Below are 122,781 nucleotides of genomic sequence, written 5' to 3'. Positions count from 1 at the left end.
AAAAGTAGAAATAACATTTTATTAACTTTTTTTGCAATTGAGAGGAGGGGAGTAAAAGGTGCAGCCTTTCCACACTGACAGATAGCACGTGTGTATGTGTACACCTGCCCTAAACAGGTTGATAACTAATTGAAAATGCACAACAACTGGTTTGTGGTTTCTTTAAAGTTCCCATATATTTACCTTATAAATTTTGGCAGCACATTATACTTGCTGTTGAAAGATTAGACCATCACTTGACAACTGATTTATTTATCTCACTTAATTTGAGCAAATACACAGACAAGTAAAGGTGCTGTACGGTCCTACAGTGCTTTGCCACATGTGCAACATCAGATGTTCCAGCTGATGTTAAAACAGACACAGGATATTGTGCATATTTATTAGTGCCTTGGGGTAGCACCGAGTCACTATTGTCCCTCTACAGGGGTGGCTAGTGCTACGTCATAAATCACTTCAGGGTCCAAACGGGTCCATCTGATGGTAAACAGCGATGGTAGCAGCCTATCTTTACCGCTGGATTGTAAAACGCCTGGTAAGGCTACGAAGACATGGAATACACCGTTTGAAAGGCGACGCTGTGAAGATTCATCCACATTTTAAGATAAGTATATCAAACTTTTACTTCTCACTTTATGAACTCCAAAGTACAACGCGACCAAGCAGGGCCCTGGGTTATTTAAACTAACGTGAGCCACACAACACCGGCCGGCATGAATGTAAACAACAATGGCAGCCACTAAAGAGCTAGTCACCTTTTTTTGCCAGTATATATTTTGCCAGTTTCCCAAATTCGGCAAAAAAGGGACTGAACTTGTACAACTCCAACAGAGTTGTAACTGTTAGCATAATGGCAGGTGGCAGCCTGAAAGGGAAAGTCCAGGCTTCCATGGAAAAAAAAAAAAAAAGAGTATGAGGTTGAGGTGAGAAAGTAATGTTAGCTTAACTTAAGGATGTCAGCAATAAAGCTAATGTTACTGTACTTGGGTAACGTTAATTATTGTTTAATTGTTTATGTTAGTAAGTGTATCAGAATAAGTACCATGGTTAGTTGACAACATAACAGACAACTGTACAGTGTAGTAGTTGGTAGCGCTACCTAGTTATGTTGCCTAAAGTAAACACAGGGTGCTCTTCCTGCTGAAAAAACAGCCTGACCAGTTAATGATGGTTTGCTGGTTGAAACTATGTTTTCGTGAGAGCTTTGCTGGTTTAGCTGATTGACCCAGCTTATGATGGTCACCTGCTGAAGCTGTTTTAAAAATCGAGTATTCTGCGATTTGGTTTGGATCCAGAAGTGATGTTTTCGGCCCGGATGACGTAGTGACTAGCCATCCCTATAGCTTTGCTATAGGGAGGGACAATGCCCCAAGTCAATATTGTTATCCTGCGTGTTTGTTCTCCTTCTTCTTCATCTTATTATTATAGCAAATTTCGGTTTGCTATTCCTACCACAGTTTCAAAAAAACCTACGACATTATTATTATGAAAACGTGTGTCTCAGTCGGGACGGGTGTGCTATGACTTCTGTACATTCTTGGAGTTACCATGGCGACAAAAATCCCCAAAAACTCCGCAAATGTCCCATCCACAATGAATGGCGCAAATTTCGCAAGGCCCGTACTCCTACACCGTCGAGAATAACTCGACACAGTCAATGGACGAAATGTGCGGCTTGGTCAGATCTCCTAGCCTGCAAATTTTGGTTGCAATTGCAGTTACCATGGCAACATAAAACATTTTCAAAAAATCCCATAGGAAATGAATGGGGACTTTTAGGCCACATATCTCGGTCACACGGTCATGCAGAAACGTGAATCAAACTTTAAAAAGATGACATTGACCAGGACTATTTTTACCGTTTTTTATAAAATCACAGTTTAAAGTTTGACACATTTTCCAGCCTTTTTTTCAGTTTTCAATGTGTGTGTATGTGAAAGTCGTTAAGCGGCTAGAGTGGGGCTCCAGGACAACGCTGCAGTTCACAATGCCTGCCTGACAAAGGACCTCTTCCAGAGAAATTACATCACTCTTTTGAACTATCCTGCGTGTTCCCCTGATCTAAATCCAATTGAGAACATTTGGGGTTGGATGGCAAGGGAAGTTTACAGAAATGGACACCAGTTCCAGACAGTGGATGCCCTCCGTGAAGCCGTCTTCACCACTTGGAGCAACATTCCCACTAGCCTCCTGGAAACACTAGCATCAAGCATGCCGAAACAAATTTTTGAGGTGATTAACAAGAAAGCTTTTTTGCCTTTGCCATCAGGAGGTCATGACAGTGTGGATACCTGACAGAAAATGACACTGAATCCACATTTTTGCCAAGATTTGGGCTTTTAAAGGCTGTGGTCTTAAACTTTTGAACAGCTGATGAACAGTCTATTTCAGTTTAATGATTGTTTGCAATAAATTGCTTACTCAATTTTTTTTTTGTCTCACTCCCATTTCTTCTTTTTGCATTTTGAAGCTCTACTTAGAACCTTATTAAGATCCAACAGTTCACTTTTTAGTAATTAAGACAGAGGTCAGACGTGCATCCCCCGAGGCACTCTCAAAATTTCTGCGCGGGAATTTTCTACTTCTATTTTATTATTCCACAAATTTTCAGCGCGCTACTCAGTGGCGTCGCCTGGCCTGGGCATCCGGGGCTCTAGCCCCGAATGTTTTTTCTTTAGCCCCGGATAATTTTTCCTCCTCTCTGCGGTTTACTACGGAGTAGGAATATAATATCACTGTGCGCTATTCAAGCGGCATTCGCGGCAGGTGCGTTTTTGCGCAGACGTATGCCTAACGTCAGATGTAACAATAACAACATTAATATAGTTATACTGTTAATTTACCATACATCGGCGCTGTCATACTGTGTCCGCTCTGGGTGGAGATAAAAGGCAGGTGGATCAGGAGGCAGCAGGGAGAGGTAGGCTATTTCTCCAGGGAGGCCACCGGACACAGTTACCCGGCTGCTCATATATGAATCCCCTCAGGCTTTCTATGTTTTTTTCGGCAGCATCTTTGTGATTTTTTGTGCATTCGTTGAAAGACAGGGTGACATATTTTAGGCCATTTTCGTAGTGGCGAATGCTGAAGGAGTCGGGCTTTTATTTGCGGTTGCCCTCGTTCGCCCTGCGTCCCATATGAAGCTGCACGTCAAACCAGACTTTACAGACAAGCCCCCAAGGTGTGTCTGAACTTCGTGCCTGAAAGTGCTTCATCCTCTGGCAGTCTGCCTCGTTATGGCTTGGTGGTGTGAAGATTTGTCACGTCCTTCTCGGCGGAGTTTCTTTATCAAACCGGCGAAAACATTGTTGCTGGTGGTGAATTCAGCATCCTTTAACAGACACCAACCACTGATCCAGGCTCAGGCCACTCAGCAAATTAAAATTCACCACAAAGTCTGACATTTTGTTTACAAAGTCTTGAAACAAATGTAACCTAACGAGGAAGTTGAGCGCAGAGTAGTTGGTTGCTAGGCAACGCCATGTCCGTTTACAGTGGCGCGGAGATATTTTGTGCTGCGGTCTTCCAGTGGGTTACACTGATTTTACAACAGCATGGAACGCGGCTCAGCCAATCACATGGGAAGCACCCATTTTATAATGCTTAATTATTGCATTTAAGCAGATCATTACAGCTAGCGCGTAAGATTGAGAGAGAGAGAGAGAGAGAGAGAGAGAGAGAGCACAGAAGATGGAGAGGAGGAGATGGAGAGTGAGATTGAGAGAGAGCAGAAGTTTGGAGAGACATTTGTATATTGTTCATTGTTAATTCTGAAAATAAATGGGTGTTTTTAAAGTACATGTTGCAGTTTTTTTGCAAGTAAAAAAAAAGGTGCCAAAATGCATGAGAAAGCATAAAAATAGAGCTTGTTTATCAACTTTTTTCCGGGGGAGAATACCCCCGAACCACCCTACAAGTCAGTGGGCTCAGCCCCCAATGTCCTGAGGTCCAAGAAACGCCCATGGCGCTACTCCTCCTAAAGCTTTCGTTTTAGATCCACACAATGAATTGGAAAAATGTGCGGCCTGATAGGGAGAAGTGTGCTATTACTTTTATAAGCAATCCCAGTTACGGAATCTTTGCTATTCCATCCTAAATGAATTGCCAAAACTTCCCAAAGCCCTGGGGCACAGAGCTTTTCACCTGCGTCCACGCACCAAATATGAAAAATGTGCGTCTTCTGGAGAAGAAGCGGTATGTCGATTTTCAAACCGACTGAACTTTGCGATTTTTCGTAATTTACGTTTAAAATCGTGATTTTGCCCTCATTGGAAAATAATGGGGAACCAGCCGACACCCATGCATTTTCAAAGCCTCACAGCTCCCTCATTCTTTGGCCCACAGACTCCATTCAAAGCTTAAATGGGTCAGCACAAGTTCAACTTTATGTGTGTCATCTTCAATTTCTGATGTCTGTTTTAGTTTGGCATAAAACACAGTTTAAGTTTGGAGTTATTTTTGAGCCACCTCTGACTTTTGAATGAGTGTGTATTGCGTGAGCTAGAGCGCGTGACATCACAGCTAGAGTGCAGCAGCCCTGAAAAATCGTCTAAAATTTTTGTCTTTTACTTGCTTTCCTGTACACAGTTTTCACTCCACATGCATAAATTCGGGATAAAGTAGTAGGAAAACTAGTTTTGCTTTGAACAATGTAAATACAAAAGCAAATTATCTTAAACTTTTTAAACAGTGACACTTAACGAGGCAGGAGTGCCAGCTCTCTCCCCCATAGACTCCCATTATATCTGGAACCCAAAATCTGGGGAGAGAAGGAGAAAGACACACTTTTTCAACTCACCGAATCACGGGCATTTTTGGGAGTTGGGAAATAATTTGAACACAGTCTGAACAACCCAGTCTCCATGGGGAAATGTCACCCTTTTACGTTTCTGCAAACTAGGGAAACGTTATCATATCAACGTTTCCAAGCTCAAATTCGTTACATATCAACATTCAATTGTTATAGTGGCCCCTGCGCCCGGGTCACGTGACTTCCAAGTTTCTGACTGCAAAAGGAAGCAAGATGGCGGACATATTTCGTTCATTCTCAGTGGAAAATGTAATATTTTAAGGTAGTTTCTGTATTTAAATGTGTTTTGATGACATTTCTAGCGAGAAATATGCACTTTGTTTTCATAATCTGTGTTCAGTGAATGTATACGTTCTCTAGTTTGTTAGTAATCACGATCATTGCGCCCGGACTTGCCAGCAAAATGTTGGAATCCAACATTGTTGACGTCCGTATAGTGCCAAAGCAGCCTAGAAATGCAATATTTTGAGGTCGTTTCTATATTTAAATGTGTTTTGATAATATTTCCAGCGAAAAATGTGCACTTCTTGCATAATGTGGGTTCAGTGAATGTATACGGTCTTTAATTTGTTAGTTATCACGAAGATTTCGCCCGGTCTCGCCAGCAAACGTTGGAATCCAACATTGTTGACATCCGTTGCCATGGTGCCATGGTATGACACAAATAGCTTACTGTCCCATAAAAGCCCTTTATTTTCTTGCTTTCCAAGCCGTTTTTATTCCAAAGACAACATATGTGGACATTTATATTATAAATCTGATTACTTTTAATTTGGATATCTTGCAAACTTGAAGCGTTAATATAACTGTCCATGGAACCCACCAACGCGAATAGGCTACTTGATAAAATATCCGAAATAAATCAACATTGTTTGAATGTTTTTTTTTTTTCCCTCCCAAACAAAACCAACTAAAGGCAGGGTTTCTTGCCCGCCTCCCCAGCCAAGAAGCTTAGCCTATACTAAAAAAAAAATATATATATATATATATATATCCGAAATTAACCAACAGCTTAACTTTTTCTTAACATTGGTCATCTAGATGGAGTGTAATTAGCAGTTCGGCTGCAGTAAATATTTTATTATATTCCACCCCCCAGCTCTCGTATGCACTTGTTTACAGCTTATAAAGTTGGTTTCCTGTGCGGGTGGCTGTGGTGAGGTAGATCACTGTTTAGACTGTTGCACGCTCTTTGCTTAATGTTGTACAGTTGACGTTGTTTAAGCCCTCGATTTTATTAATTCTATGTAAAGTCTCATTAACACAAACCCGGGTGAAGATTGATCGTCTAAACAGTCTACTTCAGTAATTTACTAGTTTCTAGATAAATTATTTTAGCCGACCGTCACCTCAGAAACCAGCGCATTCGTTGCCATGACGACGCTGGCAGCTGCCATATTACGTCACTCCGACTAACCTGACATGACACATTTGACAGCGACACAGCCGGAGCCGACAGCCCACAAGACACAGAGCTCATTGATTTCAACGAGGCGCCTTTACTTGACACCATTCATATTAAGGTATTGTTACAGTTATTGGCAGTTATCCATATTGCACGTCCAAAAGATAACGCAGGCAAACTTGTAGCCTCCAAAGTTCCAATCACTCTCTTATTCAACTTACCAGTCAAAACAGCGCCTCCCCGAGTGCCGCCGAGGTAATTACTCTTCAGGTGTGAGAGAACTTCAGTGTACTTTGTTGTAACAATTAAATGTGCTTTTTTAATAAACTGAGTGGAATGAAAACCAAGAATGTTGTGTCATGCTTTTAACCTCATGTCTCAGCTGTCTCTTGAATTCTGATCTTATTTTCCTAGAGGAACTACATGTAAATAGACTGAAATGCAGCTATGGTGTGTATTGGCTGTTTCTGTTGACTTCAGTGATCCAGGAATAGAGAACCAAATTAATAGGTCTGCCATTCATGAAGCAGGCTGTTCTCATTCAACGTTCATACAAATTCCTACGAAAATATTGCACTATAATTGGTATATTTCCCACGTAATTATGAACCAGAAAGTTGTGATCACGTGACCTATGCGCTGCAGGCTGGTCTTACTGTGAAAACAAAATAAATGGCGGACATTCCTTTTATTCTCAGTGGAAAATGCAATATTTTAAGAGAGCTTATGCATTCAAATGCATTTTGATAACATTTCTAGCGGGAAATGTGCATTTTATTTCCAAAATCTTCGTTCAGTTAATGTATATGATGTTTACTTTGTTAATTATTACGAAGATTCTTTCAGGTTTCTATCGCTGCTATGGCTGTTGCTATGGACGCTGCTACCACTGTCGCTGATGGAGCTTCCGCTCGGAAGTATTGTCCTCACTGTCACCGTGGAAATCTGGGGAGGGAGGCGTGGGGTTAACCTGCTCTCACAGAAATCTGAAATGAGCATGACCTCCTAATAACGCATTACGTGCTCCTCACGCGTAACCTGTTTTAATCATAGGTTTCTATGGTTTTAATTCCGTGTGGTCACCACACAAACAGTCTCCACTGAAAGTCAGCGAGATTCCGTAACGTCACGCTGTGGGTGGTGGTTCATAGATCCCGGAAGTGCAAATTTAATCGATATTCCGGAAAAAGGTCTGATTATTAGCCATAACGTTGTAACCATCCAAGGCAGACTTACCACGAGCTATGAGGATGTGTAACGATGGCATGTGCTTCAGCCGAGTCCACAAGTCCCGTATAATATCAACTTTATTTTAAGAAAACACGTTTTATTTGCGATGTCATATCACGGAGAAGCACTACATTACCCATAATCCTAGTGTTTATCAGCGACGTGTCTGGTTTGACTTTCATCAATAAAGTCAATAAAGTGTAATAAAGTGCATGAAAGTTGATAATATGCTGATATGTTACGCCATTGAACACAACCCTTTCAGTCAGCGAAACAGAGCGGGTGGAAAAACCACGGAAACACGTCAAAATAGCACTAACGATTTAGGCCTATATATTTTTTTTATTTTTCATAACACATCTTTATTCATGATATAAACATAGTCTACATGTTAAGGTTATAGTTTTGGTGTTTAAAAACTACCGTATGTATGTTTTTTAAACCTAATTTCACAACTTATACCCTAACCCGGAAGAGGCGTACCAGAACTACAATCTGCGCGGAGTTGCAACACACAGAGGTGTCCTGCGCCATAGATATTGTATGTTATGTCTATTATGTGATGTTGTGATCACTAATTTTTCAATCTTCATTGTAGTTTTTGGGTGTGGGAAGAACGCCTGTTTGGTCAGATTTTATTTATTTTTTTCTTAAGATAGTGAAATCATGTTTTTTCCATGTTTTGACACTAGTCAGTGGCGCCCCCTATTGGTTTGCCATCGGGCATGACAGTAGAAGTCAAGAGCTTTCCAAAAATGTTGACCCCATGTCTCTACCATTTTTTGTTGCTGCACTGTAAGCCTTTAAAAGTGTCTCAGGTGGCCATATTAAGTCAATGGGAAAATATGAAATATGAAACACTGAGTATTTTAAGGGGAAAATAAGCTTTGAAATGGTCCAAATTGAAAAGTATGACTGTGTTTAAGACTAACATCAATATTATAAATAAATTTGGCCATTAAATCCCCCCTTAAAGAAGTTTGACTGATTTTATCAAGCTTGGCCCTAAAAGGGGTCTGCAGATGTACACCTGAGACAGCCTTGGCTTGGAGCACGATGAAAATCAAACTTTGTCACAGAACAACAATGAAGACATCGTTTGAAAGGTCTTGACCTATGGAGTAACATATCTCAGTATGAGACCAGTGGGCAGTTCCTGCTCCCCACAAGTGCCCTTAGAACCTTGCACCTGAGACACTTTTAAAGGCTTACAGTGCAGCAACAAAATATGGTACAGACATGGGGTCAACATTTTTGGAAAGCTCTTGACCTCTACTATCATGTCCGATGGCAAACCAATAGGGGGCGCCACCGACTAGTGTCAAAACATGGAAAAAACATGATTTCACTATCTTAAGAAAAAAATAAATAAAATCTGACCAAACGGGCGTTCTTCTCACACCCAAAAACTGTAAGGAAGATTGAAAAATTAGTGATCACAACATCACATAATAGACATTAGAACTACAAAACGTATGGCGCAGGACACCTCTGTGTGTTGCAACTCTGCGAAGATTGTAGTTCTGGTACGCCTCTTCCGGGTTAGGGTATAAGTTGTGAAATTAGGTTTAAAAAACATACATACGGTAGTTTTTCAACACCAAAACTATAACCTTAACATGTAGCCCATGTTTATATCATGAATAAAGATGTGTTATGAAAAATAAAAAATATATATAAATCTTTAGTGCTATTTTGACGTGTTTCCGTGGTTTTTCCACCCGCTCTGTTTCGCTGACTGAAAGGGTTGTGTTCAATGGCGTAACATATCAGCATATTATCAACTTTCATGCACTTTATTACACTTTATTGACTTTATTGATGAAAGTCAAACCAGACACGTCGCTGATAAACACTAGGATTATGGGTAATGTAGTGCTTCTCCGTGATATGACATCGCAAATAAAACGTGTTTTCTTAAAATAAAGTTGATATTATACGGGACTTGTGGACTCGGCAGAAGCACATGCCATCGTTACACATCCTCATAGCTCGTGGTAAGTCTGCCTTGGATGGTTACAACGTTATGGCTAATAATCAGACCTTTTTCCGGAATATCGATTAAATTTGCACTTCCGGGATCTATGAACCACCACCCACAGCGTGACGTTACGGAATCTTGCTGACTTTCAGTGGAGACTGTTTGTGTGGTGACCACACGGAATTAAAACCATAGAAACCTATGATTAAAACAGGTTACGCGTGAGGAGCACGTAATGCGTTATTAGGAGGTCATGCTCATTTCAGATTTCTGTGAGAGCAGGTTAACCCCACGCCTCCCTCCCCAGATTTCCACGGTGACAGTGAGGACAATACTTCAGAGCGGAAGCTCCATCAGCGACAGTGGTAGCAGCGTCCATAGCAACAGCCATAGCAGCGATAGAAACCTGAAAGAATCTTCGTAATAATTAACAAAGTAAACATCATATACATTAACTGAACGAAGATTTTGGAAATAAAATGCACATTTCCCGCTAGAAATGTTATCAAAATGCATTTGAATGCATAAGCTCTCTTAAAATATTGCATTTTCCACTGAGAATAAAAGGAATGTCCGCCATTTATTTTGTTTTCACAGTAAGACCAGCCTGCAGCGCATAGGTCACGTGATCACAACTTTCTGGTTCATAATTACGTGGGAAATATACCAATTATAGTGCAATATTTTCGTAGGAATTTGTATGAACGTTGAATGAGAACAGCCTGCTTCATGAATGGCAGACCTATTAATTTGGTTCTCTATTCCTGGATCACTGAAGTCAACAGAAACAGCCAATACACACCATAGCTGCATTTCAGTCTATTTACATGTAGTTCCTCTAGGAAAATAAGATCAGAATTCAAGAGACAGCTGAGACATGAGGTTAAAAGCATGACACAACATTCTTGGTTTTCATTCCACTCAGTTTATTAAAAAAGCACATTTAATTGTTACAACAAAGTACACTGAAGTTCTCTCACACCTGAAGTGTAATTACCTCGGCGGCACTCGGGGAGGCGCTGTTTTGACTGGTAAGTTGAATAAGAGAGTGATTGGAACTTTGGAGGCTACAAGTTTGCCTGCGTTATCCTTTGGACGTGCAATATGGATAACTGCCAATAACTGTAACAATACCTTAATATGAATGGTGTCAAGTAAAGGCGCCTCGTTGAAATCAATGAGCTCTGTGTCTTGTGGGCTGTCGGCTCCGGCTGTGTCGCTGTCAAATGTGTCATGTCAGGTTAGTCGGAGTGACGTAATATGGCAGCTGCCAGCGTCGTCATGGCAACGAATGCGCTGGTTTCTGAGGTGACGGTCGGCTAAAATAATTTATCTAGAAACTAGTAAATTACTGAAGTAGACTGTTTAGACGATCAATCTTCACCCGGGTTTGTGTTAATGAGACTTTACATAGAATTAATAAAATCGAGGGCTTAAACAACGTCAACTGTACAACATTAAGCAAAGAGCGTGCAACAGTCTAAACAGTGATCTACCTCACCACAGCCACCCGCACAGGAAACCAACTTTATAAGCTGTAAACAAGTGCATACGAGAGCTGGGGGGTGGAATATAATAAAATATTTACTGCAGCCGAACTGCTAATTACACTCCATCTAGATGACCAATGTTAAGAAAAAGTTAAGCTGTTGGTTAATTTCGGATATATATATATATATATATATTTTTTAGTATAGGCTAAGCTTCTTGGCTGGGGAGGCGGGCAGGCTTGGTTTACTTCCGGGTTTTAAATGGTCGTAAAAATGAATATTGAAACAAATATATTAACCATTTCCCGCAGCCGAAACATAAATTACCCTGCCTTTAGTTGGTTTTGTTTGGGAGGAAAAAAAAAAAAAACATTCAAACAATGTTGATTTATTTCGGATATTTTATCAAGTAGCCTATTCGCGTTGGTGGGTTCCATGGACAGTTATATTAACGCTTCAAGTTTGCAAGATATCCAAATTAAAAGTAATCAGATTTATAATATAAATGTCCACATATGTTGTCTTTGGAATAAAAACGGCTTGGAAAGCAAGAAAATAAAGGGCTTTTATGGGACAGTAAGCTATTTGTGTCATACCATGGCACCATGGCAACGGATGTCAACAATGTTGGATTCCAACGTTTGCTGGCGAGACCGGGCGAAATCTTCGTGATAACTAACAAATTAAAGACCGTATACATTCACTGAACCCACATTATGCAAGAAGTGCACATTTTTCGCTGGAAATATTATCAAAACACATTTAAATATAGAAACGACCTCAAAATATTGCATTTTCTAGGCTGCTTTGGCACTATACGGACGTCAACAATGTTGGATTCCAACATTTTGCTGGCAAGTCCGGGCGCAATGATCGTGATTACTAACAAACTAGAGAACGTATACATTCACTGAACACAGATTATGAAAACAAAGTGCATATTTCTCGCTAGAAATGTCATCAAAACACATTTAAATACAGAAACTACCTTAAAATATTACATTTTCCACTGAGAATGAACGAAATATGTCCGCCATCTTGCTTCCTTTTGCAGTCAGAAACTTGGAAGTCACGTGACCCGGGCGCAGGGGCCACTATAACAATTGAATGTTGATATGTAACGAATTTGAGCTTGGAAACGTTGATATGATAACGTTTCCCTAGTTTGCAGAAACGTAAAAGGGTGACATTTCCCCATGGAGACTGGGTTGGTCTGAAAGCCCAGAGCCTGACCTTTCTCATGAGGGTTGTCAACCGTCCCTTGAAATACGGAATCGTCCCGTATTTGGCAACCAAAACACACGTCCCGTATTGAACCAATAAGGGATGCACTTTGTCCCTTATTTTTGAGAGTCTGCCCCCTCTCCCGCTGTTTGACCAATGAGTGGAGCTCATTCATACACGTCAGTGAGTATGCACTCCATTCATTGGTCAAAGTGCTGTCACTCAGTGTTGCTAAGCTACACTTTGCCCATCCCGCCATAGCAACAGCAGCAGGTAACTGGGAGCCAGGAGGCAAGTCTGCGCCGAGCTGAGCGCAGCACGAGGCTGGCACTGGCACCTGTGCGCGCTGCGCCCAAATTGAAAATTTTTTAACTTTGGCGCGGCGCCCTGTGACAACACCTCGGCGTGTCCAATAGGAGGGAATAGTGGAGTCAGAAAAAAATATGGCGGATTTTGGCTGAACAACAAAACAACAATGGAGGAAAGCATCACTGTGGCTGTCTCTCTGTGTGCAGAGCTGTGGGACAGCAGACTACAGTCCCACCGGGATCTCATTAAAAAAGCCCAATCATGGAGAGAGAGATCCAACAATTTGGGAAAACCAGGTGTGTTTAAAAACTGGCAGAAATATATGATGTTTTTGCTTTCTACTATAGGTGAGTTTTTTTTTTTTTTCTGCAATTAAATACTGAATATGTGCACGGTGCGCGCACACTGCTCTGCACCTGTCTGTGCTGTACTCAGAGCGCGGCCCAAACCGCACACTAGGTTGCATCCCTTTTTTGTCTGTGTGAAAGTTGGCAACCCTACTCATGAAACATTTTATTTTCTGCTGGGACATACTGTCATTGAGAAAAAAGCATTTATTTGACCACTACTTTTAGGCAATTCTCTCCCAAGCACCACTGTCACTCATGCTGTGTGCTTTATAGAGCCTCATTTCTGGTTTGGGTCACACAAGACCCAATGGCACAGTGGATAGTGTCTCTGCCTGCCACACAGGAGACCAGGGTTCAACTCCCTGCCTGAGCAAGAACAACAACAGTAGGGGAGAGTGGACTAAGTCGTGCCAACTTTTACTTCAAGTGCCTTTAAAGCGAGATGATTACAGTAATGCCTCCAACTAAAATATGCACATATAGTTTAGGATGTTGTGTATCCCTGGGAGCAATCATTTTGGATCTTATATAAACTGTTTGAGAAATATAGTTTTTGAAAAAAAAGTGGTTTTGTGGCACAACTTGCCCCCAGTGCAGGGTAAATTGTGCCATTAGAGAGAATACACTGGGGTAAATTGTGCCATTGATAATTGAAGTAAAACAGATCATTTTAATCTCACAAATGATAATGCTATATAAAAGCAAAGCAAATTCAATACAAAATTATTTATTTAACATTTATTTATTATTTTAACAAGCTCACAGGCCACTTTTCTATAACAAGGCCTAGCACCACATGAACACATACCCAGAACAAAATAAAAATTCCAAAATGAGCACCTGAAAATCATCTTCACCTGAATCTGAATAGTTTTAGTGATCAAAGGTAAGAAGACAATGTACAATAACAATAAAATACAAGAAAGTAATATATAGTATATAATCACAAGTTGTGCCACTGGCACAACTTACCCCAGGCCCCTTTGGCACAAATTACCCCAAGCCCACCATTTTGAAAAAAATGCATCCCCCAGCTGTTTTGAGCTAACATCATGCTAACTGTATAGACTCATGGTGTAGCTTACTAAAGTACTAAAACCTGTGTGAACTGTTTTCAAAGTTTTCTATAATTGTTCAAACACAGCAATCAAAAAACCTTGATCATAGAAATTTTACTTTGGAGGGCAAAAAAATGTTTTTTGAACTTAAATGTTCTTACCTCTCAAGCCATGTGTCTCCCTTCTTTGCAGGATGAGTGAAATGGATGCCTCTTCAAAAATATGTGGTCTCATGACCAACTTCTTCTATGGTTTTATAGATGACAGGGGTGGCACTACTTGCCCCTTGGCACAAATTACCCCACTCTCCCCTACACAACTTACAAACAGCATAGGGCTGGCAGTTTAGCACATGTCCAGGTGGTCGCAAGGGTGGCAAGCACATTCAAAGTTTCTTCAGAAACTTTACAAAGTCTAGTTGCTCTTATTGTTTCGTTGTTTTATGATCATTTATGTATATTGGCTTTCAGTCCCAGCATGAGATGTTGCTCTGTTTTAATTTGTTTGATTGTTCTTTCTACTGTTTTTACTGTTTTGTTGTTTTATGATCATTTATGTAAAGCACTTTGTTTCAGCTGTGGTTGTTTTTAAAGTGCTATATAAAATAAATAAAGCTGAGTTGAGTTGAGTCAGGGAGGAAATCCTGTAGTCAAGTTAATTCCTTATACACTTGTGTTGTTCTTACATGCACAATGGATGTTTGATTTGTTTATAAATGTACCTTGCTGTGACACACTGTACAGTCCACATTGGATCTGTTTACATATGGTTGTGCTCTTTGTCAGGTTAGACTGATTAACTGGTTTACCAATAGGCTGTATTGGCCTTTTTAAATATCATATATTGGTCTTCCCTTTCCAAAATCAAAAGTTAATCTCTAGTTCTTTTTTAAAGAGATTTTTAACTTTGTTGTCAGTGTGGGGATAAGGAAAAGTTATTGAGATCTGCTATAGTTAGAATTTTCTTGTTTTTTTTTTTTTCCACATGCAAAAACAAAAACAAAAGCAAAAAAACAAGCAAGCAAACAAACAAAAAAACAAAAAAACAGAATCACCATTATCTTAAAAATCCTATATTGGTTGAAATCCAGTTCTTTATACTTGCACAAGGGACCTGGAAAAATGTCCTTTTGGTTGCTGTTTTATCCACCATGGACAAGGTTTATGGGCCTGCCTCTTATGGCCTTGGCACCCATCACCCACAATGCATTTCAAAGACTTGTATTTCAAATGTTAATATAAGACATTGGTTGAGCTATTATTTTAATGTGAACAGTTAAAACTAATAATTGGTTGTGATTTTCCATATAAAACAGGGTGTAATTATTTCAATGTGTATTAGTCATTTTTTAGCACATTTTTAAAAATTGGCAATGATCAGAACATTTTGATTCCCTAAGCAACAATAAAAATGAGACATATAGTATCAATATTTTAATCTTAGACACTTTTTCCACCTGGCATTAACATCCGTGCTGAGTGATCCAATCACAAGCTGACACCTGTAAGTACTGGCTTAAACAGCAGCAATGTGTCCTCAATGTGTCTTGAGATTTGATCACTCAGGCCACATTCAGAGATGGACTGGGACGCTTTTGTCGACATGGCATATGAAGTGTAAACCCATGTGTCCCAGGACGCACTGAAGGACCTGACGTCCTCTGTCTTAAGTTCTGGTCTAGCCTGACACCCTGACACCGACCTAACCATCATTTTACCAATAGAAAAAGTGCAGGTTATAAAGCAGCTGTTTAATGCATAAAAACACTACATGCAGAGTTGGAATTACAAGGGAGCCAGGGAGAGCTCAGCTCACCTTAATATGAGCTCTCCAAAACACATGATTTGAGAAATTTTAGGTGGGCTCTGAAATATTCATTGGTAATGTGCAGTTTTTTTCTTCCATATAAAACTCAGAGGCTTCAGCCTTTCTTAAATTTCATGCCTCTGCGTGATATGCCCCAGCGTGATATAACACATTCTTTGTAATCCTAGACGTGATAGAGTTACAGTAGGAATACTACAGAAATATTACAGGTCACAACGTGAATGTCCCCGTTGCATATGAAGGTGCCCGTGTTTCATTATCCTCTGTGTTTAGTGTTCTTTTTTTTAAACCTCTTTCATCTTTGTCACACATCAGAGCCACAACAGTAGGAGACTCCCCGCCCATCTGCACATTCACAGGTTCAACCTGTAATAATTTACAGATGTGAGATACGTCTTAAGTAACTGACAACATATTAAAAAGAGTGTGCAAGAATGTCTCGTTTTTTCATATGCCTGGTGCCTGATGAATAACATTTTATTGTTACTTTATCTATCTATCTATCTATCTATCTATTCATTTATTGTGTTAGGAGAATTAACAAAATACAAGTTTTATTGTGTGGTGGAGCCGTCTGTTTTACTATGCATATGACCACATACACAGCAAAACTCTTTCTCTCTGCATTTGTTGGCAAATTTGGCAATTCTTTTTAAGAAAACATGCCTATAATTCCTATTGTTAGTATGTGGGTCAGTGAGGGAAAGAAAACACCTCACATGGGGCCCCCTTTTGGTGAGAATGCCCCTTGCAGTCGCTTGTGTCATCTCTTCTGTATATCTGTTTTATTTCTGCAGTTTGCAGAGGGGAGTGACTTGTCTTTTCAACAATGATCTAACATACAACCACTGAGAGAGAGATTACTTCTTCTTATTGAAATGCAATAACTGTTCTTGTCAGAAGAAAAACTTAAACACACACATTCAGACACAATATTCAATATTCACTCAATATTTCTGTTCTATTTCTGTTGTAACTGCAACACGCACATTCACATTGTATTCACACACACACACACACACACACACACACACACACACACACACACACACACATTGTGTGTGTGTAATTTGTAATTTGGAGCTTGCACATACAGTAGAATTGTGAAACCTGCCCACGGGTTAACTGATCTATAATTCCAACAGAAGATAAGATGAGGAGGTGGAGCCAGCGAGGAAATGGGGGCAGGGACAGAGAGAGGGAGAAAACCAAAGAAAGATGGAGAGAGAGCCCAAACCCCAGTAGGGCAATCAATTTTTTAACTCCAAATTCAAAAAAACAAACAATACATGAATCAACAACAGTATTATCATTAGAATATTCAGCTACAATCATGGCACAATATCATTAGGCTATGTAAATTAGAAATAGATATATTAGATTTTTCAACATATAAAATCAGAGAATAAAACATTTATATCAAATAATAACATCTAGAAAAGGCATAAATAGGTACACAGTAGTGTAATATTACTATATGCTAGTTTAAAAAAAAAATGAATTTGACCTATTAAAAAAAAAAAAAAAAAAGGTCAAATTCATCATTTAAACCTCGGCTAGTTTCATATGCTCTCATATGCTCCCATAAGCCCCTGTATTATGGAATGTTTCATTCCCACAATAGCCAAAAGAGATGTAGTAGGATGGTTGATCTAATGAAATAATGTGCTTGATAAAATAGCATTGGGACATCCTGTTAAGTGATGCAGATGTAGGTTAACTATTCAAAACACCACCAGTAATCACTTTCTGCAGAGAAAAAAAAAAAACATAATGTACTGGACAAGTCTAACATGCCCACTTTACCCAGCATCATTTACAATAGTGGTGTTGTAACTACACTAGTTTTGCAAAACTTTTACACACATTCTAATTGGAAGAAAATATATTTGTAGTGTAACAACCTGCACAACTACTAAGGTCATTTGCTTTTGTGAATGCAGCTTTTCAGCAGTTTATATGAGAATGACAACATGAGCGTGTGTATGGCTGACCATCCATCAGCCATCCATACTGACAATCTTGATAGCTGCTGATCCTAAACAGTCCTCCTATTACAGTGTAGCTAATGTGGGATTGAGAGATGGTAGTGTCTACACATGGGTCTGACTTAAAGGAAGCACTCCTTGGAAGAGAGACAAAATGGCTTCAGAGCTCCAAACATGTACAACTAGCTTTGGTTTAAATTATGAACTTGCCTTTTGTATAGTTTTGTAATTGAAACCTAGTGCAGTCATGTTACATTAGTATAATTTGTGACCCATTTAAGGTATGTCATGATGGTATTAAAAGCCCTTTTCACAATTACATTCCTTAGCCCTTGGCCAGGGGTAGGCAACAATGTGCCATAGTGAGCCAAGAGGCTGCAGGTTTTTATTCCAACCAAAAACTCCACCACCTGATTTCACTGATCAGTGCCTCCTCTCTGCTTGAAAGTGAGGTAATCAGTGAAATCACCTGGTGGAATTTTTGGTTGGAATGAAAACCTGCAGACTCTCAGCTCACTATCGAACATGGTTGCCTATCCCTGCCTTAGGCTAACCTAATCCAGATGCTGCCAACAGACACACATTACAACTATAAAATAGCTTTAAACTCAGGTTAGCCTCAACTGACACTCTACTTGTCAACCCAAGTCTATCAGTTAGCTTAAGGATTCACACGAAAAATCAAAGCCCAGGGATTGCAGCAGTTTTGATGCACAGCAGACTTTCCATTGATTTTGTTTTATACCTTGATTCACACCACAGACTTTAAGTCTGACCTTTTGGAGATACCCCCTGAAAATCAGAGGTAACCCTGCTCTGGAGAGGGGTTTGGAAAGCCCCTGGCTAATGGGGGAATATCCCACTTAGTGATAGAACTGTTAGCATGGGCTAATGGAGGTCTTAGCTTACTGCTAACAGGGGTCTTATACAAGGGCTATAGATTCATGTATAGTACATTGTAGAGATGCACTCGAATCCAAATTCGTATCTGGCAAGTAACAAATAATGGCCTTCTGCCAAATAAATTACACTTCCTGACATTGTTCTCTGTGTTTGGCTTTACATAATACAAGCATTACCTTCACAGTCTAAGATTTTTTATGGAGGATAATGCTACCTTTATTATCTCTGACATGCAGCCCTTTAATCTGAATGAGTATTAACCCAGAAATCACATCTCAGCCTGCCAATACTGCTAGTTCAAAAAATTATTATTTAACAAAAGAACGGCCACTAACAATCACGGTGCACAAAAAAATGTGAATAATATTTCATTTCTGTTGATTTTCAGAATACATGGTCATTAGAGTGGGTTTCTGAACTCTATATAATTCTAATAAGCAGGAATTTTCAGTCATTGTATATTTATTTGTGGTTAAAATCCAACAATTAAAAATAAATAAATAAATAAATAACTTACTTCAGGTTTAAGCCATGCCCACTTTTTTTCCCAAATCTGAATCCAATTTTTTTTGCCCCAAAACACCTACAAATACAACTAGTGGTGCCTCCACACACCCCTACTACATATTTTCCTCCCTCCCTCCCTTTTTCCCTCTGTCTCTCTCTTTGCTCTTGTCCCTGCATCCTTTTCCTGCTGGCCTCTCCTCGTGATACTACTGACTACAGGAGTTGCTGATCAGTTAACTTGTTGGGAGGTCTCACATAATTCAAATACATGCTCAAACACTCACACAACTAGAACTTTAGAAGTATATTTAAGAAAAAGAATATTTTTCTTCTGACAGAGTCAGATAAGGTGGTCCTTTACTCCCCGCACCACAACAAACAGGGGAAAAAATCCCATTTCATTATTGGGGGGGTGGGCAATAAATAGCAAAATTTCAGAGAGTAATTCTAGGAGGGGACATGAAAAAATTGCCGTCTGGCACTACTGTACATCCTCTTTCTCTCTTATGCTCCTTTGAAACTTGCTGTACAGTGTTGAGCACTCAGCATGTTCATTCATTCATTCATTCATTTTCCAAACTGCTTATCCTCACAAGGGTCGCAGGGGAGTGCTGGAGCCTATCCCAGCACGCATTGGGCGGAAGGCAGGGGAAACACCCTGGACAAGTCGCCAGTCCATCGCAGGGCAGACAGACAAACAATGACATTCACACACACATTCACACCTAGAGGTAGTTTAGTATCTCCAATTCACTTAACCTGCATGTCTTTGGACATGTTCATATGTTTTAAATAATGCTATTAAAAGCAATAATCCTCTAAACAAATTTCTTTGCTCACTGTTCTATTTCCACTACAGTCCATCAAAGTAGCTTTACAAGAACTAGAAACTCAAAATAAGCTCTAAAACTAGAGGAAATACCCTGAATAATCCAACTACATCAAACTGTTCTTCAAAAAACAGATTTATTGTAGTGTCAACAAAGCAAGATATGGCATCAAATAGTGACATACAGTATATGTTTGAGCTGTACACTGTCCCTTCTAGATCAAATAAGAAAATGAAATGAAACTACACTGAAACTACAATGAAATGAAACTGTGGATACCTGACAGAAAATGACACTGAATCCACATTTTTGTGAAGATTTGGGCTTTTAAAGGCTGTGGTCTTAAACTTTTGATCAGCTGATGAACAGTCTATTTCAGTTTAATGGTTGTTTGCAATAAATTGCTTACTCAAAACTTTTTTTTTTTTTTTTTTTTGTCTCACTCCCATTTCTTCTTTTTGCTCTACTTAGAACCTCTTTAAGATCCAACAGTGCAAAATGTAAATTCTTGCAATTTCTCAACTGGTCTTAAGATTTTGATCAGGAGTGTATGCCACAAAATAATGCAACTTAAAATGCACAGCCCTTATACATTTAAATTATAAAGTGTAACTGTGGGCCTCTACAACATCAAACTCAGAGTACAAATAGCGTACTTTAAATTTAAAAAAAAAAAAAAAAAATATATATATATATATATATATATATATATATATTTAGATATATATAGATATCTATCTAGAGACAAACTCAAAATATCAGTAAAATATGAACTATTTCTGACATTAATATCCTGACAGACTTTTTGAAAGAATAAAAATCTCAGTATCTGCTCCTCCTGTGGTCTGTCCTCTCTCTCCCTCACTGTCCTGCACTCGCTTCAGCTTGGAAACAATCATTAGCTATTAGCTTAAACAGTGAGCTGAAAGAGGCAGGTTTTGGACCAAGCAGGGGAAAATATCGCTTTTCATATTCCAGCCTTGTGCTTGGTGAACAAGTGGTGTGATAAATGACTCACTGGCTTTCACTTGAGGAGGTTTTCTTGCTAGTTCTCATCAGGCTGCTGCCTCTCAGGCTGACGGACTGACTGAAAGTTACCGAGCTGCCACTCTGCCGGGAGCAGGATGCGGACCAAACCACTTTGAAGCGGGATTTCCGCCTATGAGAAAATCTTTTGGTACATGTATATTGCTTATGTTTTTTTTCTCTAATATTATGATTTCTGTTTTCTATTATGAGGGACAGCTGGCGAGGGACTATTAATTGGCCACTGTCCTTCCATCCATCTGTCATTGTTCATCTGTGCATCTATGTTAGGCACAACAAACATTGGGGGATGTCATTTCTCCATTCAGATAACAATACAGTATACTAATTTCAACATTACCCTTAGCGGTAAACTGAAGACACCATCACTTTTGTCTAATTGTCACATTTGGTATTTTGGAAGAGGCTGACATTTGAATTTTTACAGAACTGAAGGAAATGATGTGACTAATTGCTCCATTCTGACATTTTCAAAGTTGAATAGATAGTCCTGAGTGAAGCACTACAAGTTATGTTTTACCCCTGAAATTCAGATTTTCCTTTAAATTTCCCCCCAAATAGCTTCAGTTAAACAAGTTACACAAAATAATACAAAGTTGGACATGGATAGCGCATGAAACACGCCCACGGACACACCTCCAGGCGCAAATGACGGAGTCGGCATAAGGATAGCGGGTAGCGGGTGGCGCAAGATACCGTTTAGGGATAGCGGAAGTTCCTAAATCCGCAATTTGCGGGTAGCGGGTAGTGGCAGCGGGTAGCGGGTGGCACAAGATAGGGCCCTCAGTCTCCAGATTCTTAAGTTGGGAGAATTTGTCTTTAGCAGCCCAGGGTCCCGAGCTTCAGCGATCTTTTGCACAACGTGCAAAACGCCTCGGTGTCATCACCTGGAACACGTTTGAGCCAGTCGGCAAAATCCTGACGTTCGAGCCAGATATTATTGAATCTGCATTTGCCCATTTCTCGTGTTTTGTCCGGTTTTGTCCTGCTGCCATTCCCGCCTCGCACCTAGCGCAATACAGACCAGAGCTGTGCTTGCTCCAGCATCCTGTGATGACACTTCCGCTTTACGTCTGTAGTTTTATTGTGCATTCCGCTAACAGTGAGTTCCGCTAGCAGAACTACAAGGACCATAAGCCACCGGAACAAAAAAACAAACAAAAAAAAAAAAACAAAAACAAAAAAAAAACCTGAACGGCGTGGGTAATGGACGGGAAATGGACATAAAGATAATTATTTTTACGTTTATCCTACATCAATATTTTGCACTATAACCTAGGTCTTAAATTACCCAAATGAGATTTTAGACTTACAGTGCAAAATATCTCTGTATTTTAGACTTTTTTAGGCCTAAAATTGAAAATGTCTATTTTTAGACTTTTTTAGACTTTTTTAGACTCCGCGGGCACCCTGAACATTAGGCAATCTGACCCAAGGAGGAACTACAATTAAAACTAGGAACAATGTGGCATGTTGGTTATTGATTTGCCTGGGCAAGGATTTCATTTCCAAAATGCTAATTAACTATGTGAGGGTTTATGTATATTCCTAAAATCTAAAAGCATCCACTCTTTAAAGGAGCACCAAGCAATTCCCTGTGAAGTTTTTTTCTTGTGTTCCACTGATATTACTGTGTATGCAACTCTCAATACTGCCCCCACCTGGAAAACCAATTGTGCTCCATTTGATTGTCAGATGTCAGAGTTAAGTTACTCATAACAGAAACTTTCAGGCTTCAACGCTTTGTAATTGCCAGGCTGTAACTCATCCTCTTCATTTAAAACATATCTCTGTTTTTTTGTTTTTCAGGTTATTTTTTTGGATGTGAACTGTATTTTACGATTGCTTCGTGATCCTTTAAAAGGATAAAGGGTAAAGCCAGTTAAAACTTTTGAGATTTAAGATTTTGCGCTGCCTATGCATCACAACTACATGCATCACTTATCAGGTCGAGCAAGCGTGCATGCGCAAATGTAGCTTGTTAGCTAACGGTTAGCTTGTTACCGTCTTAGCTCATTACCTAATGTTAGCTAAAACACTTTGTTAAGGTGACGTTAAGGTTAGGGTTAGGTTGAGGTTAGGGCAAAGGTTAGGAAACTCTGGTTAGCAACATGAGCAAACAAACGCAAAGCAAACAATGGTTATGCTTGGATGTGGATTAGAATTCAGTGGAGGACAACAGGTGCAGTTTACGAGTCAATGAATTGTGGCAAGAGGAATAAAAATGTAATTGCATGTGAAAATAGCTTTAAATCTCCAGCAAAACTGATTGTTTGACACAAGATAAATCAGCTTAGCCGTCTCTTTGCATAGAAATGACTTCTTGCAATATCATGATGCTTTCTACACCAAGTGATGACAATAAAAACATTTTAATGAAAATTTTCAAAATTCAAATTTTGGTTTAGCTTCCCTTTTAAATCTTATCATGCATCCGGTCCTTAAACAGGTATCATTTTGTTAACCACGAACTTAAGTAACTTGCTAAAATTTAAATGCTACCACAATTGTCACTTAGGTGAAGTGGTGAATAATATCATTTTGAATGATAGGCTGCATTACAATAAGGGACACAATATGTATGAAAATGGCTCCTTTGTAGACATCCAGAGTGTAGATGTGATAAAGACACATAAAATAAATATATCAAATAGTGGTCACCACAAACTGCTTGCTTTCATCTAGGTAATGCTATTTCACTACAGCCACAGCTCTCTCAAATCAATTTGGTGCCAATTCAGGGACAAGTAAGAACATAGTCACCCACACACCAACCTGCCTAACTCAAATGCTGCCAAAGGATTTGGACCAGGCAGACTGGAAATTGTTACTATCACACTACAGCACATTTTCTCAAAGCAGTACATGTTGAATAAAACAATAATGAACCAAACTGAAGAGTTAAATATTTTACTAACATGTTACATAATAGGTTGCTTTGTCCAGTGTTCTGTACAAAGAATATATAACATATTTAACAGAAAATGGAGCTTTGCATGTAAAATGAGCTCACTGTGATGCAGTTCTTCCTCCTATGCAGCCTGTGCTTTTGGCAGCAAAGAAAACTCACACCAACAAAAAAGCCTGGAGTATTTTAGCCCAATAATACCTCCCATTTGCTCTAACATCCTATATTGTCATGCAGATTATGTAGTCTGTCAAAGGAACGGCACTGGATTATGTAACAACACAGGGCACTTGAGTGATTAATTTGCACTACACAAGTGCAACTGTGGCACATTAAACACACAAAGTAGTTCCTCATGTTTCACTGTGCAAATGTTCTTCAACAAATTAAAAGTTGAACAGTTAATAAGGTAGGACACAATGACTCAGATCCCTCTTACCTTCGTTTTTCTCAAGCCTGTTTTACTGGCTGTTCCCTGTGAATGTTTGCCACAATCCAGGAGTAAGTTTCAGCAGTTTATATGCAATAGGCCCACTGTGGCTCTCAATGTGTAACTATCACATAGCCATTAAACTTTAACCCACCCCTCCCTAAAAGCACCTCAGTGGTGTTACTGCGTGAAAAAATGCAGACAGGTAGAGATTTAGAAACACTGGAGACATTCAAGTCATCACTTTAATGGCTGAAATAATTAGTCATCTGTACTCAATCTTCACAAAACCACCAATAATACCACAGAGCAATTGCATGACCCTAAAATTGAGAAACAACAACAAACTGAGGAAATAAGAGTTGCTCTAAATGAATGATCTAGTAACAAGTGAATGATTCTTTATTGTCAGTGATAAACCCATCCACCCATAACAAAGATTAACTAGAAATAGCCTGGCCTTGTTGGCTAATTTCAAATGGATCAACTTACATAACCCTGGAAAGAGTAAAGTATGGCATGATAAGGTGCTGTATTGTTCTAACAAATCCAGCATTAATATTGATTTATGTGCAACTGTTAAAACTAGGCTTTAAATGAAATAAGAATAGACAAGGGAGTGAATTCTTCCTAAGAAAGAACTGAAAACAAACCATAGGATAACAGTGTGAGGGAGGTATGGGGCAGGATGAGAAGGACCAGGCAGGCCAGGCGGTCGAGGGGAACAGGGAGAGGATAAACAAGTTTAATTGTTTGTTTGTTTGTTTGTTTGTTTTTAAGCAGGTTTGACATTGGGCCCCAAGGCCACAGTTAGTCAGGCTAGTTTAATGGGGCCCCTGTTACCTTCCACCCATCGACCCACCCCCCACTCCCCTTCGCTGCTGACAAGAACAATTTCGCTGACTATAACCAGCCCCCCACCCACAGGTGACAGGGCCGTTTGTGGGGTCCTCACACAGGCAAAGTAGTGAGCCCTTAGGGCAGGACTATTCAATTACAAATTCAGTTGGGCCAGATTTTTAAACCGAGACCTTAAGCTGGGCCAGACATTTTCAGCGGTCAATAAGCAAGAGGTAATGACAAATCAAACCAACACAAATATAATAAGTGATGTTTATTCATCATTTCCCCTTTGAATTTTTGTATAACGCAGCCACATCAAAAAGTGCATAAAAACACAAATTAAGAACTGTAATTGAACTGAGGTAGGTAGCAATACTTTTTCACTTCTGAAATATAAGATTTACATTTATGTCTTATGTAACCCAGGCATTAAAGCAAAAAGTGCACATTAATGGTGATAAAACTGTTTTCCCTTTTGAAATAATATAAACATATCTGACATAGGAACCTAGGAACATCAAAAAGTGCATTAAAAACTTAAATAAACTTAAATAAACAGAACTTAGATACTTTAAAATACTAAAAATAATATTTTGCTCACAATATTTTGTCTCCCTTTTGAAATGAAAGTAATCTGACATCACAAGGTGCATTTAACTGAATAAAAAAAGAAACATCAAGGCTTTTAGTGCACAAACCCATTACAAGTCATAACAGTAACTAACAACTAACAATGAATACTACACCACACGTCCACTACTGCACACTCTTTTAAATCACCAGGCTATTATCTAGCGGAACTCAGCGCAAGCGCCTCGTTTCTGGCCACATTACTGGCACCCCCAAGCACACCCTCGAGTAATGCGATTATACAACTATTACCAACAAAATAAAATGTATAATCAAAATGTATTCATACTGTGGGCATTTTGCTTTCAAAATATCAAAGTTTTTTGCTAGTATTCTCTCCGTTTCAGTGGAAATACATGAGATCTGACGGTAACTAGTCCTTGTCAGCCAATTTGGGCTTATGTTTTCTAGACATTGTGATTCCCCAAAACTGAATAAATACACACACAGCAACACAAAACTGCTTTGCTAGCTCAATCATGTTGTTACTAGGATATCCGCTTGAAAAAATATGTTTTTCATGGACTGATAGTTATACTTCTGCCAATTTCTCAGTCATTTTTAATCTAACAGGTGCCGTGACAGCGACTCAGCAGCACAGCGGATCTTTATCTTCAACCAACTTATATTAACAGTTATATTTAAATACAGGCTACTGCTTTCCAGTGTCGGTGCCACAACAAACATCTGTCTTTTTATAAACTCACCGGCAGATGTTTTATTTCAGCTGGGGGGGTGTCACTCCAATTTAACGTCAGCTCCGATTAATGTGGCTAAGCAGCAAAAGTAACAAAAGTAACCAGTCACATTAAGGCTGAACAGAGTTGTATCATTTCAACCCCACCTTTCGGGGGCTTTTGCTAATCACCTTTTCAGGTTATTATCAATTTACCTCTGAAATGAAGATGACAGTTTTCAAAGATGTGTTGATTTAGTAAATGTTCATTTCAATATACAGATGCAAACAAATTGACAAATTAATAAAATCAATGGCCTAGGAAACTCATAAAGATGTTACGCCGAAGCTCGAAAGAACTGAACCCACAATGCAGATGCGGAAAAGTAACAAAGTCTTTAATAAAAAAAATAAATTCCAAACAGAGATGTGTAGCACGGAGAAATCCGGGGAAGGCTGGGCGCAGCAGGCAGGACACAGAGGGGCAGGCAGGACTCACAGGCAGGCAGGGCAGGGTCTAAAGGCAGAGCAGAAAAATCCAAATATCAAAAGACTGGTCACCACAGAGTAGCACAAGACCAAAAGTAGGAGCCGGGACGTTACCACGCATGGTACGGGATGAACTGGCGATGAGTGGAAGTCTGAGCCGGGGTTATAAGGTCTGTAGATTGGTGAGGTAATGACGGGATGGAAACCAGGTGCGTGAGCGGGAACAGGTGAGTGGAGGAGACCAATGAGCCTGCCACGCCCAGCCTAGGGGGAGAAACAGACACACAACACAGGGGGAGGGGAAACAGGAAAAAAGAAAACACACACAGACAGATGCGACTCCTAACAAAAGATAACTAAAAGAATAACGATTAATAGGCTGATTAAAAACTGATAACATTAACACATTAATAACAAGAACAAAGCCGCACATCTCCATGGAAAATCTTACAGGTAGGCCTACTGTCCGTGCTGCTGACTCTGCTGCGGCATTTCATTCTCTTTATTCTAGAAATTAAAGCTCCATAAAGTTCACGGAGGATCATGTTCAGCTCTTCTTTCCTTACAGGTGAGAAATCAGCTGTTTGCCCGGTGTTTGTCAGGTAGTCTTGTAGACATTTGACGGCCCAAGACGTTGACCGGGCCGTACCGGCTTCATTTCCTGACCTCTCCAGCTGATACGCGTCACTCTCGCGTATCTCTCCTTTTTCTCTTCTGTCTTGTCTTCCTTGTTCAACCATTTATCTAAACTTAGGTCGCCAAAAAAAATCAAAATTGACAACAAAACAGTTCATTATGCAGGCGAACAAAGTTCACAGCGAGTTTTGATGCGGGTTTCAGTGAAACGTTTCTATGGTGTAAGATAGCTGTCAAAAAGATGTGTCTGTAATTCAACAATTTGTATTCATAATGTTAACAATTCATGTGTAAAAAAAAAAGTTGTTGCACACAAATTTCTGCTGTCATATCCGTGAGTCTGTGAATTTGGGTTCAGGTTAGGATTGTTTTTATGAATATGAATCTAAAAGCTGTGGGTGCAAAGTCTTGTGAACATGAATCAAATTTCTACAAATACAGAGTCTTCACTGTGAATACGACCTCAAGTTTACGAATACGAGTAGAACGGTGCTGAAATGACGTCACTCAGGTTGCAGGGGAAAATAATCGATCCAAGATTCTGCCAACCACGCATGTGCATGCAGCCAGTGTTGCCAACTTGGCGACTTTCTCGCTAAATCTGGCAACTTTCCAACTCCCCATGGCGACTTTTTTTGTCAAAAGCGACTAGCGACAAATCTAGCGACTTTTCCTGGTGTTACTGGAGACTTCTTGTATTTTGGAAACTGACATGAAAGCACGTATCGTTCCTCTGCAGTTCCTGTTCTCAGCGAGCAGCGGGTGCTGCCGCGAGCCCCTCCCCCGCCCCAAAGTCCTCACAGGTGGTCAGAGCCTCGAGCCGCACGGCAGTCGCAGGCAGCTGCAGTCAGGAGAGGAGCAGAGAGGAGACCCACCACTCCGCGGCCAGGCAGCAGATGAATCACACATGCGCAAAGCCGCCGTTGGTCCCGCCCTTCCCGTAAATTTGTAGTTCTAAAACATATTTAGGATGTTTTTTACTCACTTTTTGTCTCTCCCACGACGTTATTCCTCTCCTACAGCGTCCATTACAATCACGTGCAAATTGTCAATTATGCAAATTAGGCGATGACGTCATTTGGCGACTTCTAGCGACTTTTAGGACAGCCAATAGCTACTTTCCTTACTGAGGAGTTGGCAACACTGCATGCAGCTCCAGAGGCACACAGACATGTTGGGCAACAGCCGACAGGGTGGTGCTGCTAGCTCCGAAGGAACATCACAGGTAAAGTCAATAAACGTGTATGTCCATTATTTATTTAATAAAGTAGTTATTTCATGAAATATTTCTATTTTAAATAATATGCAATTACTATTTACAGACTTTAGCTTGAAAGCTAAGCATGATAACGAAGTTTACATGCCGATGACGCTAATCTAATGCTGACTGAGTTTTAAACTGACTGTAGGCAAATAAATAAAGGTTAATGTAGAGTGTGTGAGATTTTTATGGAGAGTTAAACCCGGCAGGACTTCTTATTATTTAGTATTTGGTGAGTTTGGTAATTATTGTTGTGTTTGCGCCTGCGTGTGCTTTGATTTGAAGAGAATGGTATGGAGAGAGATTAGCTGGGCTAACTGTTAGCTGTTAGCGGTGTCTGTAATAACTCAGTAATTCAATTAAAAGGTCAATGAAAAAAATATTTTTTTCCAGCGGACGTCTTAGTTACAACATGATTGAGCTAGCAAAGCGGTTTTGTGTCGCTATGTGTCTACAATGAATCACTCCGTTTGATGGGAAGAAATTACTCAAAAATCCCCTCATTCAATGGGGCGGAATTGTGCAATTTTTGCAACACAGTTTACCCAGATTACAGGAATTACTCCAAAATCCCCATCGAATGGAAATGGGTTTCTATTGGCTGTCCTCTGGGGCCCCCCACCCACCGCCTGTGCATGTGCGAGCCCCCGAAGCGAGAGCCTTAAGAAAAATGGCGGACATTCCTTTTATTCTCAGTAGAAAATGCAGTATTTTAACATAGCTTATGCATTCAAATGTGTTTTGATAACATTTCTAGCGGGAAATGTGCATTTTATTTCCAAAATCTTCGTTCAGTTAGTGTATATAATGTTTACTTTGTTAGTTATTACGAAGATTCTTTCAGGTTTCTATCGTTGCTATGGCTGTTGCTATGGACGCTGCTACCACTATTGCTGATGTAGCTTCCGCTCGGAAGTATTGTCCTCACTGTCACCATGGAAATCTGGGGAGGGAGGCGTGGGGTTAACCTGCTCCGTGAAATGAGCATAACCTCCTAATAACGCATTGCGTGCTCCTCGCATGTAACCTGTTTTAATCGATTTCTATGGTTTTAATTCCGTGTGGTCACCACACAAATGGTGTCCACTGAAAGTCAGCGAGGATCCGTGACGTCAAGCTGTGGGTGGTAGTTCATAGATCCTGGAAGTGCAAATTTAATCGATATTCCGGAAAAAGGTCTGAAGGCTTACAGTGCAGCAACAAAAAATGGCACAGACATGGGGTCAACATTTTTGGAAAGTTCTTGACCTCTACTATCATGTCTGATCACTATCTGATTCACTATCTTAAGAAAAAAATAAATAAAATCTGATCAAACAGGCGTTCTTCCCACACCCAAAAACTACAAGGAAGATTGAAAAATTAGTGATCACAACATCACATAATAGACATAACATATTAGAACTACAAAACCTATGGCGCAGGACACCTCTGTGTGTTGCAACTCCGCGCAGATTGTAGTTCTGGTACGCCTCTTCCGGGTTAGGGGAAAAGTTTCAAAATTAAGTTTAAAAAACATACATACCAGGGTTTCCCCAGTGCTTTATAGGCCTGGCGGGCCGCCAGGCTTTTCTTGCCCCCCCGCCAGGCTAAGCATCGCTTGTTTATTTATTTTAAATAGTTTTTTATGCACCAGAAACAGTGATACCAAAGACGGTATATAGAGCTTTTAACCGCATCTGGTGATACAGTTGAAAGCGCAATGGCGACATCTTATGGTCGATACGTGAACACTTTCTTTTTCCGAAGTTGGAGGAGCACTGGAGGAGACGATGAGCCCGACGATGAGTTAGGGGAAAAGTTTTGAAATTAGGTTTAAAAAAAACATACATACATACAGTTTTTCAACACCAAAACTATAACCTTAACATGTAGGCTAGCCTATGTTTATATCATGAATAAAGATGTGTTATGAAAAATAAAAAATATATATAAATCTTTAGTGCTATTTTGACGTGTTTCCGCGTTTTTTCCACCCGCTCTGTTTCGCTGACTGAAAGGGTTGTGTTCAATGGCGTAACATATCAGCATATTATCAACTTTCCCGCTACAAATGTTATCAAAACGCATTTGAATGCATAAGCTATCTTAAAATATTGGCTCTCGCTTCAGGGCTCGCACATGCGCAGGCGGTGGGCGGGGGCCCCCAGAGGACAGCCAATAGAAACCTGTTTCCATTCGATGGGGATTTTGGAGTAATTCCTGTAATCTGGGTAAACGGGGTTGCAAAAATTGCACAATTCTGCCCCATTGAATGGGGGATTTTTGAGTAATTTCTTCCCATCGAACGGAGTGATTCATTGTAGATTGGGTGGGTATTTGCGAGCGCCTGTGTTTTTTGCGCTAGGCGATTCATACATTCCACCACCCCCTAGTTTACAATGGATGTGTTGCAGCTGAAAGCCATCCTCTCAGCGTTCACGCAGAAACTATTCGCTGCAGTGATTGGTTAATTCCGTTGTCAGTATTTCATGACATATGGCCCAGTGCCCGCCTAACTCCCTCCAGACAATCCAAGCTAGCATCAACAACAGATTCCTAAAGGAGCTGCAGATTTTCCCCCTTTCCTCGTTCATTTGATCTAGGCGGTCGGTGAAAACGTCTAGGCGGTGCGCCTAAGAAATTATAAGGCAGGGAAAACCCTGTACTTAAGTATCAAAAGTATCTGGTGGTAAAATGTACTTCAAAAGTACAAGTACTGCATGTTGTGTTGATTTCCATAAGAGGATACTCTTTACTCTTCTGCTCCAGATTGGAACCCAAGCCACTGCAGTAACAAATCTGCCTTAGTGGTACACGCTCTACCAGGTGAGCCACACAACAAAGCACTGTGCAAAGTGCCAGTCAGTTTAAGTCAACCTGCATGTTTTGAAAATACGTCTACTTCATCCAGTTTCTAAGTAGTGGAATAAAAATACATTTTTTTTTCTTGTAAATGTAGTGGAGTGAAAATAAAAGTACTGATAAATATAAATACTCAAGTAAAGTATAAATCCTACTTAAGTGCAGTAACTAAGTACTTGTACTTAAGTACTTTACACCACTGGGTGTAGTGTTGTGCGACCGCCGCAGAGCCTTGCCGCGCGCAAGAGCTGTGATTGGTCCGCCGAAGTACATCATTTCCGGCATTTCGTTGCAACCGGCATCACGTCCTGTTGTTGTGCCGGCCGGCAGCGCCATTTTTAAAACAACTGTTGTGTCTCGACTCGTCGGTTGTTTGAAAACTTTGCAGAATGCTGGATCTCGCGGAAGAATGCCTGGCCGAGGAGGTGCGCAAGTACCCGCACCTATACGACTCGTCCAGGCACAACAACAGGAAGAGCAGCGACCATACGTCACAGGGTCTACGTTGGTGGGCGGAGAATTGCTCAGTGTGTTTGGCAAAGGTATGTTGGACACACACACGCTGCGTAGGAAATGCGTGCTTCGCACAACCCCCGTACGCGGAAGCATAATCCAGCCTTTAGTCTGTTGTAATCCGGAAGCCAAGCAACGACATTTCATTGCAAAATCTCACTGCTATGTTTTTTGTACAATGACAATAAGGAAAGTCTAAGTCTAAGTCTAGCTTTGCTGCTGCTGTTAGCTGTCCCTGTCAGCTGCAGCCAACTTGATGCTTAATGCCAGGGGTGTCAAATTGGTGCCATAGAGGGCCGAGAGGCTGCAGGTTTTCATTCCAACCCAAAATTCCACCAGGTGATTAGTGCATCCTCTCTGCTTGAAGATGACATGATCAGTGAAATCACCTGCTGGAATTTTTGGTTGGAATGAAAACCTGCAGCGTCTCGGCCCTCCATGGCACCAGTTTGACACCCCTGCTTTATAGACATTGTGATTTCCCCAAACTGAATAAATAGCACACATAGCAACACAAAACCGCTTTGCTAGCTCAATCATGTTGTAACTAAGATGTCCGCTGGAAAAAATATTTTTTTCATTGACCTTTTAATTGAATTACTGAGTTACTACAGACACCGCTAACGGCTAACAGCTAACGGTTAGCCCAGCTAATCTCTCTCCATACCATTCTCTTCAAATCAAAGCACACGCAGGCGCAAACACAACAATAATTACCAAACTCACCAAATACTAAATAATAAGAAGTCCTGCTGGGTTTAACTCTCCATAAAAATCTCACACACTCTACATTAACCTTTATTTATTTGCCTACAGTCAGTTTAAAACTCAGTCGGCATTAGATTAGCATCATCGGCATGTAAACATCGTTAGCTTAGCTTCCAAGCTAAAGTCTGTAAATAGTAATTGCATATTATTTAAAATAGAAATATTTCATGAAATAACTACTTTATTAAATAAATAATGGACATACACGTTTATTGACTTTAGCTGTGATGTTCCTTCGGAGCTAGCAGCACCACCCTGTCGGCTGTTGCCCAACATGTCTGTCTGCCTCTGGAGCTGCATGCACATGCGTGGTTGGCAGAATCTTGGATCGATTATTTTCCCCTGCAACCTGAGTGACGTCATTTCAGCACCGTTCTACTCGTATTCGTAAACTTGAGGTCGTATTCACAGTGAAGACTCTGTACTCGTCGAAATTTGATTCATATTCACAAGACTTTGCACCCACAGCTTTTAGATTCATATTCATAAAAACAATCCTAACCTGAACCCAAATTCACAGACTCACGGATATGACAGCAGAAATTTGTGTGCAACAACTTTTTTTTTGCACATGAATTGTTAACATTATGAATACAAATTGTTGAATTACGGACGCATCTTTTTGACAGCTATCTTACACCATACATTTCGCATTGCCATGGAAACCACACAAACCTGGGCAATGAGATATAGGCGGAGTCATGGCAGAGTAAGATTTTCAGTGATTGATTCAGTATTTTTTATTTGTGCTGTAATGCTCATTTGAGCACATTCTAAACGTCTGATTGACCAATAAGATTGCTCGGTCAGATCTACGTGTTGTATAATGTGCTTTTTTGGCTGAACCACAAGCTGGGCCACTCGGGAATTGCTTCTGGGCTGCATGTGGCCCGTGGGTTCCTAATTGAATAAGCCTGCCTTAGGGCATCGGCCCCAGAGTGCTGAAACCATGTGTCAGTCAGAAAGCTGGGGTTTTCAAGAACCTCCTCAATCTATCCCAAAAGCTGAAAGGGATGCCTTCACTGTGAAAAGCATCCAGCATTATTCTGGTGCACAAGATGGTATGTCTCAGTGTCCATCATTACAGACTGGTGGCACTGTGGCACTGTTATTCCACATGATGCGCTTCAGACCACTGGTGACAGACTCCTGGGAGATCCTTTAAATTTCATACCTGGCTAAATTAGCCATGGACAATGCTGTTATATGTCTTTTCCTAAGGGGTTACTCCTGCCCAGAGAGGTTGGAAGGCATTGTGAAGAATATTTTACCTTTCTGGGAAAGAAGCAGAGAGAAGAAAGGAAGGAGAGAAGCTCAGAGTGATGCAAGTGGACAATGCCGTGGTTCCCTGGATTATTGACAATCAAACCCAGAGCCTAATGCCACCTCCAGGGCAGTGTGTCTGACATGCTGAAGAGCAGCACAGGGGCATATGAGGAGACTGCACTGTCTCTTATTGTGTCATTCTCTATACCTCAGACGTAAGATTCAGCTAGGGCTATGGCACCTGCAGAAGTGGATGACTTCTCGATTGTGGATTGTGACAATTAATCAACCTATCCACAATTTTCCTGGGGGAGTTGCTGGGGAAACCATTATCAGCAATTATGTTCCAAACTTCCAGTGCACCAGTGGAAGTAGTAGTTTAGGCGGAAAAAGATTCGAGCTGGATGGTGGTAACTGGTGTTTACGTTTGGTAAAGTTTCGTTTCATGGATTTAATGTTAGTGGTTGGATAAAGAAACCGTCTGATTTTTTTCGGTCGCACCATTGGTTCAGGAGTTACGGTACTGAGAAGCTCATATTACAAACATGTGACACACCGGGGACTCTTCTGTGATTGGACGGTAGAAATGTCAGTAGTCCTACGGAGTTACCGTAATGGCAGTAGGGTAAAATCAGTAGGGTAAAACTTACCTGTCTCACGATGGTCTAATCCCAGTGTGTTTCTCCGGTTTCCGACGTTTTTTTCTGTATGTCATAAACGGTCTAGGAGATATCGATATGTAAAGTAGGCATACCGAATCCTGTCGGCGCCGACATCATCGGTTTAAGAGACATCTTAGCTGTCTTCCCCGGGCTTCATTAACCTGTGGTCCATCCTGTGGGCTGCAGTGCGTCACTGTAGTAGCTCCGGGGTGGCAGAGCTGAGCACAAAGTAGCGAGCTAACTAACGCTGTAAAAGACGAGACCGTAACGTAAACAAATAGCTACTTCCGCGTTCCGCCCGAGTCAACCGGATGTTTCACCCACAACCCTGGAAGCGCTCCAGGAAAATTGTGGATAGAAATCTGGTGCATAGCTTTGCTGGAATTTACACACAAAACATCCCAAAGTTTTTCAAATGAAGGCAGCGGGAGCGGACTTTATACTGAGCAAGACACCACTGACACCTTGACCATCCAGGTTGACGAGAGCAAGGGCATTTTATATATAAGCAGTACAGCCAATTATTGGTTTGTTCATTCCAATATGGACATATTTGAATGAATGAATGAATGAATAAGTTTATTTTGGTCTTAAATCATACAGAATTTTTTTTCCTTCTCTTCCTTTTCTCCTCACCATAACCATTATAAGGAAGAAAACAACAACAACAATAACAAGAAAACAAAACAAAAAAACAATACTTGGACCGAAAGGGCGTAGGCTGAAGCCGTAGCTTATATTTGCCTACTCTTTTAAGAGGCCACTCACACTGGCAAGTTTGATCCGCGCCCAAGCACGATTGCCCTTAAAATCCGGATTCTTTGACCAGTGTGATCGCTCCGTATCGTGCTTGAATACAGTACACTTCCCCCGCTCAGGCACGGTTGGAAGGGGTGTGCTTCTGCACGGTACGGGCACGTACATGAGCACATGCACAGTCACGCACGCAGTGCGCGGATGTAAATCATGCAACTTTCCTCCTGCCTCTGCAAAACTGTTTGATGTGCACAGCGCGATTACCGGCGAATGGCCGCGTTGCGCAATCAATAATCAACCATGTTGTCTGTGTCATTGTCTGTTGTGCTGCTGCAACCGCGGATAAACAAAAGTCGGTTTATAATGAAAGTACAGCAGTCTGTGTGCGGAGATCCGGCAGACCTGGTGCTGGCCGGCACCGCGTCGGCACCGGCCGGCACTGGCCGCGGTACCGCGCGGTGTGGGGCAACCCGGTCACCCGGTCTGCCGGATCTGACAGGTGCCGCTCCGGCTGTCAGTTGGACCTTTCTGAAGAAGGAGGAAGTTACCTCCGAAACTGTCAAGGTAAATAAACATCCCATGTCTGATTAAAGGGACCAAAAACGTTTTTTAGTTAAAAGGAAGACATGATGTATTTGAACTACATTTATTTATAATTTTTATTTATTTTATTTTATTCAATTTATAAAGGACAGTGTGCACTTTCATTAGCTATTCAAGGAATAAAAAGATGAGTGCACCAGATTTAGCAAGAAAGCTAATCCATCTGTAGTCCTTACAAATAACATTAAAACAATCAACACAGTAAAACAAACATTAAAATTATCAACACAGTAAAACAAACATTAAGACAAACAGACCTGCACCTCTACCTCACATACCAATACACACAACATAAACACTACAGGCAGGCCATACAAACATAAATAAACAACCTAACCATTCCTAATGTAAAGTGCAGTGTAAAAAATGCCAGTTAGGTAGTAGAAATTATTATTGTATACTTAAAGTGCCAATGTAGAATACTGTAAACCTATTAGCATTACGATGTAAAGTGCCATTGCAGAATATTAAAGACATGAGGTTATTGGTATCATCAAATGTGATTGCAGATATTTTAAATACCAACCATGGTAACTACAGATTTACAATGAGGAAATACCAACAATGGTAATAGACAAATACAAGATGGTTCTTGTAAGGTAACACATATAATAGTTAGAAAAACAAAACAAAACAAAACAAAAACAAAAAAAAACAAAAAAAAAACAAAAAAACACAACCACAACAACAACAACAACAACAACAACAAAAAAAAAAAAAAAAAAAAACACTGGCAGGAAGTCAGGCAGCACCTAGTGTTGGCAACTCTGATTGCTCAGGAGCCATTTTTTTGTGGTGTGACAGAAGTTATTATAATCTGTGTTAGTTTTCATGTCACTAGGGAGCCTGTTCCATTCTCTGGTAGCCTTGATGGGGAAGGCGGATTGGCTAAAAGCAGAGCTCCTCTGTGGAACTTTGCAGTCCCCATTCGTTACCGATCTTTAGGTCCTTGTTCTCTGCTCAGAGCAGGTTACAACATAATTTTTCAACGGAGGGGGGGCAGCATTATGGATTATTTTATGGACCAGGCGAATGTGTGAGTAAGTGATTAGATTGTTAAAACTTAATAGTTTATATTTAGAAAGGATGTTACAGTGGTGGTACTGTCTTGGCTTCCTGTCCAGTATTTTCAGGGCTTGTCCATACAAAGATTTAATCGGGACCAAGGTGGTTTGGTTGGCCTGCGCCCAGCATGGCATGCAGTATCTCATGTAAGAAAGGATCATAGAATTCAGGTACATTTTGGCAGCTTCAGTTGTTAAAGAGCTCCTAATATGATGGAAATTCATGATGTTAACCTTTAAGACATAGGTCATCTTTTTAATATGACTTTTAAATCTCAGATTTGAGTCCAGAGTAACTCCTAGGTACTTAAATTCATCAGTTTTTTTTATTGACTGACCTTTCACAAATATATTTGAAATATAATGACGTCGGGCCATGCCTGTTGTTGTCGTATTTCAACGTGATGACGTGCACACTGGGGGCAATCGTGCTTGGGCGCGTTTGGGAAAAAGGTAATGTGAGTGCAGGCCAGCCGGGGACTGGGGAGGGGGGGATTTTGGCTTTAGCACGATACGGGCTCAAACTTGCCAATGTGAGTGGGCCCTAACTCAACTTAGATTACAAACAAACAATGACAAAACAATAGGATAAACCAAACACAGATAAAGGAAAGAGAGAATGAATTTGGTTGCTTCACTTTCTAGAAATAATAATTTAATATTTATACTAAAGTTCTATATTTATTAATTGTTTTATCTTTATACATTTTCTTGAAACTATAGATTGACCTGCACATTTTTAGGTCGTTATCACAAATACCGTATTTCACCAATTAATCGCCCGGCCGCAAATAGCCGCCTGGTTCTTTTAAACGCCTGGGGTCTGCACCCTTTTTGTATATTAAACACCCACCCGAATAACCGCCGGGGCGATTATTTGCATTATATTGAGGTAACCCAAAATAAGGCTATTCACCTTGTTTTTGCAGAAATAAATAGTTAGCCGCACAATAACTGTGCGGCACTTCCGTTTTCTGTCAAAATAAGAGCGCTAGCTAACGTTAGAAAAAAGGGTGTACCATAATCTTAAATGACCGATTAACTCTTATTTTGACAGAAAACGGAATATATGTTTACCTTATGCCTTACAGTACTTTTTTTTACTAAAAAAAATATGTTGGGCAGTAACTGTCATCACAATAATGGCCTGGGGCCCGTTGCACAAAAGTAGGATTAAGACATCCGGGATAAGTGACTGAGCCGAGCTCAACGAATCCAAAACACGAGCGTCCAGGCTCAATTGGTTGCACAAAGGCCAAGCCAGGATGAGCAGACACGGATTCATCAAGCAGCTGAAACCTATCCTGGATAAGTGCGCGCACGCGGCTTCCTCAGTAGACCCCGCCATCGATCACAGATTGACCGATTCACCATGGCAGCGAGAGCAGCGTATTTCTCCCCCTCTGAGGCAGAAATCCTTATTGAGGCTTACGAGGAGGTGAAAGATCAAATAAAAAAGAAGGGCAACACGGCCACTGTTATCAAACAACGAGAGAAAGCGTGGCAAAGTGATGCAGACCGCCTGAATGCGTAAGTAGTGCGCAAATACACACTCACTGTTCCGCTGAAACCATCACAATTACAATCCAAATAGTTAATTAACATCTCAGAAAACGTAGTTGTCCTCTGATTATTAATCAGTTGAAATTGTAAGTGAAATTGACTGCAGATGTGAGTGAAATTGTGTAAATGTAACTCCATCAGACTGTATAACAATTTGATAAATAAATGAGCTCACTGACTGAATTGAATTTCACTTTAGGATAAATAAAGTTCCTCTTATCTTATCCTTATATTTGCTCCTCATGCTCCTCTGCATGCACATCAAGATAAAATCCCCCTCAGGTGCCCATCATGTGGGTTTTGTGAATAGGAAATCCTTTCACAGCATTAATGTTTAGGTGAACATGACTTTTTGATATTGTCAGTTAATGAACACTGTACACTGCTTGTGATGTGCGTTGATTGGTTTAATAGTCTTCATCTTATAATTTCAGATGGTCTGCAATGCTGACTGTCTGATCAGCAATGTTGTGGCAAAGTGGCCTGGCTCAGTCCATGACCCCCGAGTCTTTCAGACCTCTGGAATCTATCAGCACCTATCACAAGGTGAGCCACACAACCTCTATTAATAACCACTTTTTACATCATGGCTGTGTCAAGAATGTCACTCTATTTATGAGGTTGTGATGACGAGATTTTGTATTGACAGGTGAATTCTCTGGTGTGTTGCTGGGGGACAGGGGGTATACCTGCCAGCCTTTTCTCCTGACACCACAGACCCCCAGGGGGCACAGCAGGCCTTACAGTCCTGCCCATGCCAGGACAAGGGCCAGGACTGAAATGACCTTTGGCCTCCTGAAGGTGCTTTCACTGTCTTTAGGACTTAAGGGTCAGCCCTTTGAGGACATGTGACATCACTGTGGCCTGTGCTGTCCTCCACAGTGTGACCTGCCTGAGGAAGGAGAGGGCCCCCAGAGTGCCATCACACAGACTGGGACAATCCTGCATCTTCCCTGATGATGACAGTGGTGGCTGCTCAGAGACCAATATGTGCTAAATTATTTTAGTTCACATGCATGCTCTAAATTTAAGTTAAATATGTCCTGCAGTGGCAGAGATGCATACTGTGAATTTCAGTTAAATATGGCCTGCATTGGCAGAGGAATTAAAAAAAATGTTTAATTGTATTTAAATTGATTTGGCCTCTTATGTCGTTTGTGCTGTATACTGTGTGTATACAAGCTTGCTACTGCATCCATTCATTTGTCTGTTCATTTGTTGTGTATGGATTTGTCCTGCATTTATTTCAGTGTGCAGACATGCAGACCTTTGAATGTGTCTTTATTCTTGTGTTGTATAATATGCTTTGATTCTGTGCTTTCTATCATGTAGAGTCACTGTGTGAAGGAGCTGATTGTTTACCTGCTCTGCCTTATTCGATAAAGGAATGTCATGTTACTCTTTGATGTGTATTTATATTTATATGGGATGTGTATTTTATAGTCTATGGGAAACTGTAAATTATCTAATGATTGCAACATCTAAAATCATCATTTATCATCAAATTAATGATCACAAATGTTTAAATAATGACAGTGGATCTAGTTTCGACACCTTCCTAAAATAATCGCCTTTTTTTTTCTTTCTTTTTTTTTGTCAAAAATGAGTTTTTTTGTCTAAATAATCTCCTCTTGATGCTGGCCACCTCTGGTGAAATCACCAGCATCAGAACAGGTCATGCCATTCTACCCCTGAAGTATAACTGCCTAAATCAAGAGTGTGTCAAAACTGTGACTTCGGTAGTTTTATTTTGCCTAAGGCAAAAAAAAAAAAAAAAAAAAAAGTGACTTAGGCAATTTTACGTTTTTAGGCTATTTTAAGCGTTTCAGGATGGCAGCGGTATCAAGAAGGAAGAAAATTTTCTCTGCAAGTGAAGTTATTTCAATGATCCAGGGCTCATCCTCAATTGGTAAGTGATGAGGTTTAGTATAACTTTGGCATATAACATATTACAATTGCCTAAGTCAACAAAGGCATGTTCAGAAATTTGCCTAAGTCATTTATTTCTGTTATGTTACATAATTGACTGACATTGTTCTTAGTATGTCAGTAGTCATCTCTTTTTTTTTTTTTTTTTTTTATAACATTTTGAGTGGAATTATCAATAAATATCATAGTTAATTTTTGGTGAATTTTTTTTGTGTCTCTTGAAAAACCTGAAAAAATGACTTAGGTGATTATTTTAGGAAGGTGTCGATGTGATAACAATGCGTAGTGGGCAGTGGAATAAGTTTTAGTTTCCGTTTGTGGTGACTGTTGACTGATATAAGGGATAAGATTAAATAAATCCTGGAACTTAGCCTGGTCTGGAGCAGGCTAGCTCCACAGAATATATCTCCATGGTAACTTATATCAAAACATATCCTGCTATCCACTATCCTACTTTTGTGCAACCGGATCAAGGATAAATTAATCCAGGATAACCAAGATATCCCGGCTTAATCCCTTATCCTAGTTTTGTGCAACAGGCCTCTGGTGCAGGTCTGTGCAAAAATAAATAAAGGCCTGCAGCGAATAGCCGCCTGGTTCTTTTAAACGCCTGGGGTCCAAGTTGATTTTGCATATTAAACGCCCGGGCGATTAATTGGGGAAATATTCCATATTTCTCTTGCCTTGACCGATGTACATCTCCTTTTAATGTTTGTTCTTGCTGTGATAATTTCGAACATGAGTGTACCCCTCAGCTCATAGCAGTTTTCTTTTATCCGGAACAATTCCTGAATGCAGCTTGGAAGCATTTTTTTCTGTGCTTTAAAAGCTACTAAAACTGTTTTCTATCATAGAATTTGAGAGTGTTATATTTAATAAATAATTTATTAGTCGGCTCATAATAATTAGATTTATTTATTATTCTCATAGCTCTCTTCTGTAGTATAAAAATAGGCTTTGTGTTTGTTGTATAAGCATTACCCCATACCTCCACACATTAGGTAATGTATGGAACTATTAGTGAGCAATATAGCAGATATAATTATTTATGGCTAAAAATATATTTAGTTTTATATAATATTGCAATAGTTTTAGACAATTTCATTTTTACATTATTTATATGTGATTTCCAGCATAGTTTGTCATCTATTATTATACTCAGAAATTTATTTTCATATACTTGTTCTATTTCTATACCACTAATTTTGATTGTTACTTGATGGTTCACTTTTCTAGTGCCAAATATCATTAATTTCATTTTGCTTACATTTACTGATAGCTTATTTATATCAAACCATTTTTTTTAGAATGGTCAGTTCCCCTTCTACTGCATTCAGAAGCTGTTCCAAGTTTTTACCGGTGCAGTACAGGTTAGTGTCATCAGCAAATAATACATATTTTAATATCTTGGACACTTTACAAATATCGTTTATATATAATATAAATAGTTTGGGCCCTAGGACTGAATCTTGTGGAACACCATATGTGACTTTTTCTAACCCAGATTTTACATTATTTATTTGTACATATTGGTGTCTATCATTAAGGTAGCTTTTTATCCATATATTTGCTATCCCTCTGATGCCATATCTCTCCAGTTTATTTAATAATAAATTGTGATCTATAGTGTCAAACGCCTTTTTCAAGTCGATGAACACCGTGTACTCCCCTTTTTCTATAGCATCTGTGATTCCCTCCATAGATTCCATTACAGCCATCGAAGTGGACCTGTTAGCTCGAAACCCATATTGATGATTATTCAACAAATTGTGTTTTCTATGAACTGATCTAATCTCTTCACAAACACTTTTTCAATTATTTTAGAGAATTGTGACAATAATGAAATAGGCCTATAGTTATTAAAGTTATGTTTAACTCCATTTTTGAAGATGGGAAGTACCTTTGCGGTTTTCATTTTGTTTGGAAAGATTCCTGTCTGGAATGATTGGTTACAAATGTGGGTCAGTGGTTTTACTATGTTTGTTATTATTATTTTAACTAGTGTCATGTCTATGTCGGTCCAGTCGGCTGACTTTTTGTCCTTGAACTGATGTACTATTTCAAGTATTTCATTTTCATTAACGCCACTAATAAAAATAGAGTCATAATTTCGATCAATAATATTCTCTAACTCATCCTTATTTGTCGGTTCCATAATCTCATTGGCCAAATTAGATCCCACATTTGCAAAATATTTATTAAATTCATCAGCAATTTCCTTTGGTTTATTTATAGTTGTATTATCATTTGTGAAGTGGTTAGGAAGGTCCACTTTTCCAATATTTTTTTTCTGATTGCACTGTTTATGACCTTCCATATGCCTTGAGTGTTACTCTTATGTTGTTCCAATAATTTGTGGTAGTATTCCTTCTTCTGATATCTTATAATATTCAATAATTTTTTTTATACATTTTGTATCTGGTTTCAGTTTCTTTTGCCCTATTCTTTAAGAAGATTTTATATAGTAGATTTTCTTTTTACACGCATTTTCAGTCCCTCTTGTTATCCATGGTTTATTTACATTCTTGTGCTTGGTGGTTTGTTTTCTTGTGGGACAATTTTTATCATAGTGTTGTACTAGAATGGATAGAAAGGCATCGTAAGCTTTGTTGGGGTCTTCACTTGCATAGACCTCCTGCCAATCCTGGTTGCTTAGGTCTGCATTGAGGGCTGCAATGGCTTCCGGTGTTTTTAATCTAGTAAAATTGTAAACATTTTGTTGTGGTTCCTTTTTAGTTTTGAAGAAGTTATGGAAAATAGCAAAAACGGGAAGGTGGTCACTTATTTCTTCCAACAGCAGTTCTCCTGTTATTTTGCTGTCGATTTCATTTGTAAATATATTATCTATCAAGGTTGCCGTGTCAATTGTAATTCTGCTTGGTTTTAAGATTAAAGGAAAGAGACTGTAGCTGTACATTTGATTTATAAACTCTAATCTTTTTTTTTATTATCATGTGACTTAAGCATATCAATATTATTATCTCCACAGACTATATGTACTTTACTATTATTTAAATTGCTAAACATTTCAGCTGATTTATTATTAAATGTATCTAGACAAGTACCTGGGGCTCTATATACACAGCTAATCATAATATTTTTACTTTTTTTTTTTACATTTCTATTTCTGTACATGTGCATGTGCACGTCATGCATCACTGTAATTTCAAATACCCATTTTCTTTATTATCTCATGTCCCTCTCATAGGTGCATATAGCACTTTTTTTATAACGGTTGAAAAAACCTTCATAATTGACCTACGAGTTTATGTTTTTATGGACACTGATATTTGTTTTTTCCTATTAGAGGTTTACATAGCCTAGTTAGTATGTATTTATTCCCATATATCCCACTTATACAGTCCACTTAATATATGCTAACCTGCATACTGTGTGTTTGTAACCTAATTGTTTGTATTCTGTTCTAATACTGTATTTATTATGTTTGCTGCTATGAAGACCAACAGCTAAATTTCATATGCTAAAGTTAAATTCAATGCTCCAAAGAGGAAAAGCAGATTATTCGATTTTAGCATAAAGACACAGTCCAAATTATTAATCAAAAGATAAACCCCAATTGTTCACAAATAATTGAGGTGATTTGGCTTGTGCACAGGTGCTTGCTTTGCTTTGTTGTCAAATAAACTTGATATTTATGATATGAGGTCAAGAAGCAAAACTAAGCCGGGGAACACTTCTTCCACGACTCCCAGCAGGCTGCACAGCACATAGCAATCTGATTGGATGAGGAGCGCAGCAGCCCCGTGTACAGCAAAGGCTGCCACTCTCAGCCCAGCTACTGCATGGACTGATACAGAGCCGAGACGGAGGGGCGATGTGTTGAGCATTAACAACGGACATGTTTACAGCTTGTTACAACTTTAACTCGCCAACTGATGCAAGGTAAACGTTTTCCTGCAGCTATCCACCTGTCTTCTTCAGAGAACTGTGGAATATAACGTGATGAAACGCTTTACAAGTTAAGTGGAATGTTATGGCCGTAAATTGCCAGATCCCTCTCATCACCAAATACGCCGAGACATCTTCTCTGGAGTGATGGGTTCCAAGTTGACCAGACAGAGGAGTCTCGATATTGAAAATAAATTGTCCAAGAGGAGACGCCAGAGAAATGACATCTCTGGAGAAACCGAGAGAAGTGTAGGCAGAGGCGGCGGAGACTTCTTGTTTACATCCTTGATGCTCAGGTCCGACAAGCTCCCGGGGATGCTGCGGAGAGCAAACCACAGCCCATATGTTAGACGAGTGGCTTGGATCCGGGAAATCCAGAGGCTACTGCGAGATCAGAAGACAGAGCAAGCGGCCGAAGTGCTCAAATTGCTAAGAAGGGTAAGGGATTCATGTATTTGACCCTGGATGAGGTGAAAGTGACCATTTATAAAACTTTGCTGTGATGTGATACTTTGTTTTAAAGGACATGCATAGTCATTCAGATCTAAGCAAAAGTTTAGCCCTCTGCAGAACTAAGAGATAGACAGTATATAGATTCACAGACATTAAATTCAACTATATTTGAACAGATAGGGATTCAAAGCTGTTCAGTTTTCATCTGCAAATCATACCCTTGTAGGTATACGCAAATCTGCAAATGCACTATTCATAAACTCAAAGTTCTGTAAATGCAATATCTTAAGTTAGGGCTAACAGGGATGGGCTTGCATGTAAGCCAGCATCAGACTTTTTTTTTAGGTTATAGGCTATGTTTAGTGGCAAGAGACAGTTCATCGAATACTTCCAGCAAGAGAGGACGTAGTCTCTAAGCCATCAGTTGATTCCATGTGACAATGTGCAATGTGTCAGATGGTAATTAGTATTTCAAGAGGACTGGTCATCTAATAATTATTAATTTTTGTAACCTCTCACAATTGCTTGCATTAAAGCCTCTCAAATCTGTGGTTACCTTCAATACCCCTGACATGTAGGCCCTGTCTTAGACAGAGGATGGTTTTTGTTGTTGTTGTGTAAAAGTAACTTACAACCACCTGTTTGTTGTGAAGCAGAGCGGTCATCTCGACAACTAGCTCATGTTGTGAATATTCATTAGTAAACAGGGTAACCCCCACTTTGAATATTTCTAACAGCCCTCCTAAAACAATCCAGAGAAAAAATAACCAATACTGCATGTGTCCTGAAATTTATTGGACTTTTTCATGTTAACTGAATGACTGGCAGATTTCTTTGTCTGAAAAACACCTGGTTTATATTAAATTACAGCCTAGCCTAGCTGGCTAGACACAACTGAAACACAGTGTCAGCAAGGCCTTCTAAGTGTATAGCTTGTATTCAGAAAGGTCATTTGCTAAATCACAGTAAAAAATAAATAAATAAATAAATAAAAAATAACCTAAATGAAAGGCTAACTACATCTATTCTCAGTGGCTGTTCACTGGGTTATCTGTGTGAAGGAATCTTGCTTACTTGTCATATACAAGTCCACTTACAAAAAAGGAGCAGTCTGTCCAAACTCAGCTGATATGCTGATTTGCTGCTAACTGTTAAACATCTGTCTAGGCTGATTAATCGTACTCAACTCAACTCAGCTTTATTTATATAGCACTTTAAAACAACCACAGCTGAAACAAAGTGCTGTACACAAATGATAATAAAACAACAAAACAGTAAGAACAGTAGAAAGAATAAAAACAATCAAACAAATTAAAACAGAGCAATGTCTCATGCTTGAATTGAAAGTCAGTGTACATAAATGATCATAAAACAACAAAACAGTAAAAAGAATAAAAACAATCAAACAAATTAAAGCTGAAAGCAGCGTTGGGTGGGCCCTTGCACCCGTGCCCCGCGTCCCCCTTGTGCCCGTCGGGGATGGTCCGTTTTTTCCAGTGTTTTATCACTCACTCACTCATTCACTCACTCACTCACTCTCACACACACACACACACACACACACACACAACGCCAACAAAAACCCACTGGTTGTACATTCACTGCCGGTGCCCCTCTGGCCACTAGAGGGGCCCCTCCAGCAGATGGCGCCCTTAGCATGTCCTAGTGTGTGCTTGACATGACCTCTCACTCCTAACAATAGGGGCTCTAGTTTCGCAGACCAGGCGAGGCGGGGGTGTAGCGCAGATGCACTTCGCCAACTGGGTGTGGCCAGGCGGATTTTCCAAGTTTGGCGCGCCGTTCTCGGTGGCGCAAGTACTCCACCGTCCCTCCTACCGGCGGAGGGGAGGAAAGAAGACGTGGAGTGGGTTTGACACAGCCGATTCACATGTAACCAATCAAATGAGCCCCTGTCCTTGCCTTTAAAATGGAGGTCATGGAGGTCTATTGCCGCAGGCGGAGCGGAGCTCAGGAGACAGGCGCGGAGCGGAGACCGGCGAGCAGTGCGGACACGTCACCAAAACCTCACAGGCAGGCTTCCGGAATGTCAGGCACATGAACAGTGCAATAAATACCGAAAAAAAACACTATTCAATGCTACGATCACAATCAGCACATACATATATCTCCATATCAACTGTCCCGTCACAGCTGATGTCAGATCAAAGGAGATTGGCACCGTTTGTGCTGATTGTGAGGTTTTGGTGTGCGCCAGGCAGCCAAACTTCCACTGAGCCAGCTCCGCTCCGCCTTGCGCTGAAAGTAGACGTGGTTTCAGATGGCGAGCTTTTGGCGCACCTCGGCGAAGCCTTTTAGCACGAAACTGTCACTGCGCCAAGCTGAATCTGTTGGCACCTCCCCCCGCTGCGCCGCCACTCCCATCTCGGCGAACCTCTGCCTGTGAAACTTGGAAACTGTCCGCCTCTGCCGTTTCGCCGGTCGAAACTAGCTCTGCGCGGGGTTCGCCTCACTGCGCCACCCCGCGCTGCGCCGGGAAACTAGAGCCCTAGGTGTGAATTGGGGGATGTGCATGCAGCCAAGCAGAGTCTTCACAGCAGCCACAGACTTGTTCAAATCTACACCAAAACATCTTATTTTTGTAGTAATGTTCGTCCTCTTTCCATCGGCATAGGTTTGGAAGCTGTCAGACTTTTACTTTAGACAGTAGGGGCCTAATTAGTGCCAAGTGTCTGCCAAGATCCTGCCTTTTCACACCAGAGTCCATAGGAAAAATTGGAGGCTTTGGTTGTGGACACTCTGACTTTGAAGGCTTATATTTACCAGTCAAATCAGATTCTGGACTAATCCTTCAGAACATTTGTTGAGCACTGTGTCCTCTGTCATGTATTAAATTTTCAAGCCGATTCCATGAACACCCTGGGAGGAGATAGATTTTCTGCAAAGTGAAAATTTGGGCGAGATCGTGACTTTGCAACACAAATTGTGCACTTCCTGTTGATTTGAAATCAGTGTGCATAAATGATCATAAAACAACAAAACAGTAAAAGCAATAAAACAGTAAAAAGGATATAAACACATAAAACAGAGCAATGTCTCATGCTGGGTTAAAAGCCAATGAGTAAGGTACATGTTCCTTTTGCACAGCATGAAACTCTTTGTTGCTGGTCCATAGCTCCCAATAATAGGTGAACTTTTGTGCTTGCATTTCAGTTATATCTGTTGTGTTGATGAACACATTCCTGTATAACATCCTCCCTGCTCTAATTCTTTTTTAAGGACTTGTGTTAATTAGAGACAAAAGTAACATAGTTAATAGCTGAGCTTGAGCTATAGACAAAAGCATGTCTGATCAAAAGGATTCTCTGTCATTAAAACTCTCTCCCATCAGTGCTATACCATTGCATAAATTACACTGCTGAGCACTGTATGTGATAAGAAAACAATATCCAGCGTCAGAAGATGGACTGAAGACAGTAGAACAGACTAAAAAAAGAACACGTGCACATGGATAGATATAAAGTTGGCTCAGGAAAAGCATTTATGTTATTATGCACTCAAAACATGAACTGAGGATATGATTGTTATGGGTAACACCTGAACTTCTTTATGAAGCTCAAACTGTACTAAATGTTTATCAAAGGGTGTAGGTATAATCAGTCATGCACAGATTTATAAGACTTACATAAGACAGCTACATAAGACTTTGATCTTTGCATTCGAACTGAAAGCCATAGTTATTACAGAAACTCAGCTCAGCTCTGTCATATCTGATTTATTATTATCAGAGACATTTCTAAGATCACATACAGTTGATGGTTGAGTGCATGGACGGCATTCCACATAGCTGGACATTTAAAATGCTGTTGCAGAAAACAGTCTCTCTGTTGCTTACAGAGGTGTACCTAGAGCACTGCTACTGTTAGGCTGTATGGGGCTGAAGCCAAGTTTCTGACTAATAATACTTCACACTGAGGCTCACATTGAAAACACTGGCAGTAGATCTCCTGTTTGTACTTGAGCAGCAAAACAGCCTTTTCGCTCAAGAAAAGATGAATTTGGAGATTACTGCCTTGACATGATGGATGTTGGGGCATACTTGTTTAACATAGAGGAAGTCATTACAAAAGGAAGCCAATAACTATGGCCTCTTGCAGTATCTTCATCTCAAATCTGCCTTCTGGGCCATTAAGTTAATTACTCATTAGACATTTGTGTCTCATTTGTGGGTTGAGCAGCAGAGCTGACTATGTGGGTTGCGCCCATGAAAAATTTGCCAAATCTTCTCTGCCAATGCCAAACAGCTTATTCTGCCATGGACTCTTGTTTAGTGTTTGGTGGATTGGATGATTTAAGTCTGAAGAAACATGACATATTGGCAATTTAACATATTCATTTAACAAACAGGAGCCTCAGTAGTGTGTGGAAGAACCATACACAGCCTCACCAGCCTGCTCACACACTGCTGTGGGATGGCATCCCATTCTTCAACCAGCATTTGTTATAAGTCAGCCAAAGTGGTTGTGTTGGTCACTCTGGCATGAACAGCATGCCCAAGCTGATCCCACAAGTGTTCAATGGGGTTGAGGTCAGGACTGCTGGCAGGCCGTTCCGTCCTCTCCACTCCCAAATTCTGGAGGTTGTCTCTGATGAACCCTGCTCTGTGGGGGCGAGTGTTGTCATCTTGGAGGATAGAGTTCAGTCCCAGACTGTGGAGATATGGGATTGCCACTGGTTGCAGAATCTCATCTCGATATCTCTCTGCATTGAGATTACCTCCAATGATGACAAGCCTCATTTTTCCAGTGAGGGAGATGCCGCCCCACACCATCACACTGCCTCCACCAAAAGGTGTTGCTCTATCGGTGCAGCAATCAGCATAGTGTTCTCCGCATCTTCTCCACACTTTGACCATACAATTCAAATGCCGTAGGCAGAATCTGGATTTATCCTCCACATGTTCAGGTTCCAGTGCACGTGTTGCCGACACCAGCGCAAATGGGCCTGACAGTGAAGGCCAGTCATGGCAGGCCTCCTGGCAGCCCTATGAGACCGGAGATTGGCTGCATGCGGTCTGTTCCGGATTGTCTGGGCAGAGAGCCGTCAGCCATATCGTCCTGAAAACCATGACTACAAATCTGTAGAAGACAGCCTACGGTACCTAAGTGCTGACAGGGTGAGGAAACAGTCTTCCTGGGGTGTCGTCTTCTTGGGACGCCCACTTTGAGGCCTGTCTCTGACATCTCCTGTTATATGGAACTTGGCCTTCACTTTGGAAATGGTACTAGGGCTCACTCCAAATAATGCCACAACTTGGTTTTGCGGAACACCAGCTTGAAGTTGCCCTATCGCACGGGCCCTATCCAGATCAGTCAAACGCGGAATGCTGATTCTTGACCACTGTAGCAGGGCCCATGCGCACAGGTAGGGTTGAGCTGGATACTCGAGTATCCAGTACGGATAAAGCACTTTTGCCAAGTACAAGTATTATCTGAGTAATATGAGTCAATATCTGTGCTTGCAAGGAATGAAAATCCTCATTGGGTAGCTGACTGTGTCTGCGTTGTGTGTTAGACCAGCCACACACAGCAACCCTCCCCTACGCCGTGTGCCCTGCTCACACACCCACACACACACACAGGGACATCTTCTCTGTCACTCATTCAGGTGTGACAGCTCACGTCACATCTCTCTTCAGTAGCGGTCAGGTTTCTTCCAGCTCGCTCTTCCCTCGGTCTGTAATCACTGATAGTCAGTAGAGTTTGTGCTAAACTTGACTGGTAACAGACGCGCTGCTTTTGAGCAGAGTTAGGGTTAGGGGTTAGGGGTTGGGGTTGAATGCAACTGGAGTTGCGTCTCTCACTGCCGACACAGAGCTTTTTTTTTTTTTTAACCGGCTACTCACTCTTACTGGCTGGTGTTTGATATAAAGTCAGTTGGAAAACTTTGCTCGTAGTGGATGTGGTGCAGAGTCACAGTCTTTGCACACACACACCACTTACACACATACATTAGCTGAACACACAAAGTACTTTATTATTCTTATTTTGGCTGCATGCACTGAGAGTCTGACACTTTCTCACTGTAGTTCATAAAAAATAAATATAGTAGTAGTATAAAATATAAAATACAAGTATAAAATAACATACCAGTTAAGCCCCACCCATTTCCGGTCAAACCCGGTCAACTTCCGGTTTAAGCAAAACCCACTCCCAGTTTAGGGCCCGCCCATTCCGAGTACAGATACAGATAGGGCCCTATCTTGTGCCACCTGCTACCCGCTGCCACTACCCGCTACCCGCAAATTGCGGATTTAGGAACTTCCGCTATCCCTAAACGGTATCTTGCGCCACCCGCTACCCGCTATCGGTTATGCCGACTCCGTCATTTGCGCCTGGAGGTGTGTTCGTGGGCGTGTTTCATGCGCTATCCCTAAAGTTGCTATCTTGCGCACACACTTTAGGGAAAGTGTGTGCGCTATCCCTAAAGTTTGGGCGGTTAGGAGAGTGCGCCCAGGCGGCTTCAATGCGCGCCCTGACGGAGCCTCACCACGCACATGGTGGGACTGATACCGGGACGCCGCCGGAATGGACTGAGTATATTACTCATATAGACTGTTTAGAGGAAAGACTGTTTTAATTGGACACTTACGCCAGCACATTTTATTGTTTTATCATAAGCCAGCAGCTGTGCTATATTTTTATTTTTAATATTTTATTTGCCCGATCTACCTTGTCAATAAATTAGTTTACACATAGTTCCACCTCTGCCTCTTGTGTGTGTGTGGTGTGTGACCCGGGGATTTTACTCAATCAGTACAACCTTGTGACACGTCCACTTGGACACATGTGGCTCCACCTCCCGAATTAACTCGCCTATAATATATAATATATATATATATATATATATATATATCTATAAAGCCACCTTGCTTTAGCCTCAGTAGAAGCCCTGAGAAAATCTACCTCCCTCTCTCCATCGCGGGTTTAGGATTTAGGATTTAGGATAGCGCATCCTGCCCTTAAAGGCAATGGCACCTGGCACACTGATTGGTTTAACTGGCGTAACGCCCAAAACACGCCTATGCATAATATAGCGGGTAGCGGAGGTGTTTTACGGAAAGCGGGAGGTGCACAAGATAGCAACTTTTACGGGGAAATGCCTCTTGCGCAATCCTAAATCCCTAAATAACGGGTTTAGGGACTTTGGTGCAAGATAGGGCCCAAAATGTAGATGGTTAAACAGATACAGATACAGATACAGATACAGATACAGATACAGATACAGATACAGATACAGATAGTGGTGTACTCGCTCATCCCTACTCACAGATATCAGAAGCTCAAAACAAGAGTCAATAGCAACAGCAGAATAAGCTGTTTTGCACTGGCAGAGAAGATTTGGCAAATTTTTCATGGGCGCAACCCTCATACTCAGCTCTGCTGCTCAACCCACAAATGCATGTTCCTTACAAATGTGGCTCCATTTAAAAGGGAAATAAACAGGCTTTCCAACGGTACAAGATTTATTGCCAGGAAGCATTGTTACAACAAAGAAATAATCTACCAAACACAAATTTCCTTACTTTCTGTGCAATGTTTATTTAGTTATTTTATTCAGCATGACTCTTTACCTGTGTAATTAATTAAATCCTCATTTCACAATGGTGTACACAAAATAAAATATGTTGCCTGAACTTACTTAATGTATGTAATGCTTCAAGAACTGACAGTTGAAATAAGTTTCTGATTTAGTTATCAAAAACACAACATGCAAAACCATGAAAACAGTGTTCAAAACTGCAATTTTTTGGTGTTCAGTTCATGTCCTCTGGCCCATAGCTAGAGCACACAGATCTCATACGTGTGTGTGTGTGTGTGTGTGTGTCTCTCTCTCTCTCTATATATACATATGTGTATATATATATATATATGTATATATGTATATATATATATATATATATATACATATATATATATATATATATATATATATATATATATATATATATATATATATATATATATATATATACATATATATATATATATATATATATATATATATATATATATATATATATATATATATATATACATATATATATATATGATGGGTTGATGGGATTACAGCAAAACTGGAGTTGCAGGGTTATCACCTGACAGCTGTGGCATTGCAGCAGAAGGTGTCAGGGCCAGATTTGTTGCTTTGTGTAGTCCTTTAAATTGGCTTCTAATGAGCTGTTGGTGTAGGGGAACGTCTCCGACTCAGGACTTATCACTGTATTCAGACTTTTGTGACAAGGCAGCTGTTAGATATGCAGCTTTGCACGTTTTTTGTGGTTTGATTGGAAGACACAAGTCATACAAATGCAGACATGCTGTCATTGATGAATTGGAAAACATTCCCTGCTGTTTGTTTAGGAGTGAGTAAAATTAAAGCATGAAATGAATGAATGAAATCTCAGCTGTAAATTCCTTGTAATACTGTACTACTGTAATACTGTCAACAATAGATGTATCTGATCGTAGTTACACTACATGGTTATCACACAGTCATAAAATCATCTTCAAATTCCATTATGTTTCCTTTTATGAATTGTGCTCTCTACAGTCTACTCTAAATTGGGTTTCTTAAAAGGAGAGCTGCAGTGGTGGATAGCCCAGCATCAGGGAATCCCACAGAACTCTACTGTAATAAATCAACTCGAAAGCTGAAGGAGGAGAAAATGCTGATGGGAGTTTTCCTCTCTGCCTCCACTGTGCCCGTAAGTGTTAGGGCTGTCAGAGCGCAGTGCATGTTTTACATAGCTTCAACCTCCAGCCTTTCTCCTTACAAGCTGCAGTGTCTTCTCAGTTGATACACAACTCTCACCATTTGCTCCTGAGCTTTTCACTTTTCAGCCTATATCTGTACACTTTTATAAAGCATATAACACAGTCATTGCTGTAAACAGGGGTGATGACGAGTTTCTGGACCAGTGGAAAGACATTCTTCCTTTTTCTGGCATACAGTAAATAGCAGTTACATCAATGACACACCATGTGGGAAGAGAAACATTGCGGGCAGCATATTATATCAAAATTAATCGAGGACATTGTCTGTAAACAGTTTGTATTACTCATAGTCAATAGGACATTAAAGGACTATACCAGTGATTTTGCATGTTTAGCGTAACATTTACAAAATATGTAAACCTCACATTCCTGCTAATATTTTCCTGAAGAAAGTAATCGTATTTTACAATGACGATATCATTTTTCTTACCTTTTGTCCAGCCATTGGTTTTCATTCATTCCACTATGATAAGAAAATGAACATTTAGAGCCTTCAAACATTCTTCACACCAGTATTCCATCACTGTAATAAAGTTCTCCACATTAGTTTTCCTAAAAGCAGCAGCACAGTTGTGCTTTGATGATGTTAAATTGGGTAGAGTGAAATGGTCTCTCTGCCATGGAAAATCGTCACCCAGCAAATGTTTGTTTCTCACAGAGAATGATCAGCTCCATGATTTATGAATGGCGACAACTTTGTTAGCCACACAAGCAGAAATATAAATGTAAAAGGTGGCTGAACCAAAAATTGATATTTAAAAATCAAGAGATTTGACTATATGTTGTGAAATCCACTGCATGACATGCAAAATGGTTTGTTGCATTGTAAAATGTGGGTAAATTGTAGTAAACAGGCCAAAAATCACTGGTATGGTCTCTAATAAACTAGCCCCTTTGTCTTGTAAGGGAGAAGTTTAAATGCAGTCCCTTTTAACTTTCCTGTTCTTTCCCAACCTTTCATTGAGTGAATGCTTTTGTTTCACTTGCTAAGCTTTTTATCTTGCCTGCTGTTTGCTTGTTGCACTCTGTTTATGTGAGACTGTGTGTGTGTGAGTGTGTGTCTGTGTTTGCTGGTATCCTCCCTGAAAAGTTGGTGGATGCTGCATGTTGGTGGAGCTATTTGATGTGACTGAAAACATTACGTCCCAAACACGATGACATGGCAGCACTCAGAGCATTACCCGAAGATGCAGATTCCTTTGCCTCAATATATTTACATTGTCACTGTAAATAGAAGCACCCTGTAGATGATACAAATATCATCAGGCCCTGGGGATGTGTCCTGGTTCCTGATTTTATTAAACTGCTCTGCACATCACACTGTTTTGCTCATGAATAGTAAAGAATGGGGGTAGAAAGTGGAAGTGCATTTAACTTGAATCAAATAGTATTTTCTTCATGCTGTTTTGAGTTTGTGTAAATGATGAAATCTCTTGTTGACAGTACTTGAAGCCACCAGAAAGTGTAAGTTTTTTCACATGAGAATGTAATTTAATCATTTGGTCTGAATGAAACATTAAGGGCCCTATCTTGTGCCACCCGCTATCCGCTGCCACTACCCGCTACCCGCAAATTGCGGATTTAGGAGCTTCCGCTATCCTTAAACGGTATCTTGCGCCACCCGCTACCCGCTATCCTTATGCCGACTGCATCATTTGCACCTGGAGGTGTGTCCGTGGGCGTGTTTCATGCGCTATCCCTAAAGTTGCTATCTTGTGCACACACTTTTTGTTTTGCGGATAGCGGGAGGTGCACAAGATAGCAACTAGGAAGAGGCGGGGGAATCCTAAATCCGCAAATAGCGGGTTTAGGGAGTCTGGCGCAAGATAGGGCCCTTAGGGCCCTTAGGGCCCTATTTGCAGATTTAGCATTGCGTAAAAGTTGCTATCTTGTGCACCTCCCGCTTTCCGTAAAACACCTGCGCTACCCACTATATTATGTATAGGCGTGTTTTGGGCGTTACGCCAGTTAAACCAATCAATGTGCCAGGTGCCATTGCCTTTAAGGGCAGGCTGCGCTATCCTAAATCCTAAATCCTAAACCCGCGATGGAGAGAGGGAGGTAGATTTTCTCAGGGCTTCTACTGAGGCTAAAGCAAGGTGGCTTTATAGATATATATATATATATATATATATTATATATTATAGGCGAGTTAATTCGGGAGGTGGAGCCACATGTGTCCAAGTGGACGTGTCACAAGGTTGTACTGATTGAGTAAAATCCCCGGGTCACACCACACACACACAAGAGGCAGAGGTGGAACTATGTGTAAACTAATTTATTGACAAGGTAGATTGGGCAAATAAAATATTAAAAATAAAAATATAGCACAGCTGCTGGCTTATGATAAAACAATAAAACGTGCTGGCGTAAGTGTCCAATTAAAACAGTCTTTTCCTCTAAACAGTCAATATGAGTAATAGACTCAGTCCATTCCGGCGGCGTCCTGGTATCAGTCCGACCGTGTGTGTGGCGAGGCTCCGTCGGGGTGCACATTGAAGCCGCCTGGGCGCGCTCTCCTAACAGCCCAAACTTTAGCGCTTTCCCTGTGTGTGCGCAAGATAGCAACTTTAGGGATAGCGCATGAAACACGCCCACGAACACACCTCCAGGCGCAAATGACGGAGTTGGCATAAGGATAGCGGGTAGCGGGTGGCGCAAGATACCGTTTAGGGATAGTGGAAGTTCCTAAATCCGCAATTTGTGGGTAGCGGGTAGTGGCAGCGGATAGCGGGTGGCACAAGATAGGGCCCTTAGAATAGATTGCTCTCTTTTATCTTTGTTCACTAAACCTTGCTGCTGAGTTTGGCATCTATGCACATGACTCATATGGTGAAACCTTATCAACTTACAGCATGATAAGCAAGCAAAATAAAAAGCGATGAGGAGCAAAGTACATAAACACAGATACATAAACTCTATTTCCCTACAGTATCTAAGATTTATCACCACAATATTCAATCATGCATGGCTTTAACTTTTTTCTTTTTGAATAACTGCTTTTTTACCCAAAGTGCTTAATTTCCTTTTGTAAGTTTCAGTAACTGTAAGTTAATGAAAGTAGTTTCCTCTCTGCTCTTTTCTCTAGGATTTAGGACTCCAGGGAACATCACTCAATGACATTTTGTACAAGAATGCAGCTTTTCTCAACCTGGTGGACCCAATCTCTCATGAGCTGCTTCTAAGCCTAGCCCGGGATATGCAGTGTCCAAAAAGGGTATGGGTAGTTTGCTTTAACTGTTGCAACCATGTTATCAGGAAATATACAAAAGAAAATGGCAAAGTAAAATATGTTCACATTTATTAGCAATGTTCACAAGTGTTACTTTTTTTGTGATGCTGTTGTGATATTATTAGGATTATGAATTGTCATTTGTCCATTTTTGCTTGTATGGTCACTACATCATAATATGAAACAAATGTGCATGATCCCCAGTGGAAAAGAGTTTGCTTTCTAATCCAAGCACAGAAAAAAGGAATCAAGGGAAAGAACAAGAATTTAACTGCTAGCATAAAGGAATAACATGAACTTTTCAGTCACAACAAGGCGTTTCTAAAATGCGTTCAGTGAGGAGTGACATATAGGGCTCTAGTTTCCCGGCGCAGCGCGGGGTGGCGCAGTGAGGCGAACCCCGCGCAGAGCTAGTTTCGACCAGCGAAACGGCAGAGGCGGACAGTGTCCAAGTTTCGCAGACGGACTTGTGCGGAGATGGGAGTGGCGGCGCAGCGGGGGGAGGTGCCGACAGATTCAACTTGGCGCATTGACAGTTTCGTGCCAAAAGGCTTCGCCAAGGTGCGCCAAAAGCTCGCCATCTGAAACCACGTCTACTTTCAGCGCAAGGCGGAGCGGAGCTGGCGCAGTGGAAGTTTGGCTGCCTGGCGCACATCACCAAAACCTCACAATCAGCACAAACGGTGCCAATCTCCTTTGATCTGACATCAGCTGTGACGGGACAGTTGATATGGAGATATATGTATGTGCTGATTGTGATCGTAGCATTGAATAGTGTTTTTTTCTGTATTTATTGCATTGTTCATGTGCCTGACATCCCGGAAGCCTGCCTGTGAGGTTTTGGTGACGTGTGCGCACTGCTCGCCGGTCTCCGCTCTGCGCCTGTCTCCTGAGCTCCGCTCCGCCTGCAGCAATAGACCTCCATGTCAGCTGTGTAAACTTTCATTACGCCTTCACGCAGCGCATTTTAAAGGCAAGGACAGGGGCTCATTTGATTGGTTAAATGTGAATCGGCTGTGTCAAACCCACTCCACGCCTTCTCTCCTCCCTTGCGCCGGTAGGAGGGATGGTGGAGTACTTGCGCCACCGAGAACGGCGTGCCAAACTTGGAAAATCCGCCTGGCCACACCCAGTTGGCGAAGCGCATCTGCGCTACGCCCCCGCCTCGCCAGGTCTGCGAAACTAGAGCCCGTAGACTTTAGTTGTGTAAAGGTCCCTTCTGCTATTCAGAGAGCTGGCAGAAGTGAGTAGGTCGTGATTACTCAGAATAGCTGTTGGCTCAGCACAACATTGACGGTAAATCTGTCTTTGCAGAAAATGCTTTGGAAATGTACAGCTGCAAGTTTTTTTTTCAAGAGCAAGAAGAAGACAAATTATGTGTCAGAAACCTTTTCAGGCTGCATGGACTTCGTTCACACTACAGATGCAAGTGGCCCATATGCAGTATTTTTGGGTTGCTTTGGGTTGAAAACTAATGGAATCTGATCTTTGCAATATAGGACACCTTCCTATGTAGTCGTAGATGCAATTTTGATCTGTGTTGTGTGTTGTATATATGATATGCAGCAACGCAACCTCAGTCTGACTGGTCAGAACAGAATTTACATGTTTTTTACCTCTCCAAAAAGATTAAGGGATTGCTTCATTGGCTTTGTTACCAAACAAAATAACTTGTGTAAGGTCAGGAAAAGATCGTGGTTAAGGTTAGGAAAAGTTTGTCATCATTGTTAAGGATAAAAAGAGGTCATGGATATGAAACATAGCCTAACATTCGCTAATATTAGTTAGCTAACGTGACCTAGCTAAAGTTAAAACAAAGACCTCTCTTGCTTGACATGGGACAAGAACCCCAGTCTGCAGAAGCAAAGCCTTGTTGATGGACCCTTCCACCACCCCACCTACTTCCCAATATGGAATTTTTCATTTGCTTTATTAGTGGGGCGGCATAGCTAAACTATCATTCATTTTGTGATAAAAGCACCAAATTTGGTACACTCATTACTGAATATATGTTGAATGAATCTGGATATTGGGCCACTGCAAATCTTTATTCTGATGACTGTGGCAGCCATTTTTAAAACTGGCCATCAGTGGTTACTGGCATGGAATGCTTTGCCTTCCCTACAGCTGCTGTTTCATGTTTTCAGCACCACAAATATAATTTAGAGACATTTTAAAGTGGGAAAAAGCTTTATTACAATGTAACAGTACAGAACATAGCTACATACAACATGGCTACAGCTTTGCTACATACTTGCTACATTCCAAGCTAGCTACATGTTCCAAACTAACTACCTAGATTAACTACCTAGTTTTGCAAGCTTGAAAATTTACCTCTCCACTGTTCCCCCACAATAATTCTCTTTAGCCTTTATCTATGATGCTCAAAATGTATATATCCAAAAACTAACATATTTTATTCATAATTATTACAGTTGAAATAAAATATCTAGGCCTACCTTCATGGACTGTCCACTGCTTGTCACAGGAAGCTCGTTGGCTAGCTGGCTTGCAGTGGTGGTTGTGGTGTTGGGCCAGAAAGTGTTTGAGAAACTGAGTGTGTATAACTGTATTTTTTCTTAATTTAATGTGTATTTACATTTTTTTAAATATTTTAATGAATCATTTTAATATTTTTATTCGTTTTAACAAATTAAATGCCTACTATGGCCACTAGGGGGCGATTTTGTGATGGCCCAATATCCAGATTTGTTTGAAATATATCCACCAACACATCTACCAAATTTTATGCTTTTATCACAAAATGAACGATTGTTGTGATATATTGAGCTAAGCCGCCCCACTATATACTGTGTCTTGAAACTTGAAAACTACATTTCAGCATATCCTCGATTTACAGAAATGGAAAATGCCAGCATCTTTTCCTGGCACCTAGGCCAACCATCACTGCAAATATTTCATAACCTTTACGTTCACCTACAGTGCATTCAGAAAGTATTCAGACACCCTTCACTTTTTTCACTTTTCACTGATAGTACACTCTTTTAAATTAATTTTTTCTCTCATTAATCTTCACTCAGTACCCATAATGACAAAGTGAAAACAGCATTGTAGGAATTTTTGCAAATTAATTAAAAAAGAAAAACTGAAATATCACATTGACATAAGTATACAGACCCTTTGCAACAACACTTGAAATTTAGCTCAGGTGCCTCCCATTTCTCTTGATTGCTGCTGAGATGTTTCTACACCTTGGTTAGAGCCCACCTGTGGTAAATTAAATTGATTGGACATGATTTGGAAAGGCACACACCTCTCTATAGAAGGCCTCACAGCTGACAATGCATATCAGAGCAAAATCCAAGCCATGAGCTCAAAGGAACTGCCTGCAGAGCTTAGAGACAGGATTGTTGCAAGGCACAGATCTGGAGAAGGCTGAAGGTTCCCAAGAGCACAGTGGTCTCCACCATTCTCAAATAGAAGAAGTTTGGCACAACCAGGACTCTTCCAGGAGCTGGTTGCCCAGCCAAACTGAGCAATCACGGGAGAAGGGCCTTAGTAAGAAAGGTTATCAAGAACCCGATGGTCACTCTGACTGAGCTCCAGAGATCCTGTGTGGAGATGGGACAAAGTTCCAGAAGGACAACCATCACTGTGGCCCTCCACCGATCGGGCTTTATAGCAGAGTGGCTCTCCTCAGTGCAAAACACATGAAAGCCCACTTGGACTTTGCAAAAAAGCACCTGAAGGACTCTCAGACTGTGAGCAACAAGATTCTCTGGTCTGATGAAACCAAGATTGAACTGTTTGGCCTTAATGCCAAACGTTATGTCTGCAGGAAACCAGGCAGCGCTCATCACCTGCCCAGTACCATCCCAATAGTGAAACATGATCGTGGCAGCATCAGGCTGTGGGGCTGCAGCAGGGACTGGGAGACTGGTCAGGGTTGAGGGAAAGCTGAATGGAGCAAAGTACAGAGACATCCTCAATGAAAACCTGTTCACCTTCCAACATGACAATGAGCCTAAGCACACAACCAAGACAACACAGGAGTGGCTTAGAGACAACTCTGTCAATGTCCTAGAGCCCAGCCAGAGCCCTGACTTGAACCCTAGCCATCATCTCTGGAGAGACCTGAAAATGGCTGTCCACCGGCGGTCCCCATTCAAGCTGACCAAGCTTGAGAGGATTTGCAAAGAAGAATGACAGAAAATCCCCCAATCCAGGTGTGCCAAGCTTGTTGCTTCATACCCAGAAAGACGCGAGGCTGTAATTGCTGCCAAAGGTGTTTCAACTAAGTACTGAGTAAAGGGTCTGAATACTTATGTCAATGTGATATTTCAGTTTTTTCTTTTTAATAAATTTACAAAAAATTCTAAAATTCTGTTCTCACTTTGTCATTTAAAATATTGTAGCATCAGGCTGCAACATAACAAAAGTGAAAAAGTGAACCCAACAGATATTAGTCAAATGTACACTGATGTCAGATATGGGTCACTTTTCAAGCCTGACTGAGAAACAGTCAAGACAAAAAATGGATCGGAGTAAAAAAATTGGAATTGAGCATTAAGGCTCGTAATATGCATTCAGTATTCATTTGGGTCCTGGCCTACCAATGCCACTGTCCAATTTATTGTGGCCCAGCTTGACATTAACCAAATGACCTTGGGGTATGGGTGTACTGTTGAGATGAGTGATCAAAAGTGCTATTTCTTGAGTCATCAATGCACATTCTGTGTTGCTACTTTAAACTGAGTCCTTTTGATACAATAGTGAGACTGTTTGGGCTGTCAAATGAATCATTGCTGTGCAGATTCTGTGCCCCAGGATGTCTTGTAAGGAATATCTTGCCAATGAAAATGAGTTCATGCGGCAGAGATGTTTTGGAGCCCACACCATGGTATTGTCACTAACAATACAAGCTTTTTGAATCAATTTAATAGCCACAAAAATGATAAACATTACAAACAAGTTACTTTGAACAGGGATATGTTACAGCTGTCCCTTAGAGTGAATGTACATTGTTGTGGTTTGAAAAAGGACTGTTTCTTGGCTGGGTCTTTGAAGGCACACATCACATTTACTGTTTAGCAATTCAGTCAATCCTCTCACACAAACAGTATCAGCATAATGATACAGTAAGTCATTTTCATCACAAGTTGTCTAGTAATGGTATGAGTCTGTAGGAAGCATCAGTTTAACACTGCAGGTGTTTCTGTTGTTGCAAAACTGAGACCGTAAAAACAGGCATGGAGGGGAATGTTAGAGGGAAGAGAGAGTGAGAAGTGGCCTGAGGACATTGGCTTACAGTCTTGACAAAAGACGGGTGATGACTCTGCAGTTGTGACTGTAGTTGATAAGATTGTTGTATCTTAAGGGAGCTAGGAAAGAGAAGCTTTATTACTCTGACACAACGACCAGTGTCTATTATGCTACCTGTACTGTAGCAGCTGAACATGGGGCTTGAACTTGACTTGCTATCTCCATTATCTTGAGATAAAACCTTTATAGGCAGCAGGCAAGCAGCAGGGGTTTATAGCTTCTGGAAGAGGAGAGAGCAACAGAGGAGTCACATGATTATTTGAGAATAAGCAAAATCTACCTCAGTGCTGGTTTCAGGCTTACCACATGCTATATTTTGTCTGTAAAGTGTGTCAGTAAAACAGCATAAAAGAACAAACACTAAAAGGTTTGTGTTTGTGTGTGTGTGTGTGTGTTTGTGTGTGTGTGTGTGTGTGTGTGTGTGTGAGAGAGAGAGAGAGAGAGAGAGAGAGAGAGGAGGAGCAACCATGTGGGGGAGGGGGTCACGTCATGCAGGTGACGGAGATTTAAATGGATATAATAGTTAATGGGGCTGAGTTACATTTTCCTTCATCTAACATTTCCTGAAATGACTTTTTTTTTTTTTTAATCCAAGACATGTATGCCAGAGCCACATGATACACTGTGTGAATAAGACAGCTTCAAATCTGCTGTAAGGTTTATTTTCTCACTTTGATGGAGCCAGGCTAATGATTACCATAGACTTCAGGTCTTTATACTAAGCTAACATGAAATGATACTCATAGGAAGCAAACCACTGCACATACAGCTGTGAAAATGGTATCGAACATCTTGTCTCAGTCTGGGTAAGTTGGAAAAAGCGGATTTTGCCCAAAACGTTGGAGTATTCCGTTAATGTACATGCATAGTGCTTCTGTTAGAGTGCTTCTGTTAGATGCAAGAAAGTCTCAGGTTTATATTCTCTTGGTGATGTCACTGGCAGTGACTGGGACCACCTGTGGTTTCCAGTGGTTCTCATCCAGTAGAAGATGGGAGTGTGAGTGTGCAGAATTTCACAAATGGGTGGAGCATGACATGGTGGGAGATGAAGTTTATTCTGGACTCCCTTTCCTTTTTGTTGATATCAGGCTTCAGTCAGTGCCATGTAGGCCTTGTTTCAGGCTCTAAACCTGTGTAATGGTCAAGTGTAAGGACAGCTCTTCTGACTGTCAGAGAGCACAAGATAATCAAGAAACATTACTTTTTATTTCCCATTTGTCTGACAGGTGTAAAGATCGGTGGAGCAGGTGGAGAACTGATAAAAATGGCTGGTTGTCTCTTCATACATTTATAGTTAATTGTGGGAGAGGACAACAGACTTGTTCACTGTATGCCTGTAAAGCCACAATGACTGAAAGCACATCCGTGCATACACATCATTATGGGTCTTGCAGGCATTTCAAAACTGCAGCATGTGTATGCTGTAGACTGTCCAGATACTGCACCACCCTTACATTACAGATAACGTCAAGAATAAAATTATAAAACCAATTTTTTTTCAGCTTTTGAAGTCAATTGGACATGCACTTGTGGAGATAATTGAGCCACAGACACACATACAGATAGAAATTCAACATAATAAAAGTAAGTGAAGGGGGTCTGAATACTTTCTGAATGCACTGTATAATGTATAGCATATTATAATATTCTGAGTAACATATTAATCTTTCTGACTCATTGGATTGTAGTAATGCTAAATGTTTTGCTGAGTGGAGGGTTTGCAGTTTGATCCCCACCTGAGGTGAAGGCTCTGATGCTCCAGTATGTGACTGTATCTAAGTGATGCATGAACTTTGAAATCAAAAAATGTTTTATAGTAGGCTACATTGTACACAAATAATTTTACATCTTAAATGCAATCATTTTGTTTGAATTAACAAACATTTAACTAACATTTAATTTAAATGTTTCTTTTATACTTCAAATACAGAAAAGCTGAGCAAGGTCCTCCATAAATTAGATCAGCCTCACCCAAATAAAAGCTGTCATCCATTCCCTTATAGATCAAGAGACTGAGAAAGTAATGCTTTCAAAGATTAACAGCTTTGAAGAGAACAGCATGGATTCACAGGACCAGGAGCTTAAACTCTTCCTAGAAAAGGAGACAAGACTTGTTATTTGGAAGTACACTGGGTGCATATGTAAGATATGTGAGAATACCAAGATTTTTGAGAATTTGTAAGGAACCAACCACTGTATGAAGTTTTGAAAAATTCTACACATGGTGATGTGAGAGTTTGGACAGACTTTCCTTTGAGTGTCAGTAGGGATCTAGAAAGTAATAATTGCCAATTGTCAAAATATGGCAATTGTCAATGGCATGCCAGTTGCACATATTGTATTTTTACTATAAATTAATAAATCATGTCTTTTATACCCCATAACCAACTTATTTCACATCACAAGATAAGCAAGTTTTCCTGACTTTACCTGAACTGGACAATGAGATTTGCCTGTTGAAATTGTAGGTACTTGAACCGGTTACCGTGTGGCCAATCAGAACCTCATCAGTTCAGTGGCCATTAGAGCTGCATCTCTATCATGGCACCAAGTTTCAGAAAATTAGAAGAGTTCCCAGAAAGCAAAAATGCATTGAATCAACATTGAGATATGGTCATGGCTTAAGATTGAATCAACGTTGATGTCAGACGTTGAAAATAACATTGAAAGCGCTCGTTATGATCAACATTGAAATAATGTTGAATTTCCAATCACTCTCAACATTGATTCAATATTTATTCAACTACATTATGTTCAACATTGAAATAATGTAGAATTATCAATCAATCCGAACATTGAATCAATATTGATTCATCTATAAATGCATTGAAATTACATTGATTCTACATTGCAACAATGTTATTATTAAAGGACCATTACATCACTTTTCAAGTCCAAATATAATCACTTTACTCTTTTGGGTGTTATATAGTTCTGCAGGGGTTGCTCAAAACTTGTGTACCAGTGACATCACTACGGTTCAAACATATGGCAGTTATTAGAATTAGTGAGCTTGATTTCACTGGTCGACAAGTTTGGAGCAACCCCTACAGAACTAACAACAACCAAAAAAATAAAGTGATTGTTTTTGGCTTGAATGAGGCATATTAAAAACATATAGATGAAGGTTGAAATGTGCTGAAATGGGCCTTTAAGTATGATTTACTGCAGTGGTTCTCAACCTTTTTATACCAGGACCCCATTTTACAAGGACATTTTTTGGGGGACCCCACACTTGCAACTGGCACCTCTCTGCGACCACATTTGGTTTGCTGAACATCAGGTTGAGAACCGCTGCTTTACTGCATTCTCGATGAATGAAAAGAAGAGACCATTCTTTTTATTACTATTTATTTAGTACTTTAATTTGAAAGTCATTTTTGCTGCCTCACCAAACAGCTACAAATACTGGGCTCTCTGCAATTTCTCAACAAGAAATGTTTAGAAATGTTCCAAATTTACCAAACAAAAAAAAGTTCTAAAGCAATGGTCCAGTGCCTAAATGAAAACTGACATGGGCTGAACAAGCCAAATATCTTTCAAGGTAACAGTTTTTATAGTCCCTCTTTTTGTTACTATACTTCCACTGCAGCTCAACAGGTAATCCTTAGGAACTATATGACCCAGTTCAACATGAACAAAACAGATAGGAAAACAACTAATTCTTTTCTTTCCTTGGTACTCCACCACTCCTCTCTGGTGGATAATGTAGCCACTTCTTCACAGTCTCGCTGTATGAGAATTCCAGCAACTTGTGGTCAAATTGGCGAACAGCCGCTAAAAAAAAGAGAGACTTGTTATAAAGGTGTGTGTGTCTATCTGTCTATCTAGAGAGAGAGAGCGAGAGAGAGAGACAGTGTAGTTTTTACTGTACTAGATTTTCACTCGGCCTTAACAATGGATGCATCTCCCTCACCATGGAATGACTCTTTTATCTATGTCAGGGGTGTCAAACTGGTGCCATGGAGGGCCAAGAGGCTGCAGGTTTTCATTCCAACCAACAACTCCACCAGGTGATTTCACTGATCACCCCACCTCCAAACAGAGAGGCGGGACTAATCAGTGAAATCACCTAACCCTAACCCTAACCTAACCCTGGAATGAAAACCTGCAGCCTCTCGGCCCTCCATGGCACGAGTTTGACACCCCTGATCTATGTAGATTATGTTTCATTTCATGGTGAGGAAAACGCATCCAATCTTGTTTAATTGTGATAATCAAATTTAAAATACACATAAATTAACTTCAATAGTTTTTTGAGATGCAGGCTTACCAAACATGCAGTCCTGCATTAGCGTGTCTTTGAAGGCCCTCTTCTGTCCCTTTCCCGCCCAGCTGAAGATGCTGGCTAGACTGTTTGTCACGGTAGAGGATAGCATTCGCTGGATCATCATGTCCGAGTTGGACCCTCCGACTAATGCCAGGCAGGTAATCTGAATAGATAATGGAGAAAGTGGTAAGTGTGCTAAAGTGTAAAGTGTACCATGTCAAATGGACAAGGTATCAGCTAATTTTTTAATTACAAATTTAATGAAGTTTAAGACCTTTTTATTACATCTAAATAAATTAAATGAATGAGTTAGAGGCTACTCACATTACAAAGTTTGTACCGCGCCCAAGCGTTCATGCTCGAGCACATGCACGGTCACGTACGCAGCGCGAACGTGGATACGGTGTAAATCATACAACTTTCCTCTTGCCTCCGCAAAATCGTTTAATGTGCGCAGTGCGATTACCGGCGAATCGCCGCTTTGCGCAATCAATAATCAACCATGTTATCTGTGTTGTCAGCTGTGCTGCTGCAACGGGTATAAACAAAAGTCGGTTTATAATGAAAGTAGCCTACGGCAGTCTGTGTGCGCGGCGCACCTGTCAGATTCAGCAGACCTGATGCCGGCCAGCACCGGCTGGCACCGCACAGTGCACGGCCACACGGTGCACGGCCACACGGTCAGGTCAGGTCTGCCGGATCTAACAGGTGCTGCTCCGGCTGTCAGTTGGATCTTTCTGAAGGAGGAAGTTACCTCCGAAACTTAAGGTAAATAAACATCCCATGTCTGATTACAAGGTAGCTTACAAAAACGTCTTTTAGATAAAAGGAAGACATGATGAATGTATTTGAACTAGGCCTATATTGATTAATGATGACGTCGGGCCATGCGTGTGTCGTATTTTAACGTGATGACACACATACCGGGGGCAATCGTATGTAATGTGTAATGTGAGCCCTGCACTCACGAATTATGAAAATTAAGAACACGCCATCGTCTGCTCGCCTCAAACACACCAGATTGTGGGATTTCCAGATCACTATCTTGTCAAAGCGACCGACGAAGTTGAGCGAGCCGCCGTACACATACACATTAGCTAGCATGTTCGCGTTAGCTAGCATGCTAGCGCTAGCTAACGCTAACAAGCTACAACCTCACGGTAATAATTCACAAAGTTAACAACAGTCACACGATGACATGCTGGAAACTCCAGGGGAAAACACATTATGTTCTCATAAGGACTTACCAGTTTGTCTTCTTTTTCTCACTCAGAGGTAATAAAAGCCGCCAACCGCCTGAAGTCTCAGGAGAGACCAGAGGCCTGTATCACCAAGCAAGCTTAGTTTTCGCTGGATTAGCCAGACCTATCCGGCTACACTAATTGAGATCCTGGTGATCAGGGATAAGCGGTATCAGACGCTGGTTATCAACTCGCTCACTCGATCCAGGTTTGCCTCATCAAGAACTGTGAACATGCATGTATAAGGGGCGGAGTCTGAGGCAGCCGACCAATCACAAACATGAACCACAAGGGAAAAAAGCACAGCGTATGTCACGGCAGAGGAGCAGCGTGTTATACTGGAAAAGTATGAGGTGGAAAAACAAAATTTACATAGTAAATCGAACACCGTGGCTGCTGCAAAGAGAAGGCAGAATGCTTGGCAACGAATTGCCGACTGCAAATTACACATCAGTCCACAAGTCAAGTCAAATCAAGTCCACATCTGACGCTGAAACCCATGCACTGCACTGCACAGATGTGCTGCGTGTATGACCGGTATAATTGAAATCCCCCATGTGTAACCCCTCAGCACAGGAATAATTTGCCCCCCAAAAACATTTAGAGCTAATTAATCGTGCCATTTTAAATGTCCCTAAAATGTTGTGAAATGCCTCTAAAAATACTTTTGATGATCAAATTTCCTTTAATGATCTCTTGTGTGTTTTCCTCTCCTACAGAGTGTCAGCTGTGTAAAGCAGGCAGCTGTTAGCCAGGCTGAAGTGCTGCTTCACGTTACATACATTACATTACATCCTCTCTCTCATACAGAGAGTCGTCGGCAAAATCTAATGGGTTTGATCGGTCAAGGAAAATCCTTTCACGCCGTAATGCTCTCCGGGATCCTCAGTGATTGGACAGGCCACGGTTTAGCAAACAGCTGATTGGCCAGGGGGCGGAGCTTTATGTAGGATTCAATCCTATCCTGAAAGTGAGCCTGACCCGGAGCAGGCTCACTTTCAGGATAGGATTAGGACAGGTTTTCTATCCCGATCAGAGGTGAACCAGCTTTGTGATACAGAAAATCCGGAGTTGAGCCTGAAGTCATCTCGCTAACACCTTAATCCCGCTTCGTGATACAGGCCTCAGGTCTCGCGAGCTTCCCACGGCACGCCTACCCCTCAGGGGTGGGGGCATAGACGCACAGCATACCATACATTGAAACCATGTCTATTTAATGTTGACATTTCAACATTGAAAAACCAGCATCTATACAATGCTGATTCAACAACATTTTTTCAAATGTTGAAATGGTAGCTGTAATTAAACATTGAATCAGCATAGACTTATCAACCTCAACCAAAAATAACCAATTTGACCAAAATTCAACGTTGAATCACTGTATTTTGCTATCTGGGTTGTTTTGTCTAAAATGGAAATGAGCTTTCCATCACCCTCATGTTGTTTGATTGGGCCAATAATGGAAGGTTTATTTCTTCTTATGTTTACAGTCCACAGGAGTAGGGTCTGGTCCGCAGATTATATTGTTGGTCAAACACACTGAATTCAGTGAAGTAATGAGACGGGAGAATTCGGTGACTTCTCTTTCCTCTTGCTTCTGTAGCTCTCAGATATATCTCAGACATGTTTCCTTTTTTCACACATCCATACCATTTTAGAAATATTCCACATACATTTTAATTTTTGCTTATTTTACACATACTTGTATAAACTTAAATAATTCAAATAATACACTTATCCTCCATTTCAGTTCACGTTTTGACTTAGGACTACAGCCTAGACATGTAACTGGGTTTAAACTCAACGTGTTAACCTGTTACAGGCTACTGGGAAAACCCTTCACCTTATATTTGTATGATATCCATAACTCCAAGATAAGGACCTAATATCCATGTTTATAGATTATAACACCATAAGAAAGTCACAGGTTTCCTTATTTAAGCTTAATCAGTGCACCCAAAACAAGCGCTGTGCTTTATTATGTGCTGCTACCATTTAGCAAGGTACTAAAAAGTATAGTAGCGAGAAATAATATTCATATGTATAATTAGCTAGAGGCAGTCTGAGACTATGAGATCACCAGAGCTGCCAACTCTCACACATTGGCCATGAGACTCACACATTTGATTGGCTTCACACGCTCTCACGCCATACCTCCAATTTCTCACACTGAAGTGCTCATCAAGAGCCTTTTTTTCCTTTTGACTAAAAACAGTTCTGTTTATCTGTGATCTATCTGTTGAGCCTGAGAAAAGCCATTTGTGATCAATAAGTTATGCCTGCAGAGCAGAGGCAGCAAGTAAGTCCTGACTGCAGTCCGCAGATCGAGGAGTGGCTCAACGTGGCTGGAGCTAAATGTTTGACTCCGCCTACTTGCTCAATAGCAACTGGAAGAGGTTGCTAACCCTAACCCTTACTTCTCTCCAACTTGAAGACACTGCAAGCAAGAGTAGACCACCTGAAGAGCTGAAAACAAGAACTGAAGAAAAAGAAGATCTCCAGAAGAAAAGAACTTCAGACCTCACAAAAAACAGCAATTTTCATTGCTATCTTAATAAAAAGAAATCCTCTCCCCCTTCGCTCTGCTCCTCTTTTTTTCCCCCGGGGCCCAACATCTCCCCACTCCTCCTCCACTTGAACACCACCTTCTAGAAGAAATCTGCCAGAGCAGGAAGAGCAACAGAGAGCCCACAGGAATAGTTCTGGGTAGACTCGGGACACCTCACGGTGCCAACAAGAGTCCTACTTGTGCCCACAAATCCAAATGGACTCCTACCCAGGGGCCAAAATATACCATGCAAGAAATATAATCAAGAAGAACCCCCACAACCAACAAAACTCGCAAAGTAATCCTATCATTTGGCATCAACGACAAAAACACAGCCAAACAACCAAACGCTGCAAACAACCAAACAAGTGAGACAACTGTACTAAATAGCGCAGAATACGTTTCCCCAATCTGAAATAAGATTGACATTAATCAATAACTGTGACAGGCTAACAACAAAAGAGAACGACATGCTCCAAAGTCTCAACAATGAAATCACTCCAGCAAAAAGAATTCCAAACCATGGCAGACAAAGTCCACTGGACCCCAAACACGGCGCAAAAAAATAGCAAAACACTGGCAGGAAATACTACAATAAACCCCAAAAGTAATCTAATACCTGGAACATTAGCTGGGACTTGATCACCCCAGCTGGCCTCCACGGAGGAGAGGGTCTAGTGTGTAAATGGCTAAAACCCTCAATGATTCTACTACTGACGAAATGTTCATCATCTGGGACCACTAAATTTCTCTTTCTTCTGCCTAAAAACCCAACTCACCCTTCCAAAGGCTAATTTTCAGTTCGAACAATTGGGGAAATTCCAATTTATAGTCTCTATCAGGAAACCAAATTTGAAGCTCTGCCATGAAGCCATTTTGTCTGTTGATTCAGGAAACCATCTGGAAGCCACAACTTCAGCCTTCAGAAGAGATCATGCGGTCATTTTATCTCAGCCGGATGGCCATTTTATAGCTCTGCCTGGCAGCCATTTTATAGCTCTGCCTGGCAGCCATTTTATAGCTCTGCCTGGTAGCCATTTTTGTAGTTCTGCCTGGCAGCCGCCTGGTTGTCTGATCGACCAGGCGGCCATCTTATGGCCACAAAAAACCTTAGTAAATAGGAAAGACCAACCCTTACCAACACCCTGTCCCTTAACCTAACCTTTGCCCTAACCTTAACACTAGAACCGCCAACATTCCAATACCCCTAGAACCGCCGAGAGGCGTCATTTTGACCCCCGTCTCCACGCCGTCATCAATCACATGGATGTACTTTCTTGATGCAGTAAAGTTGTTCATTTTCGTCCTCTAGCTCTGACGGAGCCGGTGGTGATTGAGCCGACTCTAGAAAATATGTATTTTATAATTAGTTTAGCTAGTTAGCCTAAACTAATAAATCTATACTAGAAGAATGAGATTCGCTATGAGTAGGCCAGAAGCTTACCTGTAGGCATAGTATGCGCTACCGCAGTGCCCGAGGGCAATGACGGGGGCAAAGTAAGAGGTTCCTCTCCCGCCACAAGAAGCCGGCGTCTTTTTGGGGGCGCTGGCTCCTCATCCTCCGATGTCGAGTCCTCATCAGGGGAAAATGACGGGTCGTCCAACTCTCCATCACTCGCACCAGCTGTCACATCTCCCCCATCCGACTCCCCCTCACTCACCTCCAGGAGCATTGCCAGGACCTCCTGGGCGGTATATCCCCTTCTGCTCCGGCTCATCTTTACAAATCTGGAAATTTCTCTCCAGATAGCTATCTCTATCACTCTATCTCTCTCTCTCTCTCTCTCTCTCTCTCGATTTATCTACCTATCTAACAATCAATAGCCAATATACATATAAAAATCTAGTCTATCTATCAATCTCTCTCTCTCTCTCTCTCTCTCTATCTATCAATATCTATCTATCTATCTATTTAATCGATCAAGTCTGTCTCTGTCTATCAAATCAACCTTTCGCTCGCGCTATGACAGCTGGCGCCACGCCGTTGCTAAGCAACCGGACAGCGGCGCGAATGTTGAGCACGGCGCCAAACAGCTGTTTCTATTAGGAGTAAAAATGACTCCTCGGCGGTTCGAGGTATAAATGATCATAATTTTTTTTGTTTTTATCCCACAGACCTCAAAATTCACTAGAAGATTAATGAACCCATTTTAGGAAAAGTCATGAACTGAGAGAAGTAGGGGTTTTGTTTTAACGGAGCTACACATATTTAAAAACACCAGGGGGGCAAAAATGACGCCTTGGCGGTTCTAGTGTTAACCCTAACCCAATCCTAACCCTAACCTTAACATTAACCTTAAACCTAAACCTCAGTTTGCTTCGGCCTATGCTAATATTTATATGGCTGAGTCGGAGCGCACTGTCTTCCCCAAATGCCATAAAAAACCATTGGTGTATTTACAGTATTTGGATGACATTTTGGGGTCTGGCCTTATTCTGAAGCAGAGTTTGTTGAATTCATGAAAATCCTTAATACTCACCATGAGTCAATCTCCCTGAAGCATGACCTGCAAAAAGAAAAAATACATTTTCTAGACACGGTCTATGTTACAGAGAACGTGGATGGCACACGGGGACTAGGAACAAGGGTCTTCTTTAAACCTACGGACACACATACCCTTTTGCATAAATCTTCATATCATCCACAACACACGTATAGGGGGATAATCAAGTCCCAGCTGATATGGTTTAGACGGATATGCATAAAAGAAGAAGACACAGAACGGGTGACGAAGACCCTTTTCCAGGCTCTCAAACCCAGGGGGTACAGTAGAACCTTCTTATGGAACATAAAAAAGGAATTGTTTCAACAAAACTGTATAACACCCCCGGAGGAAGGAGAAACCACACAAATGATCCCACTAGTTATGTCTTACTCACCTGCCGCCACAGCTCTGAATAGAGCTGTTCAAGGTAGTTTAGAGGAGCTTCAGAACAGGGCCACAGCCTTTAAAAATCAACGATCATTGCAGCGTATCGTAAAAATAAAAATTTAAAAGTCATTTTAGTTAGAGCAGCACTACCCATAAAGAAGAATGATCCCCTCCAAATTCATTTTAACACACACAAAATAATAACCAATATACATCCAAAACGGCAACTCCCAACCCTACAGAATTTTAGCTTGGATAGTTAGATAGTTAGTTAGTTAATTTTATTGACAACAATATAAAATATTTGCATCCAAACATTAAAATATAAATTTTTGATCATTTCCAAAAGTCAGATACTGTACAATCATGACATTCATGCAATACAAAAAATCTTATTTATGGAATATCATGTGCACATTGTAAAAAAATGGTATATTGGACAGGCTAAAGAGACAGGCTAAAACAACACCTTTATCTAATAAAGAAACCTATTATACCCATGGCGTTATTCGAACATTTTCGCATTCATGGCTCCAAAAATGTACGTATAGTGGGCCTAGAAAAAGGTAGCAGTTGGAGTTTGCGCAAACGATTAAGAGAAGAAATGGATAACAAAATTAAACACAATACATCCATGGGGACTTAATGAAAAAGAATAAGTACTTGGCGGAATCACGAGGGGAAACAGGCCAATTTTTATGTATTATTTTATGTGTGTTTTTATTATTTATTCTTTCTTATAGCACTTACTCTATTTCCATTTCAACCTTTTATATATATATATATACTCACCTTTTTACCTCTTTTAGTATACTTACCTTTTATACTTACCTTCTATATATTTATATTATTTTCTTTTATTATACTTACCTCCTATTGAATCCACATCACTTATATACTTACCTTTGGGTGGTAAATTGAGCACTTAAGGCCTGGCTTCTCCAGTGTTTTTCGTATAATCTGTTTATTTACCTTTCAAAGTCCATAGATTCATTCACCTTCTCTTTGATGCCCTCACCCAATATAGAACATAAAGTATCATACCTGAGTTCTCCAAAGGTCCTGGATACCTGAAAAAAAGAGAAAGAAATTATTAATTTGCGTGCCAGTGCATATCTACTTGATTCTCTAATACCTAACCATAACCCTCACCTAATCCTAACCCTAACCTTAACCTTAAACCTAAACCTAAACCTAACCATAACCCTCACCTAATCCTAACCCTAACCTTAACCTTAAACCTAAACCTAACCATAACCCTCACCTAACCCTGACACTAACCCAGAAAGACTTTTTTTTTTTTTTTTTCCAAGAAAATCTGGTTCCCATTTTTTCTGCTCGGACAAAGGGAACATTTTGTAGCCACACATACCTTAGCAAATGGAAAAGAACAACCTTAACCAAGACCCTACAGGAGATTTTTACATTCTTGAAATTCTTTTAAGACCCCTGAGAGCCCGTGCCTTCCGGAGTGTCCTTTCCCAGGATGCTGCGACCTAACCCTGATCCTCACCTAAAGGAAACCATACTTTTGAAACCCCACCTGGCAGCCATTTGTCTGCACGAACAAGCGGCCATCTCGTAGCCACACACACACCACATCCCCCCACCCCCCTTTTCTTTTTTCCACCAGTGGCTTTTCACGTGAAAACTCACGTCAAAAGCTGCTCGTACTACCAAAATTGGAGATGGGGTCGGTGTGATTTCCTAACCTAACCCTAACCAGATGGCGTCCGCGCGGAGTCAAACATTTAGCTCTGCCTACATTTAGCCCAACCCCAATCTGCGGACTGCAGTCAGGTGCAATTGGAGGCAGCGGCGGCTGGGCCACTTTTACAAGAGGCCCAGTCAATCAGAAGAATCTTTTCGATCAATCAGGGACTTCCACTCAGATCCGGTAGATGTGGTGCCGGCCGGCACCGCGCCGGCACCGGCCACGGCACCGCACGGTGTGCGCGGCCACCCAGTCAGGTCAGGTCTGCAGGATCTGACAGGTGCCACTGTGGCTGTCAGTTGGACGCTTTCTGAAGAAGAAGGAAGTTACCTCCGAAACTGTCACGGTAAATAAACATCCCTATGTCTGATTAAAAGGGACAAAAACGTCTTTTAGTTAAAGACCCCATGGCCTGAAAAATGCAATTTTCATTGTTTTTGCGTGATAGGGAAGGTCTTGGGGCCACATAAATACTGTCCCATGCATTTCACCTATGATAAATGGAGAAGTGCACACAGCCCGTTTTTTGAAACTGTCCCTGTAAAACGAGTGGATTTGCACTTCCTCGAATTTCTGACGTCAGTGTATTTTCTGATGTCAGTGACTCTGCCCACAGTGCCTGCGTCCCCAGGCAACCAGCTACCAACCTAGCAAACTTAGCCAGTTAGCCTCGACTCCCCGGCCAACAAGCTACCAAGCAAGCAACTCAGCCAGTACCTCTGCTCCCAGGGCAACAAGTTCACAACATATTTACAACATATTTAACAAAAATAACTTACCATTCTGAAACATCTTGTAATAAACGGATTTGGTTCGGGATCATACGGTTGTATAACATCACGCTCAGGGTCCCGGTTTCACGGGCCCCGCAGGGTTTTAGTCTGATGGCAGCAGTTCAAAGTATTTGTGGAGCGGGTGAGAGGGGTCTCTGACAATGTTCAGTGCTCTACTCCTGCAGGGATGGGATGTTTCCATGGAGCCATGTCTCCGTAAAAGCAAGCACACAGCAGTCTGTCCAGTCTCTGCGGGTGTCTCTTAGCAAGTGGAGCTCGTCCAGCTTGTTGTTGAGGGAGTGAACATTAGAGAGCAAGAGTGACGGTCCTGCTGGTCTGGAGGGGTTAACCTTTAGCCGTCTCTCTTCCCCCTTCCTTTGTTTACGTTCGCACTGCTTGTGCTTCCTCCTCTCCCTGGTGACTGCCGGTGTAGACACAGGTAAAATTCTGTGCTGGCGTAGTCCACATCGAAGCAGAGTGCCTCATTTCTTGCAGCATGCTTTACCCTGATGTTTAGTAAAGTCTCTCGGCTGTAGGTTATGCAACCTGAGCGTCTGGGTTAAGCAAAACATTTCAAACATTCACTCTCGCTGATCCCTGGAGGGGGCGCTGTGTCCATCCGCGCCGCCATCACAATAGCAATACAATGCCGGTTTCGTCTGTGGTTCGAGATCGGAGTCGGGCTCAAATATGTACGGTTGTATAATATCACGCTCGGCGGTAGCCATCTTACATAAGATGATAACTCGCTTTCGACAAGTTTTCAAATAGTTACTGTATCTCGTTGGCTCTGTTTTTCTCTTGCTCAATATGGCGGCACACTATTCAGTGTTGCCAACTCCTCAGTAAAGAAAGTAGCTGTTGGCTGTCCTAAAAGTCGCTAGAAGTCGCCAAATGACGTCATCGCCTAATTTGCGTAATTGACAATTTGCACGTGATTGTAATGGACGCTGTAGGAGAGGAATAACAACGTAGGAGAAACAAAAAGTGAGTAAAAAACATCCTAAATATGTTTTAGAACTACAAATTTACGGGAAGGGCGGGACCAACGGCGGCTTTGCGCATGCGCGATTCATCTGCTGCCTGGCCGCGGAGTGGTGAGTCTCCTCTCTGCTCCTCTCCTGACTGCAGCTGCCTGTGACTGCCGCGCACGGCTCGAGGCTCTGACCGCCTGTGAGGACTTTGGGGCGGGGGAGGGGCTCGCGGCAGCACCTGCTGCTCGCTGAGAACAGGAACTGCAAAGGAACGATACGTGCTTTCATGTCAGTTTCCAAAATACCAGAAGTCTCCAGTAACACCCGGAAAAGTCACTAGATTTGTGCAGTGTGCAGTGAGAATGGTGAGTCGAAGTCCGGGAAGGCAAGGACCGGTGGGTTGGAGAGGATGTTGATGATCTGTTAAAATCCTTTTTGATGTTCACTAGTTCACCTCACAGCAGTCCTGGAGGGCAGCTGAGGACCTTTGGTTCTTCCTCTCTGTGGCCAGGGGAGTGACGAGTCAGGTTTCACTTGAAGAAGTTCATAAATTGGTTTAGCGATGCATGAAACGTCTTAAATATAGCTAAGATAGTAGCTGAAGAAACCCACAAGTCATCTCGCCCACTGTCTGGGGTGTCTTTTCCTTGAGAGACTGCACAGCCTCAAGGTCTCATGGGTTGATGCGCACACCTTCTGAGGACACAAGACGACCCACATATATGACTTCTCTGCGAAACAGCATGCACCTCTCAGGCCTCAGTTTCACACCGTGCTTTTGAAGTGCCTTAAGTACTTTGTGCACAACCTCAACATGTTCTTCAAAGGTCTTTGAGTGGCACAGGAGGCCATCAAATATATGGGATACAACACTCATCTCTGAGTGAACTCAGCATCTCTTTAATGTTCCTTTGAAAGGCTGCCAGAGTATTAGAGAGCCCAAAGGGGACCCTCACCCACTCATAGATCCCCCATGGTGTTATAAAGGTAGTGAGATGCCTAGAGCCCTCAACTATAAAGCGTTAGGCCTTATCTTGATCAAGAATACTATACCAGGAGTGACTACCCAAGGTTTCAGTCATGTCTTGGATCCGAGGGAGTTGGTGCCTGTCAGGGATGGTCTTCTGATTGAGTAGTCTGTAATCAATACACAGAGGTAGTGAACCATCCTTTTTTGTACACATATGACTGGAGCCGAGTAAGGCAGTTCTGATTTGACAATCCACCCCTTTACTAGGAGATCCTATATGTACTCTTTAACCTCCTCAAACAATGGCTTTGGCACTGACAAGCACCCTCTTTGTACTGGGATATCATCCCTCAGGTTTATCAACATTTGGAGGCTTGGAATACATCCAATATCATTGGAGTCTCTCGCAAAAGCTCTAGCCTTCTCCCGTAGCATTTCTTTTACCACCTCCTGCTGTTTTTCATCCAGATGGCTGACATCAAGTGGGGGTTGCCATGGTGATGATCAACTGGGGAGGTGACCACACTATGAACCTCCGTGTCTCTTACAGGTGAGTCAGTCTCAATTATTTTCTTAATTGGCTGGATGCGACCAATTGGTGTTTTGTGAGGTAGAATGATGTCATGTCTGGTGTGGTTCCCCACAGGTACAGATGTACATGAATTTTTACCACTCTCAACCTCCAACAGACCTTCACCTACATCCAAGAGCTGCAACTGCACATTGTCTGCAGGTTCAAACAGCACCAGAGAGTCATACAGATCACAGTTAAGTGGAACTTTGCATTTTACCTAGGTTACACTGCTAGCGGGGATAACTTTTTCCTTTTGACCTATTCTCACAAACCCTTGCAGTGTAACTTTTTTTTTTTTTTTTAGTTTGTACAAAGCATACAACATTCCTTCTCATGTGTGATTGGCATGGCACTACAAAGCAAGCTAGTTAAGACTGGTATTAGCCTGTCAGGTTTCCCCTTGATAAACTCTTCCAACACATTGAAATGAAAAAGAGGTATCTCTAAAGGTAACTGACCAACAAGGAAAGGTGCTGTAACTGACAGGTTAGGGTCTTCGTTTATTGGCAAGTTCACTGTCATTGTGACCCAACCTTCAAAAGGGATTACGTCCCCATTCACTGCGTACACATCAAGCTCATCATCTTCCTTCATCAGCTCAGCAAGTGGTCGGACTTCAAGGTGAGGTAGGTATTTGTTTTTCCAGGACCAGCCTATTATGCTCACTTGGGCTCCTGTATCCACCAGAGCGCTGACTGTTAAACCATTAAGGACACATTTGGTTACAGTTTTCCTGCCTATCAGTGCTGCTATCTACTCATTGTTATTAGTCCCAGGGTCTGATGGGACTATGCAGTCTTGTTTACATAGTTTCTGTGGTAGCTTGCGGTGCATTGTTCTCACTGCTGCTTTAGTTATTAGACTCAATCTTTTGCGCATTTGAGTGGTACTTGGATGGGGCCCCGATCATTGCTTGTCCCCCCGCAATGACCGGCTCAAATTTCCCCGCTGTTTAGGGTTTTTCATACAGCCTACAGCTCTACGGCCTTCCCCACCACAGGAAAAACAATGTTAATAGTCAGTTGAGCTGATCTCCTGACACTTTGGACACCAGTATCGACGGCCTTTCTTGCTCATTTGGGGTCTGGAGGATAAAAATGAATGAAAACGCTCTCTTTGGACTGTTTTAGCTAAGGAGTCAACCAATTTGGTAAGTGCCTTTATTTTTTCTTTATCATATCTGTCTTTGTTTTACTTTGTTTTTGTGCTTGTTTCTTGCACAGGTTCTCCATCAGTTTATGCACTGTGGGCTGCTGTATATTTCTGTTGATTAGTTGAACCTAATTGTTATTTTCATGACATGTTTCAGTATTGTTTCACCTGTTACTGCGTTATCTATGGTTTTAATTCTCTGCGAATATCGCTATGCTTGTGCCCAATCCCCTGATAAACAGTCTGTAAAAAGACCCCCACTATTTCTGGACTGTATCTGATCCCAGCTTCTGTGTGTTTGTAGGAGAAAAGTATCCGCTGCTTTAGCCGTATTACCTGGTGAAGAAATTGCTGAGGGCTTTCATGTTCACCTTGTTTTGCACACATCAACTCTTGGAATAACACAGTCGTGCTCTTTTCACCACGATGTGATTGGAGGAACTCCCTGAGTTCAGTGACCGTCATGTCTCCTTTATTCATAAGCATGTCTTTGAAGTTTCCTGGTTTTATGATTCTCAACACACCCCTCACTATCTCAGAGTTGGTGAAATTTTCTCTTTGTCCTTCCTCCATTTGTCTGCATACACTATTATGTCAGAGGAGTGATCACCCATTTGGCCACCCTGCACTTTGAGTTCAGGGAAGGTAGGAGAGGTCTTTTAGAGACACAAACGTCTCTTGAGTGTTGCTTGGAACTGTCTTTACCTGGTTGTTACAGTGTGGTCTGTGACTGTTCTGTGTGGAAAACTGTGTGGGTGTGGGTTGTGCAGTAAACCTAGCTTGTGCTGACTGTACATTCATGAACTCCTGTATTTTCTTACTCAATTCCTCATAATATGACATGTTGTAAACCTCTGGTTGTGTACCATTTACAGAGCTATGTGTAGTGGTATTTACTGGGTTAACAACTGGCTGTAAAGACCCTGTAGTATCATCCATTACTCTGTTTGTGGGCGGCCCACTAACTGTGGTTGACGGTACTTTTACAACAGGTGGAGAAACCCCTGGTAGGGATTGTAACTCTACATGTGTACTTGATTCAACAGGTAAGGTTACATTAAGACCAGACTTCCCCACAGTATCAATTCTATCTTTTAACATTTTGGGCTCTAGTTTCGCAGACCGGGCAAGATTGGGGCACAGTGCACCTGTGCTTCACCAACTTGGTGTGGCCAGGTGGATTTTGCAAGTTTGGCACGCTGTGCGCGCTGGCGCAAGTACTCCGCCGTCCCTCCTACTGGCGGAAGGGAGGAGAGAAGGCGTGGAGTGGGTTTGACACAGCGATTCACTTTAAACCAATCAAATGAGCCCCTGTCCTCACCTTTAAAATGCGCTGCGCGAAGGCGTAATGAACGTTTACACAATTGACATGGAGGAAGAGAGTAGCAGCAACTCAGGACAGTGAGGCCAGTCTTGGCTGCTGGAATGTTGCTGGAGCTACCTGCCATCCATCTATCCACCCATCCATCCATCCATGCATTTATCCTTACATTCGTCTTCCTCATTCCCGTCTTTCCATTACCTACCTGCCTCGCATCTCTCTTTTTCCAGCTCTGTCACTGTCTGTTAAAGTTATTGATTTTTATGAGCAAATATAAATTTAACTATGAAGCACCCATTTTTAATGAATGTTTTAACCTCAGAGGACAATCCTCGCCATAAATACATGTTTGTTTTGCAACTTTCGACTCCATCACTTACTGATGCAACAACACACTAGAGGTTAAAACAAAATCCTGTTCATGAAAGCTTTTACATTCGCTGTTCTAAACGCCCAGTGTCTGGCAAGGAACTGATGCCTTTTACATTTTTGATTCGTGTGGAATATTTGTATATATGGAAGAAGAACTGGGTAGTTAACATGAGTAGCGCCAGACACCATGACTGGAAAAAAGACATCACCGTACTGGACACATTGTTTGACTGACAGGTGATCACCCTTACGGAAAGAAAATATATTTACCAATATATGAAATGTAATATATTGTAATGTATTAGACTATATTACATTTAATATGTGAACAACAATGTATAGAAATATATTATATATTTGAAAATGTCTCAGAAATAAATGGTATAATATATAGCTGAATCATATATGTGGCATGTATTTATATATTGCATCAATATATTGCAATATATGTCAATATATGGAATAATACAGCAACAATTGCGCATTTCAGATATTACCATATATACAATATAAATATATAATATATGGGTTCATATATTGACTTTTATGTGTATCAAAGTCCTCCATAATGTATTTACATTTATGTGATGAACACTGGGTTAATATATTTATAAATACATGATCTATGACATTCCAATTATATGGGAACATGTATTGGAAATATACGTAAAATTATAGCTGCTGTGCAGCAATGGGTCGGGTCCAGGCATTTTTAGGAAGATGCTGCTCAGTGATCAGTCACACTCAGGCAGTTTGGAGCATATGATTAAGATGTTCACATTACGATGTGTATTCTGCACCAGTTGAGGCTCGAACCTGCAATCTCTGGAGCCAAAGACAGTCGTTTACCGCTCTGAGCTAATTGGCAAGTATCAACGCAATAGCAGCTTGACAATTTGACTAAGCCAGTGGTTACATCATGTTTTCCTGAAACGGAATAAATACCAAACATAGCAAAATAAAACTGCTCTGCTAGCTCAATCATGTTGTAACTAGAATATCTGCTGGAAAAAAAAAAAATTTTTTTTTTTTTCATGGACTGATAGGCCTAGTTATACTTCTACCGACTTCTCAGTCATTTTTAACCGGCAGATGTTTCCGATTAATGTGGCTAAGCAGCAAAAGTAAGGACAGTAAGCAGTCACATTAAGGCTGAACAGAGTTATAGAATCACCTTTTTTCAGGCTATTATCAATTTACCTCTGAAATAAAGATGACAGTTTTCACAGATGTGCTGATTTATTAAAAGTTCATTTCAATGTACAGACGCAAACAAATTGACAAATCAATTAAATCAATGGCCCAGGATACTCATGAAGACTGAAGAAATGAATAATGATTAATAGGCTAATTAATAACTGTTAACAATATATAGCCACATATCTCCGTGGAAAATCTTACAGGTAGCCTACTGTCCGTGGTGCTGACTCCACTGAGGCACTTTATTATAGAAATTAAAATTCACGGAGGATCTTGTTCAGCTCTTCTTTACTTACAGGTGAGAAATCAGCTGTTTGCCCGGTGTTTGTCGGGTCAAATATCTACAAGACTTTGTAGATATTTGACGGCCCAAAACGTTGACCGGGCCGTACCAGCTTAATTTCCTGACCTCTCCAGCTGATCCAGCTCTTCACTCGTCAGTCTCGCGTATCTCTCCTTTTTCTCTTCTGTCTTGCCCTTCTCGTTCAGCCATTCATCCAAACTTAGGTCACCAAAGAAATCAAAATTGACAACAAAACGGTTCATTATGCAGGCGAACAAAGTTGACAGCGGCTTTTGATGCGGGTTTCGGTGAAACATGTTGCCATGGAAACCACACAGACTCGGGCAATAAGATGTAGGCAAAGTAATATTTTCAGTGATTGATTCAGTATTTTTTATTTGCGCACGGCTAGCTGTGCTGTCATGCTGATTTGAGCACATTCTAAACATCTGATTGATCAATCAGATTGCTCGGTCGGATCTACGCAACGTAGTCTCGTGTTATAATTTAAAAAAAAATCTCAAGTACCTCCTGGAGTTCCTCTAAGTACCCCCAGGCATACCCCCCATTTGAGAAACACTGATCTAGACAACAGGGAGATGACATGGCAATGGCGGCGCATATGGATGCAGCAGCCGGTGGCTCCCTCCACTTATAACATGGCAAGGCGAAAATGGAGCGATTCTTTCGCTTTTATTGCTGGGAATCGTGCTGCTTGCAACAGTGACGCTCGTCGGTATCGGAGGGAGAGGTGCAGTGACTGGATTGAGTGCAGCGGACCTTGAGATGATCTCTGCTCTCGACATCTCTGCATCTCGGCATCTCAAGTTCCAACATTTAAAAACATTCGGACCAGACGTCACCGCAAGCGGTGTGGCCTCAGTGATATCGGGGAGGTGAGGTGCCTGCGCAGAGCCAAAAGCATCCTAAAAGACAACACCCACCCCAGCCACAGCCTGTTCACCCTGCTGCCGTCAGGCAAAAGATACAGAAGTTTCCACTGCCGTACCGCCAGACTACAGAGCAGCTTCTTCCCTCAGGCTGTGAGACTACTTAATGCACCATCTGCACTCCTCCATGTTTAATAATTTTATTTTCTATACAATCAATTAATCAATCAAGAGGGAAGCACATTTTAATTTCATTATACAACCTGTTGTATAATGACCAATAAACTTCCTTGTATCCTTGTATGTGGTTGTAAGGGACAACGCACGCAACATGGCTAAAGCTACGTCGGAGTTTGGTGTGCCAAGTCTGCCCTGTATGGCACACACCTTGCAGCTTACAGTGAACGGAGGTGCCCTGTCTCAACGCAACATAGCAGATGCTCTGGCTGTGGGGAGGCAAGTGGTAGGCCACTTCAAACACTCACCACTTGCTTGCAGTCGTTTTGAAGACATACAAAAAGAACTCAACATGCCTGTGAAAAAGCTGCAACAGGATGTACCCACCAGGTGGAATTCCACCTATTATATGATGCAAAGCCTGGTGGAGCAGGAGGGCCTTGAGTGCATATGCTGCAGATTATGAACTCTCTGCAACATTGAATGCAACTCAGTGGGAAATTCTGGAGAAGATGACCAACCTACTGGAACCCTTTGAACAGCTAACCAAAGACATCAGCTCTGCAGAGGCCACTGCTGCAGATGTCATCCCTGCTGTGATGTCCCTCACACGGCTGCTGGCCAAGGTTGATGAATCAGACAAAGGTGTGCAAACAGCCAAACGTACACTACTCGAAGCTGTCTGTAATCGCTTTAATGGCGTGCAAGGTGAACCACTATATGCCATTGCAACTATGGTTGATGCTTGTTACAAAGATCGTTATTTTGACTCTGATAAGAAGGGGGAAGCACTGAATATGCTGCTGAGTGTTGTGGAAGAAATGGCTGCTGGTGGTAATGATCAGCAGGAAGAGGCTGCTGGTGCCAGTGCAGATGACCCGCGCCAGGAGGACCGGAACCCAGCACCTAAGAAGGCCCGAAATGAAAGCCTGCAGGACATGTACCAAGAAATCCTCACAGAGAATGATATCGTCAACTGACCCATATTTACATTTTTGATTTTATATTCTGGGACATATTGATGGCTAAAATATCAATTACCTCTGAGTTACATGTGTTTTGAAACTTATGGTTTTACACGATTCATTTAGTATATTTATTATATGGGTGCTCTTTGTGAATAATATTTAACATTATGTAGAGTCATTGTACTGCATGTTTGGTACTCTAATTGTTTTTTCCAGATTATGCTTTCCCATTTTCTAAGAATACTTTCATACTAAGACTCAACATGCACTGCTATAATGTTTTTCCCAATCAGCCCACTGGCTGAAACAACAACAACGAATGATGTTTTGAAGTATGAAGCTTGTTAAGAAAAAGAAAAGGTTGGAACGGGAATGGGTAATTGTTCCAAGGTAAATTACCCCTTTCTTTTTTTTCTTTTGCTACGTTGGCTCTTTCGTATTGTTGTGTTGTACTGTTAATTGGATTTACCCTGTTCTGCTCAACCAAACCCATTTAAAGTCTGTGATAGAGGAAAGGACAGAGCAAAGAGAAAAGGGAAAAAAGAGAGGGAGAGAGATAGAGCGGGAATGCAAGAAGGAAACTGATAGAAATGCTAAAGTAATATTTTGATGCAGATAATCATGGAAGCATCTTCATTTATTGGACAAGAAAGAGATGACTTATGATCATGCAAAAATCCTTATCAACTATTTTTATGGGGATAAAGAAACGGAGATCAATCATCAGGCAATTATACATGACATTCACCTTGTAAAAAGCCTCATTCACCACAGTCATACTGTCACATTTAAAATATACTATATGCTGGTTGCTTTCCTTCTACTGATCTTTGAAACTTGTGATGTTCCAGTTAACCTTTCTAGTGAATCTCTATAGCTTGTCAAATATAGTATGAGCTAGATCTGTAGCATGTAGTTGTCAACCAATGGGTCTTTGTGTGTTTTACAGGAGACTGGCTCCCTTAAGTCCACCACCAAGATTTGCCGACAGCTGATTTACCACCTGACCCCTCACTCCAAGTGGACCAGACAGAGTGTGCCCAGGAGGAAGTCTCAGGCATGGTGAGTCTGTCTGATCTGTAGCTGTCTGGCATCGCTGCACTGTTTCTCAGCCAGACAGTTCCTGCCATACGCAACAAAGCTTCCATTAATTCATATCAGAAACCTACTTAAAAACCATTTCTCTGAAATAGTGGTCTGACCTACAGAAAGTTGGATAGGCCTCTACAAGTTTCAGGCAGAATGATCCTGCCTTTTTGCCTCCAGTGGTTAGTACTGTCGCCTCCCAGGCCAGGGCTGTGTGTGGAGTTGGCATGTTCTCTCCATGTCCCTCCATGGGTTTCCTCCAGCATCAAAAATATTTATGTTAGGTTACACCTATTCAGAACCCCAAAAAACAAAAAATATTGTAATACATATTGTAATGGTGGATTTCTACACTAAATACACTTAATCAATTAGCAGTAAAAGAATTGATTACAATACTCGATGTTTGATTTTTTCTCTCCATTCCAGTATACGGAGAATCTGAACTGAGAAACTGCCTAATAGTAAAAATCACAAGAAATAGTAGACAATAATAGACTTTTTTCAACAAAAAGCATGAGTTTATTTATTTTACATGAATGGATAACTAATATCAATGAATAAAATTCTGCTTTAAAACATAGTACTTTTTGTATTATTTTAACAAAATTATTGATAAAACCCTGTCAGTGTATACATAATCAATAGGATGCATTGTAAGCTGATTGCATCATTGGAAAATCAAATCAGAACAGTCGGAATAAATCAAAACTGTATATCCCTTTTCAATGGTGGTTGCCATGGCGGCGCGCATAGACGCAGCGGCTACAGCTCTCCACTCTCGGTGCCATATTATATGTTTTTGTATGTGTGAATGGTTTTGTTTTTAGCTTAAAACACCACCTTATGTTGGGCAATGTACGCGTACAGTCGTCAGCACCTTTTAAGCTTGGGATTGTGCTGCGAGGTACCAATTTCACCGGACTTTCATCGCTACCAGGACATTCCGGAGGATGCCGTTAGAACACCGGGGTCTCCGTGGATAGTTCTTCCCAGTGACAAGTCCAGGACGTAAACAAGCAAAGGAAACAACAGTTATCAGGACCTTTTGAGCTTGGGATTGCGCTGCGGGATGCCAATTTCACCGGACTTTCGTCGCTGCCAGGACATTCCGGAGGACACCGAGGCTGCAGGGCCGGTGCGTTGACACGGCTGAAAGGACAGCCCTTTGGGCCGCCGCCTCCCAGCATTTTCCAGCGCCAGGTCCATGGCGAACACGGGATGACGAACTGTGCTTGCACTTCCAACAAGTGTTTCTGTTTTTTTTTTTTCTGATATCAGAGACATGGCTGCAGCCATCTATTACTGTACTTGGCTATTCAACTAGCAGAATGCACGATGCTTTCTATTCTCCCCTGCACCGAAAGGACTGAGCCCTAATTTTGTTGCATTATTATACGTATATGATTGTGCAATGACAATAAAAATCTATCTATCTATTTCCCCGTTTGTCTTCCAGTGATATCCAGATTCTCTGACCATTCCAATGGACAGATGTTTCTGAAACAATCCTGAGCAAAGCAATAAATCTTCCAGATGATATTTTTCCATATAAAAGTAATATAGCAGCTTATGTTTACTTTAAACACAGTTTAAACACAAATTATGTATTCTAACAATATGATCAATAGATGAAAATGCACCTTATGCTTCCTCCTTGCCTCATGGCCGGCCATGCTTGCTGAAAAAGGGGGTGTGGCTCTACTACAGTCCACTTTAGATGCTGTGGAACACTGTTGTTGGCTTATAGACATTCAGTCAAATAAGTCTGTGCATTTGGGTTGAGTCAGATGACAATAATCACAGATCTAGACAACCTAAAGAAGTTAAGTCCATTGGAATGGAGGGGAGGATATGAACAGGCAAATGTGCCTTTGAAAGTGCCCTTGAAAAAATTGGAGCTCCCTGGCTCTGCACAGTGGCTGCCCACTGCTGCCCAATTTTTCTGTCTTCTGCCACTGAAATTCTCTGCTGTTTTGTTATTTGGTTCTGGCTGTCAGGGTTAACTATATTGCCAGCAGTGTTGAGTGAACTGGATTCTTTGGGCTGGGTTGGTCCATGTCTACCTACCCATGCACAACTGAAGAGAAGAAAGAGTGCTCTTTCCTCCTCTCTCACTCTCTCTTACTCTTGCTCTCTCTTCCTCCCTCAACCCTTCCAGTTGAGGCAGATGGCCGCCCACCCAGAGTCAGGTTCTACTCACATTTTTTGGCCCTGTTAAAAGGTTGTTTTTTTCCCCCTTCCCACTATCATTGAGTGCTTTCTCTTGGGCAGGGGTCTGCAACCTTTACTGTCAAAAGAGCCATTTTGCCCCCTCTCCTTCTAAATAAAATTCATCTGGAGCCGCAAAACATATTTGACCCTTAAAATGAAGATAATACAGCTTATAAAGTTTTATATATAGTTATACAGTATATACAAAAACGACTTATGCTGCATTTATGAAATTATAGAACTGCAATCAAGAAACCTTTTGACATTTTACTGATATTTTTAAATGTTATAACAAAGAAAAAAAAAAAAGAAACACCCATCAGCTCAATGATTTCTTCCTGTGGCCCATCACAATTCACATATCTCCATAACAGTGCTATCTGCTCAATATCATTTCCAATCCACTTTAGCACATTTCGAAAACATAAAAGTTTAACAAAGTGCTGCACGGTAATTTACAATAAAAGACACAATGGTTAAGAAAATGAGGATTAATGAAAATGAGGATCATTTACAATGGATGTCCTCAGTGTGGTTACTGGTGATGTTTGTTGCCATTTTAATGGCTTTGTCTTTGACAGTCTTTGCAGAGAGAGGCATATCTCTAATTCCCTGAACAATTTCACATTTGTTTTTGAAGTCCAAGAAGAGGTGGTTTGATATTTTTATTAAGATTCTGTCATCTATTCTCCGCCTGTGAAGGGCTTTCCACGACTTATGATCTCCTGAACTTTTTTCGTTCCTCTCAAGCTGGGTACTTTTCAGCAAATGTTGTGTGCTTATTCTGGAAATGTCTTTCAACATTACATTTTTTGTTGTTTGCTAATTTCTCACCACATATCAAGCACACAGGTAAGCCAGCATCATTGGCAGTGAAAGCAAATAAATCTGTCCATGCAGAATTAAATTCTCTATTTTCCTCCGAGATTTTTCTCTTTTTAGATTTATCACTTATTAGCTTACTGAGGGCAGGCGTTGAAAAATCATTATCCACCTGCAGAGAAAGGTGCCATGCAGCAGACGTAATCAATGACACAGATTTTAGATAACGAAATATTTAAACTTTTTTAATTGCAGTGTCACAGTATTAACTCGAACTCGAACTCCTGTTCCCTTTGAAAGATTGCCCACTGCGCAACAAAAAATAATTAAAAATAACCATTATTTATGTACATCTTATTTTGGTCAAAGCTACAGGGAGCCACAGCAGCAATCACTGCAAGGCTGCCGATAACAAATCGCGTCTTTCCCTCTGTTTTTTCACCGTGTTTTTATTTTTATTTTTTTTCATGCACTGACGTTTAAGTCTATTTGATAAGACTACAAATGTGCTGCAGCCCGCTCTGCAACAGTGGCTCAAATTGAATTGTGTTCACCAGATATATACATTGCGTTGCAAATCTTTCACACATAATACATAAATAATAATTCAGCATTGCAGCCCGCTCACCCTTAAGGAACATGAAGCAACTCTATCCTGTTTCATTCTTGTTCACAGTTAATAGATTGGCAAGACAAGTCGAGTTTTCTCTGCAGCTGTATGTTCCAGGTTTCTAAGAAGCGCACAATTACAGATGCCTCAGAGACTTGTTTAATAATCTTAGAATTGGTACTGAATTTCAAATTAATCAAATCTATATTTTTATCACCTCAAAACTGCCCTTCCAGCACATTTAGAAGAGAATCGTCTCAGATTGCAGATGCTATTTCAGTAGTTATTTTTTCAATAATTGATGCTAGGCTCTTAAAGCAGCTATTACAGCCATTATCACTGTATTCAAAGAGATTACCATTATTTAAGAGGAAGACCCTGCTCTATTTATCTATTCTAGGTGTCAGCAAAAAGCTTCACGGAGTATGAACACATGCATTCAGTGCTTTTTTGAGTCATTATACTATAGAATACAGTAAAAATGGCTTTATTGTTTCTGCAGAATCATTGACAGGATTTATATTGTTAAATGCTGGTATTTGACCTGGCAGAAAGCTTTATGGGTTGAGCTGACTGATGACAAGAATAAAAAGAGTCATGAGTGTTATGGCTGCTTGGGCAGTTCTCATCAGCTGTGAGTGAGCGCTGATATTCATCTTCATCTGTCTGACTTCTATAGCTCTGATGTTTGACCCAGACTTCACACACACACACACACACACACACACTGCATGCTCATACTACAAAAATGCATAGATACTGTAAAGAACATTTTTCCCACAGTTCATACTTTAAATGCTGTCTAAAACAGATTCTGACTCTCTTTCTCTCCATACCTCTCTCTCTCGTACACACATGTATATACTAAATTGTGCCCAATGCATGCACAGATGTTGCCATCATATAGGACTTCCACTTTGAACTGAATGTACTGCATGCAACAGTGCACTGCTACTATCTCTCCACTCCTCACCTTCCAGTGTTGCTCTCCATCCTAAAGAAATCACCCAGAGCATCCAGAAGGGACAAAGAATGGTTTCCAAAGCAGCTGTTGAATAGAAATGAGTCTAAAGTTCTTCAGACGTTGTCTGTCAACGCTGTGATTCGGTGGTCCTACCTGGCCATTGACATGGGCAGTGTATTGTTGCTAACTATGGACTCATTTCTTTGCTGCATTGTTTTCTCCTGCAACAAATTTTCTGTTGTCTTTGTCCAGGTTACTGTTAATTAATTAATTTATTTTTGTTTTTGAAGAAGTAGTACACTACAAGTTATAAAATGCATGACAACTCCCTCTGTTTTCTTTTACTGTTAATTTCTTTTTTTAATTCTTTTTTTAATACAATAAAATTTTCACATATTCATCAAACATTTTTCTTTCTTCTGAACATACACAACTGTAAAACTAATAGCCAAAAGAAAGTGTTCAAAATAAATGTATATAAAAAACACAATAAGTACAAATAAAAGTAAATAAAATGATAATAATTAATAAAAATATTCTGACTGACTTCATGTTACTATACATTTAACATCTTCTTTACTTCTTCATCACCGTCCTATACACTTCTATCAACATCCACCATTACTTAAACATTTAAGCACCTATATAGACATCTCCCTATCTAAATACCTACCACCTCCAACTCTTATTTCAGCCCTCTCTCCTCATAGGTAAAATCTCATTCATTCACCCACATTTACCTCTATCTACCCTTTTTTTTAGCCTTTAAAAAAAAGGGAGCCAGGAAACACAGAAACAGCAACTGACAAAGAAACAACATAACACATACAACAAAAATACATTCATACAATAGAAATTTTACACACAAGCATAAGCAGAAATCCCAGGGAGGGGTCGGGGGGGACAAGACCTCTCCATTCATAAAGCTCTGTTCTAACTTTAGGGACAGATAGCAGTAAGATATCCTGTGACCTCAACGAATACTTTCCAGTGCTTTTTTGCGAAATGTAGACACAGAGGTACGACAGAAGAAGGCCAAGAATTGCCTTGTAAATATAGGTGTGCCAATGAATAAGCCTACGAGAGGACAATGCAGACCAACTAACCCGATTATACAGAGTGCACTGATGAGTATGAGATCTACAGTTGGTGATGAATCTCAGTGCACCATGATAAACTGTGTTGATTGCATTTCAATCAATCAATCAATCAATCTTTATTTATATAGTGTAAAATCACAACAGAAGTTATCTCATGACGCTTTACAGGTAGAGCAGGTAAAGACCACGCTCTACGAATTACAGTAGAAAGCACTGGGAAGAAGCATGCATGTACAGTACATCACCATAATCAAGTACAGGCATGAACGTAGCAGCAACAAGCCTCCTTTTTACCTTGAAAGAAAAACAAGACTTATTTCTGAAATAAAAACCTAATTTCAACTTTAGCTTCTGCACAAGGTGTTGAATATGAGGTTTAAAAGTGAAACCATCATCTATTAGGATACCAAGATACTTATATGCAGAAACAATCTCGATGACTTTTCCCTCAAAAGTGAGAATCGATGGTAGGTTCACTAGCAATTTCCTAGCATTTGTGAAAACCATAAGTTTAGTTTTGTCTGAGTTCAAGACAAGTTTCAGTTGACACAAGGTATTTTGCACAATATCAAAAGCAGTTTGCAAATTCAGGAAAGCTTTATCAAGACTTTCAGCACAACAATAAATAACTGTATTGTCAGCATAGAAATAGATTTTCAGCATAGAAAAAGATTTCCATTAGACACATTTTGACCCAGCCTGTTAATATAAAGAGTAGGGCGCCGAGTCAGGCGCACGCATGCGCGTTGTGCACGTATGTGGCGCTGGTTGCCTCCCTGGAAAAGTTTACTCTAAGATGCTGGAGAGGAGGATTCGACCAATTGTCGAACCTCAGATTGAAGAGGAACAATGCGGTTTTCGTCCTGGTCGTGGAACAACAGACCAGCTCTTCTCTCTCACAGGTATCCTGGAAGGGGCCTGGGAGTATGCGCATCCGGTCTACATGTGTTTTGTGGATCTGGAGAAGGCGTATGACCGGGTTCCCCAGGATATTCTGTGGGAGGTGCTGCGGCAGTATGGGGTGAGGGGAGCACTCCTCAGGGCCATCCAATCCCTGTAGGTCCAAAGCGAGAGCTGTGTCCGGATTCTCGTCAGTAAGTCGGACCTGTTTCCTGTTGGTGTTGGCCTCCGCCAGGGCTGCACTTCGTCACCAATCCTGTTTGTGATTTTCATGGACAGGATATCACGGCATAGTTGTGGAGGAGAAGGGTTGCAGTTCGGGCTGAGGATTGCGTTGCTGCTTTTTGCAGATGATGTGGTCCTAATGGCATCATCGGTCTGTGACCTTCAGCACTTATTGGACTGGTTCACAGCCGATTGTGAAGCGGCTGGGACGAGGATCAGCACCTCTAAATCTGAGGCCATGGTTCTCAGCAGGAAACTGGTGGAATGTCCACTGCAGGTCGGGAATGAGTTCTTACCCCAAGTGAAGGAGTTTAAATATCTCGGGGTCTTGTTCACGAGTGAGGGAACATTGGAACATGAGATTTGCCGGCGAATCGGAGCAGTAGGGGCGCTACTGCATTCGCTGTACTGCACTGTTATGAGGAAAAGACAGCTGAGCCAGAAGGCAAAGCTCTCGCTCTACTGGTCAATCTTCGTTCCCACCCTCACGTATGGTCATGAGCGATGGGTCATGACCAAAAAAACAAGGTCATGGATACAAGCGGATGTAATGGGTCTTCTCAGGAGGGTGGCTGGCGTCTCCCTTAGGGATAGGTGAGAAGTTCAGTTATCCGTGAGAGACTCGGAGTAGAGCTGTTGCTCCTTTGCGTGAAAAGAAGCCAGTTGAAGTGGTTAGGGCATCTGGTAAGGATGCCACCAGGGCGCCTCCCAAGGGAGGTTTTCCTGGCACGTCCAGCTGGGAGGAGGCCACTGGGCAGGCCTAGGACCAGGTGGAGAGATTATATCTCCACACAAGTTCAAGTTCAAGTTCAAATTTATTGGTCACATATACAATCATACACAGTACAATGCATAGTGAAATGTATTATATACTTGTCTGGCAAAATTTATAAAAACATATAATAACAACATTGAAGCATAAAAACATTAAAACAAACACATTGTCTAAAATAATAAGTTAAATGAATAGTGCAAAGGTGCAGTAACAGATAGTGCAGGGAAAATGAAAGTGCTGACTTGGAGGGGGCTAGGCACAGTTCTCGTTTAGCAGCCAGATGGCCTGAGGGAAGAAGCTCCTTCTCATCCTCTCTGTGTTTGCCTTTAGGCATCGGTAGCGCCTCTCTGATGACAACAGAGTGAACAGTCCGTTGTTAGGGTGACTGGGCTCCCGAACAATCTTTTTGGCCTTTGACCTGCATCGCTTGAGGTAAGTGTCCTGCAGGTTAGGGAGGGTGGTTCTGATGGTACACTCAGCTGAGCAGACCACCCTCCTCAAGGCCAAGTAGTCCTGCTTGTCCAGCTTCTTGCCATAGCGTTGTTTAGCCTCCTTTACAGCTCTGTGGACATTGTATGAGGCTGCTTTATAATCCTCCATATTCCTGGTTGCAAGCCCTTTGTTATAGGCAGCACTGTCGGACCTCAGAGTGCTCCGAATAGTTTTATCCACCCAAGGCTTCTGGTTGGGAAATGTTCTGATGGTGATTTTCGGGACTGTGTCGTCCACCAACTTCCCAATAAACGCTAGCAAGCATATCATGTAGCTCAGACAGGGCAGTGCTTGTGTCTGCTTGTGATGGAATATAAACGGCACTGAAGATGATAGAAGTGAATTCCCGGGGGAGGTAAAATAGATGGCATTTGATTGTCAGGAGCTCCAGTTTGGGCAAGCAGGAATGTGTAAGAGAGACAACATTCCTGCTATCGCACCAGTTGTTATTTACCATCAGGCATACTCCACCTCTCCTAGACTTGCCCGATCCAGCTGTTCTGTCCATGCAATACACCAAAAAAAAACTCTGCAGGTTGAACAGTGTGATCCGGTGTTGCAGTAGTCAGCCATGTCTCGGTGAGGCAAATGATGTTACAATCCCGTATGTGTCTCTGGTATTTGATCCTGGCCCTTAGATCGTCCAAGTTGTTCTCCAGGGACTGGACCTTGGCTAGCAGGATACTAGGCAGTGGTGGTCGATGTGCCCGGTTTCTCAACCTGTTCCTGATGCCGGCTTCCTTACCTCTGGGCCTCTTTTGCGACCTGGAGCGAGCACAGTCCCCATAATTGTTGGTAGCTCTCCGCACTATCTCACTGGGCCAAGTTGGGTCAGGTGTCAGACTTGAGTACTGTGTTCCGATGAGAATTAGCATCTGTCTGTCATATGTGACAAGACATAGAGCAGGCGTAGCTAATAAGTCAAATATGACCATAGACTACACGATATACAGACAAACAACCGGAGCAGGTACGACGGCAGCTGCACTCACTGGCGCCATCTTGGCCTGGGAGCAGGGGAAGGGGAAGTTTGGGGTTCCCTGCTGAAACTGCTTCCTCCGCGACCTGATTCCGGAAAAGCAGTTGAGGATGATGATGATGATGATGAAAATACATGAATAAACACATACATAAATAAAAGAGAATTAGCCCATTCCTTTTTTCCACTTCACCTTGTTTGTTTGTTCACCCTCCTGTATAGTACCTTTTCCCTTCTGTCCAAGTACAAATATTAACTGTGTATACAGTGTGGCCTAAAAAGAAAAAGAAAAAAAAAAACTCTAACAACAACTATAACACCTAACATTTAAACATCTTTAGCTATGAACCAAGGGGATCATCAGTTTTTGCTTTCCATTATATAAAGTCTGATCTAATTGACGATATGTACTCAATCCAACTTTTCCAAATTCTTTTAAATTTATCCGTTTCCAATCTGAAAGAAAAGGTCATCTTCTCCATCACAAATATGTCATGTATTACATCGATCCATTCCTTAACCTTAGGTGCATCTGTCTTCCACCATTTTCTGGTAATAGCTTTTTTACTCACAATTAACATTATCCTAAACATATATTTGTCTCCAAATCTTGTAAAACCTAATGTTGTTTTACCTAAGTAAAGTACCTCAAATGTAAGCAGCAATTTTAGCTTCAATATTTTCTCCATACGGTTTTTAATCTCCTGCCAGTAAAGTTTAATAATGGGGAAACTCCAAAAGACATGGAAGTGGTCAGCTGTATTTGCTCCACATAGTCTCCAGCACCTTGAATTCTGATTTTTTTTCTGTGCTGGTATTATGAAAAATCTTGTAATGTTTTTCCATCCATATTCTCTCCATGATGAGGAGCAAGTTGTTCTCCACTATTGTTCATTAATCTCTTCCCATTCATCCACTGATAGGACAATATTTGCTTCTTTCTCCCACTTCTCTTTTATGTATACAGTATTACCACCTTTCAGATTTTCAATTCCCTTATACAATTTTGAAATTAACTTTCCTCCTGAAACTGAATCATATGCCATGATAAACATATTGACAATTTCTATTCTCAATCACTCAAGATTTTCTTTTTTTATTGTTTGCTCTAAATAATGCCTCAATTTTTAAGTATCGATAAAAGTCTTGATTGTTTAATCCATATTGGTCCTTTAATTCTTGAAAGTGTTTGATATCTTTCTTATTCAAGAGTTCCCAAAATATACTCAGTCCTCTTTCCCAAGTTTTAAACCTGTTATCTGTCCTATTTGGTATAAACTCTGAATCGTATGCAATCCATCCCATTACCTTACTATTTTTTTCCAAATTATTATTTGTGATTAATTCGTTCCATATCTTAAGAGATATGCCCAGCCATGGGTTAATCTCTTCTCTAAGGTGTTTTCTTTTTTTGTTTGTTATCCCCTATTATAGCTTGTATGGGAGTGCCATCTGTTGTACTGCCTTTGAGTTCTTTCCATCTTGATGAATACAAAGGATTACATAGATTCAACAGTATTTTTATTTGTGTGGCTTGATAATAGCTTTTAAACAAGGTAATGCTAATCCTCCCTTAGATAGATAGATAGGTATACTTTATTGATCCCAGACTGGGAAATTCACAAATTCTAGGTAACTGTAAGGTTCTGTATCTGATTCTTGGCCTTTTTCCTTCCCAGATATATCTGGAAATCATCTTTTTTTTTTTTTTGGCATTTCTGCTTTATTTGACAGTCACAGTAGAGATAGACAGGAAAGGCAGGGGAAAGAGAGGGGATGACGTACAGCAAAGGATCTGAGGTCAGATTCGAACCCCGGTCGCTGTGATCGGGACTAAGCCCTGGTACATGGTGCGCACGCTTTACCAGTGAGCCACCGGGCCGCCCTATCTGGAAATCATCTTGTCCCATTCAATAAAATCCTTTTCTGTTACCTCCACAAGTAAAGCCTGGAACAGATACAATAACCTTGGAAGTACATTCATTTTGATCGCCTCAACTCTTGAAGTGATACTTTGAAAGGGAATTAGGCTCCATCTTCCAATGTCTGATTTTATTTTACGAGGTAATGGGTCGTAATTTATTGATTTTAACCAAGTCAAATCTTGTGGTAAATTAACCCCAAGATATCTCATTGATTTAAAATCCCAATCAATTCCATATCTTTCTCTAATAGCTTGATCTGGCCTGTAATTAAAAGTAAGGACCTGTGTTTTTTGTATGTTTAATTTATATCCAGATAATAGACCATACTCTGTGAGAGTCAGCATAAGTGCTTCGAAGGATGTAGCAGGGCTAGATAGATATATCTGGACATCATCTGGGAATAAAGCTATCTTCTGAACTCCCCCCTCCATGTCTATACCTTTTATGTTTTCATTTTGTTTTACCCACTGGCTAAGAGGTTCCAGAAAAATAGAGAATAGAAGAGGGCTTGCAGAGCAACCCTGTCTGCAGCCTCGTTCTAGTGTGATTGGATTTGAAAGAATACCATTGATTTTAATTTTAGCCATTGGCTGGTGTGTGAATGTGTGCGGGCATCCCGTTACCATCTATGGTAATGGGATGCGGGAGAGCGGCTGTTTTTTAAGCTTCAGACAAGCACCGCCTCTTCTTCCACGTTTCCTGATCGTACGAGTTCGGCCGCCGGTAATTCCTCGAAAAACGGGCGTTTGAAGTCCGTCGAGGTTAATCGGTTCGAGGTCCACTGGTGGGTCGTGGGTATTCCACTGTAGGAGCAGCTCCCTTCCATACTAGAGTAGAGGAGGGGGGCAGTCAGGAGGCCATAGAGAGTGCCCAAGGGTCCAGGCAAGGTAGAACACCAGCCACATCAAAATCAAAGCGTAGAAATCCATAATTACACATCCAAGGGGTACCTGGTTCCGTCGAACCTTGCAGGGAGTGCCAAGGACTCGAGGTGCTGAGAAGAAACATCTGAAGAGTCTGCAGGAGAACGGCTAAACGCCGGCTAGCCGACGCTAGGAGTTAGCCGGCAAAAGTTTATTGACCCTTTGCACATACGTCACAATTATCACGTGACATGGGAGGCGGCGCCATGATGGACGGCAGAAAGCGATAGTGATAGTGATAGTGACGAGTAGATATTGATAGATAGTGATGGTGACAAGTAGATATTTTAAATGTAAGTGATGGCGACCCATAGTCGGGATAATGCTGCTGTGGAACTGTCGAGTGAAGTGAATGACATTGATGGACAGCACAAAGAGAGATATTTGGAGAAGCTGGCGATAGCGGGGTTATGTACCGACCCGTACCTTTATCCAGCAGCTGTGTTCACGGACCTAACAAAGTCGTCCAGTCTGCCCAACTTCGGTCCTCACGATCTCTACCACTATGTGACCAACAGAGTGTCCCCATACACAGGTGCAGATCTAAAAGCATACAAAAGCCTGGATGCTTATCAGTTCTTTGTAGCCGGTTGGGTCACCGAATCGCGGTGCTACGATAACGGAAGAGGAATGTACCTCATAATGGCAAAGGTAAGACATAGTGTATCTCTCTTCAGGACAACACAAACACAGGTTGTTTCTTTGACAACGCCGTGACAACTATGTTTCAATGAATACAGTACAATTTCTGCAACAACACTTATGCTATAATGTTAGCTAGCTGTTAGCCTTTCTCAGGAATGGTTAAGCATTAGATAGCCGCTGCTACCATGGCCATAACATATTATAGCTAATGCATAATCAGTCCTGAGAAGTGCTAATAGTAAGGTGTGTATGTTTTTAACCTGTTTCCCCTAGGGTGCGGCCATCAAAACTCAAATCCACTACACAGTCTTGCCATCTAGCTAGCATCTGGTGGTGCTGTGCTACAGCTATAGACTAAAACATCAAACATCTGTAATTTCAGGTCCATCATAGTCAGGCTCTGTCTGCGCCTCAGCTGAAACCATGGGTGTCTGTAAAGAAGGATGGAACTGTTGTGTGCGGCCACTGCACATGTAAAGCAGGCCTTGGAGAGGTCTGCTCCCATATCACTGCTCTGCTGTATGCTCTAGACTCCGCTGTGAAACACCTGGAAGATAGAAGCTGTACTGATGTGCCACGACAGTGGGGACAGCCTCCCGTGAAACCAGGCAAAGCTCTGTTTGAGGAGGGGTTGGGAATTGATTTCTCAAATCCTGCTAAAAAGCACTGCGGTGAACTGAACAAACAGGTCAGTTCAGGTCCATCAGGGAAAAAAGCAGATGTGTCAAGAGCAGCCATAGAAAAATTTTACAAAGATCTGGACAATGCAACCCCAAACCCTTCAGAGAAGAGTGGTCTCCTACGCATTTTACCTCGGTACAATCGCCAGTTCCAACCAAAGGTGGTGTCTCTGGGTCTACCACAGCCTCTACCCTAGTTGTACAGCGCTCAGAGCCGGAAGCTGTCTGCCCCTGACCTGATGCAAAAATGTGAATTGGTGTTTCAGGCCATGGAAGTCACACCAGAGCAGGTACGCTATACAGTTACAGTATAGCTATTCATTCCTCTGTATATGAAATAAGTACAATGTAAATGAAAAGTGTTATGTCATTCATTTCATGCTCTATAATTTTTAATGTTCTGGGCAGTAAAAGTTGAGGAAGAGACGAGACAACAGGGAAAGTCCAGGTTATGGTTTGACATGAGGGCTGGTAGGGTGACAGCATCCAGGTTCAAATCAGCTGCCAGGACAGACCCCACAAATCCTTCCAAATCCCTTATCAGGCAGATCTGTTACCCTGACCTATGCAGGTTTTCAACAGTTGCAACAAGGCATGTAATGAAACAAACATAGTCCTGTTAATTTCACCAGTGTGTGAGTAAAGAAATGAGATGTGCTCCAAACTGTTCTGTGAATGTTATGGGATATGTATTTCAACTGTAGCATTGCAATGTGATGTACATCTGATATATTCCCAGTCACAATAATAGACAGCAATTCAATATCATATGATGTAATGCCAAAGAATATTATCTGCTAATAACATTCTCGCTAATTTACTTGTATTAGAAGAGCTTACAGTGCTTAGAGAAATGACAGTATGTAAAGGGCCCTCAAACAGCTGTGATAACTTAATAACATGATTTTCCAATTTGACAGATGGGGATGTGAACACAAGAAGAAGGCCAGAGAGACATACAAGGCTTGGGCTGCACAACAGCATCAGTACCATAGTGTTCGTGATGCTAGTCTTCACATTGACACGTCCCGTCCCTACCTTGGAGCATCACCAGACGCCTTACTTTCCTGCACCTGCTGTGGCAAGGGCATTTTGGAGATCAAGTGCCCACATTGTGCCAAGGACAGCGGAGTCCTCAGTGCTGCAGAAATGAACCTGTTGGACTGCATTGAGATCATAGAGGGTGCCCATGCACTTAAAAAACATCATCAGTACTACTACCAAGTGCAAGCCCAGTTGTTTGTGACAAAATGTAAATACTGTGGCATTATGGTGTGGTCTGAAAACAAGTTTTTCATACAGAGAATCTTGCCTGATCCTGACCTTATTACAGGGGCAGTAGAGAATGTGGAGCTGTTCTACAGGTTAGCCATTTTACCCGAGTTATTGGCCAAGAAATTCACATGCCCAGTTCTGTAAAACATAACACAGTCCACAGACTCACAGGGACTGCAGGAGTAAGAGGACCAGCTAACACCTACACTTCCCTTGGTCAGTTCAGTTGTACCTGTGTAACAATGACATTTAATTAAACACAGATTATGACCATGTCCCATAATGTAGTTGATTCAATTTGTTGTGTATGTATATAAAAACAATACTTGGTTACGTTTGAGATGATTTAATCAACATGTTATGTGCATGGTAAAACTATTTACATTTGGCCTTTGGATCAGTTACAACCTTTTACTCAAATACTGGTAAAATTCATTTGATATCTCTACACTTTGTATCAACAATGACAATGGAGGTGTAATAAATATACATAAAAAAATAAATCAGATCAATAAATCATATCAATCAATTGGCACAACTGAGGGACACAAATTTGTAAGAGCACATGCCACTCTGACTATCTTATCCAGACTGGTGTATTCTGCTTCACTTGATGTCATCAGAAGACTAATAGGCACAGGTCCTTGCAACATTTTATACTTGGATCTGGCTTGTCCAATAACCCGCGCTACATGTATGCGGACTGCTGCTAGTCTTCGTGTGCCTTCCAGTTCAACGGTGCCCAGCTGTTTTTTGCCGCGTGTAAAGGCAGGAGTTTCAACCCGTGCGCAGTACAACCCAACTTGGTCCTGAATTGTGAAGCCACGGTCAGCTAGGACCAAGTCTCCTGGTTGGAGGTTATCCAGAAATCCACTGTTTGCCGTGATGTGAGCATCTGTTTTACGCCCCCACCAGCCCTTTGATACGAAGGAGATCACGCCTTCTGGAGTAATACCTATCAGGTATTTAATGGTGTTGTGAGACTTATACTGAGAGTATGTTTGTGCCCTTGCCTTTAAATCTTTAGGTTTTTCAGAGCTTATTTCAAAACAGTCTATCACTGACATGCAATTCTTGAACGATTTTCTGAAACACATTGGCATGGATGCTTGGATGTCCTCTCTCTCAGGCCACACCACACTGGCAGGTACTAATGTATCATTTAGTACATCTATCACATTTGTAAAAACTCTGGAAATAGTAGAGCAGTGGGCACAAAATAGGTAGGACAAAAATGCAACTGGCAGATTAAGCCTCAGTCTCATTAATGTTAACAGTAGCTGTTTGAAGGGTGTGATGTGTGTAGTGTTCTTGAGAGCTGGCTTTACAAGATCAAGTATTGCCCAAAACACTGGGAAGAGGTGCAGTTTTTAAGAGTTTTTAGTTTGTCTTTGTTCTCAAAACTACTCTGTTCAAGAAGATCTGAGGACTTCAGCTTGTCTTTTAGTGTGAAGGCCTCACCCTGGAGCTGCTGACACTCATACTGCAGTGAGTCGATGTCCTCTGAAGTCAGGTCTGTTTGGCACATAGCATCACATTTTGAATTAGTACTTGTATCACTGACTGAAGGCTCATCTTCAGCATCAGCTAATAATGGGCCATTGTTCTCAGCTGAGAGATTGAGGATGACTCCTGTCTCTTCCTTTTTTTCATAGCCTCTCTCGCTTCATACTTCTCCAGACTTTCCTGGGCTCGCCTCTTCTCAGGGGTCTTAATGTGCGCAAATACAGATGGCACATAATCAGGTGACAAAGGGTCATCACTCTTTCCTGATAAAAAATAAAGACATCACATAATCAAACTGTGTTGACATGAAAGCCTGACATCACCATGTTCACTACTACCTCTAGCCTAAAACAATCACTGCATTTTCAGACTCAAGTTAGCCTAATGTTTTAACTCCCTCATGTTCTTCCTCTTCTTCCTCTCAACATCTCCGTCCCTCTCCCGGTCACCCTCCCATTGTCTTTCTCCCTCCCTCTCTCTCACCCAACCTCGAAGTGAGGTAACAGTTTAGCCCTTCTCAGGACTGTTTATGCATTATCTGGCGCTATTCCACAACTTAAGTCATAACTCAACGCTAACCAGTCCTGAGAGGGGCTAAGTAACAGTTGTAAGCTAGTTGCTAGTCCTTCTCAGGACTCTTCATATTAGCTGGCACTCCTAATAGTAATGGTATTGCTATGGTGATGGCGACGCGCATGGACTCAGCGGCCCCTCCAGGGATCAGCGGGAGTGAATGTTTCAAATGTTTTGCTTAACCCAGACGCTCAGGTTGCATAACCTACAGCCGAGAGACTTTACTAAACATCAGGGTAAAGCGTGCTGCAAGAAATGAGGCACTCTGCTTTGATGTGGACTACGCCAGTACGGCCAGTACATTTTACCTGTGTCTTCACCGGCAGTCACCAGGGAGAGGAGGAAGCACAAGCAGTGTGAACGTAAACAAAGGAGGGGGAAGGGAGCCGGTGTTCCGGATTAACTGAGGTCTGTATCACGAAGCGGGATTAAGGCGTTCGCGAGATAACTTCGGGATAAAGGCGTTAGCGAGATAAGGGTCCTGAGAAGGACTAGCTAGCTAACGTTAGTAGCTAGCTAGCATCGCTACTAGTAAATAAACCCTACTTGAGTTTGTTAGCTAACGGTAGCTGCGTTAGTTAACTGCATCGCGTTTGTTTTGACTGACTCTAAAATAGCTAAGGTTTTATAACTTTGATAACTTTTTAATATGAAACTGACCTTGTAAAAAATGCTCGCTACAGATTCGGGAGTACTTGGAGGGCTGCCAGCCCTTGCGATTGATGGCAGCTATCCATCGCCGTCTTCTGTCCGCATCGGGAGGTATTCTGTAGAAAGCGAGATTAGGCTTACAGCCTTGCCTGTTGGCACACTGCACAGCACAGCAGGAGATGACCATATCACTACCAAGAAAGGAAATTAACTAATTAAAAAACTATATACAACTACGAAATGTCACTAAGTCTAATGCGCCTCCTTGTCTTACATTGACGTCCACTGCTCTTTTGCCGTCCATCATGGCGTTCATATTTCGCGCGACTGGATCGTGATGTCACGTGCAAAGGGTCAATAGCCTTCATGCTAGCGGGGTGGCTAACACAGATAAGTAGCTTCAGACTCAGCGTAAAAGTCCACAAATTACACATCCAAGAGGGTACTTGGTTCTGTCGAACCTTGCAGAGGAGTGCCTCTGCAAGGTTCAGGTGACAGGAAACAGGAGGAACAACACATCCACAACGCACCTAAAGTCTGCCACTATCCAAACTGGGCCACAGAAAAAGGAAAACAGCAAATAAAACAAAGACAATATACCCAACCCAGAAAAAAGAAACAGGCACACAAAACAGACAACATGGGAGCAGTCACTTTGCCATACATCAGAGGAATCACAGAACGCATTCAGAGCGTTTAAGAAGCGACACATCAGCACACCTGTAAAACCGCACATAAAGCTCAGACAACTATTAGTACACCCAAAGGACAAGACAGACCAACTGCACAAATGTAACATAATTTATGAGATACCATGCAAATCATGCAACAAAACCTACACAGGAGAAACAGGAAGATCACTCAGCACCCGGAAGAAAGAACATCAAAAAGAGTGTGAAAAGGAGATGGAGAAAAGACAGACATGAGCAATAAAAGAACAGGCACTGCAGGAGAATTTAAAATCGGCAATAACAGACCACTGCAAACGAGAAAATCATATTATGGACTGGGAAAAGACAAAAGTCATCCGCACTCAAGACAACAAACAGCAGCGCTGGATAATGAGGCAGTGGAGATCAAAAAACGAGCGCAAACAACAATGAACCGGGACGAGGGGGCCTACATGCTCTCCACAACCTGGGACAGAGTACTCAAGCGGCAGAGTGACGGCGAGAGGTGTGGCCGGCCTGTCAAAAAATGTGACAGGTAGGCTACGCCTCTATGAGTAACATCAGCTGATAAAGACATGTCACACACCACCTAGTGACACCTCTGATGAAGGCAGAAGCATACCAGAAACATGTAAGGCAAGAAGAAACCTGCTTCGTGTCTGATATAGATGAAACTCTATGCAGCACAACTTGGTGGGCGTTTTCCTGGTAATTTCTCTGCGTGAGAAATACAAGGTGTGGCGTGTGAGCGTGTGAGCGGGTTGAAATGTGTGTCTCACGCCCAATGCGTGAGACTTGAGAGCTTTGAGGTAGCCTAAATCAAAACATTAACCCGTAATCACATAATCCCATGATCGTAAATTATTTACTTTGTTTGTACATAGAATAAAAACAATTTCACAGTGTTAAACGTGTACAATGTGGCATTGTGATGATACTGCCGGAAGGTAAGTATACGTGGTGCTAAAAGCTCTTCTCCCTAGTGCAAGCTTTTTACATCACTGCCCCCAGGGTGCATTGCGCAGGTAAAATAATGACTGCCTCCGTAGGTAAAAATGTGTACTAAACAATGTGGATTTTTAAAGCAATGGCCATATTTTATGTGTTTCTAACAACATATTCAAGTATAAGACAACAATCGTGGTTTCTTAAGGCCTACAAGTCATCATAGTCGGGGTTCCTTTTAAAGTCTTGTGATCCATTTCAGTTATTCCTTGCCCTGGATTCTCCTGAAAGCTTGCAGTTTGCTTTGTATCCCAATCTTGCTTCCGCTGCACCTTGCCCAGTCTTTGCTTGACTCGTTTGCCAGGACAGGCGGTTAATCCTCTCCACCCAGTTCTCCACTGGTTTGGCAATCATCATAGCCAAACCTCGCCACCATATCCTTAGTCGCCTTCTCTGCTGTGTTGTATGTGCGTGTTTCTCCCTCATAGAACATTCGGAGTTTCACTTGAAAAGCTCTCCTTCCCTCATACATCAGGCCCTTTTTCTGCCATGCTATCTTGATGAACTCGTCTTTACTCCTGAAACTGAGTAGTTTCACCACAATGGATCTCAGTGGGGAATCGTTTGGTGGTCGTGAAACCAGTGCGCATTGAGCTCTCTCAATCTTAAGATTGAAAGATGGAGGTAGCTGTAATTTCTCCCTTAAGAGGGTCTCCACAAAGTTGATCATCGACTGAGCGTTCTCCTCTGCTCCTTCCTTGACTCCATGTATCCTGACATTTTCTCTTCTTGTGCGTCCCTCCTGGTCCATCAGTCTGATTTCAAATTGTTTTTGCAGCTCAAGGAGCTCCAGTGTTGCTTCCTTGATGTGCTGAATACGCTCCTCAGACTCCGCTATCCACCATGTTTCATCTATCCTTCTGTTTGCCTGGCTGCTTTCTTCCTTAATTTATTTTAGACTTTTCGAATGTTCGGCTACGAAAGGTGAGGGACTGTAAGGCTGAGGACGACTATATGTTGAGCTGGAATCAGTAGTTGGGTATAGATAGCTCATACATGGATGAAGTGGATTAGCTTTGCCATTGGCCAGGGTGATGTTATGACAGCCAATAAAGTGGGCCTGACTTTTCCTGCCATATGATAGCATGTCTCAGTAATGTATTAGGGTATAGGTAACCAGGGAAAGAGGAAGGTGCTGCCTTAGAGAGGACCCTACCTGGACAAGTCCTGGAACTGTGACTAAGTTTGAGTCAGTTAAGCCTAGGCTTCACTCATGGGTTGTTCATGTTAATACTTATTGACAGAAATAAACCTACTTGCACCAAACCTCTGCCTGACAGCAGAGGTTTACAATTTTCTACTACTGAATTCAGACAATGCTAAAGTTATTGTAATAGGCCAAAAACACATTAGAAATGCATGATCTAATCACACAGTTACCTTAGATAGTATCGCACTGGCCTCCAGAACCACCGCAAGGAATCTTGGAGTTATTTTTGACCAGGATATGTCATTTAACTCCCACATTAAACAAACCTATGCAATATTGCAAAAATCAGGCACTTCCTTTCTGAAAAAGATGCAGAGAATTTGTTACTTCTAGGCAGGATTAGTGCAACTCCTTACTCTCAGGCTGCCCCAACAAGTCTCTAAAGACTCTCCAGTTGATTCAGAATGCTGCTGCACATGTATTAACCGGAACTAAGAACAGAGATCATATTAAAACTGATTAAAACCTGCTACCTGTGCAGGTTTTAATCAGCTCCTGTCTAGACTACTGTAACCACTCGTAGCTTAGTTCCCAAAATATCTTCTTCACCTCATACAGCCTGTGTTCCCACATTCTGTAATGTCAAAGCCTCCTGCACTGATTTCACTGGTTGCCTGTGGCTGCTCAGAATTTCAATTTCAGAACACTGATAATGACTTGTGAAGCTGGTTAGGGAGCTGTTCCACCACACCTGCAGACCCTGGTCATGCCCAGCCGGACCCCTGTGTTGTGACACCACCACAGATTAGCTATTGCTTCCCTGCAACAGCATGCAGCACTCACCCAAATTTGTCTTTCCTAAAGGTGGAATGTCTTTCCCACCTCAGTCAGAGCAGCAGTGTCACTTCCCATCTCCCCTAATGGGCTTAAAACTCATCTCTTCAGGAAATACCTCACATTGGTCTCTCTCATATCCTTCATTTCACAGCTCCCTCCTCTACTCACTCTAATTTGTTCTCATCTTCATCAAATCCCTTCTACCTGCCTTCTTAACCATTATTCTTGATTTCATTTCTGAGCACTTATCTCTTATATTCTCACTCTTATATGATCACTCTTGCAGCCACTGCTTTGCAATGGACAATAAAGGTTTTCTGATTCTGATTCTGATGTTATCCTTGCTCTGGGTTGTGTTGATGGATGATCTATATGTCTGTCTGTATCTATATATTATATATGTTGGCCTATGTATGTATGTAATTATTTTAGCCTGTGTGTGTGTGTGTGATTTGATGATGTGTGATTTGATGTTTGATTTTGTATAAGCCTATTTATCATTTTTTTAAATTATTGTATTTCTAGATAGAGAGAGAGAGAGAGAGAGAGAGATACCATAGTAATTCAGAATTTTGCGACTGTAATTTGTACTCTTTCTGAAACCAGTTTCTGTCAAGAGCCATATGACTTCTGGCAAAAAGCCACAAATGGCTGGCAGGCTACTGTACTCTATATATTTGAACCACACAGTAACTTAATTTGTAATTTGAAAATTGTTTGACAATACAATTATCTGCTGAGTCTCTTCTGAGTTGTGGTCAGCACATAGAGAAGCCCACAGCCAGAGAGCCTGTAGTCCAGCAAAGCGGAGATACACCTGGGAGAGATCTGCACTCTACTGAGTGCCGTCTTCTAGTTTTATGATGTTTTTGTCTTTTTGGCTGCTGCTCAGACTAATTAAGGAATTATAAGGTATTACTTTAGGCTCTGGTAATTAGTGATGGGCATTTGTCGTTTTTGACATTTTATAGAAGAAAGAGCCCTGTCTCCTAAAAAATACAAATTACATTACATTGTCACCAAATATGTTTGTTTGTAATTTACCACAAGAATGTTTGTAATCACTTAGGTTGGGAGATGGATCATCCAGGTGACATGAATTTGAGTCCAGTGCAATGCAACAGTGATGTTCCTTTGTTACAAAAGTTGCATATATTACGTTACTACGTTACTATGTTTTTTTTTAGGCCTAAACCTAACCTTTGCCCAACATTAACAAAGTAGTTTTGGTGGCTAAAGGTAATGAATTGGCTGATATACAAAAATAATATTCAAGATATGTTGATTAGAAACATATTTGTGATGTCAGAAATCTCAGTAACAAACATAATCTGCAATAAAATGTGTTTCCCCCTACACGTAATTAAGAGTGCAGTTCAGTTGTATGGCAATGTAATTTTTAGGAGACAGGGTTGGAAATGAAAAACTGGTTGACCAAAAAAATAGGCAATATATTAATGAACAGTGGGAATAATCATTAGTTGCAGCCGTACAGGTAAAAGTTGGTGTATTTGAGAGGTAACAGGATGTGGCATCAATGTCATACTTCAGGATGAATGTAGGAGAGCTGCATGATGTGCATATCCTATTTTAACAATCATGGGAACACATAAAACTGTATTTTTGCAGTGGATAGAGTCAATACCGATGTTACTACTTTGGAATTGGCTGCAGTTCAAAATTCTTTTTTATCACAGGAGGAGATGCTTCCCAGGTAATAAGCTGCCTCCAGTATTTTGATCACACCTATTTCCTGTCACCCTACTGCTCTGTATGTCTGGAAGGGTAAACTGGATAAGTCATCTTTAATATTTCTACTGTACATCTGGCATCTGTAGGCTGAGCCATATGTCATCTGTTATTTACACGTGCATGATCTATTTCTGGAGTCAAGCTATCCCCCAAGGTGTGCACTGAATAGTAAAAAGCCATACAGGCTCTGACTCAGCACTCCTGACCCTCGACTAATCCACAAGGTCATCTCCTAAGGCTAGGAGAAAAATATGACAACGTGTTCACATTTAAATAAGCCAAATATGAACATATGAATATTTGTGTCTTCATGCAGAATACATCACAAATGTGATTCTGTAGTGATTCTATGTGATTCTTGTCCCCTAAAAACACAATTGGATGAAATATTTATTGTGATTTGTGAAAGCAATTTCAGAATTGTATTCCCTATTTAAGTATCCATTAGACCACTGTCATTCTCCAATCCCATTTCTGACTCATTCCGAACAGTTTAACTCTGTTCAGAAATAGAATAGTCCATTTTCTACTGCTGTGTGAATCTAGTCAATTGTTTTGCTGTTTCCACTTTTAATAGAGACTTCAAGACATATCCACACACTCTTAGAAATAAGGGTTCCAAAAGAGTTCTTCATGAGGGGCTCAGGTTCTACCCAGAACCATTTGCTTTTGAAAAACCCTTTTTTGAAGAAAGGGTTTTTCAAGGGTTCTTTGTAACACTAAAGGTTCTGGTAAGAACCGTTTTGATCCAGAGAACCCATTTTGGAAGGAAGAGTTCTTCACGCATTGTTGAAAGCATGGGTATAAGATCTTCACCCTACATCTTACATTAATGTAATTAAACTTGCTCAATAAAGAGGCAAATAAACAAATAGAATCATCCCAGGGAGAATTTTCCTGATGAAAAGACAGTCTTGAAACCTGCTTTCCAAGGTAAAAGATAAATGTGATGCCACTCATCCACCACTGCTATGTAATTCAACAATACATGTTGAATACACCTCTATCTTGTTTTGAACCCTCAATCTTCAAAATAGCACTGCTATACTGTTACCTACTGAGCCACCATGCTATATTGTTATGCTATGCAACTACAACCTCTGGAGGGAGGAGCTCATGAGCCATCAAAAGAAAGATAAAAAAAAAAAAAAAAAATTGGAGAGCGGGCAGTTAACCGTCCTCATCTGTTTTTCCCTTGAGTATGGATAGTGCAAGGGCTGGTGGAATGGAAGGGTGATGATGCAAATGTTTGGTGTGTCAGGCCAGGGAGGTGGGCACCCTGTCCAATGGCTATATGGGAGCTAAGAGCTGGTTTCAATGTGGATTGCGTCACATGGTCTGCCCTTCTCAGCAAAACAGGTGTGACACATCAATAGTGATTACTGTGGTTAGAGGCCAGACTGAAGTGACAGAAGATCAAAAACTTCAGAGAATTAAGGTAAGCTAAATATGATTTCTTATTTCAGCAAGCTTGACTCTAGCTAAGGACTTTTATGGTGAAAGGTGGACTATTTTTTTTTTTTTTGTAGAATGAGTTACACAGCGTGAAGTGTGCCACTGGCTTAAGCAAGAGGGTTAGAGAATGATATTGATGGAGCAACCCTCGGAATTCTCACTGAGAGGATGTCAGAGATTAATCCCATCAATAAAAAAACAAGCACAATTCCCGCAAAACTACTGCACACTGTAGCTTAAAATTGCGATTATTCGTCTCATTCCCACCTTTAATGATTTCTCATCTGGGTGTACTTTAAGCATGTCTGTAGACATATTTTGGATATGAGCTTGAATGGTCCTTTCATCCTCTCCAAAGTCTCCATCTTCCTGAGCCTATGATGCATGAAAAATGACACAACAATATGGTAAGAGGTAACCACTAAGATGAGGTGTACATGATCATTTTTTAAAAAGTATGCTTAAGTTATACGGTACAGGCCAAAAGTTTGGACATACCTTTTCATTCAATGCGTTTTCTTTATTTTCATGACTATTTACATTGTAGATTCTCACTGAAGGAATCAAAACTATGAATGAACACGTGGAGTTATGTACTTAACAAAAAAAGGTGAAATAACTGAAAACATGTTTTATATTCTAGTTTCTTCAAAATAGCCACCCTTTGCTCTGATTACTGCTTTGCACACTCTTGGCATTCTCTTGATGAGCTTCAAGAGGTAGTCACCTGAAATGGTTTTCCAACAGTCTTGAAGGAGTTCCCAGAGGTGTTTAGCACTTGTTGGCCCCTTTGCCTTCACTCTGCGGTCCAGCTCACCCCAAACCATCTGGATTGGGTTCAGGTCCGGTGACTGTGGAGGCCAGGTCATCTGCTGCAGCACTCCATCACTCTCCTTCTTGGTCAAATAGCCCTTACACAGCCTGGAGGTGTGTTTGGGCTCATTGTCCTGCTGAAAAATAAATGATGGTCCAACTAAACGCAAACCGGATGGGATGGCATGTCGCTGCAGGATGCTGTGGTAGCCATGCTGGTTCAGTGTGCCTTCAATTTTGAATAAATCCCCAACAGTGTCACCAGCAAAACACCCCCACACCATCACACCTCCTCCTCCATGCTTCACAGTGGGAACCAGGCATGTGGAATCCATCCATTCACCTTTTCTGCGTCTCACAAAGACACGGCGGTTGGAACCAAAGATCTCAAATTTGGACTCATCAGACCAAAGCACAGATTTCCACTGGTCTAATGTCCATTCCTTGTGTTTCTTGGCCCAAACAAATCTCTTCTGCTTGTTGCCTCTCCTTAGCAGTGGTTTCTTAGCAGCTATTTGACCATGAAGGCCTGATTGGCGCAGTCTCCTCTTAACAGTTGTTCTAGAGATGGGTCTGCTGCTAGAACTCTGTGTGGCATTTATCTGATCTCTGATCTGAGCTTCTGTTAACTTGCCATTTCTGAGGCTGGTGACTCGGATGAACTTGTCCTCAGAAGCAGAGGTGACTCTTGGGGCTCTAGTTTCCCGGCGCAGCGCGGGGTGGCGCAGTGAGGCGAACCCCGCGCAGAGCTAGTTTCGACCGGCGAAGCGGGAGAGGCGGACAGTGTCCAAGTTTCGCAGGCGGAGGTTCGCCGAGATGGGAGTGGTGGCGCAGCAGGGGGAGGTGCCGACAGATTTGGCTTGGCGCAGTGACAGTTTCGTGCCAAAAGGCTTCGCCAAGGTGCGCCAAAAGCTTGCCGTCTGAAACCACGTCTACTTTCAGCGCAAGGCGGAGCGGAGCTGGCGCAGTGGAAGTTTGGCTGGCTGGCGCACATCACCAAAACCTCACAATCAGCACAAACGGTGCCAATCTCCTTTGATCTGACATCAGTTGTGACGGGACAGTTGATATGGAGATATATGTATGTGCTGATTGTGATCGTAGCATTGAATAGTGTTTTTTTCGGTATTTATTGCATTGTTCATGTGCCTGACATTCCGGAAGCCTGCCTGTGAGGTTTTGGTGACGTGTCCGCGCTGCTCGCCGGTCTCCGCTCCGCGCCTGTCTCCTGAGCTCCGCTCTGCCTGCGGCAATAGACCTCCATGTCAGCTGTGTAAACTTTCATTACGCCTTCGCGCAGCGCATTTTAAAGGCGAGGACAGGGGCTCATTTGATTGGTTACATGTGAATCGGCTGTGTCAAACCCACTCCACGCCTTCTCTCCTCCCTTGCGCCGGTAGGAGGGACGGCGGAGTACTTGCGCCACCGAGAACGGCGTGCCAAACTTGGAAAATCCGCCTGGCCACACCCAGTTGGCGAAGCGCATCTGCGCTACGCCCCCGCCTCGCCTGGTCTGCGAAACTAGAGCCCTTGGTCTTCCTGTCCTGGGTCGGTCCTCATGTGTGCCAGTTTCGTTGTAGTGCTTGATGGTTTTTGCGACTCCACTTGGGGACACATTTAAAGTTTTTGCAATTTTCCGGACTGACTGATCTTCATTTCTTAAAGAAATGATGGCCACTCGTTTTTCTTTAGTTAGCTGATTGGTTCTTGCCATAATATGAATTTTAACAGTTGTCCAATAGGGCTGTCGGCTGTGTAGTAACCTGACTTCTGCACAACACAACTGATGATCCCAACCCCATTGATAAAGCAAGAAATTCCACCCTGATTAACCCTGATAAGGCACACCTGTGAAGTGAAAACCATTTCAGGTGACTACCTCTTGAAGCTCATGGAGAGAATGCCAAGAGTGTGCAAAGCAGTAATCAGAGCAAAGGGTGGCTATTTTGAAGAAACTAGAATATAAAACATGTTTTCAGTTATTTCACCTTTTTTTGTTAAGTACATAACTCCACATGTGTTCATTCATAGTTTTGATTCCTTCAGTGAGAATCTACAATGTAAATAGTCATAAAAATAATGAAAACGCATTGAATGAGAAGGCGTGTCCAAACTTTTGGCCTGTACTGTATGTTGTTTCCAAAGACTTACAGCGGGCCTGGTTATGTAGAAAAGCTGGCTTGGTTGACCCGGAGTATGGCGCTTCTTTCCAGATCCTGCCACAGAAAATTTTGGACACATTTGTTGCACCATTGAGTCACCAATAAGGGGTCGCCTTTCCTTTTTGAACTTGTTAGAGACTCACGTAAATCATCCTACAACCAAGAGAGGAATTGTTTACTTAAGGGGATAGTGCAGTCGAAAATGAGATGATTGTTGACCTCAGTATTGTCCAGATTTGTCAACATCAAGCCATTTTGTAAAATACACCTATACAGTAAAAGATAGACACACTCATTTTTGGCAAATGTGAACATTAGGTGAATGCATTTTCTGTACATTATATATTGAGATATAGTATGTACAGTAGCTATATCTATACAATTAAGATATGCAAACATACATTAACAGACTCATTTTGTGCTTACTCACATGTCCTGAACCAATTTTCTCCCGCATGAAGGGACATCTGTGTATGAACAGGCTTAAAATCTCTGTATATTGTTTGGCTGAGGGATACCTTGGTTGGGGAGAGAAATAATAGAATAAGTTGAACATGTTGTCTTAAAGTGCCATTATATGGAGTATAATCTCAATTTAAAGCTACAATGTGCAGTAGTTTTCCATAATAATGATAAAAGTAACCTACATTGTTTGGCTGCTGAGGATGTCATACAGTAACAGATCATTTCTCCGAGGGGACAAAAGTTCTGGGTCCTTTGCCTCAAGTGTATCTTTTAATGCTTTGAGGAAAGCAAACTGACCCAGTGAAGCAGGTCCAGCTGTTTGCTCATCATGAGGTCTTTGTAATATGGAAAAATGCAAGAATATGTTAGACCAAGCTGTGTGAAATAGTAATGAACAGACTGGAACTAGTAGAGAAATAAAGTTTCCCCCACAAATGACCAGAATTACAGTATCTTGACAGCATTTTACCTGTTCCAATTTCTTGTTGTTGTTGACAATGATGATGATGGCGATGATGATGATGACTTCAACTGCTCGAGATACTTGAGGAATTGTGCTTGTTTTTTTATTGATGGGATTACATTTTTTTTCATTCGCTTTTTCCAGTATAATGAAACTGGGATCCTCTTTGTCATCATCTTCACCTCCAAACCACAGCAGAAGTTTTCTTTTGCAAATGTGTTCATACCTTTTCATTGGATTCACACATTTTTCAGGCTCTTTTGCACAACACTTCTCACATGTGTCATTTACATGGCCCTGACTCCATTGACTTCACTGTGGTAGTCAAAAGCAAAACATCTGCTCACAGCTGATAGAAATGACCTGCATCACTATGAAATCACTAGTGCACCTGCATCACTACCCGTTCCACAAATCACCATTCACCAATCAATCAGTATGCACCTACAATAAAGGGGCCTATAAATTGTATTCTGTATTTTTTTCTCAACTCCTTTGAGTTTTTCTGTGTAATACTGTATGTGACTTACCGTATTTCAGTTTTTCCCATCAATACAGTATAATTTCACTTCAAAGTCTTTCTGAGTTTGGATGCAATTCTTTATTGTAAGTTCATATTTGAATGTGTAGCTCACAGGAGAACCTTGTTCAAACTGATAGCTGTGTTTTGTATTCTGCTGTGAGCTGTGTTACAGTACAGTAAAGCTGATAGAACAAATCTACTCATTTGGGCAGAAGTTGAGTTGTTTGAGGGAAATAGTGGTTTTTGCTACTTGCTTTACAATATGTAACTATGTAAATTGTCAAAAATATGACTGCAATACACACAGGAAAAAAGTAAGGTAGAACCTGCAGTTGTTGTTCAAGCTGTCAAACTCATTCTACAAAAAAAAAAAAAAAAATCAAAACACGAAACAAATGCATGCATTAAAATAGTCCACCTTTCACCATAAAAGTCCTTAGCTAGAGTCAAGCTTGCTGAAATAAGAAATCATATTTAGCTTACCTTAATTCTCTGAAGTTTTTGATCTTCTGTCACTTCAGTCTGGCCTCTAACCACAGTAATCACTATTGATGTGTCACACCTGTTTTGCTGAGAAGGGCAGACCATGTGATGCAATCCACATCAAAACCAGCTATTAGCTCCCACATGGCCATTGGCAGGGTCGCCAGCTCCCTGGCCGGACACACTGAACCTCAGCCTTTCCTCTGGGAGATCGGGGTTCAAGTCCCGACATTATCATCCCACCAGCGCCTGCACTATCCATACTCCAGGAAAAATAGATGAGGATGGTTAACTGCCCACTCTCCAAATTTTTTTTTTTTTTTTTTTTTGTATCTTTCTTTTGATGGCTCATGAGCTCCTCCCTCCAGAGGTTGTAGTTGCATAGCATAACAATATAGCATGGTGGCTCAGTAGGTAACAGCATAGCAGTGCTATTTTGAAGATTGAGGGTTCAAGACAGGATAGAGGTCTATTCAACATGTATTGTTTAATTACATAGCAGTGGTGGATGAGTGGTATCACAGTTATCTTTTACATAGGAGAGCAGGGTTCAAGACTCAGTGCTGGTACCCTGTTTAAGTGTCTTTTCAACAGCAAAATTCTCCCTGGGATGATTATATTTGTTTATTTGCCTCTTTATTGAGCAAGTTTAATTACATTAATGTAGGATGTAGGGTGAGGATCTTATACCCATGCTTTCAACAATACTTGAAGAACTCTTTCCTCCAAAAAGGGTTCTCTGGATCAAAACGGTTCTTACCAGAACCTTTAGTGTTACAAAGAACCCTTGAAAAACCCTTTCTTCAAAAAAGGGTTCTTCAGAAGCAAATGGTTCTGGGTAGAACCTGAGCCCCTCATGAAGAACCCTTTTGGAACCCTTATTTCTAAGAGTGTAGCACTGATCACCTTCTACAATAATTATCCATTGCTTGAGACTCTTAAGTCTTGCACTGGTTTCATTTTAACACAGTTTCATTTGACATCTAAGCATAGTAGGACAAGAGAATAACACACAGACAAGGAGGTTTTTGTGTTTGCAGTGATCTTTGTGTCTTGCTCCTTTTAAGCTGATAGAGATCACTGACTATCATTAATCTCCATGGTCTGTCGTTGCAGCCATGCATTTTAATGTTGGTTTCATAACTGTTCCTTGACATAGCATTGCAGACAGAGGCGCACTCTTCCATCATAGAGTTATGTAATGCAAACTGTTTCCCATGTAGTCGTTGCAGTATTCATTTCTCGTAAGCATTCAGTTTGTCACATCAAATCAAATCATTGATGAATTTATAGCTCACCCATACAGAGTACATTTACGCATACACACTGCACACTCTCATCCTGTTACATACTCTTCCAAGAGCTTTAAAATCATTGGGACAACAGCATGGGTTTTATGCTTTTTTCTTTGGTTGGAAGTCACGTAATAGAGGTAATCCATGTCATATCCATGCAGGCCTGCTTGTGTTATTTTTGTTATAAACTGAGAATAGCAGATTGGTATTTAGCAGCAACACTTAAGTGAACTGGGATACTGATACAATTATTTTTGGTTGCTGCTTTGTTATATCATTCATCATTTATGTTACTGGACTGCTTAATTCAGCGATTTTAACTGTTTTTTTTTTTTTTACTTTGCAGTGTATTTGTGTGTTTTTACATGTGTTCTGAATTGTGTGCTACATTGCACAGGTCTCCCTCTTACTCCAGCTTTGCGTTGCATGTTGTCCTTCATATCATGTTATCTGGTGGTGGTGAGCTAAAACGTGGCTCCTGCATGTGCTGTGGAAGCCATTTGGCACCTTCTTGCCAGGAGAGCCCATGAGAATGCTATGATGGGGTTTCTGGTGGCTGAGGAAGGTGTTCACAGTCTGCTGCACTCTATGCACCCATGAGTCTTTTCTGCCCCTCTCTGTGCTAATTAAAGCACCGCCCCTTACACAGACTGATGGGCCCTAATAGTGCTAGATCTTCAAGATTTTGATGGCTTAAACATTCCTCAATCACAAATTTGTCAAAAATAAAACATGTTTCCGGGGGTCCGTTTCACGAAGCAGGTTCAACAAACTCCGAGTCTTACCCTGAACTCTGAGTTGATCTACTCTGAGATAGGAAACTCGGAGTTTTCGGTTCCAGAACAGCTGATTTGAGTTAGTTTTATTTATTTTTTATTTTAGTTTTATCTTAGTTTTATCAACTCGGAGAATTGGAAATCTTAATGCATTCATAAAGCGAGTTTGAACTTTTTTTTTTTTTTTTTTTTTTTTTTAAGTGCAACACTGCTGCAGCGGCAAAGGAGAGGGAGACGGCGTGGGAGAACATTGCTTAATGCTGCTCGGGTCAATGCGTAAGGTTAAATGTAGTCCGTTGCAATCACAATAATAGGGAATTTAAGCAGGACGGTTTTCAGGACAGCTCCACTAGGCGGAAGTGCGGCTGCTATGACGCAATCGCCATAGCAGTCAAAATCGTTAAGCAAACAGCCGTCGGCAACGGGTACCCACCCGTAGTAGAATGGACTGCTACGGCAGGCAGGTTTATATGTTGAGCGCCGATCCGTTTCCGGTTACTGTAGCGGACTGCCGTAGCGGCCCAAGCTTAAATTCCCTATTGTTACAGGGGAAAACTGCTTCAATGGTAGCATATTAATTTATTTCATTTAGGTGCAATCACATGGGGGAGAAACGGTAACGCTTAAAAAGAGAATTGTCTGGAAATGCTACAACATCTATGCGCGTTCTTATAACCATCTCCCGACGAATATTTAATTCTCTGCACAGTAAAATTGCACCTTCATCCACGGGATCGTTGTCGAAAGGACATGCCATGTTCGTGAAAAAAAGTCACCACCTAACTACTAATGGACTTCTAATAAAGGCCTGACTGTTTTTTTTTTTTTTTTTTTTTTTTTTTTTTTTTTTTAATTTAAAATAACAGACGGCAGAACTAATACGCCACGCCAAAACTGGCCTGCTGACTGAATGAATGAGGAAGTTAAATACCGTGTGTGGCTGAAAGAGGGCGGACACAGAGAGAAACTCGAGGTTTCATGAGAAAAACCTGGTCCCGACCAGGTTAGTTTCATGGAGTCTGTTACTGCGGTAACTGACCGAGAGCTTAAGTTACCTCCCTCTGTGAAACAGGCTAGAGTTACCCCTCTTTCTCTGCTTTGAGTTACCTCCCTTTGTGAAACGGAAAACTCCGAGTTTCCCTCATTTCAGGATTAACAGACTCAGAGTTTTCACTAAACCTGCTTTGTGAAACGGACCCCTGCTACAATGTTTTCAAAAACAGTTTAAACTCAACTGTTGAACATCAACTCTAAACTGTAAAAATAACAGCTCTCAATGAGCCAAACCTATAGGTCTAAATAGTTTAAGAGCCTTATTGCACCATTTGTGGGAGCCCTGTTCAGTGCAATATCATCTTTTCTCTCTCCTGTGGGCGCCGTTCTTCCATTAGCTCGTTGTTGTGTTGTGTTGTGTTGTGAATGTGCGAGCTGATGACGTCAGGCTGGGCGTCGTATATAAATTAACATCACAACCCCATTTATTTATTTTAGTTATATTTTTCTCATTTTATGCGGAAAAATGCGGAAATTGTGAAATCAAGCGAGACCTGCATATTTCGCATATTTTCCGCGGGAATTTGTGATTATTGCGGGGATTATGCAAACTTTTGGAATAACTCACCAGATTTTCATCTAGTTTTTATTTTCCCTTGAAAAAGCAACAATTTGTGCCCAAAAAATCCTTGGGTTTCACTCTCTGACAAAAAATATCAAAACACACGTTAGTAACTGAAATACGGTACAACTGTCGCTCTTTTCACTTGAAAGTTTTCTCCTACCACTTTGTCTACCATTTTTTTCAACTGGAGATCTGACGTAGCTAACAGAAAAGTCTTGAAGCACTTCCTGTTTTATCAAACGAGGTAAAAAAAAAAAAAAAAAGATGAAAAAAAAAGGTATATCAAAGCAAAGAAACAAAAGTATTTCAGTGCCCTCTAGTAATCTTAAAATGTAACAATGAACAGAATTTTAAATTTTACCAGTTGGATTACACTGTTAACACTGAACAGTTAATCCAGTTAGATTATAATCTGCAAATAAACATTTCATTTAGAGAATCAAACAAGACAGACAAAGATAATACTCACCTTTCTTTCTGTCTCCTTTTCTCAACAGTCTGAAAACCAACCTGAAGCAAAAACTCTGTAGCGATGTGGTCAACCTGTCAGGCATTCCCCTCTCTGGCCGGGACATCCACCGTGTGGCCTGCTACCTCCAAAGTAGCAGTGATGTGGTATCTGCTGTGGACCTGAGCTTCACCGAGATGCAGGATGAGGACCTGCGGCTGCTACTGCCCTTTCTCAGCTGCCTGCCAAAACTGACCATGCTAGCGGTCAATGGGAACTGTCTGACTGTGGCCATCCTGAAAGACCTCACGGATGCAGTGAAGGATCCCAGGAAGTTTCTCAGTTTGGCCTGGGTTGACCTGGGCAACAATGTAGATATCTTCACGATCCCGCAGCCCTTACTAGTTGCCCTGCGCCGCCGCTTTGGCCTACGCAGCAGCCTGCCGACCATTTATGAGTACAGTGAGGTGCAAACCTACAGCAGCTACAACCTGAACCTGGAGACCTCTGTTGAGGAGTCCAGTCTTTATGAGGATGCAGAGAGAGATGGAGAAGAAGATGATGGGGAAGAGGAGGAGGACAGGCTGGAGCTTCAAGCCTGGGGATTTGGAGGGGAAAGTGTATCTAAAAATGTGGCACTGCACTACTGTGGGAGGTGACTGACCACAGCTCCTTTTCTTAGACCTTCCTGTCCCTGTGTGTGCTCACCTTCCCCAAATCTAACCCCTGTGTTAACATGTGTCAGAAAGTGACAGACATTCCTGAAAATACATATATATAAATAAATGTCTTGTGTGTTCATTCGTGTGCTCTAGCTACCGAGACAGACAACTAATTTATTGATTTGACTGATTTCGCTTTTATTTCTCGAGGCATAGTTGACGGAGTACGCCCAGCTGATGCCCAGCTTCACATTAATGGTTTCATACATTCATAACAGGGAGCTGCCCAGTTCAGCCACTGAGCAGTTCCACTGAAGCAGCTGGGGGTTAAGTGCCTTGCTCAAAGGCATACCAACAGTACTTGTTAAGGGAAGGGAGAGTGCTGCTCATTCCAACCCCCAGCCCCCCACCCCCACTCCATGTTTTCCCAGCTGGCCCGGACATCTGAGCTGGAAACTCACTCCTTGGCTTCTGCCACCGCTTTTTTTTTTTTTTTTTTTTTTTTTTTGCTAGTAGAGTATGTAAAACTTACATTAACTAAACACACTTCTCAACTGGATCAATCTGACTTTTTTTTTTTTTACTATCAAATATAGTTGTTTTTACTTTTGAAGAAATGTAATACAGGGTGTCCATAAAGTCTTTTTACAATTTAACAAATATATTACAAAAGCAAATGAATAGACAAATCTGTGGAAATTATTACAAAATGAGGAGTTTATATTGAAGTTTTTTTTTGTTGTTGTTTTTTTGCCTCATTTAATACACCTCTATATGGGCACCATTAGTTGCACGAAGCACATCAAGATGGTACTCTGATTAAAAACTTTGATAACCACTGAGTACATAGAACAAATCTGATGAACATATCTCATCAATTGCTTTTGTAATAGAATTTTTAAATTGTAATGAGACTTTGTGGACACCCTGTATATCAACTACATAACCAGAACTGAATTGCACAGGGAGTTTATGTATGCTCACAGTATGCTCTGGGTTTTACTTGTGGAGAGCCAACAGATGAAGTGCAAAAGTTAAAAGCTGGTGGATGGTAAAGCAGAGTTAGTAAGTGAACAAATCCCATTTAGATTTCACGTCGGACAACTGTACTGACAATATAAATGTGAGTGTTACTACACACACACACACACACACACACACAGGAAGCTGCTGATGAACTGAATATTGCATCTGTCAGGTCACATTAGGCAGTCCCAGATGGTGAGGAAAGGAGAATTTTTTTTTTTTTTTGGTTGCAAAATGAGTAGCCCCCAGATAAGTTCTTCCACTGATGGTTTATGATCCTATTTATGAATCAGACCATGAACAAAAAGAAAGATACAAAGATGCACACTTCAAAGACAGTAATACAGTTACAACATTTCTGCTTTTTGTTCATTCCTGTGGTGCTACAGTGTGCTCAAAACATAACGGTTTTGTTGTGGCATGAAAGCAATGCAACAGTTCTTTTTTTTATTATTTTTAAAAAAATTTTATAGGTCTTGCCTATTCTGTTCTTTTTTAAATGTCTAGTTTTGACTGTTCACTGCACTGTAGCTTAATTCCAGTGCCCAGAGACAAGAAACATGTTTACAGGTACATTATTGTAATATGTCAGTAATGTTTTGGATACACAAGTATTGTAATTATAAGTTGGTGCATGTGAACACCAAATTGCAATAACCCGCAGAAACTCAGATTAATTTAAAAGATGAATATGATAAATGCAGGGTTCCCACAATCATGAACAACATAGAAAAGCCTTGGAATTTGTCTTCCAGGACTGGAAATATGTTAGAAAATTGTAAAATACCATAAAGCCTTTTAGGGAATGTTAAATAATTATGTTAAATCCAATGTGTTTGTAAGCTTGAAAATAAAATTTACAAGTCATTTGGAGGATGTGTCTCAGCATTTGTAATGGTTGCTTTACATTACACTGCTGTAGTGTAGCCGTGAAATGTTAAGACGACGTTTTTTACAGTTGTGGGAAGTTTGTGAAATGTAATTGTGAGAATTGTAGTGTGGGAACCTGAGGCCTGTATCACGAAGCGGAATTAAGGCTTTAGCAAGATAACTTAAGGCTCCACTCCGGATTTTCTGTATCACAAAGCTGGTTCACCTCTCATCGGGATAGAAAACCTATCCTGAACCTGTCAGGATTGAATCCTACATAAAGCACAGCCCCCTGGCCAATCAGCTGTTTGTGAAAACATGGCCTGCCCAATCATTGAGAATCCCATTGAAGAAGGAGCCCAAATAGTGAGGAGAGCATTACGGCGTGGAAGGATTTTCCTGGACCAGTCAAATACGTTAGATTTTGCTGACGACTCTCTGTATGAGAGAAAGGATGTAATACTAATGTGAAGCAGCTTCAGCCTGGCTAACAGCTGCCTGCTATACACAGCTGACACTCTGTAGGAGAGAAAAACAGAAATGAGAGATCATTAAAGGAAATTTGATAATCAAAAGTATTTTTAGAGGTGTTTCACAACATTTTAGGGACATTTAAAATGGCACAATTAATTAGCTCTAAATATTTTTGGGGAGCAAATTATTCCTGTGTGAGAGAATGGGCTTGATTGACAGCTCGCTGATGCAAATGTGAAAGAGGATCATTTCTATCCCTCATTCAAGAGGGCGAGTCGGCCTTTATATTTGCCTTTTGTTCCTGCTAAGTTCTAACGCAGCTCAGTATCTGATTTTATTCAACTTGATGTATTAACGTGATTGAACTGTGGCGTCAGCTTATAGCTGTATTTTATTATAGCCTGTTATACAGGCTATAAAATGCAAACGTACCAGATGCAATGATGTGCAAGTTTTACTTGCTCCCACGTCCTTTTAACCCCTGAGGGGTCACACCTGGAGGAATTCAGCTCTACCTGTCATACACGCAGCACATCTGTGCAGTGCAGTGAGTTCATAGGTTTCAGATGTGTCAGATGTGGACTACTTGAGCCATCGATGTGTAACTTAAGCATTTATGCAGTTGGCAATTCGTTGCCAAGCATTCTGCCTTCTCTTTGTGGCAACCACATGTTTGATTTACTATGTAAATTTTGTTTTTCCTCCTCATACTTTTC

The 122,781-nt window shown here is 41.2% G+C and overlaps 1 protein-coding gene and 2 long non-coding RNA genes across 4 annotated transcripts; 2 read left to right on the top strand and 1 right to left on the bottom strand.

Annotated features, from left to right (window-relative positions):
- Positions 1–44,137: 44,137 nt before the first annotated feature.
- On the top strand, positions 44,138–119,692 carry lrrc75bb (leucine rich repeat containing 75Bb). The gene is made up of 4 exons (XM_030066019.1): positions 44,138–45,147; positions 57,046–57,174; positions 85,722–85,834; positions 119,083–119,692. Exons 1-4 carry the CDS (start codon positions 44,857–44,859, stop codon positions 119,690–119,692), a joined length of 1,143 nt encoding a protein of 380 aa, XP_029921879.1. The 5' UTR covers positions 44,138–44,856.
- LOC115369409 (uncharacterized) lies at positions 78,302–80,650 on the top strand. Its single transcript, XR_003929159.1, has 3 exons — positions 78,302–78,385; positions 78,482–79,559; positions 79,633–80,650. It is a non-coding gene; the product is annotated as an uncharacterized LOC115369409 (long non-coding RNA).
- On the bottom strand, positions 110,293–113,621 carry LOC115369410 (uncharacterized). 2 transcript variants are annotated; one of them, XR_003929161.1, is made up of 4 exons: positions 113,610–113,621; positions 113,393–113,480; positions 112,952–113,115; positions 110,293–110,362 (listed from the first exon to the last, which is right to left on the bottom strand). It is a non-coding gene; the product is annotated as an uncharacterized LOC115369410 (long non-coding RNA). The 2 variants fall into 2 exon arrangements; XR_003929160.1 differs by lacking the exon at positions 113,610–113,621 and having other exon boundaries at positions 113,393–113,518.
- Positions 119,693–122,781: the final 3,089 nt, after the last annotated feature.

Source organism: Myripristis murdjan, chromosome 12 (assembly GCF_902150065.1).
Source record: "Myripristis murdjan chromosome 12, fMyrMur1.1, whole genome shotgun sequence".
NCBI classification, from domain to species: Eukaryota; Metazoa; Chordata; class Actinopteri; order Holocentriformes; family Holocentridae; genus Myripristis; species Myripristis murdjan.
Note: the sequence above shows the minus strand (reverse complement) of the source record. Positions and strands in the feature narration are given on the sequence as shown.

Coding starts and splice junctions, on each gene's coding strand:
- lrrc75bb (XM_030066019.1), top strand. CDS start 44,857: ATGGGTTCCAAGTTGACCAGACAGAGGAGTCTCGATATTGAAAATAAA. Junction 57,175..85,721: donor ATATGCAGTGTCCAAAAAGG/GTATGGGTAGTT, acceptor TGTGTTTTACAG/GAGACTGGCTCCCTTAAGTC. Junction 85,835..119,082: donor AGGAGGAAGTCTCAGGCATG/GTGAGTCTGTCT, acceptor TTTTCTCAACAG/TCTGAAAACCAACCTGAAGC.